Raw genomic sequence first — 103,157 nt, forward strand, 5'->3', positions numbered from 1 at the left:
TACCTTTGGCGCGAGTACATGTAAGTATTTTTCTATAATAAATCGAACTCCAGGGTTGTTACGAAGAAAATTAAATTCTACTACTGAGTTGGATTTAATTATTTTTTAATCATTTTGTCAAAAAGCTTTATCGACATGCTTTTTATTTAAGGATAAAAGATATGTATCTTGGCCATCAATACTATTTGTTAGCCAAGAAATGAACCATAGCCAAGCAAACGATTTGTAGTGGTCAGAATAACGAAACCAATATTAGCCACAAAGTAATTAGGAGAGTCAATTTAATGAATTTATATTACATTTCACAGAAGGGGATACATATGGCACCTTGAATTGGTTATATTTTTTCAGCTTCAAAATTTTTGACAGAAACCTCTTTGGACTATCTCAAGTGAATTTCAAAATTTATGATATAGTATTAGTTCTTCAAAGTAAGACATTACTTTTACACTCTCTATTTCAATAGCCATATAAATGAAAAAAACATATAAAATGAGGAATCTAATTAAATTAATTTTATTCAATAAAAGTGTAAGTAAATTCACATGAGTAAAATGTTCACATTCGTGTTAATCACCAAATTAAAAACTTATCAATTAAGGATATGAAAATATCTCCGGCTCAAACAAGGCCGTCCAAAACTCCAAAGAATGAACTAAAGACTCAGGATGTAAAACAAAATGATAAAAACTACATGTTCAAAACTTCGTGCAATTAATACAAAAACTCACGCCCTAATATCACATCCTATCAGAGTATTGTGTTTCAGTATCCTCTAGGATGAAGTTCTCCATAGTCATCAATCTAATTATCTGCTCCCACGAACACAAAGTTTGAGATCATCATAGAATCCAAACACAAAGGGAGTGAGTTATCACATTCCTAACTAATAGAGAGAAACGGGATAGATATATATATCATTAAATGAAATACAACTTACTTAAACACAACTCACGTCATTCCACCACTTATCGTGTAACATCACGTTTCAACACTACACGTCTCACACATTTTCACGTCATTCACGTACTCAAGGACCAAAACACAATATCACTCAACCAATCAATATCGATCAATACTCAAGCGTTATGCAACAAATATACTAAGACTCAATCCTATATGCAATGTGGTACCATGTCAGTGAAAAATCTCGTCGGGCGCCTAGGAGTACATGATAAGACATACCACACATTGGTAAGTCAAGTCACTCTCACTAGGTAAAATCATAGGAAGACCAATCAAGGTCACACTATTTTACAAGAATGTTCCAATCACGTGGGATCAACACGGGCTTAAAGAAACACTTAAGCCGGGTGTATTTACTCCCAAGACCTAGACTCCGAAGAGTCCGCCAGAGCCTCTTCCTCCTAATTCAGGTTCAACCTAGAAAATATTTTAACAGACATACTCTATCTATGAATTGTATAAAACATAAGACTCCTCAATTGTTCTCAAAATAATTTTAACTCATCGTGCCTCAAAGTGATTAAACTCGTTGGGTTCCTACAATGAATTTCATCATAATACTCGTCGTGCATTAACTCATTGTCCTTAAAGGGTCTTACAGTCTGTGATTGTACGGTTCATAGTTCACAACATCTTAATACACATGTATCTTATAATTAACACATACTCAATTTATCGCATACACTCAATCTCAATCACAATGTTATAATATCAAAACAACATGTTATCACACCTTATGAATTTCATATATACATCACACAATATTAATATATACATGGCACAAACACAGATTTTATCTATGAATTATGCAATACACATAACTACTCAATTGTTTTGAAAATCATTTTAACTCGTTGTGCCTCAAAGTGATTCAACTCGTCGAATTTCTATAGTGGATCTCATTACAGTACTCATCGCGCATTAACTTGTTGTCCCTTAAAGGATCTTACAGTTATGTGATTGCACAATTCATAGCTCACAACTCAATACATACAATATATCAATACACATGTATCTCACAACTCATCACATATTCAATTTATCATTTACATGCAATCTCAATCACAATTTCATGATCTCAATATAACAATTTATCATGCTAATCTAGTAAATCTTGTTCAAAACACAAACGAATTATACAAAAATGTTTCTCACAACATGGGAAGTAAAACCCCTCAAACAATTTCACATAATCATATTAAAATCAATGGAATCAAAATCATAGGTTAAAAAACACAAAAAAACACTAAGAACACTCAATTTTATCAACCAATTCGCATCAGGGCATCAATTGGCCCATCAAACACAACAATCTCATAATTATAATTGCAAAGGAACAATTACAATACAATAAACATCCAAAAATAAACTCCAATTTGATCCTCTAAAGATCCCTACACATGTTCATTCTAACATCAATTGCGATAAATTCATCTATTACCTCTAAGCGGGCTCACGTGTGTAGTCTAACAGTGATAGCGGCGTCTTTAGTCATTCCCTAAGATTCCTCAAGCTTTTTCTTTAGTTGTTCTACTAGAATTTCCAAATGTTAGAAGAAAGGAAAAGAGATTAAAGTCTCAATTTCACTGTCTAAGTACGAGGGACATTTTTTCCTCCATAAACATTATTTCACAAATCCCAACGATCGGGATATATGAAAATGAGTTCTGAACCTAGTGTTTGAATTTCACGATGATCCAACGGTTAAGAGTCAAGGATCATAGTTTTACTGGGACATGTTTGGGTGAAAGCGAGAAAATAGAGAGTTTTGGGAGAGAAAAAAGAAAAAACAAAGTTGAGAGGAAGAAATAACGTAGAGACATATCGTAAATATAAAAACTAACCTAATATATGTTTCTATTTGTAATTGGGATACTCTTAGTTTATTATTTACTATATTTTTTTATTTTATAAAAAATAACTCTATTTTATTCCTTATCAAATGAATAAATAAAATATTATTTTTATTTTCTAAGAACATATATTTATTTTATTTACCTTAAAATTATTATTTTAATTAATAAAACTATTTTTTCTTATTTATTTAATTACAAAAAATTCATTATTTTCTTAAAATTCTATTTATTTTTAAATAAAATCATTTTTAATTTATTTTACGAAAAATGAGATGTTACAATTACACTTATTAGATATTACTTCTTTAAATAATTAAGGCACTATGTAAATTATTTAAGTAGCAATTTTTAAAATTTTTTATTTAAGAATCCTATAAAAAATGACGCATGAAATGCAAAGTATGATAAAAAAAAAAAAAAAAGATTTTTCCACTCATCTTCTTGTTCTTAAGATCATCTATATCTTCTTTTACCTTTTTAGAATTTCTAACAATAGTATCTAGAGTTGGTTTAGTACAGATCCAGTTTTGTTTAGAATCTTGTTGCCTCACGTTCAAATCTTAATACCTTTTTAACTTTTTTCTTCTTCAATATTTCCCAAGCTAAATTCTCATCTTTAATTGTGAAGATTACGATTATTGGAGTGATAAAATGAAGGTCTTATTTGTTTCCCAGGATCTTTCGGAAAAGGATAAAAAAGGCTTTGCAAGGAAATCAACTGAAGAAATTAAAGATGCAATACTCTTCGCTACATTCTACAAGGTATGATCAAACATTTATCCAGGAATTCTTCGTGTTAAAAAGGAGAAAGAAACATAAGATATTCTCCAAAATGAATACAAAGCAAGTAAGAAAATCATTTCTATCAAACTGTAGAACCTTTGGAAGGATTTCGAACAATTGTCTATGAAGAAAACTGAAAAGATACGCAATTTATCTACTAGAGTGGTTGAGATAGTCAATCAAATTAAAAGTTATGGAGATAATAGTTAAGAAAAGAAGATTGCATTGTTGAGAAATTTTTTAGAAGTTTGCCGCCTAAAAGGTTTGATTATTTTATCGTCATAGAAGCTAGAATCCATGATTCTTTTTACATATACTTTGTATGAATTCATACACTCTCTTGAAGCTAGCACATGAGAAAAGGATGGACAAATGTTCATATCAGCCTATAGAGCTTTACAATCAAAGCTAAATTTTATAGAAAAGAAAGGTGCACATGTGGAGAAAAGGAGACACCATCTGAATCAACCACAAAGGAGAGGAGGAAGGACTAGTAGAGGACGTGAACTGGGAAAGAAATATTAAACCAAGCTAACAAAAAGGTCACAAAATCTCAGTATCTTCTCTATTTTTGTGTCTATTTACTGAATCTCAGTATTTTCTCTATTTATAACATTAATAAGGGCCATTATGTGGGACTTGTCCATATTTCGTAGATTTCTTCTTTCCTTTAGTCTTTTGGCTTTTTTTAAAAAAGAAAAAAATATATATTTGACGTAAATTTGTGTGATTTGGTTTAACAGTGTTGAATCGCTCTCTTAAATCGACCACTAGCTTTACCAGTTTCATACCTAGTCTGAATTTAAAGACTCACAAGTTTTATAGATTTCAAGCGGTGCAAGTATTAATAAGTGTAACAAATACTAATTTCTTACATGTTGGAAATCTCCCATTCAATTTTTCTAGTTAAAGTGTTTTTATATTGATTACTACAGTAAAAAGAGATTAAGAAAATGAGTATCAATAACTTAAGAATAATTTTAAAATAATTATAGAAACTACTGACAAATTTAATATTTGAAGTGATTAAAGGGTCCCGTTAAATGCAGTAATAACTCGTTTGACTTTCTCTTCTGCAACATGCAGATTGCAGTAGACATGGCAAGCTATTGCTACGTGAAGTACTTACCATACATTATCCTCAAGTCCCCACAGGCACGGTCACGAAAAAATAATGAGAGGGTGCATGAAAATGTGTGGAAAAATTCTTGAAAATGGAAAAGGGAAGTAGTAAATAAATACTTGCCTGCACAAGTGTTGGATACTTGGATACTTCAGTTTGTATAATTACTGCAAGGTAGAGAACAGGTGAATGTATTGATTGCATTTCAACCACCGTCATATACTACCATCTTCTATTAAACCCTCTTCACTCTCCTTTCAAAACCATACTCCACTCTATTTTTGTTGCATGCATACATACATACATATACAAAAATAGATAAAACCACAGGTTCTTTGCTCCATGTGGCTCTCATCAGGTTCTGATCACACTTTGATGGCAAAGTTTGGATTATCTCCAATCTTGGTGCTTTTCATGTTGCTGATGAGTGGTGGTATAGTGAGAGGCCAAAGAGAAATGGTGCCTGCCATGTTCATATTTGGTGACTCTCTCATTGACAATGGCAACAACAACAACCTTCCTTCCTTTGCTAAGGCCAACTATTACCCTTATGGCATTGACTTCAATGGAGGCCCTACTGGTCGCTTCTCTAACGGCTACACTATGGTTGATGAAATAGGTATCTCTCTCTCCTTTATCAATTCTTTTTTCTTTTTTCTGGTGCTAATCAATCACATTAAAAAATTAAAGCCTATATATCTAGATTATGGGGTTTGTGTGCGAGTCCAGATGGATGTGCAAATAAAATATGTATTTCAGTGTCATATTTTAATAATAAGACTACTCAGTATTCAGAAATTATTACACCCTTTCTCTTAGCATAGACTGCTATTTCAAGCATAGCTTGATTGAGATTTGAGTCATAAGGGTATACTTTTTGGTAGCAACATTGACTACTTGACACATATGATATACCTTGCTAGAAGGAAAAATATATCGTATAACATTCTTCTAGTTTATGTAATTTGACTAGTTAGTCACAAAAAATCAGATTTCTCACTTTATGATTAATTGTCCTCACAGATTTAGAAATATAAAGTAAAGTAGTCGAATTGTTCATTTTCTTAACATTTAGCTTTTTGGGTCAAAAGTGTCTTTTGAGGGCATGCTGCCTTTTTTCTTCTTTTTTTTTTTTTTTATCACATTTGCCGTGTATCTCTTACATAGGAAGCCTGCCAAGGCTACCAATACCATTAATGAGGTGATCAACTGTTACACCTAACGGCCTAACTCTTAGCCACAGGCGATTTTCTGAAGCAATTGCTTACTGTAAATTTCTCTTTTCTGCTTCAATGGCAAATGCTGCTTTGTATATGTGATTGGTGTATGCGGCAAAAAGGGTAGATAAATTTCTGTCACTGCATTTTCTTGCAGTAAATGGTGCATTAAAGAGGATATGGGCTTTTCCTGCATTTTTAGCTACACTACACAGCCCTTGAACCAGAAAACTACTTGTGTAAACACACTCTGCGTACCCAGGTTGGGTATATTAAACCAATCAGTAAACTCATTGTAACCTCATGCTTAATAATAATATAAATCTTGGTTTTTGTCACATGATAACTTATTTATTGTTGATTAATTTATTCAACCTAACTTGGGGAGTATATTCTCCCACCTAATTTGTGTAGACAAAACCTACACAAGTGTTTCTCATTAGACTGTAGTGAGTAGAGACCAAAAACATAAAGTTAATGCTGGTCCTATTAAATTACCCACCACAAAAAATCATGCATTAAGTTGCATCTTAGTAGTTGCTAAATAAAATATGTAAGGGTCAAATGCTTTCTAAAAATAATGTCATAAAGATCATTCAGGTTAAGCTCAAACTTTCTTTGTAGGCATGTTTTCAGTAACATTGTTACTTTGGTGCTTTTTATTTTATCCCTAATAATCGTTAATTAGTTAAAATCTCATGCTTTGAATTATGTATCATTTCCCTGAATTGAAAATGATGTGTTTATATTAATGCAGCTGAACTGCTTGGACTTCCCTTGATTCCTGCATACACAGAAGCCTCAGGGAATCAAGTGCTTCATGGAGTAAACTATGCTTCAGCTGCTGCTGGAATCCTTGATGCCACTGGCAGAAACTTTGTGTGTAACATCCATTTATCATTTTAGATTTTGACTTGTACATTACTTTAAACAACTTTTACTTATTGTTTTTGTATGATCATTTTATTATTTTGTTTATTAGGAAACGTTCAGTTACTATTTTTGTATTTTAAAGATACACAACAAAACCTCAATTTTTTTGTTGGCTTCTATTTCCAACTCATTGACTGAAATACAATATGTAGATTGTATCATAATTGGTTCTATTTTGGGCAGGTTGGACGCATACCATTTGATCAGCAACTTAGTAACTTTGAGAACACATTAAATCAAATTACTGGGAATCTTGGAGCAGACTATATGGGCACTGCGCTTGCGCGGTGCATATTCTTTGTTGGAATGGGCAGCAATGACTACCTAAACAACTACCTTATGCCTAATTACCCCACTAGAAATCAGTACAATGGACAACAGTATGCTGATCTTTTGGTTCAAACATATAGCCAGCAGCTCACGGTAAGATTTTTTAGTTTCTTCAGATTGCACACAATCCCTTACTTTCTTTAACGTTATTAGAGTACAAGTATGAGGTAAAATTCCACATCAGGTACAAGTGAAAAAATTGAGTACCATATAAGTAAGGAGAATATCCATAAATCTGAACCTTAAGTTTTTGAATTAAAGTGTGGTGTCAAATTTTTTTATGTGGTTACTCCCAGTGTTTACTCCCTTCAAACTAATGAGTTTACTCCCTTCAAACTAATGGGATAGTGTAGGAGTCAAAAAAGGAAAAATTAATGGTTCATGATGTGTTATAGAGGCTTTACAATCTTGGAGCAAGGAAATTTGTGATTGCTGGACTGGGGCAAATGGGATGCATTCCAAGCATACTGGCTCAAAGCATGACCGGAACCTGCTCCAAAGAAGTGAACCTGCTAGTGAAACCCTTCAATGAAAATGTGAAGACCATGTTGGGAAATTTCAATAATAATCTACCTGGTGCCAGATTTATATTCGCCGATTCTTCCCGCATGTTCCAGGACATCCTTCTCAATGCTAGATCTTATGGTATGAATCAAAAGATACTATTGCATATCCAGCTCAATATATAACACATAAAACTGAGTGTTACATTATTTTAAACTTATGGTTTAGCACTTTGCAATGCACATTTTCAACATGTATTTGATAATGAGACTAATGGTTTAGTTTCATTATGTGTAGGGTTCACTGTGGTAAATAGAGGGTGCTGTGGCATTGGAAGAAACAGAGGCCAAATTACATGTCTTCCATTTCAAACACCATGCCCTAATAGGCGTCAGTACGTGTTCTGGGATGCATTCCACCCAACTGAAGCAGTGAACATTCTCATGGGAAGAATGGCTTTTAATGGGAACCCCAATTTTGTTTATCCTATAAACATAAGGCAACTTGCTGAGCTATAAATTGAGCCCGCTAATAAGTGGGAATCTTGTGGTGTCAACTTGAATGATCAGTTCACATTTAGTAATTAGAAGTGTGCGGAGTAACAAATTTAGTACAGGGAATCTATTAATAGTCAGAATGGCTGTCATGAATTTGAATTATGAGTGGCACAAATTAAATACTGGAGAATGGAGAAGGAAGAAAGGGAGCAAAATAAAATAAAATCGAAGGCTGCCTGAAGTAATTCATATATGGTTAGACTGAAGCATCCTTATTATATTATATTATTCCTACGCAATGGCATCACTCGTGTACAAAGGAAATCATATGGTTTAAGCACCAAGAACACATTCTTACAACATAATATCACAAATACTATAATCAATCCACCACACAAACAGACAATATCAAACATAAACCAAACTTTTACAGCATTGCCAATTGTTGAATATTAATGGGATAAGTGTATGATTGTGAACTGTATGTTGCCTTTGCTAGTAAAATATTGGCCAGTTCAGTGGGGTGGAAAGCATCCCAGAACAAGTACTTCTGACGATTTTCACATGGTTGTTGCTGAGGAAGGCAAGTAATTTGCCCATTGTTCCTGCCAACTCCACAGCACCCTTTGTCTATCACATCAAACCCTGTGTGAAATAATATATATATATAAATATATATATATATATATATATATATATATATATATAGTGCAAAATCAGCTTTTGAGAGCATGTGCTTTAACATGATTAGAATTTAGAAGGCATGTCTAAGCCAAAGAGAATTACCATATGATGTTCCATTTGAAGATAAATCTTGACTGCTTTGATAAAAATCCAGATACACAAACTTCGCTCCCGGAAGCTGCCCTCCATTGAAGTTCTGAACCATTGTCTTAAGGCCTGAGTTAAATAACGAGATGGCATTGTTGATTTTTTCATTGCATCTGCTGCTGTTACCATGAAAACGGGCTAGTTGATATGGAATGCAGCCAATTTGGCCAACTGCTGTAACCATCACTTTTCGCGCTCCTAGCGAATATAGTTGCTGGACAATTTTAAGTGAACAGCACATCAGTAATAATCTATCATAAGGACATGCAAGACAAATTGAATCCTTCTTAACATATAAGATTAAAAATACTAAGCAAATAGCCAAAATAGACCATCTAGACTGAGGAATAATAAGTGAAACTACATAGCACTAAATGTTAATGCAAGTGATCATGGAATCAGTTATTACACACATCTTAATTTAACTGATTTGTATATCTAGGCCTTCAAAAGGTCATCATCATATTTTGTCAAAATGGTTGGTTTTGAAGTACATATTAGGTTCTCAAATTACATTGCTCAAGCAAGTGGCCACTCCATTACCTTGATACTACATTGTGTTCATAGGAATGAAATGATTGTTATTTGTTAACCTGACCCTGAATGCTAATGCAAACTATATGTAGAGTCATTTAAATTTAGATGTCGATAACATACAGATAGCTTGCGAGAGTAATCTTGAAGAAGGACAGATGCAAAAGCTTTAACAGTATAATCTGAGCTAGTTGAATAAAAATCTGACATGAAGTAGTTATTAAGGTAATCATTGCTTCCCATCCCTGAAAAGAATAGACATTTGTTTAGGTAGCTATTAAGTGATTCATTGTCTCCTCTGAAGAACCTTCTCAACTGCTGCACTGTGTTGCCAAAGTTAGCCACTTGCTCATTCAATGATGTATGAGCCCCCTGCAAACAATTACATAAGAAAATCAGAGGAGGTGTGGCTCAGGAATTATTGTGCCTCACAGAACGATATGTACATTTAATATGTGCTTAATTTCTCAAAATACTCATGAATATGAATTTGCATACAAGGTTACTTCCTGTTTCTTCTCTAATGCCTGCTGCTCCAGATGCATAGTTAGCTCCTCTTAATAGTTCCAAACCCCTTGCTCTTGAGTATGGAGCAATATATGTTGGAAAGCCCAGAAGCTGAGCTGCAGTTGTCAATTGTTGTAGTCTTAAGTAATAATAGCTACGTACATATAGGTTTTTATTGTTAAGTGGTACGTATGTCTTTCAGCAAAAATAAAACTATGTAAAATGGCGCAAATAATACAGAAGTTACCATAATACTATTTTTAGCTTTTGCTGCAATGCACGTCAAATGAAATATAACTTAGAACCAAACACGTTATAAGAAAAACTTGGCATGTTATGCTATTCTATAGTTGTTTGTTACAAAATAAATCCATATGGTGGGGGTAAGCATAGGAGAGAAGTATGGAACATTTTCTTTGTACTATTAATAAAAATTTAAGCTATGTAACATCAAAGAGATTTTTTCTTTTCTTTTTGTACAACAGTGAAATGAGGTTTAAACCTATAACTTCATGCAAACTACCAAAAAACCACATTCAAGGTTTTAAACAATGGTCCACGACTATGATCTTAGCCAAAAAGTCAATGTTTCTTTAGTGTTTACGATCACAACGTGACCGCTGTGGCCACATTGATTGCATTTATCTGCAATTTCCTGTAATATCAAGAAATGTGACAAAACCGCGACTGCTATTTAAAATCTTGTCCCCACCACTAGACTGGTCCCAGTGAGTGTAACATCAAGAGAGCTAACACTATTATGTAAATTGAATATCAACATAATTCTAATTAGTAATAACTCAAGTGCTATATATTCTACATGATAATTAAATGCTGGCCAAGTACTCATATTATTTATCACTAGCTTAAGCATGCAATGAAGATATCATAGATAAACAATTGGTATAGAAGTGTACCTAAGGCATCAACATAAGTGCGACCATTGGTGAAGCGTCCAGTGGCACCCCCTGGGAAGTCAATGCCATAAGGCCTGTAGTTTGCCCTGGCAAGGGTTAGGATCCCATTGTTGTTTCCATTGTCAACCAATGAGTCACCGAATATGTAGAAGCATGGAACCTGTTGCCCCGGTGGAACCCGTGGCTGCACCACCTGAGACAAGCATCTGCCCCTTATTTGGCACAGCCAGAAGATCCATGTGACTGTGAATGTCAAAGTCATGTCTCTCAAATGCTTCATCTTAATGGCTAATTATTTTTTGGACACAAATGGTGGTCATGGACATGCATTCTTATATATTCTCCTTCTTATTAGACAATTACATGATCATATTTATGATATTCATGTGATAAGTCTAGCTAGCCTATTTGATGATTGGTTGGGTAAGTGAGAAGAAGCTTTTTGGTAGAGTATTTAATGGGTTCTCGCCTCATATTCTCTTTTCATTCGGTGGTTGGAGCTCCATCTCGTGACCAAGAACTGGATCTCCTCCACATACTTATTGGAACATACTAGACAACTTTCCAGAAATGCATGAGTTACAGTTAGTTTACCAAGTTGTGTAGACAAGTTTTTGGCAAGTTAATAATGAAGTAATTGTAAAATTTAAGTTGCTTTGGCCTTATTTTTTGTTTTGACAAAAATCATATAAAACATACATTTCTCGCATTCTGAAATTTGCTTCCACCATATATACTCAATTGATAACTATTGAAGCAATTGAAAAACCGTGATAATTTTAAAATACGATAGTTTTTCATATTTTTTTAGAGTAAATACTAATTAATTATACAATTTCTTATTAAAAAAATGGCAACATGAGTCGGTTTGGTCTCTGAAAGCTTATGTATATACAATTTAGTCTCAAACTCTCTTAAGTTTATGGAAAATTAGTCTTTCCAACATGAAATTAACCAAATGTAGAAACGAAATTTGTAAGGAATTTTACAAATATAGGAATTAATTTGTTATAAGTTGTTTCACAAAGACTGATTCACAGGTTGTCACTTTTTAGAGATGAAAATATATATTTATTATTTTTCTAGTAACAGTAAATTAAACTTCACTTTAAGATGCAACATAATGTCCACCAGCAGAAGGGTCAGACTGTTTGGTGTCCTACGTGGTCTGATAATGCAGACTTTTTAGAGATGAAAATATATATTTATTATTGATGCTTTAGCTAAGGCAGGTCTGATAATGCAAGTTTATCTTCATATTTTTATGTGGTTCCAGCTTTTATTTCGAATGCCTTATTAGCCGACTTTGCCTATATTTGTTTTTTCCCAAATGCCTTTAGTTCTTAATAAAGATTCATTCAAAAATAATAATAAAATCATTTAGTTATGAATATTCGTTACTTTTGTTCATTTATGTCAAATTTTATATTAAAAAATCAATTTAAAATGTAATAAAATTATTTTTATTTTTATATATTTTAATAGAAAACCGCAAATAATTTGTAAAAAAAACTTGAAACAAGCTTTTACTAATTACACGTGTTATACCATTGATCTGTGCTTTTAATTATATTAAAACCCATTTTGTTTTAACTCTAGGTATTTATCTCCCATCAAAAGTTAAGGACTAATATTTTCAAGTATTAAGATCTATTAAAGGTATAGTCTCTCCTAATAGATATTTTTTTATACACATGAACTTGGGAATCAAATCTCACATATTTAAGGAATAAGATTATTTATCAATTATGTCATACTATGTTGATAGTCTTTTGTTTTTATTTATACTAATATTTTTAGCATGTACATTGCATAGAATAAATATTTGTTTTTTATATAGATAAAAAAAGATAAATTAGAAGGGATGATTAGTTAAGAAAATTAAGTACAGTGTATAAATAAAGATAGATAAAAGAATGGTTGTTTGAGGTTGGTTGAGAGAAATTTTTTACTTTATCGTGAGAACAATTAGTGAAATGTACATATAAAGAATACAAGAATGAGAATATTAATTTTTAGTTATATAACAATAAATATTTATCTCCTGCATCTCATTGAAAAGTGGGGGGAAACTTAAATAAAATAACCAGATATTTAATTTAGGCCTTATCAGAATGAGAACATACGAAAAGTTCTTATTATATGATTTTGCTAGTTGAGAAGGGAACCAAGTTGTTGATGCTTTTGCTAGTTTTGGCTATCCTTTTAGATGGGCAGTTAAGAATTTTTTAGGTTGTTTCTCATTTTGTTGTGAATATTGTCAAAGCTGATGTAATTTCTTAATTTTAGCTATTTTTTTAGATGGACAGTTAAGAATTTTTGTGGTTATGCTGCTTTTCCTCGCGACTAATAGTTTTTAGATCCGGGGATTTTTCCCCTTGATTCCACCTATAAAAAAAAAGGCAACATTAACCCAAACTTCAAAGCATTTACTTGCAATTTTATTTTCTCTTCACATTTTCTATTTTCACTTTTAATGCATTATTTTTATTTTGTTTCCTGTTTTCAAAGATTTGAAAAAAAAGACAAAATAAATATAAATAGTTTCAGTACAAATTGAAAATAGAAAAGACAAAAATATATTTTAGCCAATAATAATGCCGCCGTATATATCCAAAATTAAACCCTCACCCCCAACGCTCTCAATAAACTGGCGCATATATACTAACGGCCAACGGACACTAAATTTGATGCCATTTAAAAGCTTATGGTTTATTTTAGTTGTATTGAGTAATAGAAAAATCAGTAGAATCACCAGCAACAAGCTTTAATTTGATTAATGCAGAAGTCCACTTCAAAACAAACCTCACTCAAGCAAATAGAGAATATCTCAAGGGACCACACAGATCCATGTAGACCGGTAAAACTATTTTAACAAATTGTCATCATGTCTCTCTTACTACTCGCATCTAAATAGAACAGTTTCTGTACTATGACCACAACTCTAGCTTACAAGTTTATGATAATAATACAAAAGATTATCCTTGCTAATCAAGATAGAATCCAAACACCACATAATTAACCTTCATAATCTCCCTGAGCAAATTTGTTCTCTGGATAGAAAACAGCTACTACTTGATTTCCATCAAATTTTCGGCCATTTAATCCGGCACGGGCTTTTGTAGCACCGTCAATATCAACGTACTCCAAAAACACCTGTGCAAATAAAAGTTACTTGCAGTTTATAGCATGTATATACCAAAAGAAAAGCACCTTGATAAGCAATTATGCATAATGGGTGAGTTTGTTTAAACTTAAACAAATCAACTTTAAAATAAGCGTTTTTTATAAGAGCTTTTATTTAAGAAACAGATAGGACTTCTTAAAATAAGCAGAAAATTGTTTTTTTTTTTAACAAAAGCAGTTTAGACAAACACACAGAAAAATATAAAGTAACTTATTTTATTAAAATAAATGCTTATTTCAATAAATAAGTTTAAACAAATTCGGGTCGATATTCATTTTCCAACAGTAATTTCTGACAAATCCTCAGTCCCTCACATTAACTATTATTTCGATTCCACAGCTACATCAACCCAGCATTAAGAAAGGGGAAAAAAAGACAAACAAATTATGTGCTCTTAATTTCTATAATTGACAGTAGGAGACTGAATTTCCAGAATAGTTCAACAACACACCTTTCCAACTCCAGCGGCAGGTTCACCATCAGACGGTGGTCGTGGGATCACCACATTCACCAAAGTACCTGCATAAAGTGAAAACAAAACAGTGAAATATGCAAATAAATTTTCATAGACATGCAATGAACAAGCATGCGAGGACAAAGGTTATAGAGGCTTCAGTCTGTAAATTAGGCCTGATTCTCTATGAGAATGTGGGACTACAAATTGGCTGTAAAACAAATAACACAGAAAATTAATATTAGTTCACACTTCACAGTGAGACAAGCAAACTAAATCAGAAATTACCAAATTTGGAGCACTCCTGTCTCATATCATCAAGAATCTCTTCATAGTCTTCATCATCTTTGAGCTCATCAGAAGAAACTGCATGAGTTAAACACACCACCTTTGTTGCCACTAAGGCTGGCTGCAACATAAGTTTCTAAGAAATCAAAGGTATAAAGCAGTTAGAATTTTAAACACATGTGCAAATGATCCAGGTAACAAATACAATTTAACGGACAATCCCATCAAACCTGCAGTGCAATCTGCTGTTGTGCGTGCATTAAAATGCTCTCTTGCTCGGGTTTAGGCTGCTGTGGGTTTGCACCTTGATTAGCTCGTCTAACTGTAAGAGTCTTATCTCCCATCTTTATTCCATTTAGAGCAGCACATGCAATATCTGTAACTGCAAGATCCTGGTAAACACAAAACGCATAACCCTTTGAGTTTCCCGTTTCTCTATCTTTCACTAGATCAAAACCCCGTAGAGGCCCAAAAGTCTCTAAAAGCTCTCTGATCTGTGTTTCAGTAAAGTAATAAGGAAGTCCACCAACAAAAACCCGATCAGGACCATCAAGTCCCCCAGCCGACCCAGGTGTTAAGCCAACAGCACCCAGATTAAGGTTTGGGTTAGGTTGGCTTGGGCCTAGGGTAGCAGCTAAGGAAGGATTATAATCAGTAGGTCTCCTGACCTTAACAGGTGCCCCCTGAATTGAAAAAGAAATTTGGATTAGCACCAATGGATATACTTGCATTCTTGCATAACAAAATGAAAAAAATGATACCAAGCTTTGGATTACAGTCAAAAAGATACCTCGAAAATAATCCCATCCAGAGCCATCGCATTGCTAGCTTCCTCAACAGACCTCATCTCCACAAAGGCAAACTTCTTGTCATGATTAATGTAAACATTGACCACAGCATCACCTGCACACAAATTAAATCAATTAGGCACATTACAATGTCAAGAAACTGGTGGCACACAATTCGTTGAAGTTTATTATGTACCTGGGCCAGCAGTGTTTCCCCCAATCTTAGCCATAACTTGACTGAAGAAAGTTGCAACAGACTGCAGTATAACAAGATCAGAAAAAGATTAAAAAAAAAGCCAAATTGTCACAAACAATGCTATCTCAAGTAGGATCAATATCTGAAAAATGGAATGTTAAATTTAGAAATCCGAGTAAATATTGATTCCTAATTTTTTTGATGTTGGAAAGACTTGGAAGACAAAATTTGCATTAAAATAGAAAATGCATACATATAGTGGGACTGAGACACATTAGCATCATTTCCTCAACTCAAATATTACAAGAATCAGAAGAGTATGTCAAGAGTGTGGTAAGATACTCTAACAAGCTTTGATCAAATGACTAAAATTAATTAGCAAAAAAGATATTTAGCAGATAGCCAAACCAACTTCACTATTCCCGGTTAGAAATTCCAATATTCTATATTACCTGCTCATTAGCTGTAGGAGGGAGGCCTCCAACATACACCCGCCTAGCATGTCGTGTAGCCTGTAAATTCAGTACATCAAATACAGGCCATAATCAGGGAAAGCCATGCTAAAAGGGAAAGAAGGTAAGTCACTAAATCTCATCTCACTGAGAAGCATTTTTACCTGTTGAGTCATAGCCTGCACTGGCATGACAGGGAGAGCACTAAATTGCTGCATCTTAAAAAGGAAAAAAACAAGAATAAAGTGAAATTAATAAGAACTTGACACTAAATAACCATAGCTGGGAAAAAAGAAACAAAAAATACCTGACTTGTAGCCAACGGAAACATATTTGGAAACATTCCAGGAATTGTAGGATTTGCCCCAGTGATCTGACCTGCAAACAAAAGAAAATTGCATCTCAGAACAATCAGAACAAACTCACTACTTCCACTTTTTGCAATCCTAGTACATAAGAATCAAATGGATCCTTTTGCTCCAAAAGGCACGAGCTTAAGCATAATTAAACCTTGTTGCGTATATTGTATCAATAAGATTAAAGGAGCATTGTAAACAAGCTTTAGAGATAATATTTGTGTCTACCAAAGTAGGTAATAGTTTCCAGTTGAAGACGAACAAGACCCACCAAAAACAGGTGCATTGATTCCTCCGTGGACATAAAAGCTACAGATGTCGGCTCACGCCCATTGTCAGCACAGTGGGGCTAGTAGCCCAACATTGCCTTCTTAGAACATATGACAAGACATAGAAACAAAACAAACAAACACCAAACACAAGACAAAAAACCAAAGCACCTTTTAGTTCCAGAATTATATCACTAAGTAAAAAGAAAGACAAAATTACACACCATGGGAAACCAATCCTCAAAGGCTATATATTCATATAATAACTGAACAAAGCTTACCAAGTTAACACCATGCAATTTGATATGAATTTTCCATACTAGGACAAACAAAGAGAAAAAGGCAGTTAAGATTAAAAATTGCATAATATATACATGAGTAAATGTACCTGCAACAGCAGAAGCACCAGTCAACATAGCAGAGGCAGGGGGAGCCATATCAAAACCACTAGTCCTTTTGCTGCAAGTAAATTAAATTAGTTAAAGTAAAACACACCCACATCTAACAAAATTCTTAAAACGAGATGCTTTGAAATGATCAAGGAACAGAAAGGGGTGCCCTTCCACCTATAATATTTGAAATAATGATAGAGGTCCCCATCATTTAGCCATATTAAGGTATTCTAATTGAATTATTTCCTCAAATTTAAATTATCAAGGACGTACCTGAACTGAAATAAAATGGATTTTAGTTATCTATTTAAACTATTTCATTCTTCCACATGCTTTCACAAAATTATACTAGTTCTGTTCCACTTGCACATCCACCAAATATTATATAAAACAAAACAGAATTCCCAAATGGCAGCCACATGCATGATATGTTAAGCAGACATCTATATACTGTATGTTAAGGATCTTTCCAAGAATTCACCTCTTTGAACGAGAACGCGAACGTGACCTTGATCTATGCTCAGATCGACCCCCTGACCGGGATTGAGATCGAGACCGAGACCTGCGCCTATGCTTATCCTCTCTATCATAATCCCTTCTTCTGTACTATCAAATAATGTCAGGTAACAATTGAAAATAGAATACAAATATGAATGAAAAACAATTGATTGAAAATAAAAATGCCACTAAAGTTTTGGAAATACAAGTGTAAATTCAGATGCAAGACAATAATACATTGCATGCAATAAGAATATCTACTGAAAAACTGATGCCGATGAAAACCCTCAAGCTCCAACTCAGATACAAGGTAGTAAGATCCCAAACAAATTTTTACCTGTCAAAGTCACGACTTCTGTGATAATCATCGTCATCTCTATCCCTTGTCCTTTCCCTTCTCTCACCACGATCCCTGTGTCGATCTCTATGATGGCGGTCCCTGTCACGGTCCCTTTCCTTCTCACCATCACGATCCCGGTCCCTCTCCCTGTCTTTGCTCTTATCCCTATCTCTGTCCTTGTCCCTGCTTCTCTCCGAATCCCTATCCCTACTTTTCTCCCTTTCCCTGTCCCTCCCCTTTTCCCTTTTTCTCTCCCTGTCTCTCCCTTTCTCCCGCTCCTTATCTCTGCTTCTGGAAGAATCTCTGTCATAATCGCGAGATCCATGCTGCCAAAATATGATAAAAAAAAGATTAACAGGGAGTAAACAAGTCCTTATCTTTCAAACTTGATAATAGCAATGATGCATACAAAAGTAAGGTGAAAAACAAGAATATGCTTCACAATCAGCATACAAGAACCAAACAACAGGCACCACACAAGCCACAATCACAAACCAATCTGCAAAGAATACATCACAATCGTACATAAAATACCTGAAAAGCAGCTAAACCCAATGTTCCCAATTTTTAATAATTTACATTTTATATTATATTTAAAAGGAAGATGTGAGAACGCCAGATAAAATCATATGATAAAGCATAAGCTTTTAGTGACAGATTGGCAAGAAAAAGAAACAGCAGCATAGGACACAAAGCACAGACTTTATCAGAACCAAAGCATCTCTAATTACACAGTTAAATCAAGAAAGGGGGGAAACAGAAAACAAAATCCCACCCCAAATCTCACCATAACCTACACAGCTCTAGTCAGTTTTACACGCAGCAATGGTGTTAAGATTCAAAACAGGGGAAACAGAAAAACCCTGACCCGAAACCCCGGCTTAGGAAAAGAGGGAAAGGCAGAAAAACCCTAATTTCGCATCGACATGAAACGGCGCAGAAATTAACACAAAAAAAGGGGAGGGGAAGAGAAAAAAATGAATTGATGAAACAGAGAGAGAGCATACGCGAGATTTGGAATCGGTGAGATCGTCGTGGGTGGGTAAAGGAGAGGAATCAGGATGAGGCTGATGATGAGAATTGTGAAGTTCCTCTTCTTCTCCGTTCCCTTCGTATCTCTCTTCGTAATCGGTCATATCTCTCTCTCTCTCTCTCTCTCTCTCTCTCTCTCTCTCTCTCTCTCTCTATGTTGAGTTTGAGTGAGTTCTTTGTTTGTTTCCCCTTACTGTTCTTGTTGGTGAATGGAGATATATCACTCACTCACACAGCATTCCTCTCAATGTGTCGGCCTAATTAGCCCATTCCAATTGGGTTTTACTTACCCCTATGTTAGGGCTAGTCCTGCACTTCTTTTGCTAAGTTCACCCCTAACCTTTTGATGATTTTTTCTTTACCATAACACCCCTAACAAAAATGTATTTCTACTTTCCAAAATTAATTTATACCCCCTAATACATACTGGAAATATGTTTTCATTGTGTATTAATTCAAAATATATATTTCTATTGTGTATTATAATTGCAATTTCTTTATTTTCTTTTATCTATGACCAATTTCAATATTAACACACAAACCAAAACAATACAAAAAAAAAAGTGAAACAAACATAAAATGATAGAAAATAACATCAGTTCTCTTTACTCTTCCTCCTCCTCATCCTCTGATGCACCCTATTCAAGTGATTGACTATGTGAATGACAACGTCTCATGCGTGATGCGATAGGCATTAGTGCTTACAAGATCCATATCCATCAATACAATATGCTTTGCCCGACCAACAAACTCCTTGTCATAAGCCTCATTGGTGGAATAATGGTCAGGTAGTGATCAAGGAATCTTCTACATGTGTTGAAACTACTACAATTATTTCTCAAGAAGATGAGGGCATAACTATGAGCCATAGCGAAGAAATCCAAAGAATGAAAAGATGTCAAGGAACAATTGCCTATATCTGTGCTTCCTACATGGCATCCAAATCTTATTAACTACTACCTCCGACCCCTAATACTTATCATCCTAAGTTTTTTACATAGACCAACAAATAGGAGTGTTCAAGGGTACGAGTAATCCATGAAACCGACCCAATTAGTTCAATTTGGGTTTTCTGAGATGTTTATAATAAACACCATTCATACTTGTGGAAAGAAAGAGGATTTCTCAACTTCAATAACAAAAACAACTATTACTATTTTCATGATACATTTTGAATTTCAAACTGTGTTATAGGATTGGTTTGGATATCTAAAGCAATCATAGTAAAGGTCCAATTCCTTTTGGCCCAACATGTAATCCTAAAGTGGAAGGTTTTTAAAAATAAAAAGGTTAAATTACTTATTTGGTCCCTATAGTTTGAAAGTGATTTTTTTAGTCCCTATAATTTACATTTTAATTCTTTTTTAGTCCCTGTAATTTTGAAAGTGATCTTTTAGTCCCTATAGTTTTATGATTCTTACTTTTTTAGTCCTTATAACTTTTCAAATTATAGGGACTAAAAGAGAATTAAAATACAAACTATAATGACTAAAAAGAACATTTTTAAACTACAGAGACTAAAAGAAAATTAAAATGTAAATTATAAAGACTAAAAAAACCACTTTCAAACTATAAGAACTAAAAAGGTCAAAATCATAAAACTATAGGAACCAAATGAGTAATTTAACCAAATAAAAATGGTCAGGATACTTTGTATGTTGACATGTGTAAAATGTTACCTAATAGTGACTTCAAGATGTTTATAATATAAAACAAAATATAGATATAAATGTGTAAAACGTTACCTTAACAAGGACTTCAAGATGTTTATAATATAGGTATCAATATAAATGCGTAAAATGTTATCCTAAGAGTGATTTCAAGATGTTTATAGTATAGATAACAATTAGCATAATGTACTTCCTAAATTAGATACTCGAGGAATTTTTAGTATATTGTCAAATATTTGTTAATTATTAATTTTACAATTGTTTGGCACCAATCCAATGGTTTCGATGTGTTGCAAGAACTCGCTAGAGCTTCAGACAATTTAATCCTCGACTATTGTCTAAAAACACATTAATTTAGTCCTTTTCGTCGAATCGACGTTAACACCGTTAGGATGTGAATTATAACAGTTTAATTTACAAATAGTGACGGCTAAAGCCACCAGTATAATATTTTGTCAAATCCACAAATAAGTCTTTTTCCCACCTTTGTGCTCTAAAGCATCGAGCACCCATACCAGACATGTGCAGAACCCCCCTTGTAATATTTGAATCGTTGTCTACTACCACCCGCACCTTTCCCTCCTCGCCGATCCCTACTTCCACCCACACGCGCACGATGCACCACTTGGTTCACGTCGACTTGACCCAACTTCGCCATCGTTGTTGCGTAGCACAGCAGCAGCTTCACCCAAAATGCATCTTTGTTCGTAGGTTAGAACGTATAGACCTTCATTGGTGCATGTCGCCGCGAGCACCCATTCACTCCCTCAGCGCTGCCACCAAACTCAATTGCGTCGACAATGTTTGGCTAACTTGGTTTGTCACAAAGTTGGCATTGTGGGCGCGTCAAACAACCTCTGATAGAGGTATTGAGAAAAACCCAAGTCTTACATTAACTAAAAATAAAGTCAAATTAGAATATATAAATGAGGAGCAACCCTCCTCCCTTGAGCTAGCTTTTGGGGTTGAGTTAGGCCTCTCACATTCATTTTAAGATGGTATTAGAGCATATTCAATTCAATATTAATCCAAAGGGCCACCCACCAATTTGTTATTCACGCACAAAAAAAAATCCAAGAAGTGGTAGTATGTGAGGAGGTGTATTGAAAAAAAAATCCAAGTCATATTCAAGATTAATAAAAAAAGATCACTCACTATTGTTATTTTACGCACCAAAAAGCCCAAGAAGGGGTAGGGTATGAGGAGATGTATTAGAAAAAATCCAAATCTCATATTTAAGATTAATAAAAAAAAAAGAGTCGCCCACCATTTATTATTTACACACCACATGTAAAAATAACACTATACAGTGACTACAAAATGCCACTTTTCTTAAAAGAAAATAGTTAGCATTTGCAATCTAATGACATCAATTAAATTCCACGAAAAGAATTAAATTGATGCATTTAAAGAATCAAAATCAATCTTTTAAAAACTTAGAGATTAAATTGAATATTTTAGAATAAATAATTTAGAAATCAAATTGATAATTAAGCCAATATCAAATATTGAATGATTCATAGGTTTTTTTTTTCTTTTTATTTGTGCGCTTTGCTTGTGGAATTGGATTACCAGTCAATCGGATTAATTAATATGCTTTAATGAATTTTAAGGCTGTTGGACGTGGACCCAGAATATATCAAATTATTAATTATTAATAAATGCTAATTAACAAGTCAACATGCACCTCAATTGTTAGCATTATTCTTTACTTTCTTTTTTGAATTTATATAATATATAATATATATAAAATATATGTGTAAGAGTTAGTTTCTTAAGTTGTACGTAATTATTTATTAAAACTCTTTTTACGCCAGTTTTTGTTATATTTTGTTATATCTCATTTTATTTTAAGCCGTAACAGTCTTGTAAGTTTGAAGACTAACTCGTATAGATGCAATACAAGTAAATTTCAAGAATTAATAAAATGTAAGTATAGAATGATTTCAATTGCTACATTATTTCTGGGGAATAATAGTAGTATATAAAGACTTTTGAATCAGACTATGGTCAAGCAGGGGCAGGTATAAGCAACAATTGTTCGTTCCAACAAAGCAACTCCCTGAATTGATGACATCTCCAGAGCCATTAATGACTTGTGTAAATCAGAATGAATTCCAAATATCAATCGCAAAAAATAGAAGTACGTCCACAACACATCATATCATATAGTAATTATATAAGTTTTGATGATAACAATAATAAATGGCTCATGTGAGATGAAATAAAGGGAGCAAATTGTGTTCTTCAACTACTCTGGGCAAAAAGGCCTCCACAAACGAGACCTGTGGCTTGGAATGTTGAAGTGCCTGATCCTCCCTTCTTGCTCCTTGAAATACCCTTCACAGAGAAAAGCCTTAGAGAACATGTCCTCCACTTTCCTATCCACATCATGCACAAAAACATCGGTTTGGCCGCGTTCCTTGTTCCGGGCAATCAAGCCAGCAGTGTAGATTGCACTCATCCTCCCTGGCGCCTCATCGAAGTAGCCGGTGGGTGCATCCACCATGATCACGTCCCAATCAATGTCATAAACCTCACTCGGGAGCCCCTTGTGTGCAAGAGGGCACCTGGAGAATCTCGGGTCCGTAACCTTCTGGCAATCCTCCTTCATTCCAGTTTTCATGAGCTCTTCAGCCTGGTGGACCTGTGTGTCGTACATGACATGGTAGGACTCCAAAGAGGGTACCTTCTCCTGGATTTGGTCGATCCAGGACTTGTCCTCCTCGAGGAAAACCGTCCGGCCGCCGTAATTTAGCGATGTCCACATGAGGCTGTCATGGCCAAGGCCGAACACAAGGAAGTTGCATGGAGACTTCTTCTCAAGTACCCTTGCTGAGACTGATATCTCGTGGAGGGTCTGCTGAGGCGTGACGTTGGCGGTCGCATAGTGGATGATGGCATTGGCTAATGATGGAGGGGCCTTGGTGCATGGGGGGTTCAAGGGGGGTGAATTTGGGCATGATGATGATGATGGTGTGCCTGCATTTTCTGTTTCTTGTGGTGACACTGGTACTATTGTGTCTGAGCTTGACATGTTGGTTTGTGAGGTGAGTTGAGGAGACAATGAGAATATGGATGACCTGAATACCAAGATGAAGAGGCAGAAAACCGCAAGGCTGAGAAGGGCTACCTTGAAGGTACATGTGAATTGGGTTGTTTTGGATCTCATTGTTGCTTTGCTGCTTTATTGAAGGATATGATCAGATCTCAAGTAAAGGCAGATATATAGTACTCTCGGTTTTGTTTGAGCAAGAATTTGGGCATTTATGTGAAAAAAGTTGTGTTGGAAATCTGAATCTGCTTGGGAGTAAAGTGAGGTCAAAGTGGCTTTAAAAGAGAATGGGGGAAAATTAGTAACAGTCTTTGCACGAGATTTCTAGTTAATTAGTCATGAGGTGTCATACATTTATACTATATGTACTACCTACTAAAGGAACCATTTGGGTGAGAGCACCTAACGTTTGTTGTGATGTTGTGGGGCTCAAATAATGTGGTATCTTCAGATATACTATTTTTTTTATTAAGTCTATAATAATGATAGGATAATGTAAAGGATGACTTATAAGAAAGAAGAGCAGGTAAAGTGACACAAACGATTAATCATGTTTGTTATGATTAGGAAACATGCATTACTTGTATAAAGCAGGTACAAAGGAAGACATTTGGACCCCTTGATTTTGACTATAAAGCTACTAAGGTAACTTTGGGTGCTTAAATGTTTGTCAAGGTTGGTAGAACTGCAATCGTGCTGAACAGTTGGTGTTTTATAAATATTTTGTCGTCTTAAACAAAAATGAAATGCCACCTATAGATGTTATCTGATGTCTGACTCTATTCATGTAAAAGAGATCATGGAGTAGTTTCAAGTTGATTATTTGTGCAATAAAGTATAGCACCGAGTCAATTAATTATTTGTGCATTGCTGTTTTTTTAGTAATTAATTTTATAATAAATTTGATCAGTAAGAAGTTATCAAAGTATTAGAGGTGGGGTTTGAAACCCAACCCCTGCTTACAACACCACTTTTTTTTTAACCACCGGAAAAGTATAGCATGTGTAATTTAATTGAGTAAGGAATCAAAATTGTATATATATTTACTACTAAATAAGCAATATATAGTATATAAAATCAAGCAAACAATAACTATACTTTTTAATATTTTTTGTCTTAATTACAACATACTCGCTTTGTTTTAAATATTTTTATTTTGTAAAATTGTGTTTTTTTTCTTTGTATAATTTAGTAATTAAAATAAAATTTTATTATCAACGAAATATTTTTTATTTATTTCAATAAAGAAATTATATTTATATCATACATTTCCAATTAATCTTATTTATTAATTTATATTTATTAATAAATCTTTATGTATATTAATATTATTAAATATTTATTTATAAAGAAAAACTTATTTAAAGCAAAGTGATAAGTTTTATTAACACATATATAAATATATAATATTAAAAATATAAGTTGTTATTTTTTTTTATAATATCATATTGTTTATTAGTAATGACAAATATGTGTTATTTTTATTTCTTACTTTTTTATTTTTGTGTACAATAGCGTATGAGATTAAAACCTAACATCAACTTGTCTAGTATTATCCCATCTTTTCTACCATCTTTTCTACAGTAAGTATTATCCTATCTTTTTTTTTATCTAATATATTCATTTCTAATCCTATCTTGTCTAGTATGTCTACTCGTTCAATGCAACATTCTCATCTTCGCTATCTTGAGTTTATTGTCTTGCCTTTTTACTACCCAACATTCAATTCCATACAACATTGCAAGTCTGATAACTGAGTGATAAAATTTTAAGCGTAAGTGGTAACTTTCGCAGATAATACCCAAAGCACTCCTCCATTTCATCCATCCCACTTGGATCTTATGATTTACATCTCCCTTTATTTATTTTGTTGTCTTGTATGATGGGTCATAAACACTTAAACTGTGTGACTAGCAGGAAGGTATGTTCAAGTTTTATCTCAATGCATAAAACACTTTTTATTCTTAATTATAAAATATACTAGACTTTAATTTAATAAAGCAAGAAAAATTATTCAAAGGACATCTAATTAAGTCAAATTAATGCAATTCTGTTTCGTATGATCATTTTAGTTTTAAGTGAAGCAGGCTATTTCATATTTTTGAGTCATTTTTCCACCAAAATGTCAGTCCCAAAATTTTATTCAAGTTGAATAAATAACAATTATATACAACATATGTGATATACATGTACAACATGATTAATGTGCATAATGATTTTAACAAAAGTTGGGAAATCTACAATTAACAAATAAGAATTAGTCAAGGTGAAGAAATGTAAGAACTTACATTTGAGGCCAAATTTATTGCAATATTTGTGGAAGAACTTTCTGATTATTCAGGAAAAGTACTTACTACATAATCAAATTGTTCATTACATTTATCTTTACCACAAGTAGCATCACTTGCTGCTCTTTGCTTAATTTTAACCGCACAAGGCAGCTTGCAAAGATGGGATCCATGCTTACACGAATAATGAAAACAGAGAAGTTGAACAGAGTTCTGCAAAATACTGAAAACAAAAGTTTTCATACCTTTTCTTCATTTTGGTACAATAGCATTCCGTTGATCTGAGTCATTAACCAGTAAGTTTAATTTGTTCAAGTGGCAAAGTAATCCCATCCCAATATCTTCAAAACAATGACAACATTTAATAACATTAGTTCTTTACGATTTTCTCTAGTGTTCTAGCCTATACCCAGATACCCAGGGGGTTTTTCATTACACAATAAGATGACAATAAATAGGTTTTGTGGTGATTTCAAAGCACAAAAGTTTGCACTTACAGATAGCGGAAGTTATAAAATAACTGTTGAATAGGTTTCAAACAAATAAGATAAGATCGTTGTGTAGTCCCCAGATTGAAATCCAGTGTTGTGATCAATGAAGTAAGGAACCTGTAGAGGACAACGTTTCTATTCATGCAAGGATTTATGTTGATAGACCATAAAATAATCCAAAAAGAATATATCAAGATATGAAAACTTCACTTCCTAGTTCCTACCCTTTTGCATTTTGTACTCATCATTATTATTATTAGACATAATAACCTAACTGTTTGGGATAATATCGAGGGATTTTAACAATTTCATGGTTTGTTATACATGTGCATCAGTGCAAGTATTTTATTATCAAAATCTCAGTTGCTGATTTTCCCATCAACAGATCATAAATCCACATTTTTTTCCTTTAAAGCGCATCTCTCACTTTAGAAGAGTCAAATCCTACTTAAGATGTATAGTCTGATATGGCTGCAAATCCATTGCATAATTTCTAACTGGGAATAAATACCCAACATATCTAGAAGGATACAAATTTCATTTCAATAAAACTTTGATACAACTTTGTATGACCCACTAAATTCTAACCTCTTTAGATCCAGAAGCATCCAAGAGTAACTTCATTCGAGGAGACCCTTCTCCTACATTTTGAAGAATGTAAGGAAGTTCCAATTCGCATAATGCCTCACGCACTATTCGAGCATTCTACAAAGTGAAATTTTAAATCTATGAAGTTAGAAGAAGAAATATATCCAATCACTTTGTGAGATAGTATGATACTTGGCATTACAAGGACAGTGGGCAAAACATGACAAGCATGTCAAATCTAGTTCCTCTAATGATCCTAACATTAACCCCAGTGAACACAAATGCAAAATTTTCAGCACATCATATGAATGTCTTCATTCAATCGAGATTGAATTTAAAGGAAAAAAACCAAGCACAAAATATAACTGATTCCCTTTTCAGACCACAATTTGGGCCAATTGAAAACTGTAGGTTGAGCAGATAAGCAAAGTTCTCTCCATGTTTGCTTTTCCTTCACAAATTAGAGATAGAAAAGCATTATCTTACAGGGTTATTTTCATATGAGAAGAGCTCCAACTTTCCTGGAGGAGGGTCAGGCCTGGAATGTTCCCAACGCGTCATTCCTCTACCTGCTCGAAGTATTGTCGGCATCCATCCAGTGAAAATAGTGCTGCACAAGAATGTGTCATCAAGAACAAATAAAATAGAAAATCTCTCTTTATCAAAGCCATGGAATATGGAACAGCCCTCAGCACAGACACTCTGGTTAGTGGCACCATCTCTTTGTCACGCAACTCACAATCATATATATATATATATATATGCTTCAGTACTCCTTAACAATCACTTTGAGTCACCCCAAGATGAGCAACATACTATTTGTGTCACAGCCATGATATACAATTTATTTAAATGTTAATATGCTTTTGTGAAAATATTACAGTAAAATATTATGGTTCCTTTCCACCTAACCAATAAATGCAGCAATTTTATACGGTGAAGATTGAACTTGAGTTTCCTCCCAAAACATGTGATTAATAATATATCTTATGTTCATTTAAGAAGTGATTTACATCTAATACCTCTCCAAAAGTCCCGATGATGGACTTCTGCCTTCTCCATATCGCTCAAACAAGTATTTTACGATATCACCTACAACAACAAACCAAGCATAAGGAAGATTGAAGTAAGAGAGAAACACAGACAATCAGCATTAGTTTGGATGTTGGAGTTGAGACTACAATTGCATTTATTAAATTAAATAAAAACTAATTAAAATATGTGAGATTATGTTCTGATATTATTCCTCATATTGTATTTATTACTAGAATATTCTATTTCTTATTAATCAGTAATTAATTGTTCTTGTAATCAATATTGATTCTCTTTTCCATAATATAAACAGCATGAGGTGTGGTCTACATTGACACACAACATACAATAAACATTGTCTTATATGGTATTAAAGCTTATGTTCTTCTTGAGAGAGGAATAACGAAAACCCGTGCTCCACCGGGGACCTATTGTCCCCAGTGGACCTTTCTGCTTCTCTCCTGTCTTTCCGGCAACATGTTTCCATATTCTAGTGAGCCCTTTTGCTCACTTCCCTTCTTCCGACGACCCTTTCTCATTCTCTGGTGCATTTTCTGACCACCGCAGAACATCATTACTTTTCTGGCAACCTATCCGGCCAGCTACCCCACTGTTTGAAGCACTTTTCGTCAATCTACAAGGTGTTTACAGCGTCAAGAACGAACCATCGACACTCCCTCATGCACGTCTTAAAGACGCACCAAACAGCTTCTATGCTAGATGCATTTCCAGTGCATCGAAGCGCATGCAGCCTACATGAACGACCCTAACCTTGTAGTATCGCCTCGATCACAGTTGTTCTGTGTATTGATTTGATGGTTCTTTGTTTTTCTTTTTCACGCAGCCCCTCTTCGTAGTAAACAATACCGCACAGCTGCTTTGCCCTTGTGTGAAAGACTTCCCGACACCTTTTCGTCAGAGCTCACCTCGACCACTGTCGCCCATCACCAAAGACCATCACACCGTCCACGTGCACAGCTAACTCAAAACACCTCTGCACGCAGCCCCACATAGGACCCTGGCACGTGAAGTTCACGCAGACAACGCGTGATGCATTTCCATCACACTGGTCTCCATCATCACTACGGGACTTCATTTCTATTGGATTGACCACATTTGTAACAAGCTTGGTTCATATCACACATATGCTCCTACTTGAGGGGGAGCGCGAGATTATGTTTTGATATTATTCCTGATGTTGTATTTATTACTAGAATATTCTATTTCCTATTAATTAGTAACTGATTGATCTTGTAATCAATACTAATTCTCTTTTCCATATTATAAATAGCATGAGGTGTGGTCTACACTGACACAACATATAGTAAACACTGTCTTATAAAATAAATCAATGAAATGCAACTGACTGAAATCGAACTAGTCAAAATCCTTTACTAACACAACTGAAACAGACAAATATGGAAGTTCAGGTAAGAAAATGCAAAGAAGAGGAATAATAAGCCATCAACATGAATCAATCCAAACCAGTGAACAATATGAAAATGGAGATAATTTATGTCATTGCCACTAAACAAGACAATCAACAACCATTTGGAGAAAGAACAGGGAGAAAACTTGCTTGCTTACCACTTTCATATATAAAAATACCACTTTTTTGATCAATGATGAAAGGAAACCTGCAAAAGAACATCGCCGTAGCAATAATATATAAAAAGATACGGACAACATTAAGCTATTTCACTTGAATTAAATATGTTGTAAAATGAAAATATGCAAGACAAATGTAATAGAAGTTGAAATGCAGGTCATATTGCAAGTGCTTCATTGGGATTAGTCAGCATATATTTTTTATTTTTTTGCTCAGCGATTAGTCAGCATATATAATACAAGGAAATATACTGACAAAAAAATTTGAGACATGATACCCAAAATCTTATTCTAAAATTTCAAAGTTCCGCAATACTGCAAAATAACATTAAAAAAAATCATTAACAGATCAAAAGAAACAATATATCATGGTGAACTACATACTGTTCTTTGCCACCAGTTCTTCTGACCACCTCTCTGTGTCTTACAGAACCCTTAGGACAGGGATAGACCTATTGATGACATCAATAGGAGTAATATTAGGGGAACAGATGGACAAGAATCAACCACAAATCAATTTCTCATCATCTCTTGTCACTAATGTGTATATCACCATTGATTGATTAACATTAATTAACTTTCTTACAAAAATCCTTTCCCTTGTACTTGAGCAAGCTACATTATCTCTGTTTTGAAAAAATCAATATCCAAGCAAATGCAAGCCATACTGGCATTCAACACTTTCTTGTAACGTGGCATTCTAAAATAACTTGTGTGATGTCCAAAATTAGAGGAACTGATTGAAAAGAATCAACCATATATCAATTCTCATCATCTGTTGTCAATTGTCACAAACCAATAGGAGTAATATTAGGGGAGCCAATTGACAAGAATCAAACATAAATCAATTTCTCATCATCTCTTGTCACAGAGGTGTATATCATCATTGATTGATTATCATTAATTAAATTTCTTCCAGAAAAATTCTTTCACTTGTACTTTCGCAAGTTAGATTATCTCTGTTTTGGCAAAATAAATATCCAAAGCAAATGTGAGGCATACTGCCATTCAGCACTCTCTTGCAATTCAGCATTCTAAAATAACTTGTGTGGTGTCCAATTTCATGTATAGAGCCTATAATTTCAATAATTGATTTAAGCTGTTTTGACAAAACAAATGAATTTGTCCGACCTATATCATTGTTGTATTAATGGTTAAAAATGACATTTTCTCAATTTAATTTTGATACTGATACCCCCCACCTCAAAAAAAAAAAAGAAGAAAAAAGAAAAAGAAAAAGGAAATGACAGTTGTTGGAATTTGTTTGAATATCAGTGTTCTAATAGGAGTTGATAGGATAGGATTACAGGGTTACATTGTTGAAAAGGTTGCTAACACATTAGATTCAACTACTGTAAATTGTAGACATAAACCCCAAAATTCTAGGAGCGTATCTTATTGGCAATGAAAAATAGTGCTCCATTGAAACAGACAAAACTCAGTCAAGGGAAGGGAGCATTCGATATTGAATATGGTGGTAAGTGTATGTGAAGACAGCTAACCTCTACAGAAAGATCTAGTTCAGTCAAAGCTTCCCGGACCCTTCTACAAAAGGGGCATGCCTCTGTTGAAAAATAATGCTTGAAAGATTTATGATGGGACAATCACAAAATTCAATGATAAAATAAAATTACAGAAATATGTGAGAGGTCAAGACCAAAAAAAAAATGTTTGAGAATCCTAGTATGAAGGTGCAGTTGAGGATAACAATAAGAAACTACTTTTATCTGGGTATCGTGTTATTAACATTGAGGCCAAGACTGGTGCTTAGCAATAGTAATGCACTAAAAATAAATAAGCTTCTGGAATTTTGATCAATTTCAATAACTAAGTCAAAGAAGAAAAATATGTTTGCCTATTATTTGCAATAGCATCATCAAGGGTTCTTCCTGAACCTGTAATGTGGAAGAGGCGTACCAAATTCAAAAAGCTGCAAACTAAAAGGAAGATCTGAAGTGATTTCTTTGTTCAGTGAACTCTCAGCTATGGATTTTGTTCCCCATGCAAACCTTGACAAGCTAGCCAAGGAAGATGTTGCTAGCTACCATTCATCATAAAAACTTGAAAGGTTAGTCAATTATAAGGTGCATGGAAAATATAAAGAATACATTGCATATATTTGTCTCCAGACTCAATTACATGGCACACAGCTTCATCACATGGACAAAAGAACTTAATTAAATAAAATACACCTCCATTTAAAGGTACCAAAATGATGTGCCAACAATAACATGCTAAAAATGTTAAAAGAAAGAGAAGGGAGCAAGAAAACACGTGTGAATTTATTTTTTTAAATGAACTTAAAATTATTTTCAGTTTGGGAGCAATTAGCCTTTAGCCCCCCATGTGGTCAACCACCAAAGCAGCTGTTTTCATCTATTTGAGAAGCCTTCTGTTACACTTGTACTACATGCCTATGTGATAAAATGCATAATGATTTAAATACTTAAAGACCCCTGCAACTCCAGAAACAAAGTTGTATTGCAGATGAAGGCAATAGGTAACATAACAGGTATGTTGTATCTGGTCTGATATCTAACATTATACATAATGAAATTTACAATGAAGAGGGCAAAGTAAGAAAGAGGGATAAATCAAATCACCTCGAAAGTAAAATTGCGTGGTTGAGAAGGATCTCTTGCCTGCCAGTGCCACAACACAAACAGTAATCAATAAAGAAGACACTCACTGTATAAGAAAATCAAGTATCGAATTTTAAGTTGACAAATAAATGGTTTGAATGAATAAAATATAAAATTGAGGCAATGAGCGTTGGATGGAAATAAAGAATTAGTTGAGTCTGAAAAGTACATTCATAGGTAGATACGAGAAAGAAGAATAGTGGGTTACTATACAGAGAAGAGCTTGAGTAAGGGACAGAGAAATGAGAGAAGGGAGGTGGATGTGGATTGGGTTGCATCTGAATTTGATTTTGCGACAATTCTAAGTCTCTGCAAATCCCAATTCCTATTATGGCTGGTCCTGGTCCTGGGGGTGCAGAATTGCGGCATAACACCAATGCTATTGCATGGAGAGTAGTGAACACACAGTGACATGTTTGCTTGATTTTCCCAAACGCAATTTCAGTCTTCTCCAAACCCCTTCACAGTAACACCGTTTAGTTTTTTTACAAGTTTTATATTGGTCAACTAATTAAAAATCATAAATATTAACTTACCATATATACTGATTGGATAAAATTCGTGAAACCTTTTATATTCTCATTGAAAATATTATTTATTTGTTTTTATAAAAATCTTTAGAGGTTTATAATATTCTTTTTAAAACGATTTCTAACTACAACTGTTTCTCTCATTTACATACCATTACATTAATATGTGGTTGCAACTCATTTACACTAATTAATTAAATAAATAAAATTAAGGATAATCTAAAAATATAATTGAAAAATAGAAAATTAAATTAATTAAAAGATAAATAACCAATTTATTCCTTATATTTTGTATTCGATGATAATTTTGTCTCTATACTAGAGAAATGATCAATTTAATTCATAAAAATGTAAATATTCTGACAATCCAGCCATCAAATTAACGTTGTTTTGGTTATTGTTGAGTACATATGTGACAATCCAGGTTTACCAATACTGTTTCGAACTATGTTAGTGATACTTGTTTTTTTGCCATTATTGATCTTTAAATTTATGAAGTTAAGGACTATTTTTTGAAGAAGTTGATTCTTCTTTATTGTTGTTATGCAGCGAAAAAATTGATACTAAATGATAAAATGATTCATGCTTTTCATTCTTAAATTGCAAATTTTGTTTATTACATTGGGTCAAATTTCTAATGCATGTGATAATACTCGTAATAAAAAAAAGGGTTCAAATACAAAATCTTCATTCACGCATCTATGGTGCAACTGAATAACGAAACTATGACCTTACCCTATGAATTCCTCTCTCGTCTTCAACGCACAGGAAGATATTGTCTTCAAACAACGACAAAAAATGTCATCATCATTGACCACCAACAATGCAAATGGCGAGAAGGAAAAGAATAAGGAACAATGGGTTTATGTGCTTCTCTCTCAATGGTAAAATGAAACTAATGAATGATCAATTTCTATGGTAACTTTTAGAGATGAAAACAAAAGGAGAAAAATGATAAGTTGGTCCATAAGCCCAGCACCCAGCACATGAAGTTCACTTATGACTTATAGATTTATCATGTCATAAAAAAAAGTTAATAAAAATAGTGATAACTTGTAAGTTCAAAAGACTAAAGTGATAATTTACCTTTAATTCTTATGATCTATTTTGTTCCTTAAAATTGTTAGAGGCTAACAGGATGGAAGCAGTTTAGTTTGTTCCCGGTGCAGTGGAGCCATGAAGCTGATTTTGATTTGCTTGTTGGAGGCGGAGAATTGAGAAGAAAATGAGAGCACACAACGTGACCCAGCTGCATGGTTGACTCCCTCACACGACCCTCTTCTTCACACCGTCGCTCAAAATCTCTTGGACCTCTTGCAGGTTCCTTTAGCTACTTAGTTAGCTTCCCTTCCCTTCTAAATTCCAACTTCAATTCTCTTTCCGCTCCTCCTGGTATCTATCTCATTCTCCACTCGCTATTAGCATTAATTAATTGATTGATCCCAGCCCCAGGTGGCGTTGAAAAGCTTATTGCCATGGATGACTCCTATGATATGCTTCAAGCCTGTAAAAATGCTCACCACAATGCCGCAGTCGAGACCCACTTTCTTGTTGCTGACCAAGAGTTTCTGCCTATGATTTTATTTCATGTCACGCTTTTCTGTTTTGGATTGTTCTTACTTATATATTGGTTTGTTTGCAGCTCTGTGGATTTGGTTGTTAGTTGCTTGGGACTACACTGGACTAATCTGCCTGGAGCAATGATACAGGTTACTGCCTTCTTTCTTTTCTAATGCTGTCTCTTAAATTCAACCATACTTAGGCTTAAATATATTTTAGGTCCTTAATAAAAATAATTTGATGCATTGAATTCTTAATATATTAAAAAATTTATTTTCAATCTTTGTCGTTAGTTAAGTAATGATTTGACACCTTATCAACATATCTTCCCAATACAATCAGGGGTTGAGATGGTATCACCTCATCACTTAATTGACAATAATAACTTAAAATAATATATCTCAGAGATCCAATGCAACCGTAAAATTTATTAGGGACCCAAACACGGACCTAAAATATATTTAAGCCTACTTATTATTATTTGATTTTTTATTTTTATGTTTTGCAGTCTAGATTGGCATTGAAGCCTGATGGCTTATTTTTAGCAGTTATTCTTGGTGGAGAAACATTGAAGTGACAATGTTTAATTATTTTTATTTCTTGAAATTTCTTTGGAACACAAATGGATGGAGCATTCTAATTAATGATATTTGTGCTGTTACCAGGAAGCTCAAAATAGCTTGTACGTTGGCACAAATGGAGCGTGAAGGAGGGATCAGTCCCCGAGTATCACCTTTGGCACAGGCATGTTATTGCAAAAGTATTATCTCCTGACTTGTTTATTTTAAGATCAACTATATTTTGAATGAATGCTTTACTGTCTCTTTTGAATAGGATGATGTGGTTATGTGTTACTTGTCATTGTCTCTTGGCAATGCCATAATGAATTCCATGATTTTGTGTAAAAGTAACTTTATTTTGAAGCAAATAGCTAGGTTTGTCTAATATATGTCCATCATGGAAATATTAGTCTTGCCTGCCTCTTAAAGATCAGTTAGTTAATCTGGCTTGTTGTAGCTTAATGCTCGTATTGAAGACTTGTATTTTTTTGTCAAAATAGTATAAGAAAGCTGGAACTAAGACCTTCTGTCCTCCATTTTCAGGTTCGAGATGCTGTGAATCTTTTTGACTAGGGCAGGTTTCACCCTTCCAGGTGTTGATGTTGATGAGTATGTAGTTAAATATGAAAGCGTTGAGAAATTTCATTTGGTTTAATAATTGAATTATTCCACATGCATGACATGAATTAAATGAATTATGAGTGCTCCCTAAATTTTTGCTACAAGTTTGGAATTTCAGTTCTGGTAGATGACCAACGACTGAGATATGAGCATGATAACTTTTATTGCTGACTGGTAGGTGCATAGGAAGTAAAGGCCATAAGACTAAAGATCACCACATAGACAATATGGTGGCTAAAAAGAATATCCACTGTGGGAATAACAAAATTTCCACTTGACAAGGAGGAGTGGGGAAGGTTTGAAATTTAAATTCTTTTATAGAAAATGTTTAAAAGCTAAGAGAGTGAGGGAAGGCTGGCAAAAAACCAAGAGAGGAATAGTTGTCATTTTCTATTTCTGCATGGTTTTATAATTAAATTTTCTATTTTATATGAATTGTTTCAAGTTGTTACTTATTCATTGAATAATGTGTGAATTTATTACCTCATAGCATTCGTGATACATTTCCGTAATGGTGATTCTTATCTTTGTTTTGAGCAGCTCTGGAGCTTATAAAACATTTCCGTGCAATGGGTGAAACAAATGCTCTTTCTCAAATGAACAATGTAAAGTATCTTTTTTTTTCTTTTCATACCAATGGATATTAAATAAAATTTCCTTGTATCAAATGTTGAGCCTTGGATGTTGTATTACATTTCTGAAAAAAGGTTATGAATATATGACCAGATCCTAAAGAGGGACACAGCGTTAGCAACTGCAGCTATTTATGATTCAATGTTTTCTGCAGAAGATGGCACTGTACCTGCAACCTTCCAGGTAATCAAAATAGAGGATTCATTCTTAACAAAACCAGTAGTGTAGTTTATATCAAAACTGTCTCTTTCTAATTGTGTTTTGCAAACCAGACATGTCCCTAAATCAGCATTTGAGATCAAACTGTGTTTCTTTGGACGTACATTTATATTCGTATAAGTTATGCCAATGTGTTTTTTAATATATTTAGGGGTGCTGCAGATGATTGGCAGGATTGAGGGTGCCAACATAGTTGGGACTTGGGATCCTTCTTCAAATTATGATGCCTTTACATTCTTTTACTTAAAAAGAAAAAAGTTATGCCAATGTGTAAAATGTATATCACGTATATAAGTAAACTCATAGAAAAAATTCAGTTTTATCTCCAGCATAGTCAATTTGTTTCATACACATACAATATACGTCAACAAATTACAGAGTACACAACACTAAAATAAACTATATCTAGCATGATCGAAGTGTTTCAAGACCAAGCAATGCACTACCACAATATATAAGAGGTTTGTGAAGGAATTAATTATTTTTACTTATTGTAGCCTTGTAGGTTTAGCAGGACGAAAGATATTAGAAAAAATTTAAATTTTATATGAATTAGAGATAAAGTCAAAATATGATATATAAGTGAGGGACAACCCTCACATCTTAAGATGGTATCGGAACATATTCAAAATTCGATAAAAAAGATACATATAAATGTCCATGAGAGCTAATTATTTTTACTTATAGTAGTGTAGGTTTATGATGCTATTGCTACTTGTTTTGATTCAAATGAATTAAGAAATCTAGTCAACTCATGCGTTTTTAGATTGCCATGACATGATCCAGATCAAAAGGCAGAATTAATGACCATTGATTAAAAAAAAACTGCCCAACCAAGTAAATTGTGATCAGTTTGCATGGGAGGTGACTTGAATTTGATTTTTGTGCGTTTTTCTTTTAGGTTAGGGGTATTGGGTTTGCAAAGTATATTTTTTTATTATTATTCAGAAGAAAATATCCTCACAATCTCTCTTAAACTTTTTATAAATTAACTCCTGTCAATTTATTTAATTTATTATTTTAATAAAAATATGATGTTAGTAAATCATACATTTTTTTTCAATTAACGTTATAATGTACAATGTAATAATAACAATAATAATAATTTTCTAATAATTTAAATATCAATGATAGCTTCAATTATTTTGTTTTTAAAAAGGTAGTAGTTTTTTTTAATAAAGAAAATTTCATCCCAATGCATACTTATAGAAACATTAAATCAAGTAGCTAGTTGGGCAATCTAGGTATCAATTAGGGAAAGCTTGTGTCATTCAATTAACTTGAAATCCCTTGGAGTGTATCACCTAAGATTGAATCCACTACTATAAAATAATATATCTAAAAACACTAAGATTTTCCAAGTTCTTACAATTATTCAATCAGTTACTTACGTTAAGTTGCACTTTTTTATTTTGATAAAACGTTAAGTTGCACCTGAATTATAGATGGGAAAGCTTTAATTATAAGAACGTGTATTTTCATATATTTTAGGTTAAAGTATTTTTTTCTTATAAATATTTAAATGTTTAAAATTTATTTCTTGTATAAAATATTTAGTATATTTTTCGAACTCCCAAAATCAAAGTTCAAGAGTAACTCTGAGCCCTACGTGTAGTGACTATGCCTATAAACGACACGTGCAATGCTTTGATTTGCTATAATAGGCACACAATATAATATTAATTGTCCATGTCATTATTATTTTAAATAATTTTAATTATAACTATATTACTAATGAGTTTTGTAAAAAAAAATCCAAGATGAATAATATTTCAATAATTATGAATACTTAACTTTCTTTATTTTGGATTATACAAATTAATTCTTAAGGTTATCATCGTGTGAACAGATTCATCCTTTTCATAGTTGTTAACTTGCTAACAAACTTAGTCCTTCATGAAGCATTCTCTACGAAAAATTTTAGACGAAAATACAAGTGTAATTTTTCTCCACTTGGTAAGTTCAATTTCAAATGTCAACCCAAATACCCTAGTGTTTTCACATTGGATTATTAAATTTTTCTAATAGACGAAGCCAACCACAGTTGCTAAAGCGAGGGTAGCAATTAGTAGCAATTGCAATATACATGATTTTTTTTTCTCAAATGTCAATATAGGATAAGGTTCTCAGAGAAAAAGAAACTGGTGATAAAGAAATAAAAGCAAAATACAAGGCACAAGACTTCAATATTCTGCTTTCACAGTTCACTCATTATATATATTAAGAAACATCCAATTCAGAGGAAGGAGTAACTTGTCCTTATGTCAACGTACAGGTTACCCATGCGACTTTGAAGAATGAAAATATAAAGACGTTAGGGACATAGCCCAGAAAAATAATTTGGCACTTCAACTTAGAACCATGTGTAATATGAATCATCATACTGAGAAGAAAACAAAAGAAAGGAAAAGAACATGACAACCAACAGAAGTGACATAGCTAAAGTACTAATAAATAATAAGCTCATGTCAGAAATCTGCAAAGACGGCAAAAAGATCACCATTGATGTAATCATTGTCGACCAAACTAACCAAGAAGTGGCTGCCCCCAACCTGTGACACAAATAGAAAGAATTCTCAAAACTCTAGCATCTCTAGCAGAAAACAAAAATACAGCATTGCCATCAAATACACAGTATTTCCTTTTATAAGGCAGTGTGCAAGATTTTACAGGACCATAGATTTAGAAACCAACCTCTTCAACCAATTTCCTGGATGCCTCATCCTCAGGGTACAAGCTTGCCCATCCTCTTGACCAAATTTCAAATGCCTCATCCTTCCATACATTGAAGCTGACAGGATCTACAATGGTTGGTTGAATTATCTCCTTAGCTGGGAAGACACCCCATGTCACAGCATTAACGTCAGTTTGACCCACATTAGATTTCCAGCTCCCATCTTTATTCACAGCCATATAAGTTAAAGATGTTCGATCCTTGCATTTATCAACAAGTGCATCCAGCTTTTCCTTAGAGCAGAAGAACTCTACATATGCCTTCTGATAAACATACCCACCAGGTCCACCCCAGCCTAGGCCAAATTTCAAACAAAAATAAATGATTTAGTGTATCTCATATCCACCAACCAATATGGACAAGATATCAATACCCTCAGTCATAAAATGCACTGGACATTCTCATCAGGAAAATCTTAATGTTCTGTACCCCTCTTTTGAGTATTTTTCAATCTTCATTTTTTGTTTTACGAGAAAGTATAGTTAATATAAAGTGGTACAGCCACGCATCTCACTCAATACTGATCCAACAATTTCTTTTAAAAAAAAGCCTTCCCGTCATCTGGCCACCAGAAGTTCAGTAAGTTAAGAATAATATCTTTCATAATCAGCTTAAAAGTAGCATATGCAATCAACAATTTGAATTGATCTGTAAAACACCAGATCAATGATCTGTACAGGTTCAAAAGGATATGTACCACATTTGGCATAATGTAATTTTTACCAACAAAAAACAAGGAAAAAGAAATTGGAAATAAAACAGAACTAAAATAGCCCACTTGTGGTTGTATGCCAAATTGGGGCACCTTATTAACATGTTATCCATTAGCACAACATCAGATTCAGCAGACCAACATGCAGAAACCAACAAGAAACATGGAAAAGGAAATTGGTAGGAAATTAAAACGGAACTACAGAGACAAATAACGAAATTAAAAAGGCTGGATTCAATGCTTTGGATTCAGATTTGATTCTATAGAATTCCTTATTTAATCCAGTCACATGCTTCAATATTCAGGTAATTAAAGACAAAGCCCAAATCAGACAGCCAGTGCTAAGGTTAACATACCTACTTTTCATTGGTGAAAATATTTCAAACCAAAGATACCCTACTGGAAGACCATGTCAAAGTGTAATCAATCTAACTGTAAGTAACCTCTTTAACAAGAGTTGTAAGTAAATGATAGAAATAGTAAAAATTATAAAAATCTAGATTTTGGGAAGGGAATGAATATTCACCCTTATTAAGATATGTATTAGAAATGGATCAAACCAAACTCAACCCTAAAAGTTAGCTCAAAGGAAGAGGATTGTGAAAGCCTTATAGGGAATATTTTGGCCATATTCTTAGCTAGACATCTTAACAGAGTAACAGACACACCTCAATCCCAGAACTGGACATCTGCAGGTAACCTAACATAGTTAAAAAGCAGATGATTACCAGAGTCTTGTTGTAACGGGAATTCTGATCATATTCCTAACCAATGTGGGATATCTTAACAATATGCGTAAGTCAGGATCAGGACAGAAGGGAGAAAGCCTCCTATATCATGGCATACACTTGACCGCCGTTGTTCAAGACAACAAATAACTGTGGCTGTATGTGGTTCCACCCCGCTATGAGCCTATGACTACTAAGCCCCTGCTTCTACCTCATTCCAAAATAGAAACCTTTAGAAATATTCAACCATCTAACTTGTATCAGAAAGTTAGTCATCAATCTATAGCTAGTACAAACTAGAATGCTCTAAACCTACATCCAGAAAATATCATGCATAGATAAAAATTAACTTCTTTTACACCCACCTACAGTAGGAGAATCTGACTTTTCCCCATTGACAGCTGGCTGGCTATTGATGGTGAGGAAGCCCTTTGTGTTAATCTTCTCCAGCTGCTCATTTATGATCTTTGTCTCAGGCTGAAGACCATCAAGTTCTGACCAAGGATTGCTTCTCAACTTTCCAAGGCAATACAGTCTAAACCTCTGATATGTAACAAAAGGCATAAATTTAGATGATGTTGGAGTGTTAGTAAGAGTACTCTAGCAATGTTGCAAGTTCAGTAACACCACCTCATATATATCTTCAACGCTTTTCAAGGGAACTGCCCATTCTTCAACAAGCTTCTTGTCCCGTGCACGTGGCCGCATGAACTGCAAGGAAGAAACTATCAATTATAGGACCAGAAAATTACAAGACTTACCAATTTCTAAAAGCTTCAATTTAGTGTTTCATTCTTCTGTCTTGTTTACCAATTACACAAATTAAAATCACTAAATAACCATGTGCACCTGATAATCAGATAATGCACCATATGATGGATTACAGGAATCACCCCAACGCCCATGTGGGTATTGATCCCATCCTATGGTCCTTGATATGTAGCTTTTTGGTCGATTTGCCCTATGATAGTTGCATAAAGAAAGTAAGAAATCTTTCAGACAGAAACTCCCTTCTTATATTTTGGAACAAGACATAGCAATTGCAAAGGTAACATACCAAAAGATTGGACGGACATCTTCTTTAACACGGAAAACATTTGCAGGGCGTCTCCAAGGTAAGGACCTAGAAACTTTGGACTCTTCAATTAGGCCAAGGTTCTGCCAGCAATAACATTAATATCAGCTTTCAATTAAGTGAAGTCTTTCAAAAATAACATTAAAAATATGCACATCACATGCAATAGGAGACCACCATTAGTATTGCCAATGCAGATTTCTCCATATTTAGTGTATAAAGATGCAATGTCTTAATTCCATGAGCTAAAATCTTTTTGCACATTTCAGTTCCCAGGTGAATTCCATAAGCCTTGACAGCTTCTTCATTGTCCTTGATAGGCTCTAAAGCAGCCATAATGTCAGCTGGTATCTAGATTGTTATTGAAAATAAAGCATTGCATTAGAGCCAATGACACTGGACAAATATAACAAATTGGTAAAAACTAAAAAGTAAACGCATATGACATATCTCAGAAATATGATATGTTCACTCATCCATGCATCATTCTTCTCCCTGATAGACTAAGTTTATTCTCCAGATAGATTTTTACCACCTAACATTCAGTTCCATTAAATGTCATAGCAAGTATATTGCTTTTATTATTGACCTCACAAGCATAAAACTAATTAGGTTTTTAGTAATGTGATTCTCTTCTTAATCTCCACTAAATTAACCTTCCCCATAACTTCATATATGACTCATTAACTTTATTCCCCTATAATTTACACAATTTTGTATGTCTCCCTTGCTCTTATAAATAGGGATTAGAGAATAGCTCCTCCACTCTTCCAGCATTTTCCTAAACCTCATAATTGATAGTTTAGGCAAGACCAGAATGCATAACAGACATCAATGCATGTTGGGTTAATACTCTAGTAGTTAACTATCTATCTAATTCCAAGTAACTTTTATCCTAACAATGTAATTTCTATACACTTCTTGAAGTCTAATTTTTATTATTCTCATGTTCCAAAGGTCACAACTGATTTTTTCTTACAGTATACATGTATAAAGAGATATCTATATTTAACATTCAAGTGACCTTTAATGCTTCCTTTGAGAACCACCCTCCCCCAAGGTCCTTGAGATCATTAAACATTCAGAATATTTAATACTAGATCTACACAATTTTTTCTTACCTTTGTTTTGCAAAACCCAGTCATGCGGATAAAGCCCTTGTAATTATTAATGGGCATAATTCCAGGTACAATAGGACACGTTATTCCAATTTGGCGACAGTCGTTCACAAATTTGAGGAATATATCCGTATCATAAAATAATTGGGTGACAATCAGATCTGCTCCAGCATCAACCTATGAAAAGAACAGAAACTCAGAAAAGGAGGCCTGAAAAACAGGCAGAAAGATGAACAACAAATTCCTTCTCCACTGCCCACCCCTCACTGTTTACTTTTCGTTTACATTTAGAAGAAGGATAGCCATGTTTATAAAAAAAATGCAGCAATTCTCATTAATACTTTTTCCTTCTTGTTTAAGCAAGCAAGTCACAGATTAAAAGAATTCCCTCAAATTATGTTCTAGAACTGATAAAAAAAACACATAAAATGGGTGGATTCTAATTGGATGACAAGACCTTGCTCTTCAAGTAAGCAAGATCATTTCGATAACCCTCCGGTGTAGCCAACCCATCACTTTCTATAACATCTGGATGTGCCTCTGAAGAGAAAGAAAATGGACTGTAAGAGAAAATGATGGTGGAAAAAGGAGCAGAAAAGCACTCTGCAGAAAGTGATAATGAAGTTAAAAATAATGATAACAAAAGCAAGAAACCTGGATAACCAGCGATTGTAATGCCAAAGTAGTCACCATATTTAGCTCTGATATGTTGCACCTACAAAAACATAAGCATCCATAAAATCAGGACTCAAGACCAGACAAGTGGCCCAACTAACAGGATCAAGATCAACAGCTAGCATCCATAAGCTTAAAGTTTTATCATCACTAAGAATGCAGCACAATGTTCCATAACTAAGTGGAAAATGTTATCTACATGTTTGAAAGTTTGTTTGGTTCAAAAAAATGAAACAATATGGAATTAAGAGTGCATGTGTGATCGAATGAGTAATTGAACCAAAATATATTCACCAAATTCCTCTCTGTCGATCTCCACAAAATAAATGGAGTCCAGAAATTATAGACTAGCTCAGAGGTGAATGGGTAAAATAAAGCATGAGTGAGGGTGATATGGTACTATACAGATCCCAGCTGAACTAGGCAAAAATAGAATGAATTGAAGATATAAATATGAGAAAAAATGGAAGAGAAAGGAAGCAGTACCAAGTCGCGTGCGCAGGCAAAGCCGCCTTCGACCTGGACGAATTTGTCCTGACCATGAGGCGGATCACCACGAAGTGCAAGCACATTTTGGAGGCCATTGGATTTGATGGTGTGGAGAGCATGGTCAATCTTTTCGACAGGCATGTTGGTGCAGGTGAGGTGCATCATGGTCTCCACACAGACAATGTTCTGCATCTTGTTGGCAATTTCCAATGTAAGATCAGCCGTTGTCCCTCCAGCGCCCCAAGTGATGTCGCAAAAAGAGGGGTTGTGAGCCACCATGCGGTCCATCCTCTCAAACAGATTGTCCACACCATCCTCAGTCTTGGGGGGGAAGAACTCAAATGAGAACACCACCCTGTTTGGATCAGCAGAAGCTGCGCGAATTTTCTCAATGATCTTCATTTTTATTTTTTTTTATCTAGATGACTAGATCCAACACTCAATCCTAAACCAAACGGAGATGTGAAAAGAGTTATAAGTTCTGGATCAGAATTGTGAACGGAAGGGGAAAGAAATGAGAGAATAGTCGTACCTTGTGAGGTCAGGTAGAGAGCGCGGAATGTGAGGAGTGGTAATGTGATTATTTATTTATAGAAAGTGAGTTAGGATGGTAGGTGGCAACTGGCTACTGGTGCTCCCTTCTTCACATAGAATGGAATTTGTGGAGCAGTGGGTAATATGGTTATCTACGCAGGTAGATCTGTGAGTAAGTGAGGATGGTTGGTGGCAACTGGCTACCGGTGCTTTCAATTTTTCTTCGCAGAATGAAATTTATAGGTGAGGAGAGTGACACCACTACTTTTTTTTTTTTTTTTTCACATCAATTCACAAAAAGTTGGAGATATTCTTTTTCATCGTTTTAATTTAATTAAAAATTAAAAGGGTTATGCTAGGCACAAGAAAAAAATATATATTAAAACTAAGAGTTGGCTGTTTTACGTATATGTGAATCTGGAGTGATAAATTCTTCGTTACCAAGATCTGAGTATCCTAATCCATAAAATTAACGCCTTATCGAAAGTGATTGTAAGTTTTGAATTTTTGGAAAAAAAATAAAATTAAAATTAATTTTTAGTTTAATAAAATCAGTTTTAATTTTTTAGATTCTAATTTTAAATTTATATTATACAAACTTAAGTTTTTAAAAAATCAATTAATATTGACTTTCTGAGTAACCAAACCTCTTTTTTCAGCTCCCATTCATTGTTCTGCCTTTTAGTTTAATATAGATTGATATATGATATTACTCTTTATATAATATTTTTGGCTTTATACCATCATCCAATTCTCTACACTTCAATATTCCTTATTTTTGGCGAAGTCGTATTGACTATTGAAGATGGCCATTGACGACCTCTGCGGCGATTCTGAAGCTGAAACTCCGCTGCTATCGGAGACGCTATACGGCGTCGTCAACTTCAAGGGCCTCCCCGTCCTACGATCTACCTCTGGTGGTTGGAAAGCTGCTGCCTTCATTATAAGTAATATATATTCAGTGTTTTTTTTTTTTTTTGGTTGGCGTTTTATTTTCTTATTGTGTTTTAATTTATTTCTATTTCTATATCTATATGACTATATCTAGCTGTGGAAGTGGCTGAGAGATTTGCTTACTATGGAATCAACTCGAACCTGATAAATTATTTGACGGGGCCACTTGGTCAATCCACGGTAACGGCAGCGGAGAACGTCAACCTCTGGTCTGGAACAGCGTCATTACTTCCTCTTCTCGGCGCTTTTCTTGCTGATTCTTTTCTTGGTCGTTACCGCACCATCGTTTTAGCTTCCCTTATTTATGTTCTGGTATTCTAAACTCCCCAATCTCATTTATTAGCTTGATGTTTCAATTGAAACTGTCTAATGATGCTAACTAATAAGCTAGTTAATAAATGTACAATGAAAAACAAAGAACAAAAATTAGTAGAGTTAATTTTTGTTAGTAAACGAGATTCGAACCCACTGCGGGGCCTCTCTCTCCTTCTTCCTTCAACCACACCAAGTCAACCTTATAACTTCTTAATTAGCAACTTGTTAGTTACAGTGGCTTGCCAAACACATTCAAAATAAAATAAGCAAGTTGTTTGATTTGAACTTTTATTGTTCCCTCATCTTGGGTGGCTAACATTAGATTGGGATGAATTGCAGGGACTGAGCCTGCTGACGTTTTCGACTATACTTCCTGTGACAACCTCGGACGGCGAAGTTGCTCGTCCCCAATTAATATTCTTCTTCTTTTCTCTATATCTCGTTGCACTTGCACAAGGTGGACATAAGCCTTGTGTTCAGGCTTTTGGAGCTGATCAGTTTGATGTGAACGATCCTGAGGAATGCAAGGCCAGAAGCTCCTTTTTCAATTGGTGGTATTTTGCCTTCAGTGCTGGTCTTTTTGTGACTCTTTTCATCTTGAACTATGTCCAGGATAATGTCGGTTGGGTTCTTGGATTTGGAATCCCTTGCATTGCAATGCTAACTGCATTGGTTATTTTCTTAATTGGAACTTGGACTTACCGGTTTAGCATTCAGAGGGAGGAACGAGGCCCTTTTTTGAGGATTGGTAGGGTGTTTATTGTTGCAGTGAACAATTGGCGAATTACCCCTTCAGCTGTCACTTCTGAAGAGGAAGCTTGTGGCACTCTGCCTTGCCATGGTTCTGATCAATTTAGGTAAACAATCAACACCATATTGATTGTCTTTATAGAAGCTGATAATAAGAAACACTAAAATATCCTTCAACTTGTGAAGTGGAAATTAGCTTAGCATTGTTCAAGCAAGGAACAAATATTTTAACTAGATTTCATTCTCATACTCAGTCATTAGGGCAACTTTGAATTGAAGTTATTGTCCATTTATATTTTCAGTGTTGTCATCAATTTTACTAACAACTTTTGCCATAACCAAATAACAATATTAGTGCTGTAATGCTTACTAGGAATTAAGGTTTGCACTTATACAAAAAGTATGTTTATCTTTACCATATAAATTTATTCTCTAAATTACACCCGCATTTTAGTGGATCGGATCCCAGTTATTTATGCTTTCTGTTTACAAATGAATCATTTCCTCAATATATGTCATTATTGATAATCTGGGAATTATTGTCATCGTTATTTTTTGGGACAATACTACTTTCTCCTTATGGAGCAATTTTTTTGCCATAATTACTACGTATGAGAATGTCAAATTGTGGATTACTAGATTTATATAGTGAGGCACAACTGATTTTATTATGCAATAACTTTGGCTTGCACATGACTCTCAAATATGGCAGTTTCCTGAACAAAGCATTAATTGCATCAAACGGTTCAAAGGAAGAGGGGGAAGTTTGTAGTGCTGCTGAAGTTGAAGAAGCAAAGGCAGTCCTCAGGCTTGTTCCAATATGGGCTACATGTTTAATTTTTGCTATTGTGTTTGCTCAGTCTTCTACTTTCTTTACAAAACAAGGTGTTACGATGGACAGGGAAATTTTGCCTGGGTTTTATGTACCCCCTGCTTCTCTTCAATCCATTATCAGCCTCTCCATTGTTCTTTTTATTCCTATCTATGACCGCATTATTGTTCCCGTAGCTAGAGCTTTTACTGGCAAACCCTCTGGCATCACAATGCTGCAGAGAATTGGAACTGGAATGCTTCTTTCTGCAATTTCTATGGTAATTGCAGCTTTTGTGGAGATGAAAAGACTCAAAGTGGCTCGTGACTGTGGGCTAATTGACATGCCTAATGTGACAATTCCAATGAGCATCTGGTGGTTAGTTCCTCAATATGCCTTGTTTGGAATTGCTGATGTCTTTGCAATGGTGGGTCTGCAAGAGTTTTTCTATGATCAAGTCCCACAGGAATTAAGAAGTGTGGGTCTTTCTCTCTATCTAAGTATTTTTGGGGTCGGGAGCTTTCTGAGTGGCTTTCTCATCTCTGCTATTGAAAATGTCACGGGTAAAGATAATCGTCATAGCTGGTTTTCTAGTAATCTCAATCGTGCGCATCTTGATTATTTCTATGCCCTTCTAGCTGCTCTCAGTGCAGTGGAGTTATCTGTCTTCTGGTTCTTTTCCAAATCTTATGTTTACAAGACAAGAAGCACATAGAAGAAGCTGGAATTCTGTAGTAAAACAATGCATGCAAGGGATGTCCTAATATTAAACGAGTTTCCTATATTATTAGTGAATTCTAAGACGAGATGCAAAGGATCCAAATTACCTTGCAAACTCAAATGGAATCATATATAAATAATTGATTCATTCGATCTATTTTGTAATATTGTCGATGTAATTTTTTTAGCTTTGTTAACTTTTGACAATTTTATTCTAACAATAATAATTGCTACAGTATTCTCAATACTTAGGTAATTATTTTTTTTTAGCAGTCCATTCACTTCAAGTCTTCAAAAGGATACTAAGATGAGGAGAAAAAGAGAAACAAAATAAGAGTGCCAAAAAAATTTGAAGAGAAAATATTAAAATGTGTGGCATTTGGACTATTTCATTTTAATAGGTATATCTTGCATTTGTCACACTAGATTGTTCTTCCCCTATGTAATCCTGTCGCTAATCATTTTGAAGTTGTTGGAGATGATTTATGGCATCGGTGGTGCACCCTCCACTTCCATCGTCTCAAAAACCCTCCCTCGACCATGGTGAACCAAAAACTAATGATGTTAACTGTTTGGGGCTTCTCCTACACCCTCTCCCTTTCATCTTCAAACTCACCATTTCCCAGAGCGTCTTGTTTTGCTACGACGTAGTAAAGTCTATTTCCAACTCTGCACGTATCATCATGAACTCCCATGTATCCTACTGGATCCATTGTGGCTGAGACGACCACCTCTCCTCCCTCGAGAATGTCGGAGACATCTCGTCGGGCATCACTAACGAGTTATTTCTAAAATGCGCTGAGAGGGTGGATCACACAGAGGAGACAAGTGGATGACAAATTAGATAGTTTGACTATTTTTTTGATGAATTTTGTGGCCTTTTGGATTTGGCTGTTGTATTTTGAAGTTTAATGGTTTTCGTATTTATTTATTTTAGATTTGGACATGTTTATTGCAAAGATTGAAGGTCGAAAATTGATTGTGTGAGAGAGCAGTGACTACCAAAGGTGTTGTTGCGGCGAGATCGTTGGAGGAGGCACAATAGAGAAGGGGGATGTATGGTATGGTCATTGCCGGAGGTGGTGGAGGCATCTTCGGTGATAAAGGCGTCACCGAAAAAGGTGGAGGCATAGCAAGCGATGCAAAGAGGGGAAGAAGAAGAACATGAATGGTGTAGAGAGTGTACGTTAACATTATGCGCATTACATTAATCCAAAGGTGATAAACAATGGTGCATAATGAACCATTTATGATGGTGGTCCACTTTAGATTTTGACGGTCATTACTTGCATGGATCACCTTATAAGTGCTCCATTATAGACCATTATTACTCGTTTTTAGATTAATCAAGACGCATAGTTTTAATATACATCCTCCCTCACTTAAAATTGTTATTGCAAACTTGGAGCATGTGTTGCACCTGAGGGTGATACCCAAGGGCACACAGACAATTATGATATCCTGCAACTGACATTGAAGGTTTAACAACAAGGTGTGACATCTAGTTGCATCTCTCAGGAGCTGAGACAGAGAAAGAGGACCATTAGTCGTGGAGGCAGATGATTTTATATATATATATATATATGATTTTAATTTTACGTACTTGGTATTTTTTTTTTGTCGTATGTAGGGACTTATTATTATTCCATGTTGTATGCATGAAATATTTGACATTTATCTTGAGCCTGTTCTTAAGTGAATAAAATAACACAAGAAATAAGGTATAATTGTTCATGTGTCAGACAAGCTTTGCCTTGTGCGCCAGAAAAAGAAACGGTCCAGATTGCATTGAATAAATAAGCAGTTTAGATTGCACCAATTTAAATGAGGGTACTATTCATGCATCACTTCATCATTACAAATTTTGTCTTGTGTGTTAGAAAAAGAAACAGTCCATATTTGCACCAACTAATCAACACTGCAGCTCACACCAATCCTTATACGAGCACTGTTCACATGTTAGAATACAATTCTGTTGTGATTATTATACAAAGGAATCGCATTTTCGTGAAAAGGGTATTTTTAGAACAGGAAAAGTTCCAAAAAGTTGTTGGGTGAGAATAGCAGAAAGGGATTTGAGAATAGTGGCTCCCTGAAGGATACCAAGATAAGAAAACAAAAGGCAACCCACCCGAGTCTGAAAGCATATATACACTTTCAGAACAAGCAGGGGCTGGGGGAAGGGGGAAGAAGAAAACCCAGAATCAAATCAAAAGGTAAAAAAGTAGAAGTATACGCAGAAGAGGTGGTTCAAGTTCAATGGCTGAGAAGAAGGAAATGATTCCCAAACAATATGACATCGATGCCAAATGGGACGCCTGCATTGATCTCACCGTCCGTCGCTTCGTCTACTCCGCATCTGCCGGTGCATTTGGCGGTCTCCTATTTTTTAGTCAGTACTTTCTTTCTCTAGTATTTTTTGTTACTCTTTGTTTTAGTTTTGGCTTTTTCGTCTTAAATAAATGTAAAAAAGAGTATGTGGTGCTTCTGTGCTGAAGAAAATCCTACATCCTTTTCTTGTTTCCTACATATGAATTCGCAACAGATATTTTTATTAGATACTCGGTCTTGCCTATTATGTTAATCCTAGATGAGAATGAGTCTCCCAAATTCCTCGCTATTGTATTTGATTCCATTCTCACATTATTCAGTAATCAATTTCTCATTATTTTGAAAACCAGAAAACAGAATAAAGAGATGTTTTCTCATCATCTTCTTCTGTTTTCTTCATGTTCTCCGTCCAAATGCTCAAGGAACAAACTTTTAGGGAACATAATATGCTCAGGCTCGACTTGTAAACTCATAATAGTTTGCCTAATACAAAAATAAATATTTAAAACGCCTATCATAATGTCCTAGGGCAATGACCTCTGGCTTGACCAGAGGAGATTCTGACGAGATCATTGATGTTTTGGTGTGTTCTGTTTTGGTTTTTAGCCGAGTCTAATTTTTGTGTGAACATCAGTAAATTCTGGGTTGGGCAATAAATAGTTTGCTCTTATTTTTCTTCTTTATGCTGGCTGCCCTTGGACCAAGTTGCTCCTCTTTTAGGTGATAGCTTTTGGTTATGATGGATTGTGTGTGTTATTTCACTTATTTGTCTTAGGCCTTGGCTTGTGGGACAGTATTGGAATATATTTATTATATCTTTAGATTATCTTCGAATATCTTTTGAGTATGTTGCAAAATCAGTTAGTCACCTAATTGAGCTAGCAACTTTAGAGTTGTTTACTGATTTTTTTGGCTTTGTTTGGTTTGAGAAATGTTTTCTGTTTTTACTTTGTATAGGAAAAAGTGAAAATGGAAAATAAAAATAGAAAACAAAAAAAGGTGTTTTTACTATTTCCTATACAAACTTTTGAAAACAGGAAACATTTTTTTTTCAAACCAAATGACTCCTTATATTTCTTGATTTTGTTTCCTTATTTTATTTTATTTGATTACTTGGTCTCTTCCTTAGTTGACCTGGGATTGTGCTAGTGCTACTAGTATTTATCTAATTATTAGTATAAATAGGAGTATTACGTAAGGGTAATGTATACATTACATCCTATCAAGAAAATATTCACTAGTATTATTGTTTGACATCTTTCTCTTGTTTCCTTCTTCCCTAACCCTAAACCTATACTTCTTTTGTTAGAATTATACTTCACTTGATTAGTTGCAAACTTTGAGGTGCAAACCACTCAGTATCAATGTTTTGTTTACATAGTCTATCATACTCTATCAACTAGCATATTAATGGAGCTTCTACAAAATAGCATTTTTTTGGCTTAAATGTTTTCAAGGTCCCTACAAATATAGTGATATTTTTGGTCCTTTCAATGTTCTTTTTCATGGTTTTTGATTGTTGTAATGTCCGTTGCCACTTGTTTTGGTTCCTGCCATGAACTTGCCATAGCAACATGTTTCATGTGCCTGCAAATATAGCAATTTTGTATCTACGTTCTTGCAAAATATAACAATTTTTGGTCTCTGTCCCAAAAAATATTGTGGTTTTTGTTTTTCGTCCATGCCATTACATCCCTGCAAAATATAGTGGTTTCTGTTTTTATTCTGCTGTGATGACAAGGACTTAAAAAAAGTTATGATGAACATTGCAAGGATCAAAAACCAATTTTTTTTACAGGGGCTAAAAAACAAAAGATACTATATTTGCATGAATGAATAACATATTTAAGCCTTTTTCTCTTAATTTTAGTATGATGATAATATTGCTTGATAACTTTAATGCTTTACCATGGTTTTGCACATGCAGATTTGGATGAAAACTGTTTAACTAAATTTTCTGCAATCCTGTGCATTTTTTTTCCTTTTAGTATATCTTTTTGCGTGCATTGAGAAAATAAATTTTGAAACTCTTATTTGTCTTGCTAAATTGAACTTATGCTGTTGCATAGTACTGCCTGTCTGCCTCTAAGCCAGTTATGGTTGCACTGAAGGCCAATGTCAGTTTGAAAAAAAGAATATATGGTTAGTGTGCAGCCACTTGAATTACCCCGTGAAGGCATTTAAGCCGAGGATTACTGTTCAATTTTCTAAGTATGTGTTCAATGATTATCACCTATTTTTGCAAAGTTCACTGAGCATACATTTATGAGTCTATGAGATATAAGCCAATTTGTTGGGTGAGTGTCATGATTAGCCTTGTCATTAATAGTCTAATCTTCATTTGAAAATTTGGTATTTATAATCAATTTAAGCTACTGATTCTGTTTATATTATAAAATGCAAGGCTTAGTTATTTATATATGTTGGTGGTTTAGATTGGTGTTTATTATATCTTTTATTATACAATAAAATCATCCTGTAAGTATTATATGCCTTTACGCCCTCCCTACCCCTGAATATAATGGGCTACTTTTGCATTGCATTGAATGACAACTAGGGAGTCCTGTTACTCGATGGGCATCTATTGCTTTTGGCGCTGGAGTTGGAATTGGATCTGCATATGCAGAATGTTCTCGTCTGTTTGATGGACCTCCAACAAATTTACCCCTACCTAAGGTCTCTGAAACTGCTACTCAGGTAGGATTTATCTTTTATTTTCTTGTTTATATACTCCCTCCATCCCTAATTATAAGACATTTTTAACTAATTCACACATATTAAGAAAGTTGGTTAATTTAGTAATTAACATTAATTTTTTTTAATTGTAATATATATATATATATATATATATATATATATATATATATATATATTCAAAACTATCCTTAAATAATTAATGTATGGAGAGAAAATAATAGTAGTGGAGTTTTAATTTTAAAACTGAACTCGTTAATTCTCCAATCCTCATAAGAGAGAGAAAGAGACAAACATTTATTATTGTTGGACTAAAATAATTAAGGGTATTTTGGTCAAAAAATAATTGATGCAAGGGACAATTAGAAAAGAGTCTTATAAAAAGGGACAAGGAAATTTCAAAACAAAGTCTTATATTCAGGAACAGAGGGAGTATAACGCTAGGATCCAATTGCAAGGTATGGGACTTTAGTCCCACATTGGAAGTATGGGATTGTGGCATTTTTAAGGCTTTGGGCTCTCCAATGGTTAGCATATGCCTATGGTGTGGTTCTCCTAAGGTTCTTATCATATAATCATTTGGCATGATTGTCTAAAGCATATGTCATATGTCAAAAGCTATTAGTTGGCAGAGTTAGTGTCAAGATTTAACATACTGGAAATGGAACAAAGCTATAAATCATGGACAATGGCAGTGATATAGTGCCATTTCATCGAGTCATACTGCAGCAGGTGATAGCTATAGGTTCTCATTTGCATCATAGTAGTCAATCTAAAATAAGGGCGTGGAGCAGCCCAAAAATGCTATATTGCATGACTATTATGATTTGCATCTTGGTTAAGGTCGCGACTATCACACTCAAAATTGTGGCCACTATAACAGAAAAATGTAGCTGTCGCAGGCACTGTTGTGAACAAGGGTTGAAAATCTACATTTACCCTTGACTTTTTGAGGGAGATATAAGATGGGCTGGATGATTAATGGAGAAGGGAAGGAGGGGAAGGTCGCGGGTTTGATCCCTCCTACTAACAAAACTAACATTCTAACAACTAACATTTGCAAATAAAAAAATAAAAAAAAAAACTTGACTTATGAGTTCTCATTTTTTGTTGTTGATAGTCTCACGATTTCTAGTGAGTCTTTTGCTTTAGAAACATCATTGGATTTGAAACTGTTCCCCAATCATTCAGGAAAAATGCTACTTCTGTTTTGAACTCTGTTATCTGACCCAATGACCCACCCCTCTACTAGTCGGCATCTGTTTCTGGCCCACCCGTGTACCCAGCCATTGACCCATTGCTTATAGGTCTGTGTTCTTCCTTTGGTCTTCGCTCACCCATCAGATCTTAGTGTTTGTTTACACGTAACTGCTCACAAATGTTTGTTCTTTTTATCTATGGCAAATGCTAACCAGTGCACTGGTTAAGGGGAAGTAAAAGGGTGGTTTTTATTGGTTAGCTGCTATGTGTTGCTATCAGGATTGATAACTATGAATATGAAATTGATAATGGTAAAAATGAGAGAATAAATTTACGATGGGAGAAAGTTTGTAGGCAAGGTTGTTGTGATCAAAGAAACAGGTTGTTTGTGTGTTTTACATGTGGAAGTGAAGTAGTCTAAATTGGCTCATTAGCCTTTAGAACTTGGATATTTGAAATTTATGACACACTCGTATAATAACATTGTCATCCCTTTCGAGGGTCAACATTGAGCTACTATCTTTATACCTTGATATTGGATGTGAGACTGAGTATATGTATATCCAAGAACTAGTGCCTTGATGCAGTGATGCTCACTTTTGCAAATGATATGTCCTAGTTGAAGGGTTGAGAGGAAATACTCGAGCACTTAGAGATATGGAGACAGGTTCTGGAAGCACATGACTCTCGTTTAAGTAGAAATCAGACAGTGTGTGTGAAATGTAAGTTTAGTAAGAGGCGAACCAATTGAAGACATGCATCAGCATTACCACTCATGCAATTGAAGTATCTTGGATCCATCATACAAGATGACCTAAATAAAAGGGAATGTAAATGGCATATTAAATAAAATGGAATATAAATCACATGATTCAAGCAGGTTGAATAAAATGGAAAATTTCCTTGAGTATCATTTGTAACAAAAAAGGTATCACTCAAGTTTAAGAGCACATTTTACTCTACAGCTATAAACTTATGATATTGTACGAAACTAAGTTTTTTTAAGATAATAAACTCAACATGATAAAGAAAAGAATGTTGTGTGGGATAAGTGGGCATACTAGACAAGATAGGAGTAGGAATGAATACATTGGAGAGAATGTTGTGGTAGCACCTATTGTACAAATAATGGTAGAATCTCACCTTAAGTGTTTTCAGCATGTATGAAGACCAGTAGAAACCAAAGTAGTAGATATAATGCCGGATGTGAAGGGAGATTAAGAAAAACTATAAGCCACATTATTAAGGATTGAGGTCAATCGTTTGTGTATGAACATAATTTATAATAAAACACTGTGGCATCATTTGATCTATATAGCCAACGCTACCTAATGGGTAAAAGCATGGTTGTTTTTTAATTTTTGTATGGCATGGCAGCTGAAAATGTCTATTATTTGATTAAATATTGATTGAAAAACTAAATTGCTACAAGTTAGGATGATTTAGGAAGTTTAAGTATTTAACTGCTATCTTTCTTTGAGAAGATATTCTTATATACTTAGCATATTACTCTCAGCAGTTCTTATCATATATATTATAAATTTTAGTCCAATTGCATGTAATCGTGTTCAGTGCCATCTGTTTGTTTTTGGATTATTTGATTGGTAAGTATAGTATTTTCAAGGTATGTAGGAATTTCTCTGTATTGGAAGGGTGTACCTGGAACTTTCATTAAGTTGAAAGGGTGTCTTTGCGTTTAAATGGAAGAGGAATGGAATTATCTTTTGTGATGGTAATTAATAGGAACATAAATTGCGTTGGCATACGGCCAGTGAAATAAAATAGTTGAGTGTGTTCTTGCATGTAATCGGAGATTCCCCGGCCAAGAGGTTGGGCACCAGTTTGTTAGTTTTGCTGGCAAAATATGTATTTAAAGAATTGGATTGGAACATAATTAACGTATTTCTTGCTTTTGTTTCCAGAATGTGCCGGATTCTGAGTAGAAGCTACAACGGATCCTGGTTCCTGGTTCCTGGACAGTGGTGAATCAGAATTTTCTTTTGATTGTTGATGGTTCCATACAGCATTATTGCTCTTCAAAATGTTGCACTACCATAATTTCGTAAATGAACATGACGTATATTTTATTCCCAAGCTTTTACGCTTTTGATCTCCTGTGATCTTACGCAATGTTTATGTTGAGAAGGATTGGAAAAGCCAAGGAACCTTTCTTCAGTTGCGATTTTGTATTCGCTCTACTTTGAATCCGATTTAAGTATATTCTAAAATCGGATTGGTGAGTTAACTGACAATTTTCAGGCAATGATTCAATCAGTTTAATTGGTTAAATCAAATTATTCAACGAGATGTATTAATAATTAATGTAAGATATTAATAAATTTAATGACAGATTATAATTCACTGAGAACATTATTATCATTTGAGATAAATTTGTTGAATTTTATAATAATTAAATTAAAATCATATTTATATTTATGATGATTTCTAATTGGTTGAAAAGTAAATAAACATCATCATTTTTCAAGGTAAGTTGCCTTGACGATGTCAAGGAGTAGATAATACTTTGAAATGGGTATCTTTTGGTCAAGGCTACCTAATTATAAGCAATTGTCATGTCATGTATAGGTTAATAATATGCATTTAATTGGAAATTTTTAAAACTACAATGGCTTGGTTAATCGTTTATTAAATGATAATAACCAAATTAAAGTTTTAATCAAATTATAAAGATTTACAGATTAATTTAATTAGAAATATTTGTTAAATCATTTTTATAAAATAATTAAATTTCTAGTGACCTAAACTAAAAGTATCTTTAATGAAGCAACCTTAAATGGCATTCACTTGAAATCTAAATGTTACTGAACAAAAAAACACTAAACGCAAAAGTAACTACATGTAACAGTTGGCTGATTTTAATGGTATTCAAACTAATTAGCCTCATAAATTTCAGGTTTAAAATCTTATGCTGTGTTGGTCCAAGTAAGGAATGTAATTTCTCATAAGCCAGATCTCATAACAAGTATTGTAAATGAAAAAAATAGGTGTTAGAAAGATCTTTATCCTCTTAAATGGGTTCAATCACCTAAAATTTAAGATCAATGTAGCTTCCATATGTTTAGCTTGTCAAACCAAAATAGCCTATTTCTATGGACCCAAAACACCATTTTGAGTCATATGCTCCTAATTTCAACTATAATGCATCATAAGTAAAGGCTCTAGAATTATGATAGTACATGGGAATTCCCTTGACCGAAACGACAATGTATTCAAAATGTTGACAGGTCACTATTGACGTGTTAAGACGGAAGTGATGTATATATACAACACAATACATATAAGTTTATACAACCAAATGATCATATAGCCAGCCTCTCATAATAACGTAGGCTTGTTCAGGAGATCAGGCCGGTGGGCAAATCCGTGACCTCTACCTGGGAATATCACTACTTTGGAGCCCCTACGAATTTTTTTCTGAACATTCTCAATTTCACTTACCTTGCAAAGTGGGTCATTGTCCCCTAAAATGAACAAGACAGGAGCTTTTATATCAGAAGCAGCAAGGGGATCCATCCTTGTACCACAAAAGGAGATTCCAGTGCCAAAACAAGCACCTTGGTCTTTGGCCAGCACCTTTAACACTTGGCCACCTCCAAAGCAGAAGCCAATAATGCCAAGTTTCTTGGAAATTCCTACAGCCATAAATTCATCAACCAGCCATTTTGTCCATCTGGTAATGTCTTCTGCTATCCTCTCTGGGTTTTGTCTAGCAATCCACTGTTCAAACACATCTGGCTGGTCCTTTGTCCACGGACATCCACGAAATAAGTCTGGAACTAGAATGCTGCATATTTGTTTAGAAGCAATTTCACTGACAAGGGTATTATAACGACAAAACAGCCATTATACAATTTGCATTGTGAATCTTAATACTTTGTTGATAAATAGGAATGGAGTTGGAACATACTTGTAACCATTGCAAGCTACCCGATATGCAATATCTCTAGTGAAAGAATCCTCAAACCCGAAAACATCTGAAAGAAGCAATTGGCCGGTTCCATTGCATTTTTGACTGCCTTGAACAGATAATCACGGATATCTTCATCACCCTCCACAAGAGAAAGCTCCACTCCACTGACTAATTCGCATGCTTCATCATCTATCCCACCTTCCACATTCAGTAAGCTGCATGATATTTTTGAGTCTGCGGCATCTTGAACTGGTTTTTGAAGATTGAAATTGCTCTTTTCTGAAAACATGCTGAAGAATTGCATTCAACAAGAGGCTATCAAGTATGTGATGCAATTCAGGAATTTTGAGTTACTATTCAAAAATAAAAAGGAACACAGTTGGATCTTAATGGCAGGATTTGGGGTCCAATGTAGGATCCAACCACTCAATGCATGCTTGAAGAGAAAGAAAAAAAAAGGCAGTGCCGTGTCTAATAGATTAATTCAAGCATCCAAGTAACATTATAATATTATATGTCATTTGTCAAAGCAATGAAAACAATGTAAACAAATGTGTGAAATAAGAGATAAAAGAGAATTTTCTGGAATGGCTTGAGTGAGAGACTCACCCAACAAATTTTTAATTTATAGGCATGAGGATTACAAGATAATAAATTACAGTGTGAAGGCTGACATGATTTTACAATCAAGAGAATTTTGGTACCAACCAAAGGCACTGTAAGAGAACAAATTTTGAAACAGTTTCATGGTTCACTTTAGAATGTTCATGCTGGATTTCTAAAAGTCTTTTTAAGAATATAGCCTTTTTATTTCATTTTCCTGGCTTGGGGAAGGATATCCATCAGTTTGAGTCTCTCAGTTACATATGGAAACTGGCTAAGCTCCAACCATTGGAAATAAAACTGTAAACAAATTATCATTTCAATAAGTAATAACAAAAAGAAGGAAAGTAAGAGAGGAGAAACAGAGCTTAGGAGGAAATGGCACTGATGGCGGAGATCGAGGCTTTGAGATGGCACAAACACAAACTGATCCTACGCTTGCCCTTGCTGTTTCTTAATATCTGCTTCCACTTAACTCTAGCCTGGTAAAGGAATACACACAAATGCTTGGTTTCCTAGGTAGAGGTGGATATTTCATATTGGATTCTATCCTTTACATTACCGTTTTCCAAATCAATTAATACTACATTATTATTTATGTATGCTAAGAGGGAAATGTAAAGTAGAGGTAAACAATGGGTCCAACTCAAATAGGGAATGGAAACTCGGTATGAGAAGCACTAGAAAGAAAAAATAGAACACGAGTCAAATCATAAATTAAAGAAATATGAATAAATATCTATTTTACAACATGAATAAATTAAATAATCTATGTGCGGCATCTCATCACAAACTGATTCTTTTTTACTGGATGGTGATATAAATTCAGTTATGAAGATGGTTTTTATTTGATTAATGGTCTAAAAAATTTTATATTAGTAATACATGTCTATTATATTCAAAAATATATATTTTGTCTTTCACCTTTTTTACATGCCAACATGTCATGGTTATCAATTTTGATGGTCATCTATTATGCTTTTTCTTATGGATGGTATTATGGTACAATCAAAAGGAAATGCAAGCTGTGAAATATGTCTCTCCAAGTATAAACTTCTATCATTCATCTTTTTTTCTTTTGGTTTTACATTATGGCATAACGTTCCTTTCTTATATTTTAATAAGTTATATCAAACTTGCATTGCCAATCAATATTTTGTTCTTCCATTGTAGTTTATAAATACAGATTGAAACTTTGAAAGAACAAGAACAATTCTACGAAAAAACGAAGCGTTAAACTAAGTTCTCTTCTGATAATTGCATTTTTAATTTCATTTAAATGATTATTTTGAAGACACTTATACTTATAATCCAATTCTTAGACTATTTAATTGCTATTTTGATAGTCCAGTTGTAAATAAATACAATTTTCTTAGGTTAGTTGTTTTTAATCAAGTTTATGCTAATTTAGGTTAAATTTGGATTTCATGATCATAATGAAGTGATGATGGATGAAGGAGCATGAAGGAAAGGTCAATATTCTAGCATCTGGTTGTGGATAAGCAAATGATGCTTAACCCTGAAATTGTTGGCACTTAAGTGCCACAAGCAAAAGTTTAGTGGAGAGGAAAAGCATATGGCGCTTAAGCGCTACGTTCCCTGCGCTTAACCGTCAGTTTGCATGTGATGACTTAATTTGGCCCATGTTGTACCCTATTTAAGGGATTTTCGTGCTGGTGCTTTGCACTTTTTCGTTCTACATAATTCCCAAACCTTTTTGCTCTGTAATAACTATGATGGTGACCTATAAAGCTCTCTCGTGACTCCTCTCTTCAATTCTTCATTTCTCCATGGAATTTCTGCAACTTAATGGCTAGGAGTAGCTAAATCTAGAGTTGTTTGGGCTTAGATCTAGTGAGACCCACTCATGTATTGCTTGTAAACCCTAACTCTATCTTCATTTAATATATTGTTTTTCTACTTCCATGCTTTAGTTACTCTATGGCTTGATCACCAATGATATGTGTTAAGTTGATTTATGGTTGGAAAACTATTTTAGCTCTTGAACTGAAGTGGAATTGTCATTGAATTCAGACCTAGGAATGAGTATACATCTAATGACCTCCTTATATGCTTATGATTAATGCAAATTCTTCTACTAACATCTCCTAAGGGATTAGGGGTTTAGTGGTGGAATTTGATCTCAATTGTCTAAGGAATTAGAAATTGATGAACTATTGTGCATGGAGATATATTGAACGAGTGCATGGGTTGGTGTTGACTTTATTATTGTTATGATACATGAGGAATGATGTCTCATGAAGTCCAACCATAACAATGTTTCCCTTGTCATTTGTAATCAACTTTACTGTATGCTACATGTTCGATAAAAAGCATAAACAATTTTCTTCTTTTGATTACATTAAATTTTTCTGTTATTGAATAAGGATAGAATAGTGTTAGTTTTAATCAAACTATCTTTAAAAACTTAATTCTTTATTCATTAATCTTAGTTGACAAATTGTGAATAAGTGTTTGATATCATGTGAATCCTTTGGAAAAATGATACTTGAACTTTCCATTTTATACTACTTGTGTGATTTTGTTCACTTGTCAAATATTGCTAACATCTTCTTTGAACGATTATCTTTGAGTGTTAAAGTTTGATCATTTGCTTAGCAAAAAAATTTGTATTCATGTTGTAATTGCTTATTTTTTTGTGAGTAAATTTCTATGAAAAATTTTAAACTTTGTTATTTGAAAAGTCAAGAATGACTTAGTGAACAAAGAATGTTTAGATTTTTAACAATCTCGGAGAGAGATTGTGGGTAGAGAATACTTATTATAACCAAAAGTGACAATGATAACATACTTGTTATAACAAATTATTGATTAGTTGTACCTTTCTAAAGTTGAAAAAGAACTAGACGCAATTCAAGATTAGGTGAATTGGTATAAAAACAAGTGTTCTTGCTTATGTTCTTGTGTGTTTTTCATTGTTTTCTTACATAAACATATTTGGACAGACAAGCTTTTGAAAATCTTGTTTTTGGAAAAACTTTCTTATGTATATACATCATTGGAAAACATCTTTACAAACTCATTATCTAAACTTATACTTCATCATTTTTTTTATAAAAAAAAATAAGTTCTCATTAACACATTATTCAAACTCCCTTTTAGTGTATTTCATTTATTTAAGTATGTCCATACAAACATCACCTATTTCATATAAGGTGAAGTCCCTTCTTATCTACATGGAACCACTGAATCAAACTCTTCCCACTATTGGATAATGTAGGTCTATCTTAACACAAACTATTATAAAGTTGTCTCTCGATGCATCAACAATCCTAATGTCCCACCTTAACTAGTCTATGAATTATTGTCGTCAATGCTAATACTAAGCTTTCCTTCATACCTAAACTGGGATATTGTAACCAAACCAACTTAGTTTCTATTTTAAATTTCAGAGACACAAAGTTAGAAACTCAATTTTAAACAATAAGATAGTGATCAATGATTATCCAAAGACCTCTCCTAATCACATTTTCTTGATCTTGTAAAAGCTCGAACTTCACCTTGTAAAAACTAGAACTGTCAAAATAGGTCAACCCGATACTAAAAACAAGTGACAAAGAATGTTTGAATTTGAAAAGAGTTGTATGAAAGTTATGTTATTTGTTACTTTGTTCTATATTTATTTAACTTGTGATGATAACATTCAAAGAGTATTTGTGATAATATAATGTAATGTAATATTTTTTGTGATTATGATATTATGTTTAAATTATTATATTTATTTATTTAATGGATGGATTTATGAGTAATTTATTTATTATTTTTTTAGAATAAAAAGTTTAATTTAGAACCCATCAGATTAAATTTGTTATTGGCAAGCAACAAGAGAGATTACTTATCTTTAAGCCGCCAGCGCAGTTTTAGATCACACAGTAAGTTTTGGCTAACGTGCGCGAGTGCTGTATAGTCTTTTCCAGGCTCCACACAATTTGGTTAAAATAAGCATATTCTCTCTCTTTCTTTCCAAAGCGTCGTTTTCATAATCGTAGTGTCTTTCTTCCTTCTCCCTTTGTGATCGCCTTCTGTTGTTGCTCCACTCACTATCTTCTTCTTCTAAAATTATTTTCCTTTTCTATCCTTCTATCTATCATTCTTTTACGCTAAAAATCTTCTCGCTTCTTAGCTTAGCTGTTCTGTTCCAGAAACGATAAAATCAATCAATCAAAGGAAGCAAAAAAGTCAGAATGGATCTGTGTGCTGTTCATGCGAAGAACCTTTTCCACACAAATTCGTTTTGCCACAGACCCATTTCCTCCCATTTGGGAAGGACCAGAGTGTTTGAGATCACTGTTTCGAGGAGAAAGCCTTACTCTAAAGTTGGGTATCGCCCATTTGTTGTCAGCGCCACGGGGAAGAAGAATCATGGCAACTCCTCTTCTTCTGGTCTGTAATTTCCTTTCATTTCAGATTTCCATTTAAATAATCAATAACTGCTTGTTTTGGCCTTGGAACTTTCTTTCACTCGTCTTATTTGTCTGTCTGCGATCACAATTACATTAAAGAAACGGTACATGACATGCATGTGATTTGCATTAGGTTTTCTTTGGGTGTTAGGGTTTCGAGGAGAAGGAAAGGTTTGCCAAATTTGCTTCTTTTTTTTTAATAAACTAATGCGTTAACTGTATGTTTATTTTTATATAACTCTTAATTTAAAAATAAAATATTTGGTCTCCTTTCCTTAATTTGATTTTCTCCAGCTCAACCCCAAGTAATTCCATGCAATCCCTCCTTTCTTACTAATAATAACTTTACCTTGGCTGCCCAAGTTCCCAGTTATTTATTTGGGGATCTTTGTCCGTTCCGCTTTTCATCCCTCCCTTTGACCTGGAAATTCATTGAATCTAGCTTATTACTGTGCTTCCCTTCTACAGATCATAATTGAATTCTAAACATAGCTTTATCATTAGGATTTAATAGTTCATTGTTCACTTTCCATTTTGTCAACTCTGTTTTTCTGAAATCTCTTTCAATCTTTAACAAATAAAAAAAATGATCAGTTTTAAAATTGCCAACTTGGGTGTTATATTATGCTTTTATAATATGTACTACAAGTGAATAGTTTTGCAATCGCGTCACTTAAATCTTGTGTTCTTTCTTACAAACTTGATACATATTTGTAATGTGAGAAAACATTTCATGATAACTACATTAAAATAATCAGTGATTTACATTTGTTTGTAGGTGGACATGTTTGGGTGATAAAATTACCTCTTTCATATGAGGCATTTCTGAAGTATGGACAGTATGGAGTTCTAAATGTGATAGTTTCTTAACTTAGTGCTATGTGTGCTACTGGATTTAATACGCTGGCTATGTAAATGATTTTTATACTATCATCCTATCATAGATTGTCATGTATGGTAAGATTGTTGACTTTTGTAATTACCACTTTAAAAGTCATACCCATGATGATTTCTAATTGGTTGACAGTATAAAAATCTTTACACATTCTTATGCTACTTTCTTTCTTAGGGACCTAGGATATATTTTGTTTCTCTAAATTTGCTTTCTCTTCTTTCTGTTTGGGAAGGGTAGAAGTGAGGCCAAATGTTTTTGTTATCAAATTGGTTGGTGTTATTTATTTTTCTTACAATATTTGTCACGAAAGGAAGTAATATTATTTATTGCTTCCCTCTCCTTGCTGCGATAATATTTTAACTTGGACCTTCATTCTACATTAGCAATTTCAGGTCAAAGTAATAATTTCTATTAAAATGAAGCTGTTTACTCACGTACAGATTGGGGGGTTTTCCTGTATAATCAACAGTTCCCTTGCTTGTTTAAATTATTTGATTTGATAGACATACTTTTCTGTTATCCACTAATCAGCCATACATCACCTATCTCACAGCATTGAACAATGCTTTCCTTAATTTTTTAGTTTACTCCTTTACATGATTAAATTTTAGATCACTCTACCTTATGCATCAGAACTGTAGAAATGGGTGTTTTTTTACAACTAATGCATGAAGATAGGGATACATAGTTTCTTTGATGTTTTCTGCCTTATGGCATCTAAAAGATCTAGTTGCCTATTCTTGATGGCCTCTATATTGTTGAGGAACCTGTTATTTTTTATGTATAAAATGAAAATTTAAGTTTGCACACATGCTTGAATAGCCAGAATTTGGAAACTTTTTTAGAATTAAGAACAGGTACATCATTCCACTATTTAAGGTTGTGTTATCTGTTATTTATATGATTTAGACGACATATGTTGATTGTCATTGTTCACTCTCTCTTCATGTGGATTTTTATTTTTCTGACATGATATAAATTACACCTAAAGAGCCATTGTCTAGCTTTTCTATGAGATAGGCTTAGTAATTCTGTCTGGTGAAAACTAGTGGGTCTTTTATTGTACTGTTCTTGATGCTTCTTGAGTATAGAGTTTTTGGAGACAACTTGGTAGAAATATATCATAGACAAAAAGGATGAGATTTTGGATTGATAACTCAGATAAGTATTGACATTATAATGAAAATCATATTATTCCTTTTCATTTTATTGTTTTCTCTTGATAATAATATAATTTTACATGAGTTCCTTTTTTATATGGGTATATTGATCATTACAGGCAATGAAGAACGGTCCATTCCCGAAGGAGATGGTACTAGAGGGAACAATTCTTCTGATGGCAACAAATCAGAAAACAACTCTGAGAAATGCCACCATACTAATCTGGATTGGCGCGAGTTCAGGGCAAAGCTATATAGAGATGAGCTGGTGATGCTTTCATTCCTAAATGGGATCTATATCTGTCATCTTCTCTTAATTGCTCTGTAGCTCTTGCATGTCATTTTAAGTAGAAGGGGTCAACTTCATGAATCTTGAAATAAGTTTTAAAACATCTATTAGAGTAATTCCTGTGCTTTGTTACAGTCATATAAGCATGCTTGATAGTTGGAGAATCGTCTCCTCTTGATGGATTTGTCATCAATCTAGGACACTTGATTGAGTCAGACAACTTGCCTACACCTGTTCTGTTAACCTGTTTAATGATTTATATTGGTGACCAGGTTTTAAGCCCTACAGGGTTGATTAATTTCCTTTTATTAGTATTGCACTTTCTGTATTCTGTGACTTTTTGATACTTGTAATACTTCTAATTATTGATGTGGAGGCATTCATTTATGATTGTGCATATCTAAGCAATACAGTAATTTACTGAAACATTATATTTTCATTAACCGAGTTTTCTTCACTTCATTTACAGAAAGAAATATCAGATGCTGACATGCACAATCAAGGTGGAACATTGCCCAATTCCAAACCTCTTGGAACACAGTGGGCTCATCCTATTCCAGTACCTGAGGCTGGTTGCGTACTTGTGGCTACCGAAAAGCTTGATGGCATTCGCACCTTTGAAAGAACTGTTATTCTCCTTCTCAGATCTGGAACTAGACATCATCAAGGAGGGCCTTTTGGAATTGTCATCAACCGTCCTCTTCACAAAAAGATCAAACACTTGAAACCTACAAATCATGATCTATTAACTACCTTCTCTGATTGTTCTCTGCATTTCGGCGGACCTCTTGAGGCAAGCATGGTTTTGTTGAAAACAGAGGAGAAGATGAAGCTTCCAGGATTTGAAGAGGTAATCCCTGGGCTATGTTTTGGATCTCGAAACAGTTTGGATGATGCTGCAGGGCTTGTGAAGAAGGGGATTCTCAAGCCTCATGACTTCAGATTCTTTGTTGGTTATGCCGGATGGCAACTGGATCAGTTGAGAGATGAGATTGAGTCAGATTATTGGTATGTAGCTGCATGTAGCTCAAGTTTGCTTTGTGGGGCTTTATCAGATCCGTCAGAAAGTTTGTGGGAGGAGATTTTGCAGCTAATGGGTGGCCATTACTCCGAATTGAGCCGGAAGCCAAAGCAAGACATGTAGGTACTAATGTATGGTTTCAGATTTAGAGACAAATGAAGAACGTGTAATCAAGGTGCTGCAAAGTCAAATTTACCGATGTTCACTTTAATGCCAAATAAGTAGATAATTTATCCTCCTGTCCTACTCTATTGTTATAAGAGGAACTGTACCTTGCTTCGTTCTTGTAATTATGCTTGTTAGAATAGTTTGATGTAAGTATGAGAATAAGTTCTGTTGGCTGCATTTTACGATTAAACTTTCGAATTTTATCTAAAGGACAGAGCTCCAGCACCATTGAATTGGTAATGATGTCTAACCACAACTTAAACTAATCAATTTTATGAGTTTTTTTAAAATAAAATTTAAATTTATGATAATATTAATTAAAAATAATTAATTTGAATATTTTTATTAATCTTAATAAATTAAGTATTTGTTTTTTATATATAAGATCATTGATAATATATAGTAATGTTGGATCGGAGTCTTATATGACATAAGTAACATTGAATTCATTTTATCAATTTTTTGCATATTTTATGTGATATATATTTTTTAATATATTTTTTTCTTTTGGCTTCTTTAACTCGTTAGCTAGTGTCCAAGGACTGCTTATCATTTTTTCATTCATAACAACAATTTGCAGACTCGTGAATTAGGGTTGCCCTAAAAAAATCAGAAAAAAAAAACATTGTGTTGTTGATTATGTTTGGTTACCTGATAAATAAATTAAAAAAATCATTGCACGTGTTGCGAGGAAGAAAATGCGAAAAGAAAAATTTGAGAAGATCGAGTGGAGTGCCTAGATCAAGGCAACCAAAGTAGGTGGCTAGAGACAATAATTCGATAAAAGGCATTTGTGTGGTGTCTGTCTTGCATATATGACTTTCTTGGTAGTACTTCCTATTGGGATTCGTGACTCTTAATAAGATAAAAATAATAAGAGTAAGAATGGGCCATTTAAAGGCATTTTTTAATTTTTTTTTTCTTTCTTTGCTTCCTTTTCGTATTTTCATAATATTTCAAAATACTTTCTTTAAAAGTTAATTTCTGAAACATACTGCCTCTAGACCTAAATATAAAAAAATATTTTTGAATTTAAATATAAATAAATTTTAACAACTTTAACCTTATTCAATGATATTATCCAAAAAATATCATTTAATTAATTGTAATTATAATTTTAATGATTCTCTTTTATTTTTAATATTAAATATTAATGAAAGACACTTTAGAGAAAAAAATATTTTTAAATGTCATTAAAAGAATTAAATGACATTAACCAACTTTCTTAATTCCTGTAAGTTAGTTAAATTTGCTTATATTTAGATTTAGAGATAGAATTAATAAAATTTAGGTCCAAATCTTCTTAAAAAAATAAATGCATTTGAAAGACTAAAATTTGGAAAGTAATAAAATTAATTTAATTTTATAATTTTTAACATTTTATTACATTGCATGACTTAGTTTCCATAATATAATAAAAATTTAACAATTTCATAAACCAAACTCTAGAATTGGATTAATTTAAATTTATACCCTTGGATGAATAGTTATACAACTAAAGTTAATTGACAAATAAGATTGGAAACTCAATGCTACTAAAAAAGAAGACTCGAATACTAATATAATATCAAATACAAGTATGGTACTAAAATATACGTCGAATACTTAAAAAAATACAAGTCAATTACAAGTCTTCCTCAATGTCAATTAGTGAGATGTTCAATGTTTCTTATGTGATGTTTTAAGTGTCAATCTCTTTCATGGCCATGCTAAGATCAAACCTTGATCAAAATAGTTCAAAAATACTCTTAAAATCGTGTTTAAGGATAGAATATAACATATTTAAGAAACATAACAATGTGATTGTCATAAAATACATCATAAGAGTCAATACGCGAAAAAGATGATGTTGATGAAATTTTGATGAAGTTGACACACTTGAATTGAAACATAGGGAGACTTTGGAAGACCTTAAAGCTTGTATTGTTTTTTTATGAGGTCTTTACATGGTGTGAATCTCCTTAAAACTCATGTTGATCCCATGGATTGGTGTATCCTTGCAAAGTTAGGTAATTGTGAGGCACCACTAGGATTGTCATTCTAGTTAAGAGTGTTAGTGTTGATGTCCAAAGTGGATTTACCAACTAACATGTACTCCTAGGCCATTTTCACAAAGAGATATTTGAATGGTACCACATACATATGATAATAGAAGAAGGAAAGACATTGAATTGCATTTGTGCACCATTGTTAGTGTGTTCGGTTTATATGGTTTTGTGATATGTGTGTCATGTGTGTATTGTCTTGTACTTGTGTGAAGTTCATGTATGATTCTATCCCATATTTAATATGTTGTTTATACGTGAAAAATTTTGTTGTGACTTGTAATGTGATTTGTTATGATATCAAGGTTAAGGGTATGATGAAGGTTACACTTATAATGGTGTCATATGAGTCATTGTTGGGACTAGTATAGGTGTAAGGATGTATGTTGTTAACTAAGGAATATGAGTTAACAAGATGCAGTTGTGATAGGAAGGTATTAAAATGAGAATGAGATCATGAGATTATAATGGGAGTAAAATAGCATAATCATTGTGTTGAGACTAAGTTCCTCTAAAATCTAATGTTTTAATGATGACAAGCCACTATGAAGTAAAATCGCAAGTTATTGGATTTAGCTATTAATGGTTATTTTAAGTGTTCTCCATTAAGGCAAGACATATTTAGAAGTATAGTACATGTGTGAAGCATAGACCTACAGTGAAAGCTTTTCATGACATAAATTGTACAATCAAAACTATGACTACTAGAAGGAGAGTTGTTCATAACCTGGAAAGACAATTATGTTTTCTAAGTCAAAATGCAAATTTTGGAAGTTGTGTATAATCATAGGCATGATGTTGGGGGTAGCTTAAGTCAAGGGTTTGTTATTAGAAGCTACACATAACTTAAAGATCATCAGAAGTTGAATTGCAAAGTAGTTAGTCAAAGAACCAACAATCAAGTAGAAGGGAGATTGTTGCACATTGTATTGCAGTAACAATGCATCTCCAAAAGACTTTCCATGATTCAAAATTTGAAACCATGTGGAAACCACTAAAACCAATAGCTAGCACTCAACGGATCTTTCTCAACCAATCATTCAACAAATATATTCAAGAGTGCAAGTTGGCTGACAGTGAAGAAGAGTAGAGATGAAAAAGACAAATCATTGAGTTATAATAGGAAAAGGTTGAATGTGTACAAAAAACCTACTTCTAGGAACTTGGATAACTCATGCAACATTTGAAAGTTGAATTCAACCTCCCACGATAATAACAAGTAGCTTTAAGATCATTTTGTAAATTTATTGAATTTGATGAAGCAACTTGTAAGGAAGGAGTGCCAAAAAAAATAGTGTAAGGTTAGGTGAGCTCATCCCTTAGGATCTTCCTTAGCCACACACTCTAGGTGGAGCTAGTTAAGCCAAATTTGAAAGAGTGTAAACAACTTCATCAATTGAGCCTTAGTAAAAGGCATCCTATAAGGTATAGAGTTCACCCCTAGGATTATAGGGATAAAACTCAGAAGAGTACTCAAGAGACTGTTGCTTTTGAAGTTTAGTGTGAACACATCAAATATTGTGTGAGTCCCGTAGCGGTTGCAACTAAGAGTGTGAAGCTTGGAAAGGCTTTTGAAAGAATGCTTGTGTAGAGCCTACAGAGGCTTAGAGAATACTAGGGTGAAGCCTAAAGAGGCTTTTCAAAAGAATATTTAAGGAAGCTTGAAGAGGCTTTGTGAAAGAATACTTAGAGTAAGGCCTAAAAAGGCTTTTCGAAAGTAATACTCGAGTGGAGTCTATAGACGTTTAGAGAAAACTAGTTGTAGGAGCTTGTGGAGGCATCAAGAAGGAAAGAATACCACAGTTCAGTGTTTGGTTTTAGTGGAGAAAGCATACAGGTGTAGGTATTGGACATATCCTAGATCGAGGGGGGGGGGTTTGATTTTTTTCCCTACAACTTCTTGTTTATTTTTGTTGTTGTGAGCTTAAAATTTGTTTTAGAATATGTTATATTTGATATTTGGTCAAGAGGTTTTTATAAAACTGTTTTAATATTTTGAAGGAACACCAACTTTAAGCAAAAAAGTAAAAAATATAAACTATTATCTAACAGTATCTGTGATGTTGAAAGAATGATCTTGAGAAGTAGAATACAAGGCTACTTGGAGTTTTTACTTTAAAAAAATGTTTTATCAAGGTACTTAAGAAGAAAAGGTATTGCTCTTGTAAGCTTACTGCTTTCCATGCTAAAAGAAAAGTTAGAAGTAAAGTGTGCTTGTGCAAAAAATAATCTGATCAATTTTAGTGTTACTATTCAATCACATTCTAATGACCAACTAATTAACTTCATATTGTGGAATAAGAAAGAATTTTATGGGGTATTAATGATATTGGTACAAAAAATTTATTACAAGCCCAATAAAGACAAGCCATGAGAAAGAAGTAAAAGGGGTATTTAGATAGAAATATCTAACCCACCCTTAGAGTTCCCAAAACATTCATTGGGACATTATGTCTTACTGATAAATTTTTTCACACTTTATTTTGTGAGCAATTATCTTACATTTTCTTTAGAGTTTTCATACATAATTGTTGTTTTTTGTTGATTAATTGTATAAAATGGTTTTAAAAACTAAAAAAGATAATTTTTTATGATTCTTGTGTAAATTTTGATGTTACAAAAGTAGATTTTGATTATTAAAGAATAAAAAGTTGTAGAGAAGATCTCGCCACAGCGAGATAAGCTTTCACCACAATGAAGCAAGACTTTCGATCAATTGGAATTCATAGATATTTTTCACAATGAATTTTCATTTCGCCACAAAAAATCTACAAAGCTTAACACTTTGGAATTAAGAGAAACTCACCATAATGAGTTATCTATTCACCCCAACAAATAAAGGTCCAAAAGCATGAAGATCAAGTACAAAGTTCTTAGTTCATAAGTGTAGTTTCGCTGCAGCAAAAATCCTCTGAGGCGCAAAAATTTAATGTAATCTCAACTCCATTTAAAGATCTTGTAACATCATTCATGTAGACTTTTAGTACATTAGACAATTTCATAAATAAAATCTCAAACTCTCTTCTTTCTTTTTTCTCTATTATCCCTCTCTCCCATTTTCCTCCATCGTTACTCATTTGAGGTTCTATTTGAATCCTTCATGATCCAAATGAGTTAAAATATGTAGTTATTGAGAGATTGAAGTAAAATTCAAGTATGTAATCAATGTTTTTCTAATCAATTCTCATAATTAATGTGATCATATTGCTTAGATGCATGTTAGGAATGGTGAATCTAGCTTTTAGGGATTTGGATTAGATAGAAACAAGTTCAAATCCTATATTCGAATTGAAATTGTACTAGACTTTGATGTTAGGAATTGAAATTGCCTTAACTTACCTAATCGACGGTGAAAAGGTACATGGATAGATAAAGGCTTAAGGGTTTGTATGATGCGTGGTGCGCATCCACAAATAAAAGGCATAGTCAATACCTTTATTAAGAGATGACACAAAAAAGAACTCATTTTTCCACCTTCCAATTGGAAAGATGACCATCACCCTCGATGATGTGTCATGTCTTTTACATTTACCTATCAGAGGTTGTATCCTTGATCACGTAGAAATGAGCTACACCAAGAAGGTTATCAAAGATCTATTAAGGTTAAATCTTGATATTATGACAGACCATAAAACAGATGTTGCAACGTCAGTAGGCAGCATGGTGTTGTTGAGTTGGCTAGAGGGGCTATATCACACCTATGTTGCTAGTGCATTGTATGTTTGGGCTACAAGGGTGTATTTGTTGCATTTGCTCGACAATACCATATTTGCGGATAAGAGTTCGACGCATGTACATATATACTAAATGCAGTACGTCAATGATCTAGATCGTGGCAACAAGTACGCTTAAGGAGTAGTTGCACTTGCATTTCTTTATGATTAGTTATCGTATGTGACAAGTATGCTAGCTAGCAGATGGTAGGTTATATGACACTTCTCATGGTAAGTATTTTTATGTGTACTTAATTGTTTCTTTGTTAATATTATATGACGATAAAATTATTTTTATGTTTTACAGGCATATATGTTTGAGCATCTTCCAACCATTCCAGCCGATGAAAAGGTGTTGGAGTATGACCACAAGCAGCCGCTTGCAGCTAGGTGGTTGTTGTTAAGGGGGTACCGAAAATGTTATTGTGACTAAGGAGGCATTGGATTGGTTGCAAATGATTGATGTTGTTTGGTCCCGATATGTATCACACAGAGACCTTAAACCTTTTGAGGACCAGGCATACTACTTTGGGTACATTAAAGTTGAGATAAACATGCGATCGTATCTATAAAAAAGGATTTTTAGGTAGTTTGGGTACGTACAAAGGATTCCCTTGGAGTGTCCTGCATATGAGAAGTATATTGAGGCATTGGACGAGCAGGAGCAACGTGTGATGCCGCTGGGCGAGGTTGTTCCACATGGGTTCCATTGACCTATATTGCATTTTACTTGCCTTGGTATTATGAGCATTCATATTCATACCAAATTCTGCCATAAGAGGGAGAGGCACTACGTAGTATTGTACGTATCCTGCCACAACCACAACCATAGTCTCATCCACAACCTAGTGGTGGTCAAATACCAGATTATGTACAAGGTGTTGTTTACTTGTATTAGATAATGCAAACAATATTGTCATTAAATACCAGATTATGCACATGGTGTTGCTTACTAACTGTGTTGTTAAATACTTATGTACAATTGATTTTAGATGATGTTAGTGTCCATAAAGAGATTGTTGGACATGCGAGCTGTACCAGAAGGCACAAATAGCCATTAGGTCGTACAACAATTTCTATTGATGGCACATGAGGGTGTTACAACTAGATGTAGCTTAGTCAAGGAGCGACCACTGAGGAAGAAACCCAACAGAGGTGACCATAGAAGTAGTTGAGCATTATTTAAGACATTTGTCATTCTTCTTCTTCTTCTTCTTCTTCTTCTTATTATTATTATTATTATTATTATATTGTTGTTGTTGTTGTTGTTGTTGTTTGTACAATTTTTTTTTTATGTTCTATGAACTTATATTTTGTTTATGTTTTCCATGTTTTTATGTTCAAACAACACACACCTAGTAATATAATAAAGAATGAAATTTCAATTAAACTTAGAAAACAAACAACATCGACAACAACAACAAACATAAAATTCATCAATTAAAAACATGATTACATATAGTTATCATCTTCATTAAAGCTTGTTGTTGTCATTGATCCACGTATTAGAGCATTGATCTCTTCGACAAATCTTGATTTTCTTTATTTATGCAGCAGAACAAGAATTTCTTCTCGAGATCGACCAACCATTGCATATAACTCAATCTATCCTTTGGAATTAAACTCTGGAAAGATGAAAAACATATTCTCCTTTTCATTGTGATATTTGAACTCCATATAGTCATACTCAATGTAACCGTCACCTACATATATATGTTTACGGTAAAAAAAACCACAAATAAGTTTCTTTCACCTTTGATGACATCTGTAACCGTTTTTTCTCAAAGCAACAAATGACATTTTTCTCACTAATTTTAATGAATTTAGGATCACTATGACATTCAAACAATACCCCCTATGAAGTTGATACCACATCACCGTCATAGTACACAACAACATCGACTCCCTCCATCTTCAACCCAATAAAGTAAAATATCACCACAATGCATTGAGCTGCCTCAAGCCACTTGTATTTATTAGCATCTTATACGATTCTCTTGTGAGTCAATTATCAACAACAATCAAGACTGTGCCAACAAAATAGACATTTCGGATTACATTTAGCTATAGGAGGGCACTGTTGACTTGTTAGACCATCATAAATATGGTTGTTAAATTATAATATAGTTCATTAAATTTTACTTTTTAATAATTAAAACACTTTGTATATAAAACACATACACAATAGAATCGTGATTTCATTGCACAAAGTAGATAAAAATAAATAACGCAACAAAATCGTGATTTCATTGTGCAATTGAGGGTGGAAAAATAAAATAAAAACAAAATTGTGATTTCATTATATATTTGTACAAGAGAATCACAATTCTATTGTGTGATTCAAGGGTGAAAAAAATAACATTAAAAATGCAATTCTGTTATACATGTGTATAACAATCATATTTTTATTGTTAATTTTTTTCACTTCCAATTATGTAACAGAATCACGATTTTGTTTATTTTCGTCCAAGAGAAAATAGTAATCCAAAAGTGTAGTGCAAACCAATATCCGATACAACTACACATAAAACACCACTAATTCAATTTGTATTTTTCAACAATATAATTTTTTATAATTATTCTTATAATGTAATTAAAAATATTTAATCGTGTAATTAAAAAAATCAGTCTTACAAATGATTGAATTCATCCAAAAATAATATGTGTACATATAAAGTAAGTTTCTATTATTAATTGAACATTTCACAACTAAAAAAGGAAAAAAAATAAATAAAAAATTATTCATAAGCTATCAATATCAAACTTATAAAATTTAAACAATGAAACCTACTGTCAAATTAGAGTTAATTTATTATTTAATTAAAAAACAGGTTTATAAAAAAATGAATAAATTGAACTGGAATAGTTGCAGCTGAGGGATGTTGTGTGTTTGTAAAATGGACACGCAGATTGCACGTGATCATCTTTAGTAGTTCCTTCCAACCCAACAGCAAGCTCTTTGTTTTGTTCCCCACCACCAATAACGGAGTCCGAGTAGTGCTACTTGTCTCTCGCTCGCTCATTTTTACCGACAAACACAAACCCCTTTCCCTTTTCTCGGAACTTTTTATTTTGTTTTGTAAGGAAGAAAAAAAGCCCAATTTTCGCCGTTCTTTCCCATTTCAACCACACGCACACGCACACGCACTCAAATCCATTTCAACCAATGTAATGTGTCTGTCTGGGTGCTAATTTTTTTGCCTGAAAGGAAATTGAGATCTCAAATAAAATCCTCCATTCCAAACCAAATGCATGGTTACAGCCGCCTGGGCGGAGCAGCGCGGTCGCCTCCGTCGTCTCCTCGGTTCCGGCACGGCCGGAGCAAGAGCAGCAGCTGGTGTTCGTCGAAGGAGAGCAATTCCATGGAGAAGTTGGTCTTTATTCTTATGTCGGCAGTTTTTAGAAGGCGTGGTTTGCTTCTCTTCGCTCCTTTGTTGTACATTTCGGGAATGCTGTTGTATATGGGTTCCTTGAGCATCGATGTCGTCAGTATAAAGAACGGCGTCGTTCTTGTACACAAGCGTGCTCCTCCCGGTTCTGTTTATAGGAGTCCTCAGCTCTTCCAAAACTTGTGGCCTTTCATGGAGGCTGATAATGGAACTACTCTCAATGTGGTACTGCACTATTCCTTGATAAACAATTTGTTGTTCTGCTTTCCTATCTGGAATTAACTGAGATGTAAATCATGCAGTTGATGAGAGCATGGACTAAAAAGGAGCTTAGAGAGTGGAAGCCCTGTGCTAACAGAAGTGTTCCTGAAATAGGTCTTTTCTTCTCTGGAAAACAAATTGTCCAAACTTGGAAAATTGGTTTTAGTTGGTTGTTGCATGGATTTTTTTTCTTCCTCTTTTAGTCAATTTTGTTTCTTTGTCATGTTGGCTCCCTCACATTCGATTTATTTCCAAGTTCACTTTTAGTTCTAGAATCTCGATTATTTATTTTATCTTATGTCCTTGTTGTCTTTGTTGGAGGAATTTGCTAACTCTTTTCTTGTCATCTTATAGAATTGCCAAAGTCAAATGGGTTCCTTATAATTGAAGCAAATGGTGGATTGAATCAGCAACGCTTGTCGGTATGCCTATTGATAAAACGAAAGATTTTATTTTTACTGAATTTATTTATCTGGGATTCTTACATCATGTTCAGTATTCCATTCCATGTAATGAGGGGCTCCCATTCAATTCAAGGCCTCATTATATAGAACCATGAATGAAGCATGGAATACCATTTCCTCATAGAGAGATAGGATTGAGATTTCATGCTCTCTGAAATGAGAAAACTCATTCTACTTTACAAAATGGCTTTGCACACTTCATTTTTTCTTGTTACAAATATTGTTTTACACCCTTACATTTTTCCTTTCCTCGCAAATAATAATGTTGCTCTTCTTTTCTGAACAATAGTTTGTTTTTGAGGAGTAAATAAATAAACCTGAATGTTCCTAGTTTTTATCTTTGTTTGCATGTACCAAACTGTATTGGAAAATGGAAATGGCCATTTCATTCCATTTTCATCAGTCATCACATGGAATCACCATTCTGTATATGAAACATGTGATTGAGCCCTTGTGATTGGGTGCAGAAGGGAATTTGAATCGTGTAGGTAGGAGGGATTAGAATGCTGTTAATGGTGATTTTCTACAACAATCATTTGTTTCGAAAATGGATACCTAATGAGTTAAATCTAGAGGGCTTTATGAGGTTGGTGCATATTTTTTTCTCCTGGTGTTTGTCCTTGTGTCATTTTGCTCTGAATGGATGTATGGTGATAGACTGTCAGGCTTACACGAATAATAAAATTAGATGGACATTGATGCTACAAATTGCTATCTAGTATCTACATGACATATCCTTATTGTTTTGGCACTTATTATACTACTCTTCGTGCAGATATGTGATGCAGTTGCTGTGGCTGGACTACTAAATGCAACTCTTCTTATTCCTATATTTCATTTAAATAGTGTATGGCGAGACTCAAGGTAATTTCTTTTGTTATGCTTAATTTTAAAATTGATGACGTGATTAGGGTGGTTGCATAATTTATTCATGTTTAATGGCTGTTAAACCTAGTGGGATAAGGCTTTGTTGTTGTTGTTGTAATGGCAGTTAATCCTTGCTGTGGCTCTAGTACCCTCTTTTTTAAAACCTTATCATTTACATACTAGGAGTCTGAATTTGTAAAATTGATCATGGTTCAGTATTCTACTTTTTCTATGCTTGCCATTTATATGACTTGCATGCAGGATAGGTCAGATGGGATATCAGCTCAGAACGGTTAAGGGGTATGAAGATGGAAGATCATCTTGTGTTTGATTTCTTTTTAGATGAAATCTTTGGATTGGGCTTTAAGTTTAAGGATTGTAATTTATGCGTAGGAAGAAATTAATCAACTAATGCAACACATCTTAGTGAAGGGCTGAAGGCATATCTTTAACCTTAGTATGAATTTTGCTGTTTTGAGGTTAGCTGGTCAGGTACCATGTAGAGCATCCTTTTGTTTTTCTACAATGGACAATTTCTTAATTTTTACTTATAACCTCCATTCTCTATAATTTATCTCTGTAGACAAATTGATAAGTTTTGGACATTGGGAATAGATATGCACTGCATAAATCAGTTTGGTTTTGGTCTTTTACTTTCTGACATTTTTTGTGACCATTGAAAATGTTGGTAGCACATTCACTTGGAACAGAAAACCACTTTGACCTTCTGAACTTCAGAAATTATCTTAAAGACTTAAACTTAGTGGTACAGATGCCAAGCTCATAGTGACAGTTACAACTTACAAATATTGAACTCAGAGTCCATTACATTAGTTGCCACTTTCCAGTGGCTTATTCTAAAGCATTTAAAGGAACTACTTTTGGATAGGATATTTTGACTCCTTTTTTGTCGATAACCGATACATCTGAAGTGCAACCATGGTTAAGTTTTGTATATGTAGAACTGAGTCCTTTAGTTTTATAATAATCTATATGGAATTTTCTTTTAATATATATTTCTTGTGCAATCAAAAGTTAATGGAAAGGTCATTTTATAATCCACGATTCCATGCTAATGCTTAGTGACATTGTTTGTGTATTATAAATTTGAAAATTTATGCTTCACCTTAATATCTGGCAGCAATTTTGGTGACATTTTCGATGAAAATTTCTTCATACAATCACTTGGAAATCGTGTGCATGTGGTGAGAGAACTCCCTGATGACATACTTCAACGATTTGACAATAACATAAGTAATATTGTCAATCTTAGAGTAAAAGGTTGGTCCAGTTCAGCTCACTATCTTCAGAAGGTCCTTCCTCAGCTTTTGGAAATGGGGTGTGTGCCTATCTAATTTCTATCTTCTTCTGTTTCCTCACCATTGGTTGGCTTCCAATTCTTCTAGCATGAAAGCAGTTTCTGCTGTGTTTTTAAATATTTTTACCTTTACAATTAATTCAATTATTCTCAATTGTAATTAAGTGCCTATCTAATTTCTATCTTCTTCTGTTTCCTCACCATTGGTTGGTTTCCAATTCTTCTAGTATGAAAGCAGTTTCTGCTGTGTTTTTAAATATTTTTATCTTTACAATTAATTCAATTATTCTCAATTGTAATTAATATATATTTTCATATGATAAAGATGTAAAATGGTAGCCAGATAAGATAGAAATATGTCATGCTCACAAATCAAAAATAATTTTCATCTCATGTCTGGCTGCTTGAGTTTTCGTAGATATAATCTCTTCATTCACTGATACTTTGATGGCTGAATACGTGCCTTCTTTAAATTGTATTAGTCATAACCGGGGGAACGAGAACTCCACAACCCATTAATGTAAATAAAATCCCAAACAATAAAAACCAGTTCAAGGAAAGGACTTAACAATCCAAAGCCTGTACATAGAACATAGACACTGCTAAATACCTGATTTTTGGTCCCCAACAAGTAACAGCTAATTGCTGTACAATATCCCTGACAACTTAGTAGCTGTATATAGTAATACTACTTTACTGACTTTTGCTGCATTTTTACTAGCATGCTGTACACAACCCATTCTTACAGTATAAATTGTTAAGATATGATATGATAGAGATTTAGGAGATATGATAAGATATGATTCTGTTTATGATATGGTAGATATTAAGAGATGTGATAGCTTATTTCTAGGAAAGTCTTATCTTATCTAGTAGGATTATATCTCTAAGATTTAGATTAGATTTTCTTTTCCTTTTTACTAGTTTATCTTTTTGTATCTATATGTACGCACAGTCTTTGGGTTAATGAATAACAAGAGAAATACACAGATTTTCAGTTATGTCCTCTAATTCTAACATGGTATCAGAGCCTATAGTCCATCTTGGTTATCGCCTGTTCTGGCAGGCATCTATGGAGGAGGGGGCGTGTTAGGAAGTTTCGCATCATCTACCTCAATTCTGGGGGTACAACTGATATATCTATTGGACAACTTCACTTAATGCCAGTTGGTTTTAAGCTGAAATCTAACATAAATAAGAAAGAGGCATAAGGGACAATACACTTATGTATTCGCACAGCAAAGGTTTCTCCTATGCTCTAATGCTGATTCTTTTTATAGATGTTCTTAAATGGTACTATAATATTGTTCTTTGTCATCTAAATCTCACTCCGATTTGATGAATATTTTGATGTCATACAACAATAAATTTCTGATTACTTAGTGATAATGTCTTTAGAAATCTGGTATCACTTAGGCTTATGCAAACACACATTTAAAAAATGAAAGTGGAAATGCAGTAGGATAACATTATATGAAAGTTTGAGTAGATGATTTAAATTTAAATATCTAAATGCCTAAAGAGTCGTTGGTTTTGTGGTGCTCACAAGAGATCCCCCCCAACCCCCAGTTGCCCTGATCCTCAAAAAAAGTACATTTGTAGTCATTTTATTGAATATGATATTTTATTATTATTATTATTACTACCACTATTTTTCACTTTCTTGCAGCCAGTTCGCCATATATTGTGCATGGCTCCTAAGAGGAATTTGCTCATGCTTGTTGCAGGGCTGTTCGCATTGCACCTTTCTCCAACAGATTAGCTCAAGCAGTACCCTCAAAAATCCAAGGGCTTAGGTGCTTTGCCAATTTTGGAGCTCTTAGATTTTCAGAACCTATACGAACACTTGCAGAAAGCATGGTTGATCGGATGGTTAAATATAGCTCCCATAGTGGAGGGAAATATGTTTCAGTGCATCTTCGTTTCGAGGAGGTGTTTTTCTAATATCTTTGTACTTATGATGTTGGATTTACTAGATACAGTATTGATGCATAATGAATAAGCATAATTTAGAATAATATTTGTTAACGGAAAGGATGATAGTTTAAGGATTTTACCTCATCCCTATTCCCTAGATAAATCATTATATTTTAGCTTTCATATTTGAAGTGAGGTTGACTATATGCCTACTTTCTGATTATGACTTATAAATACCCTATTGATTGTTTTATTTTCTTGCAAAAGAGACCAAGACTTTCAAGTTATTGATAAACAGACTATTGTCAACTTTTGAGTTTCCTGTGTGTTTTGGTCGCTTGGTTCTAAATCAATTGCTATTCAGAGCCTAGTCCTGCAAGTACAACTACCCATTGCACCAAAAGCCTTTTCTCCAGCAATTTTTCTGTAAATTGGGCAAGCACTAAAGTTTCTGTGTGCCAGGAATACACACAACACACTTGTTGATATTGCAAATATTCATTTCTTCATCCACTGAATGCTAATCACTGATCAAGAACGATGAAAATAGCACCAATGACTGCTTCTGTCATAGAAGGCTGCTGAAATTAGCTCATCCAGGGGAGGTGTTCAATGAATAAAACAAAATCAGATCCAGGAGGCACTTAGTGGTCTCCAACACCATCAAATATGAGAATAGTTGTTTGCATCTCTTTTCTTGTGGATATGCTGTTCTGAGCAATGGATAAGCCTGCATGTTGCTCTCTGTAAATTGCATGAGGGGATATAACATCTTCTTGTTGCGCCTCTTGAAATAGTGATAGATGTTTACCTCTGCAGAATAGGGTTTTAGCAGAGGAGGATAATGATGTGGAATAAATATAGTTTAGGATAATTTAGGTTATTTTTATGATTTTCCCTTATATCTATATGTTAATTTTTGGTATTTGTTTATCTGATTGGAGTTGACTATATGTCTATTGTATGATTTAATATCAATCAGTTTCTTTTTGCTGCCACCTTTTGCAAATTGTTAATAAATAGGCTATTGTCAATTATGTGAGTTTTTTTTTTGTGTTTTGCTTCTTTGGTTTTATATTAATTATGTATTATTTATTATAATTGTTTTGTCCTTGTATAAAGGATATGGTTGCATTTTCATGCTGTGAGTATGATGGTGGGGAGGAGGAGAAACATGAAATGGATATTGCTCGTGAAAGGAGTTGGCGAGGTAAATTCAGAAGAAAGCATAGGATAATAAAGCCTGGTGCAAATCGTGTGGATGGAAGATGCCCACTGACTCCTTTAGAGGTACGTGGTTACAAATTCTTGTCCTTCCTTTTTTGGTTTCTTCATTGTTTCCATTTCTTTTCCTCATATTTGTGCTGTTTAATATCCTTGGGAAAATAAAAAAATCAAATGCAAAATTTTGAAATTATTTGTTGCTCGTGCTTTGGCTGTACAATTATGCTTTTTTTCATTTGATAGAAAAAATGGAGATGCTTGATGCTTTGCAACAACAAAGCCTTATTCCATTAGGTGAGGCCGGCTACGTGGATCACATGACACCATTTAGCATGGTTAAAAATCATAGTTAAAAATATTATTAAGTTTAAGATTTCCCTTGATGATTTCCTCGAACGTCCTTTTTGGTCTCTCTCTTCTTCTTTTCCCCAGGGCAAGAATCATGCAATCTGCTCTTCTAACTAGCACCTCTTGTGGCCTTCTTTGTACATGACCAAACCACCTTAGCCGATTTTCTGTCATCATTTTCCTCAATGGATGCTACACCAATCTTCTCTTGTATAACGTCATTCCGTATTTGTATGACCACACATTCATTTTAACATTCTCATTTTTGCTACTCTGACTTTTCTCTCAAGTTGTCCCTTTAAAGCTCAACATTCACTACCATATATTATAGCTGTACGATAAAACTTACCTTTGAGTTTGGTTGGTACTTTGCAATCACAAATAACCTCTGATGCTTTTTTTCATTTAAGCCATCCTGCTTGTATCCTATATATGACATCCTTGTTAATTTCACCATCATCTTATATGATTGATTCCACACATTGCCCCCACCCCTGCCTGCCGTCCCCCCTTCCCCCCCACAAATGCTTGATGCATTAAAACCTAAATATTCTATTGCTATTTTTTTCCTAGAAATTTGATTTGAATATACTACTTAGATTCCTGAGTGTAATATATTCCAAATAATTAGTAAATAGAACTCCTCTGAATTTTAAATATTATCTGTTTTTTCCTTTCTAAAGAGGTCAATTAGTGGGGGTGGTAGTGGTGATAGTAGTTGGCCAAGAAACTATACATCCCATGATATTAAATGGGCATTTGTTTTCCTGATTTTATTCATGCTAATTTAGTTAGGCTTCCCTAAGATACAATTTGAAATTTTAATATGATCCGTAGCAATCAATATCCTATGATAGGGTTGCTGGAAATTCTTTTGAGAAGGAAAAGGGGAGATACAAAAATTGAGCTTTAGAAATATTGAAATGCAAAATTAAAATGGAAAACACAATCATGTAAAGAAAAATGTGTCCTGGTATGATTTTCACGCCTCATTTTGTTTGATGTTGTAGGTGGGAATGATGCTTAGAGGCATGGGTTTTGATAACACAACCTCAGTATATGTTGCAGCAGGAAAGATTTATAAAGAACAGAAGTACATGGCACCACTTAAACAGATGTTTCCACGATTACAAACCAAGAATACGCTGGCAACACCAGAAGAGCTTGCTCAATTTATGGTATTTAAGTGATCTATGCTTGTTTAAAACAAGAAAAATTCATTTTATTCTTCGTAGAAAAGAAAGGTGATTATGGGGGAAAAATTCTGTAATCCACATGTTTATGATGTAGGGGCATTCGACTAGGTTGGCCGCTCTTGATTATACTGTTTGCCTTCATAGTGAAGTATTTGTTACAACCCAAGGTGGAAATTTCCCCCACTTCTTGATGGGTCACAGGCGCTATATGTATGGTGGACATGCAAAGACAATAAAACCCGACAAAAGAAGATTGGCTCTATTATTCGATAATCCTAATATAAGGTACAACTTTGGCCATTTCCTGGTTTTTATTTGTTTTTGCAGTTACTTTTTTATTCAAACAGTAAAATATTTATTTAGAAGATGAACTTTATTTGTCCAGAAGACAGTTATCCTAATTAGAGAAAATTGCTTCTATATTTGATAATCCTAATATAAGGTACACTTAGGAAGTACTGAATATTATTCTTACGATAAATGTAAAGAATGTATTTACATTATACAGACCCATATCAATAATTATTTGTCTAAAAATAGAGTTAAATCCAAGGGAATAAAGCCCTGTCTCTGTAAACACTTGGAGAAAAAGAAAATAAGAAGAAAAAATGAAATAAGTTTCTCTTATAATTTAAAATTAGCTTATACATAAATTAAAATCAGTTTTTTGGAATAAGCTAAAATCACTTATCCAGGTCTACCAGGATTTCAGTTGATGATGACTCTAGGTGGCCAATTGCCCTTAGGAAAGGTATCAGGTCTACCAGGAATTCTCATCCTATTTATAATGTTTTGAGTTATTACCAGTTATTTCCCTATTTTAACTTAATTTCATCCATATCACCTCTCATCATTCCTAAAAATATTCATGAAGCACTTGATCACCTTGGGTGGCGACAAGCCATTGCTGTTGAGATGCAGGCTCTTGAAAGCAGTGGCACATGGGAGTTAGTTCCCCTACCTCCTGGAAAGCAGATGGTCGGTTGTAGATGGGTGTATGCTATTAAGGTTGGGCCTAATGGTGAAGTTGATCGCCTTAAGACTGGACTGGTAGCAAAAGGATACATTTAGATCTATGTATGGTCTTGATTATGGTGATACCTTTTCTCTTGTCACCAAACTCACCACTGTTCGTTTATTTCATGCTATGACTGTCATTTGTCATTGGCCTCTCCACCAATTGGACATAAAAAATGCTTTTGTACATGGTGACCTAGATAAAGAGATATACATGGAGCAACCTCCTGGATTTGTTGCTCAAGGGGAATGTGGGCTAGTTTGTAAACTGTGCAAATCTCTTTATGACCTCAGATAATCCCCACGTGCTTGGTTTGGGACATTTAGTCAAACTTTACAGGCATTTGGATTAAAACATAGTGAAGCAAATCATTCAATCTCCTTTGGTCACTCCTCATTAGGAAAGTGTATTTATTTGATCGTCTATTTTGATGACATCGTTGTCACAGGAAATGATGCTGCTGCAATTTCTCAGCCGAAAAAACATCTATTCAACCATTTTCAGACCAAAGACCTTGGATGTCTAAAATACTTCCTTGGTATAGAGGTAGCTTAATCAAACGAAGGCATTGTTATTTCTCAAAGGAAGTACGCTTTGGATATTCTGAATGAGACTGACATGAGTGGATGTAGGCCTATTGACAGTCCCATGGATCCAAATCAAAAGTTGATGGCAGAACAGGGTGAACCTCTCTTAGATCCTGAGAGGTACAAGAGACTATTGGGAAACTAATTTATCTCACAATCATCAAACCTGACATCTCTTTTGCAGTTGGAGTAGTGAGTCAATTTATGTAGAATCCTTACACTAACCATTGGAATGTTGTCACTCAAATTCTTAGATACATTAAAAAGGCTCCAGAACAAGGGTTGTTGAATGAAGATAAGGGAAACACCCATGTTACTGGGTATTGTGATGCTGACTTTATCTCACAATCATCAGACCTGACATCTCTTTTGCAGTTGGAGTAGTGAGTCAATTTATGTAGAATCCTTACACTAACCATTGGAATGTTGTCACTCTAATTCTTAGATACATTAAAAGGCTCTAGGACAAGGGTTGTTGAATGAAGATAAGGGAAACACCCATGTTACTTGGTATTGTGATGCTGACTGGGCAGGTTCTCATACTCTACTACTAGATATTGTGTGTTCATAGGAAGAAATTTGATTTCTTGGAAGAGCAAGAAACAAAATGTTGTTGCTCGATCTAGTGTAGAAGTTGAGTATAGAGCAATGGTCTCAGCTACTTGTGAACTTATGTGGATCAAACAACTTCTTCAAGAACTTAAGTTTTGTGAAGTTCAGCAGATGCAAATCTATTGTGATAGTCAGGTAGCGCGTCATATTGCCTCTAATCCAATATTCCATGAAAGAACCAAGCACATAAAAGTTGACTGCCACTTTGTTTGAGAGAAGCTAATGGCTAAGGAAATTAGTGCAGAAAAAATTGGCTCTAATGATCAACTTGCAGATATTTTGACTAAGTCATTAAGGGTGCCTAGGATTCAATTTTTGTGTTCCAAGCTTGGTACATATGATTTATATGCTCCAGCTTGAGGGGTAATGTTGGAAAATAGGTCATGATGTACCTTACGTTTTATTTTTGTATTTTGTATACCTGTTGTCTGCTCTTTTCAGAGCTCTGTATTTTGTTCTTTCCTCTCTTCAACTTACTTAGCAAGCTATGTTTTCTAATAAAATAGAGCCTAAGTGTGAAGAACACTTGAGGATTTCCATTCAATCATCTGTAGTTACATTCAAGTAGATGATTTGGACATGTGAAGAGAAGACCTGTAGGTTCACCGCTGAAGATGGTTGACCAGATGGAAGATAGAGCAATATTTAAGTGGTATTGGGAGACTAAGGAAAATTATATAGAGATTTAGGGGTAAATGGTCTATCTTTGTACTTAATACATCATGGAATTTTATGGCATTATATGATTCATGTAGCCAACCTTAGTGGGAAAAGTCTTGGTTGTTGTTATATATTATTATGCAGAGAAAACTTCTAATCAATCAATATCGAATACATTTCTAATCATTCTCTAAAGATTTAATTATTCAAATACCTCAGTGTTGACGGAAAAATAAAGGTTGATTGTCTTCTGGATATTCTTGCTCGTAGAGTCATCTACAATTCATTCGAAATAGTCTCAAAATACAATAAAATATTAACGAGCGAATGTTCTTGTTAATGTACAATTCATATGGAATTTGGAATGGATTAAGTGCTGATAGAAACTAAACTGCTTATATTGTAAATAATTGTCTAAAGAAATCAATAACATGGCTGCAAAATGTGACTCTTGTACTCCTCCATAAATGTAACTGCCCCTGATACTATGGCCGTGCTTTGTCTTTCCTGATAGTATCAAATATGAACAGCTGCAAACTTCTAGCTCGAATTTTTTTATAATTGACTGAAAAGATGAAGGTTCAACAAACAATGATGAAAGACGAGCCATATTATTTTTGTTAATGGGACAAACAGAAGTTCAACCTTTTAGATTTGTCTGCTTTCTAACTAGTGTCGATTCTCAAGTAGACATGTAAATGTTCTTTATCAAGTATTTTTCATGTGTGAAAGATTGATGTTATTATTCTACCCAACTTATGTCCACCCCACTGGATTCTGTACTCGTTATAAAGCTTACCCCTAGATTTTTTTTTACTAACTTTGCAGATGGGAAGTATTCAAGCAGCAAATGAAAGACATGCTTCGTCATAGTGATCAAAAGGGAACTGAATTAAAAAAGGCTGGTGAGTCTCTATATACTTTTCCCATGCCAGATTGTATGTGTAGACAGGCAGAACCCAAAAGTGAAAACGGTAACACGACGAAATATATGAAGCTATAAATGTAGAGGAATCGTTTTTAGGAAATCAACTTGTTCAATACATGTAATTTATTTTGTAACATTATTATTTTTTATTTTCTAGTAAAAAGTAGCTGTGAATTCATAATTATTATTATTATTGTATATTGTACATGAGATTCATGGTAAACTGAGATAGACTTGCACGTGATTATCATGATTCACTTTACTTTTGAACGATCGACAAACCTTGTGTGACAATTTAATTTATTAAGCCAAGATGCTCAATTTGCAAGTGATAAATAACATCAATTGGTTGTAATTTTATAGTCCAGAGGTTAGCTTGCAAGTTTAAAAATATTACTATCTATTTTGTATTGTATAATAAATACTTTTCATTGAAGAAACCTTGTTCTTGTGAGGAGCAGTGGGTGTGTTTTGTTTTACTTTTTTCCAGGAGTTTTATGCATTACCGTGTACTTGATATCAACCTGCCTGCACATACATAGCTGTCGTATTGAAAGATATTTATTGAAATATAAATAAGTAAATGAAATGAAGAATGTTAATATATTAATTTATATCATCATTATTAAAAGTGGTATTTATACTCCGTGGACCTAAAGTTTATTGAATTTTTTTTCTATTATATCTTTTATTATCATGCTTGAGTGTTGGTTGATATTATAGTTTCCTAGGTATAGAAAAACAAGAGCATTACAAAAACTCGGTAGATTTAGAAAAAAAGTATAAAATAACATTATAAATGAAGATATATTAAATGGTTATAAATTTATTATATCCAACTAAATATTTAGTAGGATTTTCTTATAATTAAATAAATAAACAAATATTGATTATTAATATTGTCAAATTATCATAAATTACTGAATTTTATACCTAGACGATATATAAGTTTAATTAAATTATAATTTTTTAAATTTGTACTCAATATTATTTGTATTTAGTATTATTTAAAAAATTAATCATTTTTTTAAATATTTAGTATTATATTAAATATAATTACATTAAAATTGAGTAAAAAGATTAATTATATTTGTAAAGCTTAAATATCTTCTTTTTTTCATAGCTTATTTTTTTCATTTTCATCCTTACAACAAAAAATTTTGTTTTAGTCTTTACAAGATATGTTTGTCCTATTTTTCATTTTTAAAGTTCTTTAGAGGATACTTTTTTATTATTGTTCAAAAGGTTGTTTAAAGTGTTTTAAGGACGAAAAATAAATCACACATTTTAAAAGGACTTAAATGGAAAAGAATACTAAATTACAAAGATAAAAAAGTATTTAATATATTTTTAATTGAGCTGACATTATTTTCAAACATACGTAAGACTATGTTTATCTTGATTTGTTCTTTGTTCAAGTTGTAATAAAAGTGATGTAATACTTGTATGATATGAGATGTATAAATTAAGAAAGAGTAAATATAAATTTATAATTTTTGTATCTTATTGGTTTATAATTTATTATAAACAATTCATTATAAATGATTTTTAAAAATTATTTGTATTTTTTAAAATGAAACATGTTAATTATTAACTTTTCCTAAGATTATCATTATAAAATAAAATATATCAAATATTATACTTCATTAAAGTAATTTATCAATTTTTTGCTTATTTCATAATTATTACTATTTAAATAAGAAAAAATATAAAATAAATAACTTAACTCTAAAATTATTAAAGATACTAGTATGATTTTACAACACATGATCATAATAATGATGGTTCTGAAAAAAAAAATCATAATAATGGTAAGTAAATTTCACACTTAGATCATTTCTCATTCACATAATCAATATGAAATAAGGAGAGAAAAGCATGATGGAATATTTATTTTTCATATTCAAGTTCATTTTTCTTATATGAAAAATATGAATTCAAAAAATAATCTAAAAATAATAAATATGAATATATAATACTATGTAATTATTAAAGTTGTATGCTTATTTTATTTATTGTTGATATAATGTTAATATGTACTATGTAGCAATTTTTATATGCACTTTTATCAATTAAAATTTATTTTAATTTGTTGAGATAGTGTATTCTTTTCATGATTTTAAAGACATTAATTTTAATTATGCGATATTATTGAAGATTTAAATTGATTAATCCTCATTATTGCATAAATTGAGCATTCCTGTTTAATATAATTAAAATCATATATTATTATTGTTATTGTTGTTGAGAGAAGTAAGAGCAATGGAATAGAACAATAAGTTCGGATATCATTATATTGGAGTAACTATATTATCTCTTAATTTAGTAATTTTTTCTATTTTTATTTAATAAAGAAAAGACATCCAATCATAGTTATCTTTTATAAAAAATATAAAATATTTAACTTTTAAAAATGGATAATCGTTCATTGATTTTTTTATATTACATGAATCACAACAGTCACTACCAATCTAAAGAATTGACATAGCGTTAGAAATCTTTTATCCTATCTTCAATCTTCTTGTACTCAAACAACAAATTAATTTGAATGGCTTTTACAAATTCAATTGGAAGGAAAAGGGATTTGTTATATCTAGAATTGTGAATTTGCAAGCAAGAGACACATACACGGGAATGAAACACATCATTTTAGGTTGGATGATTGTTTTCTTAATGTGATCTGGGAATGTCGCGTCACATGAAGAGATAGTTGCAGTTGCATTGATCCTTCGGGAAGAAAATTCAAAATGGGTGTTCAGGTTGTGATGGAGGTTGTGGTGGTGTTTTTAATGGTGTTGCTTTAGGGTGAAGGACTGAAGGAGATGGTTGAGGGTGGTGGTGCCGATTGAGTGGCACACTGGTGGTGGTGTGGTGTGGTTTGGTTGGTGACAATAGTGTTTTACGTCAAGGTTGGTGACAGTTTGGTTGGGTTTGACATGAGCTTGGTGGTGATTTAGGGTGGCTACGCTGATTGGGTGATGTGGTGGTGATTCAGGATGATGGAACTGGTGCTTGGTGGTGCGACACAAAGAGAAAGAAAAAGGGATGAGTGTTCATTGTCTTGACGGTTTGAAATGTTAAATAAATTGAGACGTTGGTATTGTTTGACCAAGTTCATGAAAATCTGTTTTATGTTATTCTCTTCCTAGTTTTAAGTTATGGCAAGTGGAAGAGTCCATGACTTTTGTTCCTACTTTTAAGTAATTGGTTATTGTTAGTAGGATAATGTTTATCTGTTGGTTATTTACTATGTTGCCTATAAATAGGCTATGGATTAATAAAGCGAATACACTTCCACAATAGATGACGTCTCATTTCGTATCTTTATTTTTTTCCCTATTTTAACAGTGGCATCTAAGCTAGGTTTATTTTTGAGTGTACAAAGGGAAGTGTGAGAGTTGTAAACACCAAAAGGTTAGGGGAAACACTAGGAAGTGAGGTAGAGAGTCGGTCATTATTTCTTCACTTTGTTTTCTGTTTTGCAGCAGCAATAGAGGACGATGGTCACAGACAATTTCATGCAACCTGCCATTCATCGCTTTGATGGTCATTATGATCATTGGAGCCTGTTGATGGAAAACTTCTTAAGGTATAAGGAGTATTGGTAAGTTGTATCTGATGGAATTTCCGTAGCAGAGGCCAGCATGGCAATGACAGATGCATGAAAAACGAAAAACAGAAATAGAAGGGTTGTGTTTGAAGGATCTCAAGACAAAGAATTATTTTTTCCAAGCAATTGATTGACCAATCTTGAAAACTATCCTTTGCAAGGATACGTCTAAGGACATTTGGGATTCCATGAAGAAGAAATACCAAGGTTCTGCATGAGCAAAGAGGTAGTAACTTCAAACAGTTCGGAGTTTGAAACACTACGAATGAAATTAGGAGAATCAGTCATAGACTATTTTCACGAACGATGATAATCGTCAACAAGATGCGAATCCATGGTGACAAGATGGAGGACACCATTGTAGTTGAGAAGATTCTTCGATCACTAACTACACAATTCAATTTTGTTGCTTGTGCTATCGAAGAAGCCCATGACATTGAGGAACTTTCACTTGATGAGCTGCAAAGTTCCTTATTGGTTCAAGAGAAGAAAATTAACCAGCAGGAGACAGAGGAGCAAGCATTGAAAGTCTCAACCGAAAATTGCCCCACATCAAAAGGAGAAAGAGGACGAGCAGAGGTCGAGGAAGCAATGATCGTGGCAGCCAACAAGAACGTGGCAACCAACAAGAACATTAACAATACCATGAGAATAAATTCCAAAGAAGAGGAAGAGGAAGAGGGGGCAACCATTCAACAACTCACAGAGACAAGTCAAATGTTGGATGCTACCGATGTCACGGATATGGTCATTATCAGTCAGAATGTTGGACTAATTTGAACAAAGACAATGAAGAGAAAACTAAATTTGCAGAAAAGGAAAAGGAAAAGGAATAAGAGGTGTCTTTTTTTATGGTATGCCATGTAAAGGAAGAAACTCAACAAAATTTATGGTATTTAGACACTGGTTGTAGCAACCATATGTGTGGAGACAAGGAGGTGTTCTCTGAGTTAGATGAGACTTTTTGCAATACAGCCAAGTTTGGCGATAACTCCACTATCTCTGTCATGGGAAGAGGAATGGTAAAACTCCATGCCAAAGAGAATTCAACTCACTATTTCTAATGTTTTGTTTGTTCCAGATTTAAAAACCAACTTGCTTAGTGCGGGTAAAATGCAAGAGAAGGGATATGAAATTTCTATCAAAGATGGCGTATGTCGAATCAAAGATGAAAAGTTAGGCCTAATTGCTCAAGTTAACATGACGCCAAATCGCATGTTCCCACTTTATCTCCACAACTCCGGTCACTTGTGCTTCTCAACCAAATTGAAAGATGACGCATGGCTTTGGCACTTTTGTTATGGTCACTTGAACTTTGGTGGATTGAAGACTGTGGCAGAAAAATATGGTGACGGGTCTTCCTCAAATCACAACTTCCTCTGAAGTTTATGAAGAATGTGTAGTTAGCAAACAACACTGTAATCCATTTCCACAAGGAAAATCATAGCGAGCAAAAAAGGCATTGGAGTTGGTGTATTCTGACATTTGCGGGCCAATAAATCCATCTTCAAATGGTGGTAAAAGATATCTGATCACTTTTATTGATGATCTTAGCTGCAAAACATGGGTGTATTTTTTGTAGGAAAAATCTGAAGCACTTGCTGCATTTAAAAATTTTAAAGTGCTTACTGAGAAAGAAGTTGGTAGCCTAATTAAAGTACTTCACACTGATCGTGATGGAGAATTCAACTCACATGAATTCGCAAATTTTTGTGAGACCCATGGAATCAAGAGGCAATTTACAGCTGCTTACACACCTCAACAAAATGGTGTATGCGAGAGGAAAAACCGTACAATTATGAACATGGTGCGAAGTATTTTGACAAGGAGTGGAGTTTCCAAAACTTTCTGGCCTGGAGTTGTCAACTGGAGCATTCATATTTTGAATAGAAGTCCCACACTTGCTGTTCAAAATATGACACTGGAGGAAGCATGGAGTGGGGAAAGACCAGCAGTAGATCATTTCAAAATTTTTGGGTGTGTTGCCTATCTCACATTCCAGATCAAAAGAGAAGAAAGCTAGATGACAAGGGAGAAAAATGCATTTTTCTTGGTGTTAGTGAACAGTCAAAAGCTTACAAATTGTATAATCCTATCACCAAGAAAATTATCATTAGTCGTGATGTGATATTTGATGAAGGGCAGTTCTGGATTTGTGATAAAGACAGTGTTCAACAACACATACAAGTTGATTTTGATAGAGGTAATAGAGAAGAAAGGCAGGAACCTTCGGAGAATGTGCAACCCGCAACAATTGAGCAACAACCAACTGGCAACCCACACATTTCAACTGCTGAAACTGAAGATGAACGACCTCAACGTGTTAAGCAAAGACCTGCTTGGATGGCTGATTTTAAGGTATATGGACTTCCCCAATATGAAGACCCACATACACATTTTGTACTATTTTCAAATTGTGATCCAGTAGCTTTTGAAGATGTTGTTAAATAATCCAAATGGCGAAAGGCAATGGATGCTGAAATTGCAGCCACCGAAAAGAACAACACTTGGGAGTTGATAGAGCTTCCCAAAGGTTAAAAGACAATTGGTGTGAAGTGGGTTTACAAGACCAAGCTGAAAGAGAATGGCGAAGTGGAAAAATTCAAGGCACCGTTGGTAGCAAAAGGCTACAAACAAGAGTTCGGGATTGACTACAAAGAAGTCTTTGCTCCGATAGCAAGGCATGATACAATTAGATTGGTGATTTCTTTAGCAGCACAAAAATCATGGTCCATCTTCCAGTTGGATGTGAAATCAACGTTCTTGCACGGAGACTTGGAAGAACAGGTATTTGTTGATCAACCTCCCGGTTACATTAAGACTGGAAATGAGCATAAAGTGTATAAACTGAGAAAGGCTCTTTACGGACTAAAACAAGCACCTCAGGTTTGGTATAGTCGTATTGAAGGTTATTTTTTAAGAGAATGATTTCTGAAATGTCCTTATGAGCACACACTTTTTGTTAAAATTACTGATGGTGAAAAATGCTCATTGTATGTGTGTACGTGGATGATCTTATTTTTACTAGGAATGATGTTATCATGTTTGACAAATTTAAGAAGTCCATGATGATTGAATTTGATATGACTGAACTTGGCATGTTGCATTATTTTTTGGGCATTAAAGTTGTGCAATCTGCTGTTGGAATCTTTATTTTTCAAAAGAAGTATGTGCAAGAAATATTGGACAGGTTTCAGATGACAAATTGCAATTTTGTTAACACACCGGTTGAGTATGGTTTGAAACTAACCAAGGATCATGGAGGAAAAAAGGTTGACAACACACTTTACAAGCAAATTGTGGGAACTTTAATGTACTTGACAGCAACAGGACCAGATGTTATGTATGCTGTGAGTCTTATTAGTAGATACATGGACACTCCGGCAGACATGCATCTTTTGGCTGCCAAGAGAATCTTTCGGTACTTGCAAGGTACTGTAGATTATGGATTGTTTTACAAGATGGGATTAAAGATAGATTTAGTTGACTTTACGGATAGTGATTATGCTGAAGATTTAGATAATCGAAAGAGCACTTCTGGATATGCATTCATGTTAGGCTCAGGAGCTGTCTCATGGTCATCCAAGAAGCAACCAATTGTTACTTTATCAACAACTGAAGCAGAGTTTGTTGCTGCCACAACTTGTTCTTGTCAAGCTATTTGGATGAGGAAAATTCTTGAAGATCTTCATTTTGAAAGACAAGGGCCTACTACAATTTTCTGTGATAATAATTCAACTATCAAACTCTCCAAGAATCCGATTTTACATGGAAGAAGCAAGCACATTGATGTGAAATATCATTTTTTAAGGAAGCTCACAAGAAATGGGACGCTTGATCTCATCTATTGCAGAAGTGAAGATCATATAGCAGATATATTTACGAAGTCCCTCAAATGGCCTATGTTTCAGAAGCTAAGGAAATTACTCGGTGTTAGCAAGTTGGAGAATCTAGTTTGAGGGAGTTTTTTTTTTTAAACTGATATGATATGATTTATCTGTTTAAGGGAGAGTTTGTTAAATAAATTGAGACGTTGGTATTGTTTGACCAAGTCCATGAAAATTTGTTTTATGTTATTTTGTTTCTAGTTCTAAGTTGTTACAACAAGTGAAAAAGTCCATGACTTGTGTTTGTTATTACTTTAACAAGAGGAATTTTTGACGTCTCATCTCCGTAGTGGAGTATCTTTATTTTTTTCTATTTTAACAAGAGGAATTTTTTTTTAACCAGCACCCATCTTTTAAGAAGAGTTATTTGGACTTTTCATTAAAAAAATAAATGCCATCAATCATCATAACATTAAGGGGTGAAAAAAAATATATTTTAATGGAGGAAATGCAATAAATCCTAGGAACGACGAATGTAATTTACTTGATAATATAACATTAAAGCCAAGAGAATTAGAAATTAATTAGAAAAATCAACCGACAAAATCTGATGTTCCAACACCATATTTGGTTCTTGAAAGCACTAGCTAGGACTTCGGATAACAGATGCTGATATAAACATAAGGAGTAGGCAAAATGATATTATGCTCAAGACCATCTTTCTAATCACAGCAACAAGAGTATATAATCTACGACCAAGTAGTGTGTGTCAGCAAAGCGTTACGCAACCACAAATACCACCACTATTTTACATCAGTCAAGGTCCGGAGTCAATCTTTACATGCAAGAAAAACGTGAACACATCAACAAGGGGACATTAGTAGTATAGCTTTGCCCTGAATCACAAGGTTTAGCAGTCACTAGCCGGACATGAATGACGTTGCTGCTTGTCTGAAGTCCAAAGATTTGAGAGCTTCCCGGGGAAAAGGCTTCCCATCTGGTAGCCACAGGCCACCCTCATGAGGTAGCAGCACCTGCGGTTGGGCTTGGCTACTTCCTTCCTTGGATGAGACCTCATTCCTTTTCTTCACAAATTCAAAAAATTCTGCAACTTGGCGTGCATATCTGCACCTCAGAAAGCAATACATTACAAAGCATTAGGAATCAATGGATTAATCTCTCAGCAATGAAATTCTCTAGCAAAGAATTTTACTTATTAAAGGAACAGAGAATTTGGTTACCTACGGGTCTACTTCCAGTTATATCAATAACAGGAAATGTAACATTTCACTACCATTACAAAGAACCAGTGAGAACTTAAGTAAAGATTTGCAACTTGCAAGTGAAGACTGACAAGAGCAAACTTTGCAAGGAAATTTTTATTGCTTTAAGGTGCAGTTTGGATAAAATTTTCAATAAGCACTCATGGAAGACAACAAAGCAATAAAATGCATAAAGTTCAGCCATAACTCACAAGTTAAAATCAACTTCTGCACTTTACCTTTTTAGAAGCTACAGTGCATCAGTTGATTTTAACTTGTAAGATAAGTTTGATTAGTTTTACCTCTGTTTCTTCTTTTATAAATGCTTTTGAATAAGTTTATCCAAACTAGTCCTTATTCATTAAGTATTTAATTGAGTAGATTACCCAAATGCACTCTAAAGTCCCCTATGTTTTAGAAGCTTTCTTGTGGGATTTCAAGAAACTAATAACATAAATACTAATGGTAATTCGTTTTTGTAATTTTGTTTGGATAAAAATTCATGTAGTCCTGCAGTGCAATGGCTCTCTAACAGTATTATTTAGCTATACTTTGAAGTACTATTCACATTTGATTTCATGTTACATAAAACATATCCTTGCAAAACTAAGGCACCTATTAGCATCACAATGCACTCCAAGATTCCATTCCGTCTATGCACACCTTAGTACTTCTCCGTGCATGCTACATTGGTTTCTCAAGATTATGTTGGACAATGATTGATACCCCAATCACTCATATAAAACACCTGGATGTAATAAATATGGGGCTATGGCCATCAGGATAAGGTTTGGGGACTATGCCTAACATCGGAAAAATGACTCAGAAAGTAAAGAGCAGATGAGCACCAAATGGCAAATAGTCCTGCAGATTCACCATTGGCTAAACAATAAAGTGATCTTAGCAAGATGGAAAACATCCATTTAGCTAACACAATATATACAATCCTAGTTGTAAGTTATAGGAAAAATATGTCATCTAATGATATACCACTCCACATATATTATGGGATCAAACAGTCTACAATAAACATGAAACAAAACATACATATGCTTTTGCACCAAACCCACTTATATCTCCTAAAGCAGCATCTTTGAATTGTAGCAGTGACAATAGGTTCATAGCTTCACAGAAATTAGTTACCTTTTTTACCCCAGATGCTATGCTTACCAGTTACATGATGACTAATGCATAAAATTCATGCGCATACCCACCAGAAAAGTTGTATACTAATTTAACACAAATTGCTCAACATATTGCCCACTTTTCTAATTGTGTGCACAAGTTTGTGAACATTTAAACCCACTTATAAACTTTGCCAAAGATCTTGACAAACTAGCAGTATATTCAATATTTTAAAGTTGGAAGCATGAAAAATAAAACCAACACTTTATTAGACTGTATGAGAACACATCAGCCTTTGATTTTCCGCCTCATGTCTCTACTCTCTAATTCAGTGGATTTGGAACCACAATGCCCCACCCACCCCTCCTATTCTCCAAGAAACACATCAAACAGACCTTTTTGTGGGCTGAAATGATAAATTTGATTATTTTATCAAATAACAAAACAAGAAAAAACACCAGTCTCATGGTTTGATGAAAATAGTATCAGGGTAGTATTATTCTTAACTTCTAAAATTACAAAGCACTAACAATCCAATTTATACCAACAATCTAGGTCAATTACTAGAGTAGTGTAATGACACAAACTTTGGGTAAACCACACCGCAAAAGTTGGCCATTGTGGTGGGCAAGCACGAATTTCCAATACGGGGCTCAGGTCTCATATCTTACAAATGGAACCTCACATCCCACTATGCTCTCCAGTCCCAGCACACATAGCCAGGCTGTGCACTAGTCTAGTTCCAAGTAGAGACTGCAATGCCAACATCACAGCTCATGCTACTCATTTGCAACTGGGAGACGTGGTAGAAGGCTCTAATATGAATTGATATCAACTTTGGGAGAACCACATTACAAAAGGTATCCATTATGGAGGGAAAGCTCAACTTCATATAAACCACACATCAGAATACCATACTTGAGATTTAGGAATCAAGTCCCATACCTTGCAATTGGGACATAGGCACCTAGCATACAACTAGTACAAGACTACAAGCCCAGCTCAACAACAACCCTACATAACAAGACTCCTCAGGACAATAAGAGTCATAATATTCAAACAGAGGCAAAAAAAATTGTCTGACAGAACCAAAGTTTAAGTCCATGGTAAGGAAACTAAACAAATATCCGAGTAAGGAAACTCAAACAAATATCCGAGTAAGAAATAGTTATCTTACTGCCTCTTTGCTTCGATATCTTTGCTGAAATCAATATTGGGTTCACAGTCCAGAACCAAAGCAGGAACCTGTTTATAGTTCAAATGGTTAAGCCAGTTTACCATAACAAACAAATTCCGACATGGGATTTCCAAATATTGTACCTTCTGAATGCTTGAATGCATGTGACCACCCTCCAGATAAAAAACGCGGTCTCTTATATCAGGGTGTAAAGAGTTGTCAATATGATGGGGCAGCTGATTGACAGATAATACTCCATGATTACCACTTTGGGAGGGAAATAACCAGCTTTCATGCTTTTCATGGAGGTCACAGAGATAGTCAAGGCTGACTCCACCTTCTTCTGTTCTTTTTCTTAACATCATTCTCTTATGGCAAGTGTCAGGACTTGCCCTAAGATAGATAAAACCATCAGGAATAAGTCCAGGCAAGGAGGATACTACAGGATCAAACCACGAGTCATAGATACTGATCTCCATCCCATTCATCCAGTTAGCTTCATGGACAGCTCGTACAAAAACCTTCATTGAACAGAGAGATAAAAGAGCATAAGCCTTAATTCAACAGAAGAAGCTTAGAGAAGAATAAGAAAGGGGCAAACAGAAGACTCACCATCCTGTCACTGAAAACACTCCTCTCCATCAAACGAAGAGGCTTGATTCCAGCAGATGACTCTCTTTCCTGCATGACCCGTGTGACAAACACATAGTTCTGAAAGGTGTAGGCATACCGTTGCGGCTCGGCATAAAAAGCATCCAAAATGTTAAAGTGATCAGGTCCAACATCCTGCCACTTGCTAATGGGTTCAGGAACCACCTCAACAAGATCACGCAACTCGATCGTTTCATTCGCTATTCTCTGGAGGAAGGTAGTCTTGCCAACGCTAATGTTACCCTCAACACAGAATGTTAAGCGCTTCTTCTGAACAGAGGAAGAGGAATTGTCTTCCAACTCCTCCTCGTCAACACTCTGTTTAATGAAAGTAGTTATACTCTCAGCATGGTTCTTGTGGATTATTCCAACAGAATTCTGTAGATACTCAACCATCTTGTCACTAGATTTGCCAAAGAACTACAGCACATGACCCAAACACAACAGTTTAATATAACAATTCGTTCGCAGAAATCTAGCATTCCTGGTAAATAAATCTTTCACGTAATACCAAAACCCCTAAACAGAGCAGATGTAATAAGAGAGAGAGAGAGAGAGAGAGAGAGAGGGACCTTATCCTTGTAGAGTTGCTTGAGTTGCGCAACACCAGCGATACCTTTCTGAACGAGCTTTCTGAAATTTCTGGGACCCACACCGGGGATGGCCAGCAAATCAGGATTTGACGGAGCAGGAGAAGAAGAAGTAGAACCCTTTTGCCTCCTATTTAGCCTGGAGTTAAAGGGCTTCTCTTTTGAGTCCACAAGAGAACCATACTCAACAGGGTCGGGTTGGGTGATGAAAGAGCCTTCTGAAGCCGAATGCAAGGAGCGGTTTCTAGAGTGGTTAAGGAGAAGAAGGGTCTTGTTATTCTTGGGGTGGGAGTGGGTGTGGGTTAGACTGAGACACCTGCAGACAGAGCAAGTGTTGGTACTAGAGAGCGCCAAATAGCGGGAATAAGAGAGTTGGCGCTTGAGAGAAGAACCAGCAGCAGCTGCTGACATTGGTTGGTTTGCAACTTTGGGAGGCAACGAAAGAAAGGGAGTAGCCACGGTGACAGAGATAGAGAGGAAGGGAACTGAAGAAGGGCGTAGCAGTTTCTGCATTTCACTCTCAGTTTGTGTCCCTCATTATGAGGGCGGGAAGGAAAGGTAAGGGTTTTAGGTTTAGCCTCTCAGTAAGAGAGTGGATACACACACCCCAATACAAAAGGAGAATTCAGAGGGTTTCAATCTCCTTTCTATTCAGTCACTGACACAAATAGAATCGTATTAACTTTTTTAATTACGGTAATAACTAAATTAAAAACTCATACTAATCCTCTTGTACGTTGTCCAAAAATAGGTTTTTATTTACACATTACATACAAACTCTTATTCGTGAGTATAATCTCGCAACCATCCCAACTTTTATAAGGAATTTTTACTTTGATTGGACACGGATATGAATTAAACAGTGTATTACTTAATTGTTTTTATTAGGCTTTGTCACTTATTATTTGTCTATTCTTTCAAATTTTATAGGTATACATATAATATTAGGGATTATACTTTCTTTTAAGTTTCAAATCTCGGAATATTTTTTAGATTGTCGGGATATGAATTTTATAGGAAAAATTTTACTAGAATAAAATTTTATATTTGGTTTCACAGTATAATTGTTTAAACTTGACTTGAATGAATAAAATATTTAATTATGTTCAAATTTTTTAAAAAATAATTAACTTTTTTATGTTTTTCTTGCAAAAAAAATATTTTTTAAAATTATAAGACATATATTATTATATCTGATTCTCAACAAGGACACAGATGGGGAAAATTTTCATATCCGTGGAAGGCATGGACAAGACCAAGATGATTTTAAGAAAGCAGGGACGAGAGTTGTCAAAGCTTTTAGAAAATTGCAATGGTGTTTCTTGTGGGGTGGTGAGGAAGATGCAAAGAAGATTCATTGGGTGAAATGGGACACAATTTGCCGGCCAAAGGAACATGAAAGACTTGCCATAAGGGATATTTGTAACACTTTTCATTTAAAAAAAAAACCCATATTAAAATAATATAAAATCTTAAAATTATAAAAATATATCTTATTATGATAAATAAAGTTAAATAAATAAGTTTTTAATTGAGTTAAAATATTATCCTCAAAATATGAATATTTAAACTAAATGAACACTAAAACTACAACGAAAGTAATTACATTTGGCATATTATTTTGAAGTACTAATCAAACTAAAATAAATATAATTAAGAAAATTATGTCTTCAATTCTCCTCAAACTCAACAATTTTCTCTTCGTGCTTTGAAAAAATCACTTATAATGAGACGATAATCTTAATGAATAAAATAATTAATAGGAATTCGCAAATAGAATTATTCTGAATCGATATGGTAATTTGAAAAATCAACCATAGTATCTATAATGAATTTAATATAAGATTATATATGTATATATTTACACACCAATGAAAATGATATTAAACAATCATAATTCATGAAATTTTGAATAAAAAAAAAATTAAATAAATGGAAACAAAATAGAGATATTTGGGAATCAATGTAGATCTCAAATTTTTAAAAAGATCTATGAACTCATATTTCATATAATAACATCTCACTATCTTCCATTATAAATGGACGAGATATGAAGTATATCTATTATATAATCTCATAATAAAATGTCATCATCCTTTCTCGGGTGTGATGATCAACTCATAAAGTTACAAAAATACTATTCTAAAAAAAACTATCAACAAATGTCCTAATTTCATGCATTTAATAATAATTCTCAAAATCACCATAATAACAATAGAATTAACTAATAATATAAAATCACTTAGTATTTACAATGGCTAGAATATAATACACATGCGTACAAATTAGTCATAATCCTAAAGGTTAAATTACATTCATTAATTCAATGATAAAATTATTTAGGTAATGTCAATATATATATATATATATATATATATAAAGAAAACGTATTTGCAAGAATTCATATCATGAGGTTTAAAAAAAGTTATTTTACTCACATCTTAAAACAATAAATTTGTATTTTTTGTTATTCTTTTTCTTTTCTACTAATTGCATTGAGAAAAAAATTCATTTTTTTTTAATCCTTGAGTAGTAACTCACTAATATTAAGAGAGACTATTTATGTGTGATCGAAACACTATTACCCTTATATATAAATTATACATAATTTGAAACTTGTTTGGCTGATCTTTTTATCTATTATTTATATTATATTTCATTATAATTATCTTTAACTCATTCAATATATTATTATACTAACATCTTTTTAAAATAAAAAAAATAACAATCTAATACTTTAAAATAATTTAATTATTTTTTCTTTATTAAAAGATATATTTAAATATGTTTATCAAAATAATTATTGAATTATTTTTGAAATGTTTTAATATCTCTCTTTAACGATGCTCTTCTGTATCCTTAACATTTTTTAAGGTTATGCATAGTGGCTAGGTGAAAGATGCCTTTTTTTGTTCACTGTTCATTCTTTTTAAGCATTTAGCACTGCCTGAATCAAGTCTGATTTCACAACAAGCCCGTTGACTTCCATGTTGCTCTCATTCTTATCTTTGCATCTCTACTTTGGCTAGGATGCTTTCTAAAGGCTCGTTGTCGTCTTACTCTTGGACGAATTCTCCTTCCTGAAATATTTTTCTATGGAGGTTCACCCCCTAAACCTCGTTTGATAAAAAGGGAGGACTGGTATCCAACTCTTGCAGGTACTATTAAATGTGATGTATATGGCCTGGCAAAAGATGCTCCTGGTCATGCTGGTACTGGGGCATCTTTGGAGGCTCTCATGGCACCTTCTAGGGTTGCTTCTCCTCCTTTGAAGGGATCTGCCATGCCCT

The 103,157-nt window shown here is 34.0% G+C and overlaps 12 protein-coding genes and 1 pseudogene across 25 annotated transcripts; 6 read left to right on the forward strand and 7 right to left on the reverse strand.

The window, feature by feature from the left end:
* The first annotated feature begins 4,993 nt into the window (after positions 1–4,993).
* Positions 4,994–9,137, forward strand: LOC114410485 (GDSL esterase/lipase At1g71691-like). 2 transcript variants are annotated; one of them, XM_028374446.1, is made up of 5 exons: positions 4,994–5,347; positions 6,703–6,824; positions 7,062–7,301; positions 7,604–7,853; positions 8,010–8,468. In XM_028374446.1, the coding sequence occupies exons 1-5, from the start codon at positions 5,071–5,073 to the stop codon at positions 8,228–8,230; spliced, it is 1,110 nt and encodes a 369-aa protein (XP_028230247.1). In that variant the 5' UTR covers positions 4,994–5,070; the 3' UTR covers positions 8,231–8,468. The 2 variants fall into 2 exon arrangements, with proteins under 2 accessions (XP_028230247.1, XP_028230249.1); XM_028374448.1 differs by lacking the exon at positions 8,010–8,468 and adding an exon at positions 9,048–9,137 and having other exon boundaries at positions 5,012–5,347.
* Positions 8,464–11,537, reverse strand: LOC114410484 (GDSL esterase/lipase At1g33811-like). Its single transcript, XM_028374445.1, has 5 exons — positions 10,999–11,537; positions 10,073–10,197; positions 9,698–9,946; positions 8,996–9,254; positions 8,464–8,854 (listed from the first exon to the last, which is right to left on the reverse strand). Exons 1-5 carry the CDS (start codon positions 11,276–11,278, stop codon positions 8,637–8,639), a joined length of 1,131 nt encoding a protein of 376 aa, XP_028230246.1. The 5' UTR covers positions 11,279–11,537; the 3' UTR covers positions 8,464–8,636.
* Positions 11,538–13,744: 2,207 nt separating this feature from the next.
* On the reverse strand, positions 13,745–19,448 carry LOC114410486 (splicing factor U2af large subunit B-like). 8 transcript variants are annotated; one of them, XM_028374450.1, is made up of 13 exons: positions 19,226–19,448; positions 18,216–18,544; positions 17,862–17,981; positions 17,377–17,447; positions 16,671–16,741; positions 16,528–16,575; positions 16,364–16,423; positions 15,912–15,972; positions 15,718–15,830; positions 15,158–15,610; positions 14,928–15,063; positions 14,637–14,704; positions 13,745–14,154 (listed from the first exon to the last, which is right to left on the reverse strand). In XM_028374450.1, the coding sequence occupies exons 1-13, from the start codon at positions 19,352–19,354 to the stop codon at positions 14,017–14,019; spliced, it is 1,797 nt and encodes a 598-aa protein (XP_028230251.1). In that variant the 5' UTR covers positions 19,355–19,448; the 3' UTR covers positions 13,745–14,016. The 8 variants fall into 8 exon arrangements, 7 of the variants coding, with proteins under 7 accessions (XP_028230251.1, XP_028230250.1, XP_028230254.1 ...); XM_028374449.1 differs by having other exon boundaries at positions 16,528–16,581; positions 19,226–19,447; XR_003666305.1 differs by having other exon boundaries at positions 14,126–14,154; positions 14,637–14,850; positions 16,528–16,581.
* A 3,413-nt stretch (positions 19,449–22,861) lies between these two features.
* Positions 22,862–24,311, reverse strand: LOC114410487 (glucuronoxylan 4-O-methyltransferase 1-like). Its single transcript, XM_028374456.1, has one exon. It carries the CDS (start codon positions 24,090–24,092, stop codon positions 23,172–23,174), a length of 921 nt encoding a protein of 306 aa, XP_028230257.1. The 5' UTR covers positions 24,093–24,311; the 3' UTR covers positions 22,862–23,171.
* A 1,931-nt stretch (positions 24,312–26,242) lies between these two features.
* Positions 26,243–33,106, reverse strand: LOC114410489. 3 transcript variants are annotated; one of them, XM_028374458.1, is made up of 11 exons: positions 32,838–33,106; positions 32,586–32,624; positions 31,900–32,023; positions 31,485–31,546; positions 30,367–30,434; positions 29,962–30,011; positions 28,365–28,434; positions 27,829–27,952; positions 27,343–27,459; positions 26,761–26,871; positions 26,243–26,604 (listed from the first exon to the last, which is right to left on the reverse strand). In XM_028374458.1, the coding sequence occupies exons 1-10, from the start codon at positions 33,036–33,038 to the stop codon at positions 26,773–26,775; spliced, it is 954 nt and encodes a 317-aa protein (XP_028230259.1). In that variant the 5' UTR covers positions 33,039–33,106; the 3' UTR covers positions 26,243–26,604; positions 26,761–26,772. The 3 variants fall into 3 exon arrangements, with proteins under 3 accessions (XP_028230259.1, XP_028230258.1, XP_028230260.1); XM_028374457.1 differs by having other exon boundaries at positions 26,243–26,871; XM_028374459.1 differs by having other exon boundaries at positions 26,243–26,871; positions 32,794–32,969.
* Positions 33,107–34,629: 1,523 nt separating this feature from the next.
* On the forward strand, positions 34,630–35,847 carry LOC114410930 (putative methyltransferase At1g22800, mitochondrial). The gene is made up of 6 exons (XM_028374823.1): positions 34,630–34,718; positions 34,797–34,863; positions 35,223–35,287; positions 35,380–35,458; positions 35,549–35,649; positions 35,775–35,847. Exons 1-6 carry the CDS (start codon positions 34,630–34,632, stop codon positions 35,845–35,847), a joined length of 474 nt encoding a protein of 157 aa, XP_028230624.1.
* Positions 35,848–38,925: 3,078 nt separating this feature from the next.
* LOC114410490 (methylenetetrahydrofolate reductase 2-like) lies at positions 38,926–45,014 on the reverse strand. The gene is made up of 12 exons (XM_028374461.1): positions 44,811–45,014; positions 44,276–44,723; positions 43,769–43,829; positions 43,572–43,654; positions 43,118–43,291; positions 42,174–42,347; positions 41,979–42,079; positions 41,771–41,882; positions 41,552–41,632; positions 41,287–41,464; positions 39,442–39,776; positions 38,926–39,299 (listed from the first exon to the last, which is right to left on the reverse strand). The coding sequence occupies exons 2-12, from the start codon at positions 44,678–44,680 to the stop codon at positions 39,216–39,218; spliced, it is 1,788 nt and encodes a 595-aa protein (XP_028230262.1). The 5' UTR covers positions 44,681–44,723; positions 44,811–45,014; the 3' UTR covers positions 38,926–39,215.
* A 514-nt stretch (positions 45,015–45,528) lies between these two features.
* LOC114410491 (protein NRT1/ PTR FAMILY 5.10-like) lies at positions 45,529–48,609 on the forward strand. The gene is made up of 4 exons (XM_028374462.1): positions 45,529–45,759; positions 45,861–46,078; positions 46,421–46,938; positions 47,544–48,609. The coding sequence occupies exons 1-4, from the start codon at positions 45,618–45,620 to the stop codon at positions 48,355–48,357; spliced, it is 1,692 nt and encodes a 563-aa protein (XP_028230263.1). The 5' UTR covers positions 45,529–45,617; the 3' UTR covers positions 48,358–48,609.
* A 1,867-nt stretch (positions 48,610–50,476) lies between these two features.
* Positions 50,477–56,850, forward strand: LOC114410492 (MICOS complex subunit Mic10-like). The gene is made up of 3 exons (XM_028374463.1): positions 50,477–50,754; positions 53,251–53,390; positions 56,510–56,850. The coding sequence occupies exons 1-3, from the start codon at positions 50,622–50,624 to the stop codon at positions 56,528–56,530; spliced, it is 294 nt and encodes a 97-aa protein (XP_028230264.1). The 5' UTR covers positions 50,477–50,621; the 3' UTR covers positions 56,531–56,850.
* Positions 56,851–57,806: 956 nt separating this feature from the next.
* Positions 57,807–59,652, reverse strand: LOC114408250 (annotated as a pseudogene).
* Positions 59,653–63,102: 3,450 nt separating this feature from the next.
* On the forward strand, positions 63,103–67,318 carry LOC114410493 (UPF0301 protein Plut_0637-like). The gene is made up of 3 exons (XM_028374464.1): positions 63,103–63,525; positions 65,720–65,868; positions 66,359–67,318. Exons 1-3 carry the CDS (start codon positions 63,327–63,329, stop codon positions 67,031–67,033), a joined length of 1,023 nt encoding a protein of 340 aa, XP_028230265.1. The 5' UTR covers positions 63,103–63,326; the 3' UTR covers positions 67,034–67,318.
* Positions 67,319–75,795: 8,477 nt separating this feature from the next.
* Positions 75,796–87,970, forward strand: LOC114410494 (O-fucosyltransferase 9-like). 2 transcript variants are annotated; one of them, XM_028374465.1, is made up of 10 exons: positions 75,797–76,450; positions 76,528–76,600; positions 76,841–76,908; positions 77,726–77,814; positions 78,959–79,156; positions 80,863–81,067; positions 82,175–82,342; positions 83,635–83,802; positions 83,915–84,105; positions 87,526–87,970. In XM_028374465.1, exons 1-10 carry the CDS (start codon positions 76,085–76,087, stop codon positions 87,698–87,700), a joined length of 1,701 nt encoding a protein of 566 aa, XP_028230266.1. In that variant the 5' UTR covers positions 75,797–76,084; the 3' UTR covers positions 87,701–87,970. The 2 variants fall into 2 exon arrangements, with proteins under 2 accessions (XP_028230267.1, XP_028230266.1); XM_028374466.1 differs by lacking the exon at positions 78,959–79,156 and having other exon boundaries at positions 75,796–76,450.
* A 7,650-nt stretch (positions 87,971–95,620) lies between these two features.
* Positions 95,621–100,501, reverse strand: LOC114410495. 3 transcript variants are annotated; one of them, XM_028374469.1, is made up of 6 exons: positions 99,850–100,501; positions 99,239–99,697; positions 98,770–99,147; positions 98,627–98,694; positions 98,395–98,463; positions 96,068–96,187 (listed from the first exon to the last, which is right to left on the reverse strand). In XM_028374469.1, the coding sequence occupies exons 1-5, from the start codon at positions 100,378–100,380 to the stop codon at positions 98,439–98,441; spliced, it is 1,461 nt and encodes a 486-aa protein (XP_028230270.1). In that variant the 5' UTR covers positions 100,381–100,501; the 3' UTR covers positions 96,068–96,187; positions 98,395–98,438. The 3 variants fall into 3 exon arrangements, with proteins under 3 accessions (XP_028230269.1, XP_028230268.1, XP_028230270.1); XM_028374468.1 differs by lacking the exon at positions 98,395–98,463 and having other exon boundaries at positions 95,621–96,187; positions 99,239–99,595; positions 99,850–100,500; XM_028374467.1 differs by lacking the exon at positions 98,395–98,463 and having other exon boundaries at positions 95,621–96,187; positions 99,850–100,500.
* Between the last annotated feature and the right edge of the window lie 2,656 nt (positions 100,502–103,157).

The sequence above is a fragment of the Glycine soja genome, chromosome 4 (assembly GCF_004193775.1).
Source record: "Glycine soja cultivar W05 chromosome 4, ASM419377v2, whole genome shotgun sequence".
NCBI lineage: Eukaryota > Viridiplantae > Streptophyta > Magnoliopsida > Fabales > Fabaceae > Glycine > Glycine soja.

Bases quoted from the DNA above. Each gene is read 5' to 3' on its own strand.
- LOC114410484 (XM_028374445.1), bottom strand. From the start codon at position 11,278: ATGAAGCATTTGAGAGACATGACTTTGACATTCACAGTCACATGGATC. The intron at 9,947-10,072 runs GTATGCAAATTC...AATTGTTTGCAG, and splicing joins AAGAAACAGGAAGTAACCTT to GGGGCTCATACATCATTGAA. The intron at 9,255-9,697 runs GTATGTTATCGA...AAAATTGTCCAG, and splicing joins ATTACTCTCGCAAGCTATCT to CAACTATATTCGCTAGGAGC.
- LOC114410486 (XM_028374449.1), bottom strand. From the start codon at position 19,354: ATGACCGATTACGAAGAGAGATACGAAGGGAACGGAGAAGAAGAGGAA. The intron at 17,982-18,215 runs GTAAAAATTTGT...TTGATAGTACAG, and splicing joins AGAAGTCGTGACTTTGACAG to AAGAAGGGATTATGATAGAG. The intron at 15,973-16,363 runs GTAATATAGAAT...GTTATACTGCAG, and splicing joins CTCCTACAGCTAATGAGCAG to TCTGTTGCAACTTTCTTCAG.
- LOC114410495 (XM_028374467.1), bottom strand. From the start codon at position 100,380: ATGCAGAAACTGCTACGCCCTTCTTCAGTTCCCTTCCTCTCTATCTCT. The intron at 98,695-98,769 runs GTACAATATTTG...AACTATAAACAG, and splicing joins TGCATTCAAGCATTCAGAAG to GTTCCTGCTTTGGTTCTGGA. The intron at 96,188-98,626 runs GTAAGATAACTA...TCTGAGGTGCAG, and splicing joins GATATCGAAGCAAAGAGGCA to ATATGCACGCCAAGTTGCAG.
- LOC114410930 (XM_028374823.1), top strand. From the start codon at position 34,630: ATGGATGACTCCTATGATATGCTTCAAGCCTGTAAAAATGCTCACCAC. The intron at 34,864-35,222 runs GTTACTGCCTTC...TATGTTTTGCAG, and splicing joins TGCCTGGAGCAATGATACAG to TCTAGATTGGCATTGAAGCC. The intron at 35,288-35,379 runs GTGACAATGTTT...TGCTGTTACCAG, and splicing joins CTTGGTGGAGAAACATTGAA to GAAGCTCAAAATAGCTTGTA.
- LOC114410491 (XM_028374462.1), top strand. From the start codon at position 45,618: ATGGCCATTGACGACCTCTGCGGCGATTCTGAAGCTGAAACTCCGCTG. The intron at 46,079-46,420 runs GTATTCTAAACT...GATGAATTGCAG, and splicing joins CTTCCCTTATTTATGTTCTG to GGACTGAGCCTGCTGACGTT. The intron at 46,939-47,543 runs GTAAACAATCAA...CAAATATGGCAG, and splicing joins CATGGTTCTGATCAATTTAG to TTTCCTGAACAAAGCATTAA.
- LOC114410485 (XM_028374446.1), top strand. From the start codon at position 5,071: ATGTGGCTCTCATCAGGTTCTGATCACACTTTGATGGCAAAGTTTGGA. The intron at 6,825-7,061 runs GTGTGTAACATC...TATTTTGGGCAG, and splicing joins ATGCCACTGGCAGAAACTTT to GTTGGACGCATACCATTTGA. The intron at 7,854-8,009 runs GTATGAATCAAA...CATTATGTGTAG, and splicing joins TCTCAATGCTAGATCTTATG to GGTTCACTGTGGTAAATAGA.
- LOC114410492 (XM_028374463.1), top strand. From the start codon at position 50,622: ATGGCTGAGAAGAAGGAAATGATTCCCAAACAATATGACATCGATGCC. The intron at 50,755-53,250 runs GTCAGTACTTTC...AATGACAACTAG, and splicing joins TGGCGGTCTCCTATTTTTTA to GGAGTCCTGTTACTCGATGG. The intron at 53,391-56,509 runs GTAGGATTTATC...TTTTGTTTCCAG, and splicing joins TCTCTGAAACTGCTACTCAG to AATGTGCCGGATTCTGAGTA.
- LOC114410494 (XM_028374465.1), top strand. From the start codon at position 76,085: ATGCATGGTTACAGCCGCCTGGGCGGAGCAGCGCGGTCGCCTCCGTCG. The intron at 77,815-78,958 runs GTAATTTCTTTT...AATATCTGGCAG, and splicing joins AGTGTATGGCGAGACTCAAG to CAATTTTGGTGACATTTTCG. The intron at 83,803-83,914 runs GTATTTAAGTGA...TTTATGATGTAG, and splicing joins AAGAGCTTGCTCAATTTATG to GGGCATTCGACTAGGTTGGC.
- LOC114410487 (XM_028374456.1), bottom strand. From the start codon at position 24,092: ATGAGATCCAAAACAACCCAATTCACATGTACCTTCAAGGTAGCCCTT.
- LOC114410490 (XM_028374461.1), bottom strand. From the start codon at position 44,680: ATGAAGATCATTGAGAAAATTCGCGCAGCTTCTGCTGATCCAAACAGG. The intron at 42,348-43,117 runs GTAAGAAAAAAT...ATAACAATCTAG, and splicing joins CTGGGTTTTGCAAAACAAAG to ATACCAGCTGACATTATGGC. The intron at 42,080-42,173 runs GTGGTCTCCTAT...TATTGCTGGCAG, and splicing joins CTGCATTGGCAATACTAATG to AACCTTGGCCTAATTGAAGA.
- LOC114410493 (XM_028374464.1), top strand. From the start codon at position 63,327: ATGGATCTGTGTGCTGTTCATGCGAAGAACCTTTTCCACACAAATTCG. The intron at 63,526-65,719 runs GTCTGTAATTTC...TGATCATTACAG, and splicing joins TGGCAACTCCTCTTCTTCTG to GCAATGAAGAACGGTCCATT. The intron at 65,869-66,358 runs GTGATGCTTTCA...CTTCATTTACAG, and splicing joins AGCTATATAGAGATGAGCTG to AAAGAAATATCAGATGCTGA.
- LOC114410489 (XM_028374458.1), bottom strand. From the start codon at position 33,038: ATGTCACTGTGTGTTCACTACTCTCCATGCAATAGCATTGGTGTTATG. The intron at 31,547-31,899 runs GTACGCCTCTTC...ATTTTTCAACAG, and splicing joins TTTGCAGCTTTTTGAATTTG to AGGCATGCCCCTTTTGTAGA. The intron at 27,953-28,364 runs GTATTAGATGTA...ATTCTTGTGCAG, and splicing joins TCATCGGGACTTTTGGAGAG to CACTATTTTCACTGGATGGA.